At 41.4% G+C, this 144179-nt stretch overlaps 1 long non-coding RNA gene across 1 annotated transcript; it reads right to left on the bottom strand.

Annotated features, from left to right (window-relative positions):
* Positions 1-16541: 16541 nt before the first annotated feature.
* LOC120538741 lies at positions 16542-119688 on the bottom strand. The gene is made up of 2 exons (XR_005635508.1): positions 119496-119688; positions 16542-19417 (listed from the first exon to the last, which is right to left on the bottom strand). It is a non-coding gene; the product is annotated as an uncharacterized LOC120538741 (long non-coding RNA).
* Between the last annotated feature and the right edge of the window lie 24491 nt (positions 119689-144179).

A 144179-nucleotide genomic window follows, 5' to 3' on the forward strand; every position in this document is an offset into this window, starting at 1 on the left:
CTTGACCTTCTTCCAGCTTCACTTCCGGGTGCAGTGAAGTGTTTCCACTAAGGACTCAGCTGCACCTACATCACCCCCCTGGTGGCACCCACCGAGCCCAACAGGGCTGCTGCAGACTTCAACTCCCAACTTGCCCTGTGGGGATCCATGGTGCGGCAACAACCCAGGGGGGCTGCCCTTTAGTGTCCCCAATGTGGTCTCTCCCTCATTTCTTCCAGCTACTTGGAGTCCCGGCTGGGTAATGGCCCTGGCCATTCGTTATAGAGTTCAACTTGTATCTCTTTAGAAGATGTATTTAGCTTCTGTCTATCATTTTCACTATCATCCTGTCCATTCTGTGGTGCCAAAGGTGAAGCCAGTACTGAAAGTAGGAACTGTAAATCCCTCCAGCTCTCCCCTAGTGGATCCCATGGACTACTATAGGGCTTCCCCACAAGACTACAGGTCCCAGCATGCTGCCATCTAGTGTATCAGGTGAGCAAGTGACCCAAACAGATTAACTCCCCCGATTCCACCATTATATTGTCATTCTAGCCAGATAAAGAATCTACACCTGCTCCCTGGTAAGGACGTCAACATAAGATGATGTCTGCCAGGGAATATCCTTCCTCCTAGACAGGAAATGAAATGGAATCTATCCCAGCAGGGACACCAGCGCATGTGTGCTGTCTGTTACTGTATATACTATATAACAGGGGTCTCCAACACGTCACTTGCGAGCTACTCTTTTCCAAGTAGCTCAACAAAGGGTTAATGAATCCTACATAAATTTGAAAACTTGATTAGTCAAATTAGGGGTGGGCGATCTTTCCAAAAAATCATATCACAATCCCTTTAACACAAAATCACAATCCACAATCTGAATTGCAATCGATCTTGTCAATGTGGCACACACTTAAGAGAATATCTGGACTCCAACTCATCAAGACCTAAGTAACACTTTATTTTAAATATCAATATATTCAATATAGTTAAATTCAATTGTTCTCTCATTCGCTAGCTAAGCGGAGTTAAGGAAGATGCCCAGAAGCTGGCGAGTGAGTGAGGAAGACCCCTCCCATCGGCCCGCTGCATGTCTATAGGATTCACACAAATAAATCAGTATGGCAAGTGAACTATGATATGCAGTTAAAGTCTCAACAGCATTCTCAGCATTTCTGGAGCTTAGTAGAGCCAGATAACTATAAGAATCTTCACCAAGCAGTTATGAAAATGTCTGCTTTGTTTGGGTCTCTGACATGAATGTCATGAAATCAAAGTTCAGAACAAGACTGGCAGATGAGCATTTAAATGACTCCAGAAGAATGAACCTCAGTGGTTCCATTCCACCACACACCTCAGTGCCAGTCATCTGACTAACTAAAAAACACGTCACACATGCAACTGGACCTGTGAATAAAGTGACACTGTGACATGTGACAAAATGACAAATGAATAAGTCATATCTGTGTATTTGGAATTGCATTGTTATGTTCTAACAGCATTCATGTTTTAATTCAATCGTGTAAGATACACTAGAAAATGCATACAGACATACAAAATGCACTTGCAGGTGAACTAAATATTGTGTGTGATGTTTTAATGCAAAATGTGAGTTGTGGACACCAACATTTTGTAAATGTTCAGGCAAAACAAGCTTATTCAGTTTGTTTGGGTTGAAATAAGCTATATATATATATTGTGGACTGTGCCCAGCAGTTTATCCCGGCCATGTCCCCCAAGCCGCCAGATGGAGCCCTCCCTGCAGTATGGAGGTGCCCCGAAGACCAGAAGGGAGTCATGGACGTGTAGTTTTTATCCTCAGCCCTGCGGGATACCACAGGGGCCGCAAGAGGGGGCTGCAGGGAGGGCTGAAGACTTCTTTTGCCCTATGCCCCGGAAGTATTTCCAAATCACATGAGTGGAAGGGATGATGTACTTCCGGGGTGAAAAAAAGGACTTTTATCTGACCCAGAAGAGATAGGGAATTATGGACTGAAGGATAAGAAACACTTCCGAGTCAGGAACTATAAAAAGATTGTGGGAGCTCCCAGACGGCGAGCTGAGCTGGGTGGTAGGAAGGCAACGCGTCTGGGAGTGGAGGATTGTGATTATTGATTGTTGGTATTGTGTATTGATTTATGAATAGTGTGGAGTGGAGGGTGCTTAGTGCATTATTATAATAAAAAGAATAATTGTAGCACTTTTACCAGGTATTTGGCATGGTACCTGAGGGTTCAAGGGAGCGCTACTGCCCCCTACTGTGACTATATATATATATATATATATATATAGTCAGAAATGTGCGCAAGGGGTACAGTTTACAGGCTCAAATAGTGCTATTCATCAACCCGAATTGTGGCTTTGTGCTCTCACGTGATCCTCTCTCCTCTTGTTCCTCTGCAGTTCAGCCTAAGGCCTGGCATCTCAGTGACATCACCACCAATGCGCCCACCAACATCACTTCCAGTCAACACTGAGGACATAATTTCTGGTACCCAGAATTCACCTTCTTGCCACATCACTTGCTGTTCTGGTCTCCCTGACTTCTCTTCCTCCTATCCACTATACTTATAGAGCAGACTCACCCTCTTAGTTCAGTTCAGTTGTGAATTTCATTCTGTAAAGACGCGTTTCTTTTATTTTGCTGATTTTTTCAATATATGAGGTGTCCATTCCCAAACCTTTTTCTTGTCTGTTGCCTTATTTTTTACCACAATATGTTATATATATATAGTATATCTATTATTATATATACAGTATATACAGGGTGAGCCAAAAATAAGTACCACATTTTAAACGTTTATTGTACAAAAACACTACTAGATAAAATACATTTCATTATGACACAAGATAGGATATACACAATAGATTTTTTTCACTGTGTTTAAAAAGTGATGTCTTCAAGGATGTGGCCATCATAAGCAATACACTCTTCCAGACGATTTCTGAGTGCTCGCATGACTCGTTCGGCCATTTCAAGGGGAATTGCAGCAATTTTGCAGAAAATAGCATCCTTGAGGGGCTTCAAGGTTTTGAAGTCGGTATGTGTATCAACTTGAGAAGAAATCGCACAGAGCGAAATCAGGCGAACGTGAAGCCCACCCAACATCACCACGCAGGGAGATCAGCTTCCCCGAAAAACATCTCCCTCAAAACTTGAATGGATCTCTGCGCCGTATGAACTGTTGCTCTATCCTGTTGAAACCAGGCATCCACCACATCCATTTCTTCCAAGTTGGGGCCTCAAAAAGTTCTCTAGCATTTCAGAGAAATGTTCTGAAGTGATGGTGACCATTGCTCCTTCTCCTCAAAAAAGTAAGGGCCCATATGGGAGAATAATTTTAGGGTAACAGAGCATCCATCTTAAAGAAATAGCATAAAGGGTTGATAAAATGTCAGAAACCAGATAAAGGTCAAGTGAACAACAAAATGTACTGAAAGATGATTAAGAGATGACTAAAAATCAGCAGATGTCCTGAAAACAACCAGAATGTTGTTATATGTACAGAAATTTCAAGGGTGGTGGCTCAACTCAAGGGTATAAAGAAGAACCAGAATATAATATAAGACTTTTATTTTATATAAATCATTTGAGTGTAAACCAAGGAACCAACCAGAGTAAAATGTATTCATTGATTGACACTGTATATAAATTCAGTAGTTTATAAAATGATCCTCTATGCTTTGTTTCTTTGACCATTCTGTCCAAGGCTGTAACAGACTGCTTTTGAAGAATGCTCCCTCCAAGGCATTTTGCCGAGGAGTAATTAAAAGATACCATAAATAGCTTTTCTCCTGCCTGATAAATGATTTGTCCTGTTAGAGGATGTTTCTTTCTTTAATAAGATGTAGAATTTCTACCACACCTACAATTCCAAATTCTGTAACGGTGCACCAAACTATAAAACACTAACTGTGCAGGGATCTCTGATGAAGTTCACGAGGGTTGGTTTCAGCCCAGTAGTGACAGTTTTGCTTATTTACACAACCATTCAAGTGGAAATGTGCCTCGTCTCTGTACATGATGATGGTATCTTGATGAACGGTTTGCAGAATGTTCGTGCACAACTCTCAATGGTTCTCCCAGTTTCTCTCAGGGAGTTCCTGCACTACCATCATTTTGTATGGATGGAAATTAAGGTATTCATGTAAAATCCTCCTCAAAGAAGTGTTGGAAATGTCAAAGGCAGTAGCTGAATGTCTAGGAGTCTTCAAAATTGATGCGCTTGCAGCTTGGATGTTTTCAGGCGTTCATACACTCTGAGGACGGCCTGGAAACTCTCTGCTCAATTTTGTATCCGTCTATCTTAATTTAACCACCCACTGAAGAATTGTTTGGGACGTCACTGTTAGGAGGAATGCTGAAGTGTGTTCGGAAGGCACGTTGTGTAGTGATGATGGATTCTGTTGTTTTTGAAGAACGTTTCGACAATTAAAGCATGGTGTGCACCGGGTCAAGGCATGACGAATGAAAACTACAAGGGATCGCCTATCAAAGGACCCCCACCGCAACCCACTCGGCTGCCTCTACCTTGCGGAATGACCCTGAGAAATGTGGCACTTTATTTTGGCTCACCCTGCATATCTAATATATAAAGCAGAGTCGATCTATGTACAGTGGGTATGGAAAGTATTCAGACCCCCTTCAATTTTTCACTCTTTGTTATATTGCAGCCATTTGCTAAAATCATTTAAATTAATTTTTTTTCCTCAATAATGTACACACAGCACCCCATATTGACAGACAAAAAAAAGAATTTTTGAAATTTTTGCAGATTTAATAAAAAAGAAAAACTGAAATATCACATGGTTCTAAGTACAGTGGAACCTCGGTTCACGAACAACTCTTCGGTTTCACGACCAAGCTTCGCCAAACTTTTGCCTCGGTTTACAACCACGCACTCGGTATACGAACAAGCCAGTTTCCCTTGCCTGCCTGCCTGAGCTGTGCTGAGCTGAGAGAGAGAGAGAGAGAGAGCAAGAGCGAGCGAGCACGTGCCTGCTGGGGAGGGGGGAGGAGGAGGAGGAGGAGATTGCTGCACTGTTTGCCTGCCTATCTGCAGCCAGTAAGTTCAAGCCAACCATCCCCAATTCCACGTGTCTGCTGGGGAGGGGGAGGAGGAGATTGCTGCACTGTTTGCCTGCCTATCTGCAGGCTGTACGTGCTGAGAGAGAAAGAGAGAGAGAGAAAGCGAGTGAGAAAGCAAGCTAGCAAGCCGCGTGGCTGCAAGAGCTCTATTCATTGTTCTCCTTCCATTGACTTCTAAGCAAGTGAAGAAAGTTTTGAAGAAAATTGAAATCGAAGTAAAGAAAGAAATTACAAGAGGTGGAAAAACTGTTTACCAGTTTACTCATTTACCAATCTGAGAACCCTCGTGCTTTCAAGCAGCACAATGTAAACAAAGCCAGACTGCCAGTAATGTAGGCATAAACACGAAGGATTGGGTCATAAGGAGTTTGTTTTTGGAATGGCTGCATGAGGCTTTCACTCCTACCAGCTAAAAGCACCAGAAACCCAAGAAATCACAAGAGAGAAAACACCTGAAGGAAAACACTTCATGCCAGAACTCGACTCATGCAAGGTTAGTTTTCTTGGTGGTTTTTGTATTACGGATTTTTCAAAAGTTAATTTTTCAGTTCATAGCGATTTGTTGCAATGTTACTTTTATCTTTTTCAAATGTTCCTTTTTTCGCTGTGCTTAAAACTCATTTTAAAACAGTGTTTACAGCGATCAGGCTTTAAGTTTAATAGCGTGATCTCCTGCGATCTTTCTTTTTTGGTTGCTTGCGAGTTGGTGTTTGCATGCACTGCACTTCAGATTTGTTTTAATGTTCGTTTTTTTCTGCTGTGCTTAAAACTCATTTTAAACAAAATGCTACAGAGAGATTAGAGAGCGTGAGCGAGCAAGCGCAGAGAGAGGGGGGGCAGCTGACAGGGAAGGGATGGGGGGAGGATAGGGTGTGTGTGTGTGTGTGTGTGTGTGTGTGCGCTACAGAGAGAGAGCGCCAGCCAGCCTGCTCCTGTAGCTGAAGGAGGGAGGGAGGGAGCGCTTGAGCGAGCCAGCTCCTATAGCTGAGCAGGGAGCCTGGGTGTTTTGTGTCAGTGTTATTCAATGTTTTTACATTAGTTTACTATTACTCTGTGCATTCTATGGTGTAATTAACTATATTTGTGCTTAATCTTTACATATATTTACATATTTACATACAGTTTGTACTGTCTGGAACGGATTAATTGTATTTACATACAATCCTATGGGGGAAACTGCTTCGGTTCACGACCAACTCGGTTTACGACCAAAGTTCTGGAACGAATTATGGTCGTGAACCAAGGTTCCACTGTATTCAGACCCTTTGCTGTGACACTCATATATTTAACTCAGGTGCTTTCCATTTCTTCTGATCATCCTTGAGATCACCTTCATTTGAGTCCAGCTGTGTTTGATTATACTGATTGGACTTGATTAGGAAAGCCACACACCTGTCTATATAAGACCTTACAGCTCACAATGCATGTCAGAGCAAATGAGAATCATGAGGTCAAAGGAACTGCCTGAAGAGCTCAGTCAGAATTGTGGCAAGACACAGATCTGGCCAAGGTTACAAAAAAAATTCTGCTGCACTTAAGGTTCCCAAGAGCACAGTGGCCTCCATAATCCTTAAATGGAAGACGTTTGGGATGACCAGAACCCTTCCTAGAGCTGGCCGTCCGGCCAAGCTGAGCTACCGGGGGATAAGAGCCCTGGTGAGAGAGGTAAAGAAGAAGAACTCCAGAGATGCAGTCAGGAGATGGGAGAAAGTTGTAGAAAGTAAACCATCACTGCAGCCCTCCACCAGTCAGGGCTTTATGGCAGAATGGCCTGTCGGAAGCCTCTCCTCAGTGCAAGACACATGACAGCCCGCGTGGAGTTTGCTAAAAGACACCTGAAGATTCTCTGGTCTGATGAGACCAAGATAGAACTTTTTGGCCTTAATTCTAAGTGGTATGTGTGGAGACAACCAGGCACTGCTCATCACTTATCCAAAACAGTCCCCACAGTGAAGCATAGCGGTGGCAGTATTATGCTGTGGGGTGTTTTTCAGCTGCAGGGACAGGACGACTGGTTGCAATCGAGGGAAAGATGAATGCGGCCAAGTACAGGGATATCCTGGACAAAAACCTTCTCCAGAGTGCTAAGGACCTCATACTGGGCCGAAGGTTTACCTTCCAACAAGACAATGACCCTAAGCACACAGCTAAAATAACGAAGGAGTGGCTTCACAACAACTCTGTGACTGTTCTTGAATGGCCCAGCCAGAGCCCTGACTTAAACCAAATTGAGCATCTCTGGAGAGACCTAAAAATGGCTGTCCATCAACGTTTACCATCCAACCTGACAGAACTGGAGAGGATCTGTAAGGAGGAATGGCAGAGGATCCCCAAATCCAGGTGTGAAAAACTTGTTGCATCTTTCCCAAGAAGACTCATGGCTGTATTAGCTCAAAAGGGGGCTTCTACTAAATACTGAGCAAAGGGTCTGAATACTTAGGACCATGTGATATTTCAGTTTTCTTTTTAATAAATCTGCAACAATTTCAAAAATTCTTTTTTTTGTCTGTCAATATGGGGTGCTGTGTGTACATTAATGAGGAAAAAAATTAATTTAAATGATTTTAGCAAATGGCTGCAATATAACAAAGAGTGAAAAATTGAAAGGGGTCCGATCAGCACCAAATTGGGGATGGGGCTCCTTTTTGACCAGGAGCAGGTCATGGGGTATGTTTGGTTGGCAAAAATGTTTGTGGTGAAGCGCAGGGCACCTTTTCACCAACACAACGTTCAGCACATGTCCCCGTACTTATCATCAACAAGATGGCAACACATTGCAACAGACATTCACGGCGGCTCCATCTAGCGGTACGTTTGATCCCTATGCATCGCACTTTACCCATGTTTCTTTAAATTGCCAAAAGATGGCGCAAGTGTCCAAGTATGAGAAGGCCGACTGCTTTGATCGAGTGAAGCAGAACTGCCATATGGATGTAAAACGTGAACGACCCAGTGTGCGTGATGGGCTGAAACACCTGCGTTTCCGCGGGTCACACTCCCACACGCACTGATAGTGCTGCACAGTATTTCATTTGCCAAACTCCTTTATATCGCACCATGTTTGAACAGACACTCACCTTAAAAAAGACATCATCCTTCCCCCACCATTTTCCTCACACGCACCAGCGGTTGTATGTCACTTCTCTCTGTAGTTACCAACGTTCGTTAGATGGCAGCACGGTTCAACACAGATGCTCCTTACAAACAGAGCACCCCTCCCCGCCACTTTTCCCAGTACAGTTTCAGTGCTACTCTTTCTCACTGGCTTTCCGGATTTGTGGTGCTATTTGCTCGCTTTCCGACTCACAGTACGATTTCAGTGTTGCTCTTTCTGACTGACTATTTGTTCGCTTTCCGATGTATTGTAAATAAGGTAAATTCATCTCACTGTGGTGCTTATTCTGTACGTAATACCATGTAACACATTATAATTGTCCTGCTTTCCACTAATATACCCATGCCACCGAAAAAACATGGAGAATTGAAAGGTCCACTTCAGATGCCAGAAAAAAGTCTATTTCAAGAGTGTCTGAAACGCCACAACAGACAGAATCCAGAGTGGAGGAACTTACAATAAAATGTCAATCAGAAAACTGTTTGTTCTATTTCTATGTTCTGTTTCTTTCATTTGGGAAATTCACCGGTTATACATTCCCAAGCAACGTCGGGTACTCCTGCTAGTATAATATATTGTAGCGACAGATGCCACTGACTTCCCAGGAGGCTCTGCGGAGCTGCAGCTAAATGAAAGTAAATTATGAGTTGTATTTTAAAATAGGTCTTGTTTTTAATGTTGGGTTACAGCTTTTGGTAACAGGAGTGTTTTATTAAAGTTTAAAGGGGAGATTGGAGTTTGCCTACCACTGCTAACCGATGCTGCCTGGGTATGAATCCGGGTATCGGGATCAGAGAGGGGTGATGAATATTGCCGTTGTTCTAACGAAACATTCTACCCATCGAAATGATCTACTCACTAATACTACGCATGCGCAGACCAAAATTACACAACTTTTCTCGAAGCTTACCAACTGTTCGTTGATCTGTCCTACCTAGTGTTGAAGTTTGAGGTAAATGTTACTGTATTTCAGTAATTTGTATGCTTTTCTTAGCCTTACTATATTAATGCATTTATTACAGTTTACTGCATAGATATTTACTGTCAACAGTTTATAAGTTGTATGTTTTGCATGTGTGACTTTTAATCTTGTACAGGCCATTGTATCCATGCACGAGTAATGACCGTCTTGTGAAATCTTTGCATCAGGCTGTGTCTCTTTTGGGCATTAAATGATGCATATTGAATAAATTGAGAAATGTTAACATTTCCATAAATTTGATAGACGACTTTTAAATACAACATGTTAAATAATGACGTGGTATAACGTTATAAGTTTAATATTACAACTTACAATAAACGGATGGGTGTAACATATACGGTGTATATACCATTCATGCCAAGTAATCTGTTGCTTTGGTTGACATAGTGTGTAATAAATAAACTGTTACTTTACTACAGTAGGATACTTCGACAAAGTAGGACAAATCGTCAGAACACCGTTTTTTAGCAATCGCGTTACTTGAATGTACAACTCTACCAGTACTGTATTACAAAAAAAGTATTTTTTTATACATTGAGTGTGTCTGTTTGTCACAATATTGTGGCGACCTCCACGTCAGGTTCAAAAAGAAGAAAAATAAACAGATGGACAAAGTAAGGCTCGCAGAAATTTACTTGAACAGTAAAAAAGAAGAAAAAAACACAGGGTTGTAACAGCAAAAAAAAAAAAAAAATATGAACGTCTTTAACTTTGAACTATTTACACTTTCCTATATTTCTTTCATAGTTGTGGTCTTGAAAAAGAAAAACGTCTACTTCGTATCCCCACAACACATTCCTTCTAGCCACTTCTCTCACGAGCCTCCCCACCCACAGTCCCGGGTAAAGATCCCCAAATCCCCCTTTCCGCGTGAATCATACCACCGCTGTCAGTCCTCCGCGCTGTACTCACTCACTCCCTCCTTCACTCCAAAAGGCCTTCAGCCTGGCTGGGACGTTACAATATGTACTGTATATAGTGACCAGCTGGGGGGTGCGCCAGCTCCCCAAACACCCGACACAACTGGCACAGACCCAAGTGCAGCAACACCCACGTTCATTTACACTGGGAGACGCTTCCCAAATCGTTCTCCTCAGCAGCACAGTACAAAAGCAACAAAGGACAAATCACAGCACTTCTTGTGAGGACTTTCAGCCAACGGATTATTCAGCTGAAGTGTGTCAGGAAATGTGCCTGGGGGTCCTTTATAGCAACAGCAATATGCCGGTATAGCCCCTCACTGGGACTGGGACTGCCACGTCAGAATATTTCTTTCTTTTTAAGCTTCATCCATTTTAGTCTTTCTGTTGTGTGTTCAAACCATAATGTGTGTGCGTGTGAGCGCGCGTGTGTGTGTGTGCGTGTGTATTTATCGACCTTTATATTATTTATTTATTTAAAGAGCCTTTGTAAAAAGCCAGTTTTCTTCCACAGCACAAATAACGTTTTGTCTATCTAAACATGCCTGGATCTTTTTTTTTATTAACAAAACACCAGCCACTAGATGGCGTAACAGCACAAATCTTTAAGTTTATGTGGCTAGTAAATTGACCTTACTTTTTGCTTAGCTCAAACTTGAACAGAATGTACTTTTCACATAGATAATGGAAGGGTTCTGTTTACCCCCATAAGCTAACAATTTTAATGGAATGTTCTTAATTCTCTGCTGTCTCTCTGTATTTTGAAAAGAGAATGAGCTCAGATTGAAGTACGACAGCTAGAAAGAAACACAAACTGTTAGTCAGAAAGGCATTAAGGACGTATAGTTTTCTGATCATACGTATGAAGGTCAGATGTATGTGAAAACAGAAAGTTTAAGACATATAATCAAGATACATAAGCCTTAAACAGAACATTATAGACAAAAACCTTTTTCTCTTTTCAGTGTATGTATTGTGGCAGATGGTCCGGACACAGACAGGTAGACATGTTTATAATGACCCAACAAACGCTTTATTATACAACTAATATATACAGTGCAGAATTATTAGGCAAGTTGTATTTTTGAGGATTAATTTTAATATGGAACAAACACAGTGCTATCAGTCAATCCAAAATGTTAATAAACCTGAAACCTGAATGTTTCACAACGGAAATGTGAGTGTGAACATCATCAGGGGAATACATATGTGCGCACAATTATTAGGCAACTATTAGTGTGCAGATTTATTATGCAACTAAAGGAAAAATGAAAATATTATCCCATCTCACTTGTTTATTTTCATCTGTTATAGTGAGAATAATAAACAAACACCTCAAAATTTACAAATAAACATCTCTGACATTTCAAAAAAAATAAATCAATCAATCAATGACCAATATAGCCACCCTTCTTTCCAATAACAGTCATAAGCCTTTCCATTCATGGAGTCTGTCAGTTTCTTGATCTGTTGACGATCAGCTTTTTGTGGAGCAGTGACTACAGCCTCCCAGACACTCTTCAGAGAGGTGTATTGTTTTTCTCCCCCGTAAATCTAGCGTTTAAGAAGTGCCCACAAGTTCTCGATAGGGTTTAGGTCAGATGAGGAAGGGGGGGCCATGTCATTATTCCTTCATCTTTAAGGCCTTTACTGGCTGGCCACGCAGTGGAGAACTTCGATGCAAGTGATGGAGCATTGGCCTGCATAAAAATCATGGTCTTTTTCCTGTATCACTGTTTGAAGAAAGTGTCTTCGAAAAACTGGCAGTAGGTTTGGGAGTTGATTTTGAGTTCATCTTCAATGCAAAAGGTCCAACTAGCTCATCTTTAAAAATACCAGCTCATACCAGTACCCCACCTCCACGTTGGAGTGGAGCTCTGTGCCCATTACTGATCCACAGGTCCATCCATCTGGTCCATCAAGAGTCACTCTCATCTCATCGGTCCATAAAACCTTTGAAAAAATCTGTCTTCAGATATTTCTTGGCCCAGTTTTGACGTTTCAACTTATGTTTCTTGTTCAGTGGTGGTTGGGTTTCAGCCCTCCTTACCTTGGCCATGTCTTTGAGCACTGAACACCTTGTACTTCTGGGCACTCCAGGTAGGTTGCAGCTCTGGAATATGAAAGTACTGGAGGATAATGGGTTCCTGGTAGCTTCACGTTTGATTCTTCTCAAATCTTTGGCAGCTAATTTGCGTCTTTTGTTCTCAACACGTTTCTTGCGACCCTGTTGACTATTTGCAACAAAATGTTTGATGGTTCTGTGATCACACACCAATATCTTAGCAATTCCAAAAGTGCTGCATCCCTCTGAAAGACTTTTTACAATTTTTGACTTTTCAGAGTCAGTTAAATCTCTTTTTTGGCCCATTTTGCCTGAGGAAAACTAGCTGCCTAATAATTCTGCACACCTTGATATAGGGTGTTGATCTCCTTAGGCCACACCCTCCCTCATTACACAAATACACATCACCTGACGTGCTTAAATCCAATAAGCATTCAAGTTAATACAGCTTGGAGTTGGAATATACGCATTAAAAATGATGATATGGTCAAAATACTCACTTGCCTAATAATTGTGCACACAGTGTAATATATACAGTGCACACACAACCCCCAAACTCCCCAAAAGTCCAGGCCCTCACACAATGCCTCTTCTTACTTCAGGCCGCCTCCACTCCACTCCGGGTGTGGCAGAAGTGCTGAGGGCCAGGGCTCATCAGGCATTCGGACACCCCCTGGTGGTGACCACGAACCCCTACAGGGTTGAGCTTCTAAGCTCTGTTCCCGTGGTCCCCAAAGCCACCAGGGCGGTCACCCCCACAGTGGTCTGGAGGAGATGTAAGCCCTCCTCCAGTCCTCCTGGGCATCCCGGCTGGGTACCACCCCTAGCCACTCACCACAGTATTTATCAACATTCTTCTTTATTTTTGGTGTGAACTGTTTGATTTGAATTTCACTAAAAAAATGTAAAATGAAGACACTTGGACTGTGGAGTTTTTATAATGATAATGTTATACGAACTGCTGCAATGCCTTCCTGGCACATTTGTTATCTGTAAACCTATCTCAAGTGCAGCTGCACATGGGGTTCAACCTGTGGTGCCCCAAACCTTTTTATGTCTCTCTTTGCATTTCTATATACAGTAATGATGATAATAATGATAATAATAATGATCCCAGACATACTACAAAGGCAACACAGGAGTTTTTCAAATCTATAAAATGGAAAATTCTTGAATGGCTAAGCCAGTCACCCAATTTAAATCCTTCCATATGCTGAAAAGAAAACTGAAGCCCCCTAAAACAAGCAGGGGGCTGCATTAGAGGCTTGACAGAGCATCACCTGAGAAGACCCTCATTCTTCAAGCTGTCATTGTATTCAAGGGATGCGCAACAAAGTCCTAAATATGACAGCTTTAATAGACCTGCCATTGCTGTGTCCCAAACATGATGGTGTCCTAAAATGGGGGGACTATGTAGAAAAAGTGTTGTCTTTGCTACATGGTGAGACCGAAATGAATGCAATGCCCATTAAAAGAAAGTCAATTTTAAACTACTGTATGTAGCCTGAGGGATAAATCGAGAAAAAATGGGTCTTTGTCCCACACATTATAGAGGGTGCTGTAAATATTGTGATGAGCAGAAAATTTTGAAAACAATGAATTCTGTAGAGAAAGTCTTGTAGTGGACACATCCGATTATTTCAATACTGCAGTTCTACAAGTCAAAGTGATACCAACATACAGTATCTGCAGTATTTTTCTGTTTTCAGTTTTCACTTCTTTCAGGAGCGTTTCTCCCGTTCATTCAGAGCCCGGAGTCTTCAAGAGAGGATTGGTGGGCTACGTGCTAATTATAGACGCTGACCTATAAACGTCAGAAGCTCTTTTTTCATACCAGCCCAATAAAGAGCGATTGCGGTTTGCACCTGATCAACAATTTCAACACCCAATCATGACAACTCTTGTTTATTTTTATCCAAATCTGCAATGCTTTATTAGATCAGTTATAAAGAGTACATTAAAAATACATTTAATTCAATGGCAGTATATTTGCTCTGCAGCTTGAATACACAATGTCACTCGGTGCCCCTATCTCTATGATCCAAAAAAAAAATCTCATCAACTTGAAAATTCCTTTTTTCCGCAGATGAAAGGACAACAATATTTGGCAACACACATATAAATAATTCAAGGCATTCATATTTCTGGAAAGTATATGAAAGGTTTCTGCAACCAAGGAATCAATTGTCAGCACGGTTTAAAAATATATATGAATGCAATTAGATTCATTTGATTTATTATATATATATATAAAAAAAAAAGCTCACTTAACCTTTGGAATGACAAAGCGTCGTAGTATAATATAACCATTGAAGTCTCACAAGGATGACAGCAAAGAGAATGATACTCAGTCCTCTTCTGTGTTGAGGTCTGCTGCTGCCTCTGTGTGTGTGTGTGTGTGTGTGTGTGTGTGTGTTTCTGCCACACTGTTTACAGTTATAAGCTAAAATGGCCTTATGGAAGCCAAATCAAGTCTGACAGATGAGGGCCCTGCAGTAGCAAGTAACATTTTAATGACAGTCTGCACCAGACCCTTAGTATCCCAGTTAGTGAGCTGCGAAATCGCTCCGTGTAGGCAGGCATCCAGGGTCAAGGTAACTAAAAAAAGAAAAAATACACATACTGTACATGCTTATCTTTTTGGGCTCCATTATCTGAATAACAGAGAGGGGGTTTGGTGTTTGCCCAAAGGGGGCGCCAGTCCATCACAATGAAGCTGCTCTGTGGGGTACAGGAGTGCACAGACACGTGAAAGCAGGCCTCTCCGCTTCATTGCTGTTTTATCATTTGGTCTTTACTGCTCCCCACTCAGAGAAGGCAATGAGGTGGGTACATAATGTTGGACAGAAAGCTTGTCAGGACGAGAATTCTTAACAGTTCACGATCACTGTTGGGGTATAAGAATCATTTGGGGTTATAGCGTATACACAAGTTTAGATATTCAGGGACAAAAAAAAGCAATTTATGCCAAAAAAAAAATCAATGATAACAACAGGGATCTGCCACTGTGTCCCAGTTCACTAACTTCTTAGCATCTTTAGAGGTGTTACGTCAAGTTAAAATGACAAAAATGAAATATATCGTTCCTGAACAATGTATCCCTCGTTCAGGAGGAGCCTTTGGAATAAAAAAAAAATGGAAATGAATCAAAGACTCTTGTTTCGCCATCATCAGCCATTAAACTATATATCCATCCAACCATCATCAAACCCGCTATATCCTAACTACAGGGTCATGGGGGTCTGCTGGAGCTAATCCCAGCCAACACAGGACGCAAGGCAGGAAACAAACCCCGGGCAGGGTGCCAGCCCACCGCAGGTAAACTACATATTTCATTTATTTTTTTTAACAGTATATGGTGTCACATATGCACATCAGTTGTTCATCTGAGCTGTGTACTACCACCCCGGGTCGAGAGGGGGCGCTGGCGCTAACCTTATTCTCTTTTGTTCTCTTCACAGTGCTGAGAATTGCATTGAATGTGCCCTTTCTGGACCTTCTGCTACATATCCTGAGGTTCCCAGAAGGATATGTCAATGGTTACAGGAACGCACCTTCTCACAGCGACTGTAATAGGCTTTGTTAGCCAAGGAAGGTTCCTGAGTCAAGAACCCTGATTTTCGTTTGTTTTGGTGCCATCAAGCATACTTTAGTCTCGGGATGACCGGGTTGACGCTCCAATATTTCAGTTTGTGGACCTGCAATTTCTTCTTTCGACCACAATGTCAAACAAGGGCAGTGTTTTCCATTTAAATGCAAGAAAAGACAAGACGTTTGTCAAGGAATGTTTAATCTCGAGCTTGATACATCTTAGGGGTGAGACGCGTGTACACTCGGGGATCACCTTCATGGCTCAATGGAGAGACCGAGAGGGAGAACTGTCACTAATGATTTCTTTCCTACCATTCACATGTCCGAGACAACGCCCCCTGAGAGCATTTGGCCACACCCACAATGCCCTGAGAAGGCCCCTCCCTTCTAGTCAGGGCCCTATGAAAAGAGAAGTCCTACAGAGAGAGAGAAAAAGAAAACAGAATCTTGGCAAGCAAACAGCGATTGTGGCTTGTTTTCAGCTGTGCCCTCACTTTTAAGTTACAATTAAATGGGGTCACCTGGTTGTCAAGCCAACTGTTTTCCATGGACTAACCTGGGTTGCTTTGTGCTTCTTGAATTACTGCTCATAATAAAGAATTAAAGGCGCCTTATACCCTTTTATGGCATTCTAGCACCAGATCCTGCCCATTAAATGCACAGGACATTTCCAGCTCTGGGTTTTGACAATTTTAAGAATTTTTACTTCTGGCGGTCAGCCGAATAACTGGAGAGATAAGAAAGAGCAGAAAAACAGCTACCTTGTGGCCATGAAAAGTGAAAAGTGTGCATAAAAAATGTACAGGTGGATGCATTAATGGATAAAAGAAAATGAAAAACTTTATCGTAATAGCTTCAAATTTGTTAGATCATTAACTGCCCAACTAAAGAGTAGTAACAAAAATAAAACGTGGAAGAAACACAACTTTTCCAACAGGAAACCAATGCACAAAGACTGTTTTCTTTATTGTTGAATATTATACTGGGAGAATCCAGTTTAGAAACTAAATCAGGTGTCTTCGCCTTTGTTTTTATTCATTTAGAAGACCCTTTCATAAACTTGAGTTACTTAATGCATTTTTGCCTTGTACCAGTTTGACTGATCAACAGTGGTCAGAGTGTATTTTAGAGACCAGTGCCTGTACTTATCTGACATCTTTGACCCCTTGAACTGCACTAAAAGTCTGACTAAGAGAAGAATTTGTCCTACCCCTGAGTAGAGAAGTAGATGTGAAGCCCAGTCCCAGTGAGGAGTAGGTGTTTGAGTCTGAAAATGAGTGATGTCACAATTTTACGGTACCCCAAGCTGCAAATTGGTCATCAAGAAGGCGTTTTGTAGCCTCCTTGGAAATTATAAGGGGGCTTTGTAGTTTGATGATACAAATGCTAAGGCTCTACCACAAATGGAATAATAATAATATTCATAGTAGAAGAAGGAAAAGAAGAAAACATAATAAGGTAGGATATCGTGCTAAGTGGGCATGTAATTGTTGGCACTTCACAACAACATCAAGAATAACGCAGTCTGCAACCATTTCCATCTCTGTGTCGATACTGTTATATCACTTGTGATTAATACGTGAGTGCTTATCCAGACTTGGCTGTCACTCACACCAACGGCCTCAGTATTCAAGTGATTTGCATGAATGTAGTTTACTTTAATATTAACTCACATGGAATCGTGGGGAAATATATAAATCTGCGTAATATCTCACGAGTTGTAAGGGCTCTGAAAACTTGGTGTAAAATTTGAGACATGGTTGGCTGGGCCATACTCAAATCATCACTATTGCAAAGCTCCATTTTCCCCGTGGCCAAAGAACTTAACGTTACCGACATTTTCATTTCAGACTGACAGCATGTGGCCTCTTCTTGTAGATGAAGAGATCACATGACCAGATTTGTTACTAATACTATTCCATTTCTGTCAAATCAATATTTAATTACGAGTTTATCATTGTCAAGCAATTTCAGAAATGTACCACCTTTCCTGCAATGTGAGTCCCGATCTCTGCCTGAACATTATCTTCTGGTTGCCCCTTCTGACAGCTCACATACTCTCCTAAATCCAAGTGAAGGTAGGAGTAGCTTCGTAACTTAGGTAAATTAATAAAATACTATTACTCGTTCTCCCAATAGTAGGACCGTTTTCCTACTTTGAGATGCTTGATAAATATGGGCATTGATTTTACACAGATGAAGTGAGATGAGAAAACAAAATGTTGGTCTTACAGTGCACATGATTTGGCATAATATTGAGCAGAAACAACAAATCTGATGACCCACCAGAGCTACACAGCACACAGTTCCAACCCTTCAGAAGTTAAAAGCTGATAGGCGCTCATGCGGCTTTTGAAAAATTTCTAGCTGTTATGAACAGGCGGACAAAAAGTGATCAATACCAGCTTTTAATGGAAGCACATGGATAATTTGCCTTTCTTTGTAGTGCAGCAAGAGATGAATACTTGTGATTGAAGGCTGGATACCCGACAGCCGCACCTTTGCCGTAGAATACATGCAGCTGTAAAAACTGAAGATGGTGGCGTCATAATAATTTGCTCATCTCATCCTCAGAAGCCATTCTTCAGAGAAGATAATGTGCACCAACCAACACTGGAATGTGTAACACAGGATGAGCACAAAGCCCCACCCCCTCCAACAGATACAGGCTCCACCCTCCCATCTACAAGCCCCACCCAATCACCTGATGAAACCACACAAGCAGTCAGCAGCTCCATATGTATGCCATTTGGTACTCGAGCTCTCCAAACATTTTGGACAAGAATAAAATAACAGAGGAGTGGTGTGAAAAGCTGTTGAGCAATTTTAAACTGTTTATCCCATCTTTCAAAGTCTGGAGGCTCCATTTTTGTGTGTTGATAAGATTTCTAAATTTAGATTCCTGTTTAACATGAAAGTGACTCTTGGATTTTTTTATTTGCAGCAAAAATTCAGGAAAATCCCACGGCTGACAAATCAAGTTGTGTGCTGCGTGGTAACAGACAAGCCCTGTTTATTATGGTGCAAGCAGGTGACAAAAGGCTTCTTCTTCTTCTTCTTCTTCGTAACCATTTCCTGTCATCTTTCATGTTGTGCGTAGAAATGTTTTTTTCACATGATGAGTCCTCATCCCCACAGCATCTGAATATCTGCACCTTGTTCTGCTGCCGCCACCACCCCTTCACATCAGTTCATTGATTTTCTTTGCTGGTCCGTGTTTGTGCTTCGGTGTATTAAAATTTTCACAAATTCAAAAGTTTGCTCCTTTTTTAAAATATGACACAAAATGTGGCCTGCTTTCTCAAATGTGGCCACAGGACGTCACCCATCTGAATATGACAATGATCAAAGGTCACTTGGGGAAATCCTCTCTTTTAATGAAGGATATCAGCAAAGCTGCCACCTTCCTTGTATGAACAGCATGCCATGACAGGCCTTCACTAGGGCAGTGCTGGCTGACGTTTGTCCGTGGAGGTCAAATAGTGGTATAGATGTAAACAAAGATGACCACAAGTAGGTTAAGCACTGTCCCGATGATCCCCAACATGGCCAAAATTCTCTCCTCTCTGTCCTCCTTGGATTCATCCCCATTGTTTCCTCGGCTGTTCTCACCGCGTCCAGAGGGGATCATTTTTATATCAATATTTTCAACCCTCAGGTTCAGCTCGACCTGCTGACAAAGAAGCAGAAAACAAAGTCAGCACAAAGAAATAGTACTCAGAAAAATGGTACCTTCATTACAATTTTGATTCTGCACCTTAATCATATCTGGCAATGCATAAAAAGAAAGAGAATAAAACAGAGAAAAAAAGTGTAGCTCAATTCAAGGGTGAGAAAGGTTTGCTGTGCTATGATTAATGACAATGTCATAACAATGCACCAGCAAATCCTCGGCTATTAGCAGCATCATTGGGTTGTTAGAACAATAGAACAATTCTGAGGAGCACAAGCGATTCAGCCCAACAAAGCTTGCCAGATCGATCCACCCAATTTTTCCAAGTTAGATTTTGAAAGTCCCTGAAGTCCTTCTGTCCACTACACTACTTGGTCACTTATTCCATGTGTCTGTGATTTGCTGTAGGAAGAAAAACTTCTGGATGTTTGTGAGAAATTTCGTGATGAACTCATTTTAAAATAATAGTCTCAATCCACTGGACTAATTCCCTTCATAACTTTAAACACTTCAGTCATGTACTGTATCCTCTTAATCTTCTTTTGCTTAAACTGTAAAGGCTCAGCTCTTTTAATCTTTCCTCACACCTCATCTCCTGTAGCCCTGAATCAGCCTAGTCACTCTTCTCTGGGCCTTTTCTAGCACTGCTATGTCCTTTTTGTAGCCTGGAGACCAAAAATGCACCTGGGACTCAAGATGAGGACTCACCAGTGTGTTATAAAGGTAAAGCATAACCTCCTTGGACTTGAACTACTAACATTCTATTAACATCCTTAATGGCTTCTGTCGGTGCTTTTCTTTCAAAGGGAGTGGCAGTGGGTAGAGAGGTGCATGAAGTTAACTGGGTGTCAAAACCACTGTTAACTGAGTGGGCTAAAAATGTTGGAGCCGTGGACATAGTAGGCACATATGTGAGTGCCCTAGTATTTTCAACAGCCTCCTCCTACGATTTCTTTGCTTTGTTTCATGACAAACATGTGTGACAAACATGTGCATGGGAGGCAGCTAAAGCACCTGAATGAGGGTAATTCCACACCAGACCAGGGGGTGGTGGAGTGTTCTGATACTTTCTCACTTTCCACTGCAGACCGATTACAGGAAATTCTTTATCTTAACACAACTTGCATCAAATATTTAGCAGCCAAAATCCATGTGCACGGCCACGTCAACACTTCGCTTCCATCAGTCAGATATAGTTTCCACTACGACTGCTAAATGGTGTGACCAGTGCTTTCAATACAATCCTTGCTATGTATGGAATACGCATCAACTGGCATTGGAAGGATACATACGCCATCTTGGCTGCATTCAGGCTGGAATAGGTTTGAAGTGGTTTCGCGACAATCGTCTACAAGGGGTTAACACTAGAATTACCAGAGCCTTGGAGAAAACTCGTAAATCCGGTCCACCTTAAAACCATTTGCACCTCTCCGTCAGTGTCTTTTGTCCTGTAAATGTGCTGATTAAGACAAGCAACAAGCAGCCTGCTATTCCATCCCCCACCATCGCAGAATGTTCACTAAGTTCTCCCAGCTCATGCCTTGATTACCTGGGAGTGAACTGCTGGAGTTTTAGAGTGGAAATAATAGATTGTTATTTGGAACACATGCATTTCATGTGTGTTCCGTTTCTACAATAATCTGTGTAAACACATTGTTAAAACAGAAACGTTTTTCATATTTTAGTAATAAATGACAAACTGTTGGCATAAACTATAATGTGTGAAGCCTGAAGTCCAAAGATCAAATAAACACTTTCACAAAAGGTTCAAGGACAATACAACAGCTTCCGAGGCGTAGCGGTAAGATTTGCTGATTTGTAATCAAGAGGCAACCGGTTCGATCCCCACTGCTTCCTATATTTACTGTTTTCAGTAGTGAGCTGCTCTTATTGTTAATGTTATACAGTACACACATACTTTTGGTTTGCGTCTGTAACAGATCGTGTACATTTATACTACTGTACTTGTAAAAGTTACCTTTTTTTTCACTTTTATTCTGTAACTCTCGATCACTCATTACTAAATTATGAAAAAGTTTCTGTTTTAACAATGTGTTTAACAATGTGTTTACACAGATTACTGTAGAAACTGAACACACATGAAATTGCATGTGTTCCAAATAACGATCTATTATTTCCACTCTAAAACTCCAGCAGTTCACTCTTAGTGAACATTCTGCAACGGTGGGGGATGGAATCGCAGGCTGCTTGCTGCTTGTCTTAATCGGCACATTTACAGGACAAAAAAAGCTGATGGAGAGGTGCGAATGGATTTAAGGTGGGCCGGATTTACGAGTTTTTTCGTAGGCTCTGGTGGTTAATGACACTACTTCCGTTTCTGGCCCTAATGACGTGACTTCCTCTCCTCTCCCTTAAAACTGCCATCTTTGCCTCTTCAAGTTCAGTTCGGTTTAGGACTCAAACCTATACAAAGCTATACACAATTCAACCATTTTTGCAGCGAGGAAAAATTATATGGGTGGGTGCCCCATATCTTTTTGTGTCTCTTTGTCTCATCTTTGACAACAGTCACGGGTTCAACCCCCTAAAAGTATTTAATGACATCTCTCTCATTACTGACTCAGGTGGTGTAGCAGTCCTTGTCCTCCTAGACCTTCTTGCAGAATTTTGATACCACTGATCCTGAGATCTTACTGTTGTGGCTTGAGCATCTGGCGGGCCTTAAATGGGCTGCTCTTAACTGGTATTTTACTGATAGACACTTTTCAGTAACTCTTAATTCCTCATTTTCGTCTACTGCTCCTGTTAAATAGGGTGCTCCATTCTGGGTCCAAACAGTGTTATTTTTAGGAAGTTTAATGTTTCTTTTCATTGTTATGCTGATGACACATGGGTTTATATTAATATGTGTATCTTGTCAATGAATCTGCTACACAATTGCCTTGTAGAACTAAGATCCTGGATGGCTGAGAATTTTCTCAATCTTAATTAAAGCAAAACAGAAGTGTTGATAGCAGGTCCCCCTGCCAATCCTCAAATTGGATTCGAACTATTAGCTCTTTTGTGGACTTTTGAAAACCTCAATTCATATTCTCAGGGTTATTTTTAATAATAACCTCTCTTTTGAGAAACAGATTAATTCTGTGGTCAAGCATTGCTTTTTCACGCTTCATAGTTTAGCCAAGGTTAAGCCTTTGTTATCTCCTAGTGATCCTGAAAGAGTTACTGGCACTTCTATCTTTTCTCAGCTTAATTATTGCAACTCATTGTGTTCTGACATCAGTACATCCCTGATATGCAGGTTACAGTTGGTCCAGAATGCTGCTACCTGTTTTTTGGTCAGAGTTTGATTCTGTATCTCCAATTCTGGCCTCTTTACACTAACTGTCTAATAGTGAGAGAATTGAGTTTAAATTTTTGTTGCTAATTTTGAAATCACTATATGGGTCTGCTCCTGCGTATTTATCTGAAATGTGTGCTATACAGCAGTCATCCAGAGAGCACAGATCTCTCAGTCAGTTGTCTCTTGTTGACCATCACACTAAGTGCAAAACTAAGGGGGACAGGGCTTGTGCAGCTGCTGCGCCTCATTTGTGGAATTCTTTACCTCATAACATTAAGGAGCCCCCCTCAATTGAACTGTTTGAAATGAGATTGAAGACTCATTTCTATTCTCTAGCTTTTTGTGACCTTCAGTGATTCTGATGGTTCCTACCTCATAGTCATTTGTTTGTTTTCAATTTAATGCTGGTTTGTATTGTGTTTTTATTGTATTTTATTCTGTTTATTTTATTTAAGTTTATTGTTTATCTTATTATAAACAATGTGCTCTATAAATAAATTGACATTGACTCAAACAACACTGACTGAAACCAATGGCATTTTGCATCTAGCAAATTTTGTGCCATTGACACAAAACAGAAATCTTTAGTCCTGTCTTGAAACATTTACATGCATTAATTCTTTATGCATCTCCCTGTGATTTACTATTGAAATAAAGATCTATAGTGAAAAAAACGATTCCTGTCTCATGTAGAATACTTCATGAAACATACACAATACATAAAAACAGAATAGGTAAACAATAAAATATTAACAAAAAATCATAAAAGTACTCACATTCAAATGAGACAAAACCAACCCAAAAATGGAACTAGAAAAACATGAAAAATAACACCCAGGGATCAGAAACACAACAGCATGCAGATTGCAGTAAGTGATCTGCTCAGGGATACGCATCAGAACAGATCTTGAAAACTTTTGTTTTGAAGCCCAACATAAAAATAATGGTTTTATCCTTCAAAAAGAAGCCAACCTCAGAAACTCAAACAGGCCAGAGGGCTTCAAAAATCACTTAAGGGAGTGGGGAACTGCAAAACCTCTGGCCATAAAAACAAAATAAATATATTTTTTTAATTTTTTATTTATTAGCAACCCAAAAATGTCCAAAGTAACAATATTCAAAATTAACACACTACTTTCAAAAACAAATAATGAAATCCAAAGGATCACTAAATTAACAAAAAAAGGAAATCCTAACTAGAATGAGGCCAAACCTGCCAATCAAAGATCTGTACTGTCAGTAAAACTAAACACTGAGAAAGAGAAAGAACACCAGGAAAAATAAGCGCAGTCAGAGAACAAAAGCTGAAAGTCAATTCCAGCTCAAAACTCCAGGAGCAGAATCTCAGTCCTAAGGAGAAGTGAGAACTCCAGATCAGCAATAAATAAGAGAGACCCAATCAAAGAGTTTTTCACTTGTTATTTCCAATTCGTGCATAGACAATTACGTAATGAGCTGGTATTTAACCTGTTGCAAAGATGGCGTTCGTAATTGTGATGAACATAACCACACTCTTCAGCAGCCAAGAGCAGAGTCCAGGCTGCAGACTCCACAAAATGGTGGTGTCCATGGCACATAAATTACACTAAAGCCAACATCACATTACGCAACATCTTTTTGTTGAGTACAGTATATCAGAGTAGTTGCTGTTCTTGTGGCAGGACCGTGTCAATATACACAACTGAAAATTTCTGGGTACCTCACATTTAGCAACCACGTGCAGATCTAAGGGCGCATTTATACTTCACGCTCAGAACACATCATGGCTGCCATGCGTTCCCAGCCTTCATTTGACGCGTTCTCTGAGCAGGTCCTCAGAAATTAACGTGACGCATGCATGAGTTGCAGTACCAGCAAAAAGTCGGGGGACGCAGTGTGATAAAAGTTGGAATGTGACGTCAGAGTCTCTGTTTACTATCTACATGTGACAGAAAGCCTCTTTGTGGATCCTATGGGATCGATGTGCGCGCTTCGATGTTTGATGAATGGTTCAATGTGGTGAAGCTAAATGCCGACATACAAATGCATTTGTGGTGCTTTTATATTCAAGCGTCGCATATTTCCGATATTAATGACACGATACATTTTAAAAGTCTCACATACCCTCTTTTGTGCCGTCTTTATTCTCTGGGGCTTCCTCCTGACCTGACAGCAGCGAAAAACAGCAATAGATCCCCACACAGAACACATTAAATGTATGATATTCTAACTCTCTGCACATTTAGAATCCTTAGATTTATACTTGGTACCACTTTCATGATGAAATGCATTAAAGGATTTATGTTACATTTTACAGATAAATCATTAATTTTTGGAGTTTGCATGTTCTCCCCATGTCTGCGTGGGTTTCCTCCAGGTACTCTGGTTTCCTCCCACAATCCAAAGATATGCAGGTTAAGTGGATTGGCAATCCTAAATTGTCCCTAGTGTGTGCTTGGTGTGTGGGTGTGTGTGTGTGTGTGCTCTGCGGTGGGCTGGCGCCCTGCCCGGGGTTTGTTTCCTGCCTTGCGCCCTGTGTTGGCTGGGATTGGCTCCAGCAGACCCCCGTGACCCTGTGTTAGGATATAGCGGGTTGGATAATGGATGGATGGATGATTAATGTTGTTTAAATAATGAATACTGCTAATAATTGCACACATGGCGGTGACACAGTGGTGGAGCGATGGCGCTGCTGTCTCGCAGGGAGTCACGTCGCTGGTATTCCCTGCCTGGAGTTTTCCTGTTTTCCTGCTGGGTTTCCACACTGTGCTCCGGTTTCCTTCCAAAGATATGCAGATTTTGTGAAACTAAAATTACGCCAGTGTATGTGTGTGCTTGTATTCACCTTGCGATGAGCTGATGTCCCATCTAAGGATTGTTTCTGCCTCCTGCCCAATGCTTGCTGGAATGGACACATCCCTGGATTGATGGATTTAATCATTAATCATCCTTGTCAGAGATATTGCGGTAAGGTGTCATGATTTTAATGGGTGTTCCAGGCAATTCACAACACAGCAAAGCCAAACCTGTTCTCACCGTGATAATATCTCGCACTGCCACCTGCTGGATTCTTCCAGATTTACGTAAAGTACGAGCACAAGTATAAACAGTAAAACACTGGCATAGCAGGAGTGCCCACAGGAGCATGCATGTCGCGTAAAGTATAAACCTGGCCTTAGAGCACAGTTGTGCTCACTCTTTTTGTTACAGCCAAGAACGTACTGCCTGATGGAGCCGGTGCTGTACAAAGGGTTAAAAGTTACAGTGAGTTCAGCTACAGCCCTTTTTTTCTTTTTTCTATTCCGTCTTGATACATAAAATATGACACATCAAACAGATAATCTTCTCTTCAGTTTGTGAGGTCCAAAACACCCTTATTCCTTGTCACTGTAATGCACACGTATTGTACTTCTGAATGAGCGCTCATTGGTTGTCAGCTCTCATGGTCCCAACCTACCACTAAAGACAAAATGAAACCTTTTAAATTTTAACAGAGCAAGTCATGGACTCCAACTCACTAAAATTATATAAATAAATGCCTTGAATGGAAATTGCTGTAAAAGTCGTCTAACACAGGGGTCCTCAATCACAGTCCTGGAGGGCCGCAGTGGCTGCATGTTTTTATTCCAACTAGTTTCCTAATTAGAAGACAATCCAATGTGGTATTGAACTGTTTGGCTCTTTAATGCTTGCATTCATCCAAGAGCAATTTGAATTGCACTGTAGAGTTTCCTTCTGTGAGAACATTATCCAAGTGTTTTGTGGACCAGAACAGATTTAAACTTAACGGTCCTACCAATTCCCCTCTGATTCATTTCTAAACATTTTTATCACAGATATTTCATGGTAAGCACATTAGCTGGAGAGCTGCTGGTTTATTGGTTATCTGCATCACATTATTAACTAATGTCTGATTAAGAAAACAGGCAACAATTCAAACTTATATGCAGCTGCATTAATCTAAAATAGGCAATTAAGGGTTCTGAATGGTAACAGGCAAGAGAACTAAATTTAAGCCCAAAAAACATATTGCTTTAGTAGTAAATAAAAGGGTTCTAATTAAGAAATTGGTTAAAGTGAACACCGGCAGCCATAGCAGACCTCCAGGACTGTAATTGAGGACCTCTGATCTACAAAGTAACTAAACTCTGTCTTTGATGAATGAAAGCACCAACAAGGCATGGAGTCAAACAACAACTATTATTATCAGCAAGGACTGAATTCTAATTAAGCCACTGGCTGGAATGAAAACCCGCAGCCACTGCAGCCCTCCAGGACCGAGACTGAAGACCCCTGGACTCACATGACATGACTTTAACTCACTAGTGCACTGAATAACATAGGAAACTAGGCTGGAAACACTCCATAAACCTTAAAGCCAACATTTCCTAATTCACACCCTGGGAAAGAATATTTAATATTTTACAATAGCCTTATTTATCTGGAAACCCATTACAACAATAGCAAGATGTGAAAAAAAGCAAAATCCAAAAAAACAAATTGTCAGAACCAACAAACTTACCAACAATGGGCACAGGCCCAACATGAAGGGGAAATGGCTTTAAATTCAAATAATCAGAAAGGAAGAGAGGAAACATCAAATTCGTTTGGTTCACAATAACAACAGACTTCCCTTACATTTACAAATGTATTAAATAATAAAATATGAAAAAAATGCAAATGTTTCCCAAGAAACTACGAGCCAAACGTTTCAAAAAAGTACAACTATTTCATGAAAAATATTAGCTTATTTTGAATTTGTTGGCAGAAACACGTTTCAAAAAAGTCAAAAAGGCTGGAAAAGCAAGTGAAAGAAACAGCTTGGAGGAACATTTTGCACCTAATTATGTAAATTGGCAACAGGTCAGTAACATGATTGGGTTTATAAAGAGCATCTTAGAGAGTCTCTCACGAGTGAAGATGGTTCACCGTTCAGTAAAAACATGCGTCTACTAATTGTGGAACAATTTCAGAATAATATTCCTCAACGTAAAGTTGAAAAGACTTTGAATATCTCATCATCTACGGTACATAATGTCATCAAAAGATCCAGAGAATCTGGAGAAATCTCTATGCACAAAGGACAAGACCCGAAAATCAATACTGAATGCCTGTGATCTCCGGAAATCATTGTCTGTGAACACAGTTCACCACGCCATCCACAAATGCTCTGTAATGTGAATATGATCCAGGGTTGTATTGCAAGACTACATCTCCCAGCATTCCCTGTTGTTTCCCGAATGGGCACCTTCATGGAGGGCTGTCTGCCATCTAGTGTTTGGGAGGAATAGAAAGGCCTCAGCGACCTCTTCCACTTCTGGTTGGCTGTCCATCCCTCTGTTCTGATCATCTCTTCCAGGTCTGGTTCCCTGTTCTGGCAGGAATGCCAGGCCAGCCCATATGGCTTCTACAGTACTACAAATGGGATGGCCATACTAAAAAGTCTCACTTTAAAAAGATCAAACTACTCCATAAACTTGTCAACCCAACAAGGATATTTTTTCCTCCTCTTTACATTCAACTTTGACTGATGAAAAATTTTGTAAAAGAAATGAACAATGAAGGTGAAAGATTTCAACACATGAGACAGATGTTTCCATGAAAGCTCATGCCAAGATTAAAGAAGGCATTTATGCTGGTCCACAAATCAGACATGCCATCAATGGCAAGAAGTTCAAGTCCTGCTAATGGGGCCAGAGGGAGTTCCAATGAAGGCTTTCAGGGATGTTGTTGAGAATTTTCTTGGTGAATACAGAGCACCAAACTGCAGTATGGTTGATAACGTGCTTCACATATACAAAACAATGAAGTGCAGCATGTCACTAAAGATTCATTTTAATAATAATAATAATAAATAATAATACATTTTATTTGAGAGCGCCTTTCAAAACACTCAAGGACACTGTACGCAGTAAAAAATAATAATAAAAGTAAGAAAAATAAAAAGCAGGCAAAAGAGCAGGTAATTTGCAAGATCATAAAAACATAAAACATAAAACAGTTCCAAGATAGGAAAATGGAGAAAGTTATGTGGGATAAGCTATTTTGAATAGGTGAGTTTTTAGTCTAGACTTAAAAAGAGAGAAAGCGGTGATGTTTCTTATTTCAGGAGGTAGGGAATTCCAAAGTCGAGGAGCAGAGCAACTGAAAGCCCTGCTCCCCATAGTGACAAGACGGGGGACAGGAACAGAGAGAGAAAGAGAAGAAGAGGATCTGAGACACCGAGATGGGATGATGATCTGTATCAAATCAGAGAGATATGGAGGAGAGAAATGATGAATAGCCTTAAATGTATACAGAAGTATTTTAAAATTAATGCGATATTTGACCAGAAGCCAATGGAGCTGCTGGAGAACAGGGGTGATGTGGTGAATAGAAGGGGTCCTGGTGATAATACGGGCAGCAGAGTTCTGAACACGTTGAAGCTTATGAATTGATTTTTGAGAAAGACCAAAAAGAAGTGAATTACAATAATCAAGCCGAGAAGTAACAAGGCTGTGAACAAGAATGGCAGTGGCCTGTGGAGTAAGAAAGGAACGGAGACGATTAATGTTACGCAACTGATAATAAGCAGACCGAGTGACATTATTGATGTGTGAATTAAAAGACAGAGTACTGTCAAGGATGACACCCAAACTTTTCACACATGGGGAAACAGAGACCGGCAAGTTATTGATAGCAATAGAAAAACTATTAGTTCTGGATAATGTTGATTTAGAGCCTACCAGGAGAAGCTCTGATTTATTGCTGTTGAGTTTCAGAAAGTTAGAAGAGAACCATGTATTTAGTTCAACTAAACAGAGAGTGAGGGAGGATGGGGGGAGAGCAGAATCAGGTTTAGTGGACAGATAAAGCTGGGTGTCATCAGCATAACAGTGAAACTGAATATTATATTTACGAAAAATATATCCAAGCGGGAGAAGGTAGATAATGAAAAGAAGGGACCCCAGAACAGATCCCTGGGGGACGCCAGTGACCAGAGGAAAGGACTGAGAAGTGAATGATTTCAATCGAATAAACTGAGTACGATCAGACAAGTATGACTTGAACCAGGCTAGAGGAGTATGAGAGAGACCGATTGAGACTAACCTACTAAGTAGAATGGGGTGAGAAATAGTGTCAAAAGCTGCACTCAGATCCAAAAGAATAAGAATGGAAAGTAAACCGGAGTCAGCTGCCATAAGGAGATCATTTTCTGCACTCACACTGCTCGTCTTGATGCAGTCAGTGGCAAACATGTGAACCGTGTCTCCAGGACATTGCAACGACAGAAAGGTTGTATCAGGGCAAGTGGAATTCATAAATCAAGTGTTATTATACATGCAAACAAGAAGCATCAAATGCTGAGTACCAACAAAAATCAGAACCAATACAACGTGTCAGCATCATTAAGTGGTTAAACACACTAAATTCAGTAAAAGTTCTTTCCATGTTTCTCCACATTCCTATGTGATATCATCAATCTGAAATGTCTTTTGTATTATAATCACCAAAAACTTTTCAGGAAGCAAAATGTTTGAAAAAAATAAATATGTTGCCCAGTGTGATCAAATAAAATAAAGACAACAATAACAACAATGTATTTCTTATATAGGCCCAAATCACACAAGAAATGCCTCAATGCGCTTTATCAGGCCATCTTTTTTGACAGCCACCCAGCCTTAACTCTCTAAGACAGGGGTCCTCAATCACGGTCGTGGAGGGTCACAGTGGCTGCAGGTTTTCATTCCAGCAGTTTCCTAATTAGAACTCACTGTTTGCTCACCACAGAGGTTAACACAATGGGCCGATGGTCATTCAGGTAGAAAAGAGCAGATTTCTTCAGCACGGGCACAATTCTGGGTTTCCTAAATCACTGAGGCACCATACATAAAGACAGGGACAAGATGATTCTTAAACACAATTCTGGTTGAAATAAATGTTTTTTTGTTACACCTTCTTTACAAGAGCACCAGCCACAATTCACAAAATATAAATTCTCTCCTTACACCTCTCATAGAGTGTTGCCCCCTGCCTCCTGATTCTGACTCAAATACATGGGCTTTCTTTTAAATCCGGGAACTGTTTCCAGTGCCATGCTCAGGTCATCTGGAGTACTTACGGCTCATGTGGAAACGAGCAGCATCTTCTGGCAGTTTCTAAAGACAGCATCAGAGCTGCAAGTCCCATGGCACCCTATGAGAATCCTAATTGAGTTCAGCCCTGAGGAACACTGCCACCTGTAGTGCAGGGAATGAACTACTCCCAATATGTGCATTCATCTGTTATGGCCTCCGATCTGGGCAAGAATCAATCCTTTGTCTCTTAGCCAGGATGCCTGTCCTTCCTTCATGGCATCTGTAAGAGCCATTTGCTAGTTATTTAGGTTATGTCAAGTAGATAGAAGGGTTTGATAGCTTATGTTAAACGTTTGTCTTTAAAAAAAAGAGAGAGGTTCTTATAAATTGAATTGAATTGGTATACTCTAACTATTTGTTGTCTCTCTGACTATAGATTCGTCTTAGTTAGTGACCTGCCTTGCCATAAGTAAGGCATGGATGGCAGACAGTCTTAAACCTTGCCTTAGCGTGCCCAGTTGTATGTAATGCAATAAGCTCTATTGAATGTGCAGTGCTGTACGTTTAGCACGTACTGAAAGTGAATAAAAATATCCTTTAGTATAGAAAACAACTAAAGTTTAACAAGAAAAGGCTAACTTTAGAGAAGAGACATTTTTCCCCATTTTTTTGCTTTTTATTCTAGGTGTTGTGAAATGCTAGGGGTCGCTTTTGCCCCATTAAACCCAATAGACAGCTACACAGACACAGGGTAAAAGCATGAAGAAGATTCTTTAATTATGAAGATCCCACTCCTCCCAACTCTGGTTCGCTTGCTGGGTGTTCAGCAGTCCTTTAAAAAGTCCTTGACCCGGAAGTGCTTCTGTCTTTCCATCCATATGACTCGTCAGCACTTCTGTGTCAGTCAGATGGAGAACTTGTGTTTTCTTCAGCCCGAAAGCACTTCGTGGCTTCCTTCCCTGTGACTACTTAGTAATTCCGAGCTATAGGAAAAGGATGAGTCCCCAGGTCCTTCCATAGCTCCCTCTGGTGGCACCCACGGTACCCAGCAGGGCTGAGCAACTGAACTCCAAGTCCCAGGATACCCTGCGGGAATCTTGGGCACCACTGCACTCAAGGGGAGCTGCCATCTATCATTTTGGGAGAGGCAGTGTCCACAAATAGCTGCCTTCTCCCATCCTTCTATCTCAGGGGTGTCCTGGCCAGGTTGAACTGCCGGCCGTCTACCACGGTGTGTAACAACCTTTTTCTTTATTCCTGTGTGGACTGTTTGCTTTGAATTTTCACTAAACCTTTTAAAATGAACTATTGGACTGAGAAGTTTCTTTTGGCACGTGTTTGACCCGTGCTTGATCCTGCCTTACCTTCCAGCAGCAACAGCACCTACACAGGCCACACCCATGACAGCTGGGTGACACATGCCTTTAGGACGCATGGTGGGATGCCATCTGGGCCTACACCTTTGTGGCGTTTATCTGACTTAAAACGTTAATTGGTGATGGAGTTTAAATGGGTCCTGTGTCTACGAGTGCATGCATGGGTCCTGTGAAGGACTGGCATGCCAGGCTGGGTTGGGTCTGCCCTGTACCCACAGCTGCTGGAATTGGCACTAACTCTGAACTGGTTAAGTGGGTTAAAAAACATTGATTTAATTTGATATATTCACTATCATTTAAGAGAGCCGAGTCAAATAAGAAACTCATTAGAATTGTAACACCGCCACTGTGGATTTTTATTTTGATTCTTTTGCTTCATATAAAAAAGAAAATGCAAACTCAGAATGCTAGCTACACTGCTGAAATTATACTGCGGCATGGACATGTCACCTGGTGTCACCAGAGAGACACACATTTTGTTGAAGTCAGTTCAAGCGGAAACTGGAGGAGGGGAGGCAGTCGAGGCGGCAGAAGGCAGCCTGAAATCTCCAGATTCTAGAAAGTTCCTGTGTCGGAATCCCTTAGGATCACAGCTGTTCACTCCCCCATGTTAAGGGATTTCCCTCTCCCTCCTGCTGATGCCGGATGACAAGCATTGTGGGCGATCGTTCACCGATCAGCGCACAACTAGGTGAAGCAGACAGGGCCTGAGCTGTAGTCGTGTTCTGCGAATTTGAAAAAAAGGAAAGAAAAAAAGAAAGAAAGAAAGAAAGAAATCAAACAAAATGCAATGAGAGTTATAAGGAAAATCCTGAATGTTATGGCCAGATTAGTAGGACATTATACAAAAAAAAAAAATGATAATTCTCTTTTCTGTGTAAATTAGTTTAGTTTCAAGGCCATTGCTAGTAAACAGACATGTTAATAGAACAAGCAAGTTGTGTTTGCTGGAGCCACCAGAGGGAAAATTGAGGAGAACAAAGCAAAGCAAGTAGTGGCCAACAAGGTGGAAACACGAGGCAACACAGACTCTTGACGAAGGTGGACACTTCCATAGTGATGTGCAGCTTAAGCAATGCTGAGGGTTGGACACCGAAGTGCTGCCCAGGCTTCTCTTGGCTATAATTCTAGCTGGCAGAGACAGAAGATGAGCTCTCTGAGGACTGGTGGCAATGAAGGTGGCTCAGTGTGCTGATGTTTCAGAAGGTGAGGAATACGTGGTGTGATGGACAGCTGGGTCCCATGGCCGGCCGGGACACCCCTGCTGCATATGTTCCGGGGGAGCAACTATGGACAGCTCAATACCTCCCCCGGGATGCTTGGGGCAGCCTACCAGGCCAACTATGATTCCCCAGCTTCCCGCCTGGTTCCATGGGAGATGGAGTCCTCCACAGCCAGGTTGGGAGATGGGATGGCCGCTAGGGGGTGCTGCATAGAGTCAACAGCCCGGCTGGACAAGTCTTCAGCCCCACTCTGGTGGGCTATAAAAGGGGCCAGCCACCACCACTCATGAGCCAGAGTCGGGAGGAGGAGGACTGGTGGTAAAGGAGAAAGAGTGTTTTGGTGGTGTTACTTGTGCTTTGGGACTGTGTATTGCCTGTGGGGTTCATGGGGAAGACGTGCCCCACAGGTGAAGAAAAATAAAAGCCTGTGTTTATTTTATACGTGCCTTTGCGTCAGTCTGTGCTGGGTCAGGCGCTATATAGCGCCTTAATTACAGTGGCCATCTATCACGACCTTCATGCATAATAAACAATTCTAGATCAAGTGACATATAGTTTTACTTTTGGGTGAGCGTAAGCAGTCTCACTAAGAAATTAATTCACTTTCTCTCTGGTTATCTTGGTGAGGCTTGCATTAGTAACATGCCAATCCAGATAAACTGGGCAAACTTGCCCTTATTCATATTTCTTTGTGTCTTCTCTGACATTGCTAGACACTCCTAGACCTCAGAGACATGCAGGTGGGTGAGCCCGTGGTGTCCTGGACTGTCTGTCATGCAGACCAGAGTTTGTGAGACTCAAAGACTCCTTGGGTGCCTCTAGGTGGAGCTGCTGTCATCAGGAGGTACCGCCTGACCCAGAATTGCTTCCCGGATGTAATGTGATGGCACCATAAGTACTCCAGGGTTCGGCATAAAGGAAGCTACTCCATTTAACCCAAGGAGTCAGCAGAGTAGCCGGACAAAGCTCGCCTGGGCGGAGTGAAGAAGGGAAGAGGCATGTAGTGGTAGTTGTAGAGTGTGGCAATACTTCTATTTATTGGCATCTGGAACTGTGTCCGCGCTGTTCTGTCTGGGGTTTGGGGGGCTCTGCAACGCCCCCTTACTGCTCACATGAATGATGGACAGAAAGAATTTTCCTTGCGTGGGTGTCCTGAGTTTAATTCATAACTCACACAGTAAATCAATGAGACAGTCGCTGGAGTGTCCATGTGGGCTATGAGAGATATCTGATCTCATGTGTGACAAGATGGCATCCAATTCACCCTTATCTTGACAAAATGAACCCAAGGGAAATACACTTGATGGTTTTGGTTTAATTTTAGGGGCATACTGAGCTTTACTCAGGGAGAGATCAAAAAGCACAGAGCAGAAACAAAATCCCATCCCACCCAGCCGGCAGTGGGCCCCTGGAGGGCATAAGCAGCCCGGTAACTTAAATATGCATAAGAGATCTTGTGCGTTAGGCTTTTTAAATTCAAGGCAACGGTCTGGGGTGAGTTAATTTTAAGGCAGTTTTTTAAAGAATCTGTTTTTATTTTGTATAGCATATTTCTTCTTGTTCATGACAGGAACATTCATATTGAGTTTTTCTAAATTATGTAAAAGGAAAAAAATAATCTGAATCATGGCCATTAAGCGGCTGTGCCAAAAGTCAGAATAGCCCCAAAGATGCCAAGAAAATCTAAAAATAAGAGTGGTTGTATTAAGAAAAAAAAAGAAAAATACAAACAGATAAGGATGAATAATAATGCAATATATAAATAAAGAAAATAAATAATCCTGACAGCCTCAGTGAGCTAACCCGGGGTCCCCAACTGTGGTCCTGGAGGAGTGGCTGCAAGTTTTCATTGTAAATCTTTTCTTAATTAATAACCTGTTTTTGGTGCTAATTAATTTTAATTGACTTGCTCTTAAAGACTCCGATCCCTTAATTGTTTATTTTTCTTTAATTAGAAGCCAAACAATAATGAGATACAAAATGAGCCAAAACAGGACCACCAAACTGCGACCATCATAGCATATCTAAAAGTAGAAAAAGCTGAAGGTCTTAGGGATCCTGATCTGCTCAGGTCACCAAAACATTTTCACAGTGCTCTTAGAGAAGAGAAAATCAACAATTTAGGAAACAGAGCAGCAATAAGCCATGAAATTATAAACGGGGTTTAATTAACGACTCTGCACCTAATTAAGCAACCGGTTGGAGTGAAATTGGTTGGAGTCTGAGGCCTTGAATCAGTTGGTCTTCTGTCAGCTCACTCACTTCACATTTCATTTCTGTTTAAGGAAAGAAGTAAAGCAATTCAGAGGAATGATGAAGAAATTCTAAAGAAGAAATCTTAAAAAACAAGTCAATTAACAGTAATTCAAAAGAAGTTAATTAGCAGCAAGAACAGGTCATTAATTAAGAAAAGGGTTAGAATGAAAACCTGCGGCCACTGTCGCCCTCCAGGACCTGAGTTGGGGACCCCTGGGCTAACTCATGGAGGAACAGACCCCTAAATGTCACCAATATAAAATATGGCACCAGTTTTTAATAAATGAATGAATGAATGAATATGATTCATATGTGTATTTTGGTTTGCTTTTTTACTCGGTACAATCTGTTCATCAGATTGTTTAATCAGTTGGAATTAGGAAGGCTCCCATTTCATTGTATTGCAAATGCATTGAGTAGTCATGATTGTCATGTCAATTATGTTGTAGAATTCATTCATTTATTTTCTTATTCTCTGGCTGCAGGGGAAGCAGTCTTAGAATTGAGGCCCATGTGTCCTTTTCCCCTGCCACACTTGACAATTCATACTGTGGGATCTCAAGATGCTCCCTAGACATCTGGGAAACATAATTTGCTCTGCAAGCCTTGGGTCTTCCTTGGGGTTTCCTCCCAGCTTGTCATGCCCATAAAACCTCCTCAAGGAGATGTCAGGGATGCATCTGTGTCAGATACCCAAACCACCTCAGCTGGGTCATCCTGATGTGGAGGGACAGTGGCTGTACTCCGAGTATCTCCTGTCTGTGCTCCTCACCTTGTCTCTAAGAGAGAGCCTAGCGACCCTGTGCAGAAAGCTTATTTTGGCTGTTTGTACCCACAATGTCTTACTTTTGCTCATTACCCAAAGCAACAGTAGGGTCTTAGATCAACTGGTAAATCAAGAGGTTTGTCTTCTGACTCAACTCCTACTTCACCTTTCAGATTGGTATACTGACTGCATAACTGCACTCGCCACCCTGATCTCACCATCCCTATTCTCATGACTCGAGCACAAGACCTCAAGGTACTTAAACACCTCCACTTGAGGCAGTAACTCATCTCCCACTCAGAGAGGACAGTCCACCTTTTTCATACTGATGGCCATGGCCTCAGATTTGGAGGTCCTGATCCTCATCCCTGCTGCTTCATACTGGGCTGCAAACTATCACAATGTGTGCTGGAGTTCACAGCCCGATGAAGCCAACAGGACCACGTCATCTGCAAAAAAGCAATGACGCAATACTAAGGCCAATGACCTAGACCAAAGAGCTGCACTTTGATATACTGTCCATAAAAACCACCAACAGAATTAGAGACAAAGCACAGCCATGGCCAAGTCCCACTCCCACTGCACGATTTGTCTCTATGAATTTGGCGCTGGTCACATCATACTTTATCCCGTAGTAGTTAGAATACCTCATCTGCGAATTCGGGCCTAGTTAGTTTCAAATCAAAGTAAGCTTGGTTTTTTTTTGGTGTCTCATTCGCCTTTATACTGGATTATGCTTACATACTTCTGACTATGATTCATCTCCTGGTTGTTTTCCTCACAACAATCCTTTTACATTAAGAGTGTCATAACAACTTGTTCTCGTGTTTTGACTTTCTTATCCTCTACTAATATTTATTTGAGTTTGGCTATTAGTTTTTGCTGTGGCTTTGTCTCATCGCATTATGAGCTTCCTGTCTGTTTTCTGATCGCTCCTTTGCTGTGTCAATTCGTCTCCCAGTTATTTCCAACCCTGACCTTTTTAGGATGGCCATTTTCTGACTCAGACATGATAACAAGACTGAGAAAGATATGCACAAAAAAATCTCATGTTACTATGTGAACACAACAATACACTTCACCTTGAGCATGATTTCTGCTAAATACCAGCCCACAAAGGTAGCGAGTAAAGTGGGATTCTGCAAAAAGATGACTTTGAAGAAGACGAAACATAAACTGAGCTTATGGGCAAATGCATGGTTTTAGAACCAAATGACTTAAGAAACTTAAAAAACGAGAGAAGACCATCAACTACCAGCTAACTGTCCCCAAAAAGTAAGCCAGATAATGTTTAGAATAAAAGTTTTCTTAAGTCTAGATTGTTGCAGATTCCCACAACCCTTTAAATGATGAAGAGTTTCCTGCCTTACGTTTTAAATACTTAAATACTCTTAACTTTGGGGCTCACTGTTTTAAAGGCATAAGCTAATCCTAAATTAGGCCAAATAGTCCAAAATCATAGAGACCACATGTGAAATACAGAACTACCAAAAAGCAAGCGTGAGAATGGAGCTCAGCCTGTACCCCAGGAAGTAGCTGGATGTCCACAGGATGTTAATCCAAGCAATTATGGGAAACAACTAAAAAGGGAGTGTAACTTTGTGGTCACCAGAACTAGAAACACCAGGAAAGGGAGAAAGTCTACTTCCAGAGCTCATTGTAAAAAGAAAGGAAACTTATGACTTAGCAAAAGATAAAAAAGAGAAGTCACAATCACAGTGAGGCACTATACGGACATAGTGCTGCTGGTATAAAGGACTCCCAAGTCATGTTTCTGACACAGTTCTGCTGAATAATTTGTTGGCAGGAAGTTCCTGGTGTTATTGGGTCTGAGAATGGATGTGCAGAGTTGTTCATTATGGCACTCAGTTTTGTTTTCATTCACTTCTTTGCCACTACATCCAGGGTGTGCCCCATAACTGAGCCTGCCCTTTCAATTAGCTTGATGTATCAGTGGGTTTCTCTTCTACACCAACATGTAAAAAATCACAGTGGTTATCACGGAGTTGGAAAGGACATGATAGATATCCTTTAAAGACTGCATTAAAGTAACGCAGTCTTGAAAAAAAAGAGCCCCCTTAATCCTTTCTTGTGTAGTTCCTCTGTCTCTGTGCAAAGACCATTCCAGCCCCTACCCACAAGTATTTGAAGCAGTGCATCCCTTCTACATCCACTCCCTGGGTAGTGACCAAACATAGGGGGTCTTTGATGTGGTGGAAGTCAATAAGCAGTTCCTTGGTTTTGCTGATGTTAACCCTAACCCTAACCCTAAGACACTTCTCAAAGTTCTCCACCTGACTCCTCTCCTCTGTCTCATCCCCCTTATCAATACACCCCTTTAGTGCCAAATCATCTGAGAATTTCTGCATCTGGCATGACCTGCTGTTATATTTCTTGCCCGAGATGTACAGAGTGAAGAGAACAGGACACAGGACTGCTACTTGGGGTGCTCCAGTGTTGCTCATGTCCACATCAGAGACATAGTCCTTCTGCCTCACAAACTAACAGTCCATTATCCCGGACACCTGAATTTTCTCCTTAACAGGAATTACAGGATGGCACTGAAGGCACTGGAGAAATCAAAAAACATAATCATCACAGTGCTTCCGACTTTGTTCAAATGGGAATAAGCCTTATGAAGCAGACCGATAACTGTATCTTTTACTTCAAACTGATAGGCAAACTGCAGTGGGTTCGGGTTGTCAATCATAACAGGACTCATATAGTCCAAGACCAGCACCTTGAAGGTCTTTGTGAAGTGAAACATGAGGGCCACAGGTTTGTCGTCATTAGGTGACGAGGCATCTGCCTTCTTTGGAACAGAAGCAATGCAGGATGTTGTCTACAGCAGCGGCAATTCTTGCAGCCTTAGTGACAGAGGTTCATAGGGTCAGTATTGACACGTACAGAAAAGTGTAAAAAAAATCAAGAATAGAGCACGCAGCTGCTGGATGGATATGTTGTTGTGAACTAGGGAGTCCCAAAAGCACAAAAGATCCAAAGTACCTTCAAAAATAGTCCTATGGAGGAAATCCCTTGATATCAAAGGGCCTTGAAAAATCTTTATAAAAATAAAAAGGGCTATTTTCAAAAGGACTGTGCAAGTGTAGAAGCTCTGAAGAGCGCAAAGGAACTGCCTGAAAGGGAAGGTAATGTATAACAAACCAAGTCCCAGTACAGAATCCAGTAGTGTGGTCAAAAACAGAGCAGAAGTTAAAAAAAATCAATAAGCACAACCCCAAAATGAAGGAATAGTCATAAACAGATCTCAGGCTCGAAAATCCAGAAAACGCAAAAGCAAAGGCACAAACAATCACAATACTCTCCACTTCCAAACTCGCTCTACATGAACCACCAAGAACTATGGATGGTCTTCCCATAAATAGGGTGGAGGGCTGTTCCTGGTGGTGATTGGCAGGTGGCCACACCCCTTGGCCGGACCACCCACAAAACACAATAAGACATTATTACTTACAAATAAACACAAAGAAAAATGTACATAATAAATAAAACAAACGCTAATACAATCAAATGACATACAATGAGATGCAATAGACCCAAGACATGACTTTGAACCCCAGCCAGAGGAAAATGCTGGATGAAACATGACACCTGAAGTTTCTGTTCAATTGAGTGAACTGTGTTATTTGTGAAAAGACACATCTATTTAAACTGTGAAAAGCCAAGGATCTATCTATCTATCTATCTAATAGGGCATTGCCTCTCTATCTATATCTATCTATCTATCTATTGTGAAAGAAGCCTGGATCACAGACAGACACCAAGGACACACAATGTCCAAAAGCACACACGCTTATTCTACTGTCCTTTCTTGCACACAACACAGTGCCCAGAACACAAGCACAATCACAAATCTTTAACTCTACTTTACTTTACTCCTCTCCCGCAAGCTCTGTTTTCTGCCTCCCAAATCCGCCTGTCTGAATGGAGTGAGCTGGCCCCTTTTATAATGCACCTGGATGTTCTCCAGGTGCTCCCTGATGACCTTCATGCAGCACTTCCTGGTGTTGCGGAAGTGCTGCACACCATGGCTTCTGAACCATCCAGGTGCCCCCTGCCAGTGGCCATGGGTCCCCACATGCAATCCCTGAGGGCTGCCCTCTTGCATCTAGGGGTAGGAATTTCCCCTTTCCCGGTCCCCTGGTGGGGTAAGGTCCCTGGCCGACTATCTATCTATCTATCTATCTATCTACACTCACCTAAAGGATTATTAGGAACACCTGTTCAATTTCTCATTAATGCAATTATCTAATCGACCAATCACATGGCAGTTGCTTCAATGCATTTAGGGGTGTGGTCCTGGTCAAGACAATCTCCTGAACTCCAAACTGAATGTCAGAATGGGAAAGAAAGGGGATTTAAGCAATTTTGAGCGTGGCATGGTTGTTGGTGCCAGACGGGCCGGTCTGAGTATTTCACAATCTGCTCAGTTACTGGGATTTTAACGCACAACCATTTCTAGGGTTTACAAAGAATGGAGTGAAAAGGGAAAAACATCAAGTATGCGGCAGTCCTGTGGGCGAACATGCCTTGTTGATGCCAGAGGTCAGAGGAGAATGGGCCGACTGATTCAAGCTGATAGAAGAGCAACTTTGACTGAAATAACCACTCGTTACAACCGAGGTATGCAGCAAAGCATTTGTGAAGCCACAACACGCACAACCTTGAGGCGGATGGGCTACAACAGCAGAAGACCCCACCGGGTACCACTCATCTCCACTACAAATAGGAAAAAGAGGCTACAATTTGCACGAGCTCACCAAAATTGGACAGTTGAAGACTGGAAAAATGTTGCCTGGTCTGATGAGTCTCGATTTCTGTTGAGACATTCAAATGGTAGAGTCAGAATTTGGCGTAAACAGAATGAGAACATGGATCCATCATGCCTTGTTACCACTGTGCAGGCTGGTGGTGGTGGTGTAATGGTGTGGGGATGTTTTCTTGGCACACTTTAGGCCCCTTAGTGCCAATTGGGCATCGTTTAAATGCCACGGGCTACCTGAGCATTGTTTCTGACCATGTCCATCCCTTCCTGACCACCATGTACCCATCCTCTGATGGCTACTTCCAGCAGGATAATGCACCATGTCACAAAGCTCGAATCATTTCAAATTGGTTTCTTGAACATGACAATGAGTTCACTGTACTAAAATGACCCCCACAGTCACCAGATCTCAACCCAATAGAGCATCTTTGGGATGTGGTGGAACGGGAGCTTCGTGCCCTGGATGTGCATCCCACAAATCTCCATCAACTGCAAGATGCTATCCTATCAATATGGGCCAACATTTTTAAAGAATGCTTTCAGCACCTTGTTGAATCAATGCCACGTAGAATTAAGGCAGTTCTGAAGGCGAAAGGGGGTCAAACACCGTATTAGTATGGTGTTCCTAATAATCCTTTAGGTGAATCTATCTATCTATCTATCTATCTACCCTCACATTTCTCTGCCTAATTCTAAATGAAAAATGTTTTTCTTCAGCAGTAACTTTGTAAATGGATTACAAGGTACAGGTGGCCCTCAGCACTTCCGCCACACCCGGAAAAGCTGGGGGGACGAAGACCAGGGACACCCGGAGTGCTTCAGGGTGCACAGCTGGTACTTCCACCACACCAGGAAAGGCCGGTGGAAGCTAATCAGGAGGCACCTGGATCACGCACGGGTGAGCTTAAAAGGGACCACCTCCCTCCATTTGATGGCTGGAGTCTGGAGAGGAGAAAGACAGCTCGAAGAAGAGGAGTGGAGGCAGACCTGAGGAAAGGCATTGAGGAAGAAGGCCTGGACTTTTGGGTGAAAGTGGGTTGTGTGTGCTTCACTTATGTAAATAGTATGTATTATAAACGTGTGTTGGGTGAACTATCGGTGTCCGCCTGTCTATGTCAGGGCTGTTTCCCACAAGAGTTTGATCAAACAAACAAGCTTGTGAAATATGCTGGAAATGTAAAGATAGCCAATACGGAATAAACAACAAAAACAAGCCCTGGACAAGTGGGAGAAACACTAGAAAAAGCAATTCAATAAAGACAAGTGCAGGTAAGAGATGGGCAATGAAATGCTGACCTCTGCAAACTGTGAAGAGGATTTAGGGCTTTGTGTTGACACAGCATTCTCATCATCTGGGCAATGTGCACAAGCAGTTAAAATGACAAATAAAATGTTACAAAGGGTGTATCATAAAAACTGTATAACATAAATCACAGGAATTTTTGCTCAACTTCTTTAATGTGCTGACCAGTATATACTGTTTAGTTGTATGCGCAGCTCTGGACACAATTGTACTTAATAAAAAAGACACAGCAGCACATGAAGCTGGGCAGAGAACAGCAAATAACTCCAACCCCAAAGTTTAGTTTTTGTAACCCAGGGATTGAATTTATGTAAGTTACATAAGAAGTCTGACAAACGAGAGAAGACCATTTAGTCCATTTGTCCCTCATTTGTTTCACTAATAGCTAAGCTGTCCCAATTTCCTATTTGGATTCTTCTTAAAGGTTGTCGAGGTTTCTGCTTCAACTCCATGTCTCGGTACTTTGCTCTACCTCCTATAACTCTTTGTATGAAGAAGTTCTTCCTGGCTTCAGTCTTAAATCCGCTTCTCCTTAATTTCCACTGATGTCTTCGAGTATGTCATCAACCATTAAATTAAAAGAATGCGGGTGTATCTACTTTATCGAAGCCTTTTTTTTTTTTTTAATTTTTATTAATTTTATTACAATCCATACAAAGCAATCAAGATTTTACAAAAAGAAAAATTGAGTTAAGAACAGATCGATCCCCACTCCTGAGAGAGAGAGCAAGCCAAATAACGTTAAATTTAAGGCTTGTAAACATACCTAATTTTAAAAAATAAAATAAAATAAAATTCTCTGTGCTTTATGAACTTATTTTAAAATATTACTGATTAGATCCTGCCATGTTTTGAAAAAGGTCTGTACGGATCCTCTAACTGAGTATTTGATTTTTTCCAATTTTAAATAATATAACACATCAGTTTCCCACTGACTTAAAAGAGGAGAGTTAGGATTCTTCCAGTTTAGCAAAATAAGTCTGCGTGCCAACAGTGTAGTGAATGCAATCACAATTTGTTTGTCTTTCTCCACTTTAAGCCCCTCTGGAAGAACCCCAAACACAGCTGTTAATGGGTTAGGAGGGATTGTGAGTCCAAGGCTGTCTGACAAGTGATTAAAAATTTTTGTCCAGAATAATGTTAATTTGGAGCAGGCCCAGAACATGTGACCTGTTGAGGCTGGGACTTGGTTGCAGCGTTCGCAGGTTAGATCTCGCCCTGGAAACATTTTGGAGAGTTTTAGTCGAGACAGATGTGCTCGATATATAATTTTGAGTTGTATAATTGTATGCTTTGCGCATATGGAGCTTGAGTGAATTCTCTGCATTGCTACTTTCCACTCCTTTTCTGATATATTAATTGAGAGATCTTTTTTCCCAGTGTACTCTTGGATCTTTGAAAGGGAGGGATTGTAAAAGGATTTTATATATTGTAGAGATGGAGTCTAACTCCTTGAAATTGAGCAATAATTTTCCAGCATGGTTGAGGGTGCAAGATGAGGAAAATCTGGAAGGTTCTGTTTAACAAAGTTCCTGATTTGAAGATAGTGAAAGAAATGTGTAGCTGGAATGTTAAATTTGGAATGTAATTTTTCATAGGATGCAAAGACGTTGTCTATATAAAGATCTCTAAGCAAGTTAATTCCAAATTTTTTCCAGATATTAAAAACTGCATATGTTTGTGAAGGTTGAAAGAGGTGGTTCTCTTGCAGGGGTGCCACAGATAGAAGCTTCTCCGTCTTAAAATGCTTTCTACATTGGTTCCAGATTCTAAGTGAGTGGAGCACAATTGGGTTATTAGTGTATTGCTGATAACGTGTATTTATTGGAGCACAGAGCAAGGAATACAAAGAAGTACTACAAGATTTTACTTCTATTGCGGTCCAAGCCTGTGTATGTTCTTCTATTTGTGTCCAGGTTCTTATCGCCTGTATATTTGCTGCCCAGTAATAAAACTGGAAGTTAGGTAGCCTTTGAGGCTTAGAACTCACACTATAACATGACGTAAGCACAAAAGCCGAAATGTGCTTACGCACAGAAAAATCCAGAAAAAGCATTGGCATTGTTCCAGTGTGGCTTCCCTTTCTTTTTTAGATCCACATCCTGGACACAGCTTTATAAATACACTGAAATTAACCGCATACTATTTATTAGTTTAATGCATCTGATTGTAATTAACCTGTAACAATATAATGGTCCACAGAATGGTCAAACTATTCCAAATACCGTAACTGCTTTAGCGTTGTTACTCTCACTGCACCTTCTTCTTCTTTCAGCTCCTCCCATTAGGAGTTGCCACAGCGGATCATCTTTTTCCATATTACTCTCACTGCACCACTCAAAGTATTTATATCACTATATCTGAGTGTGAATCACAGCAGCAGCTGATCAGAAAGAGAATTATTGGTAAAAAGCATCAAGCACACACTGCCTCAGCCATGCTGTCTATTGAACTGCTCTCATATGACAAGACAAACGCTTCAGAGCCTTTACTCGCGGTTCAGAAACAGTTTCATCCCAAGAACTATAAACGCATTCAATCAGTCCATCAAGTGCTCCTTGTAGAACTGTTTGTACTTATAAGTACAATTACTTCACTAAAAACTTGTGATACATTTATAATATTGCACAACCTGAGCCACTTTATGAAGCGCGTATTTACATATGATGACAATACCATTTTTAAGATGAAATGCAGTAAAAATATGTTTATTATATTATACAATTAAAACTTTAACTTCATTTAAAGAATCTATATTCTTAATAATTAAACACGTGAGGACACATGTGAGGACACGTGTGTAGCACTTCGAGCTACATTATTTGTATGAAAATGTGCGACAAATAAATGTTGTTGTTGTTGTTGACACGGTGCCACAGCACTAGCGAGGAGCTGGCACTCCGTTCACGGATTATTCCTGCCTCGCGCTGTATTCTTGCTGAGGCTGGCACGACAAGGGATGGATAGATGGATAGAATAATTAAACACATACTATCAAGATATTTCAATGTTACTTAAAAGTTTTGAAGAATTGGCGTTCTAAGCTTACAGATGGCTTAATGTCTATTACAGAGCTGACTGTGTGGCGATTGGTTACTTGGAGAAAGAAAAGTAAGAACAGGAATTGGAGGTTAGTACGTTTGAAAGAGACAGTATTGCTGCAATAAATGATTTCATCGAAGGTCGTGCACGGCACAGCAAGCATCTTGCGGGAGGCAGGAAAAATCTCTGGACGGGGTGCCAGTTCATCATAATCCCATGTTTAATAACATGCTTTAATGCCTATCATCATGAAAATGATATCAAGTATACATCTCAGTATTTTAATTATTCAGAGAGCAGTAATATCACGAATGTAATGGATTCTGTGTCCTGTTGGAGGAAGAGAAAGTCTGGAAGCACGTAGTGATTCACACACATAGAGCACATAGAAGATCAAATACAAAACAAAGCATTTAACATGCTACTTTAGTTACGATGGGATTTGAGAAGCTGGTAAATTAAATGATTTTAAGATGAAGTTTGTGATGTTCTACTTTAATGACAAAAAAAACCTGTGATTAAAGTGGAAAATTTGAGATTAAAGTTGAAATTTTGTGCTTTTTTCCCACTGTGTGACTATTTTTTTTATCGGTACCCTAATAAGCTTTCATATGACACTCAGATGGTGGGCTACAACTTGCCTTTTCATGACGACTTTGATATCTGACAACTTCTTTTTTATTTTGAGCACTGTACCACTTTGCAAACTTGAGCTTTCAAGTTTCTCCGACACTCTATGTCACTCGATCAACTTCCGTTTGTTGTTTATACCACTGTTTAAACCAACAAATAGTACGTTTTTCCTTGCCTCCACTTGGTATTTGCTGAAATTCTTCTATTTCTGCTCGTGCTTTAGCCATTGCCTTTTCACAGAACGGTGAGCTTAAGAGCTATTTATATTGATTTGCATATTCAAAGAGACATAATTCTGGGAGGAGATGGGGCGGGACAGCAGGCACTTGTACGTGCATTACTTTTCACGCTGACCGGGATTTATTGAGCAGAAGAATGTGGAAGTTGACTTACGCATAGATTTATGCATCTGGATTTTTTTGTGCGCACGAACATTTCCGCTTTTGTCTGTATGCCACGTCATAGTGTGAATTCTTCGCACAGCATTATGCATGAGGCCCCATGTCTTTCTGAAATCTTTTTGCTGCCTCCTCAGTGTCCACCATTGCTCCACTTTTACTGTTTTACAGGTTTACTAACTCCACCGCAGTCAGTGTCTTTAGTGTAAATCAGCAAAAGTAATGGTGTGGACCCCTTGAGGGACACCACTGATGACCCCTGTCCACATTGAGCGTTCTCTACCTATCTATGCTCTTTGTCTCCTGCTAGTTAACCAACTTTCATTTTTGGTCTGAGCTCTTCACTTGTGATGTTCAGTTTTGCACCCTTGTCCTGTCACACTTGTACCCAAAGTGTCCCCCAGCCTCACATTTACTTGATAATGACCTCTATTGTAAGTCGCTTTGGATAAAAGCATCTGTTATACCAATAAATGCAGCAACTTACAATATGTTTCAGACAGAACAACTGAAAATCAAACAGTAACACTGATCTTCCCAATGCCTCTTTGTGTTTGCCCCTTGCCACTGTGGCCTTGCAATGCTCTGCACTCTCGCCTTATGACACGGTTTCTAGCTTACAAACATAAAAAAAAGAATTTTTAGGAAAATACATTGTTTTTTTTGTCAATCTGATGTGTGAATAATAAAATGTACCAGACTTAAATGTTTAAAGTTCAATATCTATTGAAAGTTTATTCACACAAATCCAACAAAACAAAGTCTCACATAAATTTAATTTAAATTTTTTTACCATTTCTAATATAGTATATGCTCATCAGTTTTGCCAGCTGCAACTTTCAGTGAACCAAACTGCTAATTTTTGCTTGTTTGCTTAGAACTGGGCACCCTTAGAGAATAAACTCGCTCGATATTGATATAATCGTTGAACTGTAACTTTTACGAAATGTCAATGAGAGAAATGTCAGAGCATTAGAATGGGTAAAAAAAAGAGAAATCAGATTTGGTGCAAGTGAGGAAAATGTGCCAGATGGTTTGCTTGCATTCTGGTCTCCAATTACCTCTGTTTCTGATCTCTTGAGTCTAAAAAAATTAAAATGACATTCTCATGCCCTTTCAGTCTAGTTGAGTGGGAGGCCAGTCCATAGCAGGACCCCAAGAAGGCCAATGTTTTTTTTCCTTTTCTGTTCACCATTTATTAGTATGAACCAACCCTGCTTTATTCAAACTCTTTGCGTCAGTAGCAGCATACCTGATGTATTATCGCAATATTTCCCTCTACTTACCCTTTACCTAGGGGTAAGTGTACTCGTCAAGTTCGTTACCAGGATGGTCTACTGTTGCACCTTAAGATTAACACACACACATAGATATACGCATACACACAGAAACTCAACATTGCCCTATGAATGACACACATACAGCTGGTTAACCTCTAGCACTTTAAACCACACAAGTGCTTTAGGAATAACACAACCTGTCACTTTCTCAGCACTTAGCAAGAGACTTACTTATTATCAGCATGAACAACATACGATGTTATAATGATATCGCAGACCTAAATATTACTTTTGGTCTACAAGAATACATTTAAACATACAAATGCTCAATACTTTTGACCATATGCCATTTATCAGCCAAGCCTTACATTACGTACTGTTCTCTACTTTTGGGTGGAGCTCTCACACTCAGCCTTAATAAACTTCGCAGCACAGAGGTAATGGCAAATCTCCAGCTGCACCAGGCGATCAAAGAAATCTACCACTCTAAAGACATTAAAACAATGCATAGAAGGTTAAAAGCATCATGGTATTCATTACATAGGTAATAATAACAATAGAATAAAGAATAATGGAAAATAGGACTGATAGTAAAGTCTGGATATATATAGTCTTTAGAAAAACGTTACGAAAAAATAAAGATAAAAAGGATGAATGTCGCAGGCGGCTTGTGATCGAGAACTCGTAGTTATTCATTAAATGCTTTTCTGACAATCAGGTGGAAATAGCCACACGCCGTCTTTCTTTTCTCTTCTGACGTTTTCGTCCCTTCTTCTTCCTCCCTCCTATGTCACTCTTCAGATGAGGCATATTTATTATAAAATTCTACCGGGGGGTTTTGTAAGATGTGATTATTAGATATTCTGATTGGCTGGCTGTCAATATGATGAATGAATTCACTGTCCATTTTCCCAAACAATTAAATTTTTTGATGTTGCCTGAGGTATCTGCATTTCTTCCTTTCCCAGGTTGTAAAATAACTAGATGTCCATCCTTTTTCAGGTTATAAAGTAATTGGTAGCCTGAGCCACCAGCATGTCCTCTTTTGCTTGAACAGCTGTTTCAAAGTAAGGTACAACTAAGGATATGCTTTCATTTGTCCTGGATTTTGTTCATCTGTTGTTTTGTCTCGAACAAAATATAATGGAAATATAAATCAAAATGTACAGATTTTGTACCCCACAACATCTGAGATAGTAAAGTGCTAGCAGCAGATCAAGACCACACTACATAGTACGGTACTAAGACGTGGGGATCCTGAGGTCTCTGTGAACTGCACAACATCAGTCCCAAGTTGAACTAATTCACAGCCTATCTTGTTTTTGGCTCTGTGTTTCTCTTCAGTTTGCTCAGCCAGCCACCTGCTTGTCGGTTAATAGTGGCACATCAGCAAATAAAATCTCACGCTTAGTCAATAAAATTTTGCAATTATTATTATTATTTACTAGCCAACCCGCGGTATAGCATACGCCGCATAATCAGGCCGCTTTTTAAATGATTTTTAAGCACAGAGGAAAAAATAAACATTTGAAAAATTTAATAAACCACCAAGAAAAGTAACATTGCAACAATGCACGCTACTGAACCAACATACAATTGTTTGTGACTGAAAACCGGAGGGCGCCGTCACGATTTCTCCTTCCAAAGCGAAGGACGGGGTTGAACGGCGCTTGTTCAGTATGCACTGCCCGCTTATGTGCCCGCCCCCAACTCCCTACCTGAGTCGCTTTCATCTGTGTACAGTCCACACGCACCTGTGAGTCACGTTGACTGTTAATTTTCCAAACACCGCCTTAGTCGGTTTCCACGTTGATTTTTCATTGTTCTTTGCGGTTCCGGCTGCTTTTTATATATAATCCACCAAGTCACCCGACCATGGGGGCTTTACAAAGGGCAGGGGCGTAATCAGTGCAGCGTATGACCCGCATGTACTGGGAATTTCTCGTTCGTGGGGAACAATTGGAAGCCACGATCTCCATCACGAATGGGGTTCAACTGCCTTCCCGCGCCCGGTAGACACACGTTGATCCATTCAGTGTAGCGCGTGCAGTACCGGACATACAAGTGCATCACAGACCTGTTAATGCTCAATCTCACGTGGCTGAAAGCCACTTGTCCCTCTAAGAATTTGGACACCGACCGCTGTTGGGTCGTGTAACTGTTTAGCAGGCGGAGTCTCATTTGTTTTCGGAAATAACCAGCCAAATCGCTCCACCAACTAAGAACTGCCATGCACCACCACACACAGAATCGAGAAAGAGCTATCAATCTGTCAATCCTGTCCGTGTCCGTGCCGGGTAAGTTTTCCTGTGTTGAGTCAAATGAAGCGAAAGGCTACACACCTGGTGGTGCCCTTCCGTCAATTCCTTTAAGTTTCAGCTTTGTAACCATACTCCCCCCTGAACCCAAAGACTTTGGTTAACTGGTTGGTTCCCCAGCGGTCATGGGAATGACGCCGGATCACCTGTTCGGGGCCTGCATTGGTGAAGCAGGTGAGACGGTAATGAAACAGAGGCACAGGGCTTATTGGTTTTAAAGACTGCTTCCTTCATTGGGTTTTAACCAATGTACGAAATGAACCAACACACAATCGTCCGTGCGGCGCCAGGGTGGAACGGAGGAGAGGAGAAGGACATCCACTCCGCTCCCTCCGTCATGCTAGTCTGCTGATTTCTCATTCAGTATACAATGCCTGCTCATGTGTCGTCTTTGTACAGTCCAGATGCACCTGTGACTCACGTAGACTTTTCATTGCTCTGTGCGGTTTTGGCTGCCTTTCATTATATAATCCACCAAGACACCCGACCACGGTGGGAGGGGTTTGTGTACAAAATGCAGGAGTATCTAAGAAGACACATGTTTGTCGCGGATGCAAATTGCTGTATGTAGCGTGTAAAACAGTTTGCTATAGTGCACGCGGTCGCATCGTAACTGAAAACTCATTTTTAAGACTGCTCACTTCATTGTGTTTTAACCTCAGGTGTAAAGGAATGTTTTAAGGATCCCATGGGATACCCCTGCAAACAGTTTTACACGCCGCCTATGGCGATTCACCTCAGCGAGAAACATGCCTTTATTAACAGTCAACGTGGGTCGGAGCTGCATGTGACCTCTACGACAGACGAATATAAATGACACCGGTTTTTCTGTGTCGTCGCCCGAGTTGGTGGGCGTGGCTCTGTGTGTTGTTGTCGTATCCAATGGTCTTGGAGTTGGTGGGCGTGGCTCCTTCCTGCGCGCCATAGGTGTCTCACTTGTCGGCTTAGTGAATCCATGCCCCTTCCGGCGTGCTTTCCATGGTTGTCTTGCCTTAGTGAATTATATATATAGATTGTAGTATTTATTTTTCTATATATTGAGCCTAAGGGGATGGGGGCACGTATTGTTGCAGCTGAAGGAGCTCCCAAAGCCATTTTAATGGCGAGAGAAACCTAACCTACCTCCTGAAATAAGAAACATCACCTCTTTCTCTCTTTTAAGTCTAGACTAAAAACTCACCTATTCAAAATAGCTTATCCCACATAACTTTCTCCATTTTCCTATTTGGAACTGTTTTATGTTTTTATGATCTTGTAAATTACCTGCTCTTTTGCCTGCTTTTTATTTTCTTACTTTTATTATTATTTTTTACTGTGTACAGTGTCCTTGAGTGTTTTGAAAGGCGCTTTCAAATAAAATGTATTATTATTATTATTATTATTATTACTAAGAAAAACAGAGATATTTTTTTAAACAGAGAATGGAACAAAACTGTGAAGCTGTGCTGGCAGCATGTTAATTTTTATTAGAAGTCCAAAAGAAAAGACGTAGCCAAGTCACAGAAAAGGGTCAAAAACTGGGAGATCAACACCACAGCAACCAAAAATGCACCGTTACAATCCACTACTCAAAACTAGTTCAGATCATCCTTTCCCATTGACTTCAATGCAATTCACGGAGTTCGGCAAAGCTCTGTGATTTCACCAAACTTGAGATGAAGTGAATTCAGCAGGGTTCGCTTATTAGCAATATTTAGGAATCCAGAATCGGCAGCCCGAAACAAAATATTTGTTACTTTAACCAGGGGTGCTTCTGTGCTATGTTTAGAATGAAAATCAGATTGAAAAGGTTCAAAATCTCGATTAATGTTCAATGGATCCTATAGTTGGGAACTAAGTTCTAAATTTGTGGATAGAAAGAGAAGATTGAAAACAGGATGATAATTTCTGAAATCTTTGGGATTACCACCAGCTCTTTTAATAATATGGGTAATGGAAGAAATTTTAAGACAATCAGGAACTACACCAGAGGAGAGGGAAGACTTAGTAACACCAGTCAAAAGAGGAATGAGGCGAGGTGAACAAGCTTTGACTGAGACAATGGGAGTGGGGTCAACCTGACATGTAGATGACTTTGATTTATGGATCATCAGTGAATATCATTTAGTGGAAAAACATCTGAAAAGTATGTTGTAATGGGAGGCAGTATTAATCCAGAATGGAAGTGAAGGCAATTGTGAAGTGCTGAGTTGCTGATCAATTGAATCATTTTTAACCTAAAAATTAAAAAAGGTAACATTAAAGTTCTGAAGAAGCTGTGAAAGGAAAAGAGTATTTATTAAATGTTCAAAGAAAAAATTAACTCCATAGTGGTGTGTGGATGTTAGGCAGTCCTGTGAAGGTCAGGTGTCCTGTCCAGGTTTGGTTGCTGCTACTTCCAGGGTAAGCTCTGACTCCTACCATGACCATGAATAGGGGATGAGAAGATGATTACTTGTTATTTGGGTTACAACAGATTGTAATCCTCTAGTAGGCCCCATTTGATGTAATTCATGATGTGCGACTTTCAGACCTTTACAAACACTCATTTAGCAGCACCACTTAAAATTATGGTCAGTGTCTTTTCCATGTAAGTAGTCCCCTCCTGCCAGAATAATGGCACAAAATATAAAAATTGGTGTGGCTTATTAGAAATAAAGATGGGGAAAAACTGAACAAAAAGGGAGCAGAAGAGTCAAAACAAATAAAAATGTTTTATGGTCCCTGTGTGTCTTAAAATGCTTGAGTCCTGAAAGCATAACTAATAATAATAATAATAATAATAATAATAATAATAATATTATTATTATTATTATTATGATACATTTTACTTATATAGCGCCTTTCCCACGTTCATGCACAGGTACAAATTTCTTTCTAAATTTGCCCACTAATGGGGGAGAAAACACAGTCAAAAAACCTGACTAGCAACCCAAAGGGTGAAGGCAAATCTTTGTAAAATAAAAGGTTTATTTTCCAAAGGCTCTGAAATGCACAAATCTCTGTTGAGCACAAGGATTTGCCTGAATAATCAAGGCAATCCACAGGGAACAAAGTTCCAATACAATAGCCACAAATCATGGCCATAAAATAGAGCAGAGGTTCAAAAATATCAATAAACAAAGTCAGAATATGAAATCCAGAGGTGAAGTCAAAAAGCAGAGCAAGGGTTCAACACTCCAGAAAATCACAAGCAATATCAAAACACAGACACACAAGAAGCTCCGGCACATTCAATGAACTGCAAGGAACTATGGGAGACCCGCCCTTAAATAGCATGGAGGGCTGTCCCTGGTGGTGATTGGCAGGTGGCCCCGCTCCTGAGGAGACACCCACAACACAAGGGACATTACCTTGGCCACGCCCCTTCCCCAGCACACACACAGATAAAGGTATATTATAAACAAAAGAAACATTAATGCAAATAAATAATGCAAAATTAGACAATACAGACATGAAACACAACTGTGAACAGTGGCAACGGGGAAAACGCTGGCTGCAACATGACACCATGGACCTACTGCCCCTTTGTGGTCAGTGGGGTGGGTTGGATTGCCCACTTTCCCACCCATGTCAGACACTTTTCTCTTTGCCTCTGGTCTCTATCTCTGTCTGTTTCCAGGACAGGAGCATCTGCCTCTACCCTCCTCCTGAGTCCACAGTCCCAGGCCGTTGGTACTGTATGCCTTGCCTTATTAGTGTACTCCAGGGCTACATCAAGGCATGGAAATTCCCTTTGAAATTCCCAGTGTTCCTTCTGGTAGCCAAAGGTACTCCTGGACCTCTAAGCCCTAAATCACTATCACAGAGCCAGTTAGGCCTTCATAATTGACGGGAATAGCCCTGCATGTTCACTTGTTACCCTCAAAAATCTTTTTTAAAAAAGAATCTCCAAGTCTATCTCAATGATTCTTTTGTTTCCACATAGTATTCTGTGGACATTGACCAAATGCATTGTCCCCTATTGGTGCCCATTTATATACATTGAATTGAACTTCAAATTCAAATCAGCCTTTTTTCATTATTTCTGCCACTTGACTTTTGCCCGTTATCTTGGACATGGTGAGGCCTCAATATGGGCTTTTCAGGCTTAGCCTGGTGAAAAGTACAATTTACCAATCAGTCGACATTTCCATTCTTACATGTGGTCACAAACTCTGTGTGGTGAACAAAAAGAATAATAATATGAGAACAAGAGGCTCAAATGAGGTTATTGCACAGTGTGCTGGGTTCAGTCCATAAAGGGGCGAGGAGCTCAGAGATACTGTAATACACAAGTTTTATGAGACATCTCCCCACAGGGGAACGGCAACTAACACCGCAAAGATAATTACAAAGTTTATAACTGATCACAACTTATCAGATCCCTGGAGGTTTTAAACCCAAATTCAAGAACATATTCTTTCTACTCACCAGTACATCATTGCTACTCAAGGATTGATTACTTCTTTATAGATAATAACTTCTTGCCTAAGATTAAATCTTGTAAATACGATGCTATTGTTATTTCAGACCATGCTCCGATGATCTTGGAGCTGAAATTACTAAGCCCCATACACTCACCCCAGATGGCGTCTCAATCCGCTTCTATTAGCTGACGAGAATTGTACTGAATTTATATCCAAACAAATTGAATTCTTTCTAGAGACAAATACATCCCCTGAGATCTCTGCAGGAATACTCTGGGAAACTCTTAAGGCCTTCTTAAGAGGACAGATTATCTCATATCTTTCCCACAGAAATAAATCCGAGCGAAGAAAGTAGCAGAGATAAAAGCGAAATTACTAAAATAGATGAAGAACATGCCAGACTACCAAGCGAGACTCTACATAAGAGGAGGCAGGCTCTACATTCAGAATTAAACCTCTTGACAACTAAAGAAACCGAACAACTAATTTACAAATCCAGACATCATTATTATGAACATGGAGAAAGCTAATAAGCTTTTAGCGCAACAAATTCACAAGCAAGAAGTGCAACGCAATCTCGTAATTACTAACACTAATGGAGATAAAATCATCGAACACAAAAATATAATGTACACTTTTAGAGACTACTATAAATCCCTATATACTACTGAGTTTAAAGAAGACAATATACAATCTAATGCATTTCTGGATAAATTACAGATACCACAAATTGACGCTATTAGTGTGGAGGAGCTCGATAAACCTCTGTCATTATCAGAATTACTGGATGCTATAAAGTCACTCCAAGGTGGAAAAGCAGCAGGCCCTGATGGCTACCCTGCAGAGTTTTACAAGAAATTCTCCGCTCAGCTAGCTCCCTCCTATTAGCAACATTTACAGAAGCCAGAGATAACCAATCTCTTCCACAAACCTTTCGCCAAGCACTAATCACTGTCTTTCCAAAACAAAATAAGGACTTATTACAATGTGCATCATACAGACCAATTTCACTTCTGAATAACGACGTTAAAATACTCTCTAAAATCATAGCTAGAAGGATGGAGAAAGTGCTCCCTCAATAATATCACAAGACCAAACTGGATTTATTAGGGGCCGACACTTATCTTCAAATCTTCGACGCCTGTTTAATGTAATATACTCACCAACTAAATCAAACACCCCAGAAATATTATTATCATTGGATGCAGAAAAGCATTCGACATGATTGAATGGAAATACCTTTTACTATTTTGGAGAAGTTTGGGTTTGGCCCGAACATTTGTGCATGGATTAAATTACTGTATACTAACCCAGAAGCTTCAGTTTGCATCAATAACATTTGCTCAGACTACTTTAAACTAGAACGTGGCACAAGACAAGGATGCCCTTTGTCACCACTGCTGTTTGCAATTGCCATTGAACCACTGGCAATACATTGTCGAAATACTGATCAGATAAAGGGGATTAGCAGAGAAGGACTGGAACAGAAAATCTCATTATATGCAGATGACATGGTACTGTATATATCGGACCCAGAAAATTCTGTGCCTGCAGTCTTAGCAGCACTCACAGAATTTCAAAAGCTCTCTGGTCTCAGAATTAATCTGAATAAAAGTGTACTCTTTCCGTGAATTCAAGCATATAATATTAGATTAGACACCCTTCCTTTTATCATTGCAGAACAGTTTAAATACCTCGGGGTAAACATCACAAGTAAACATAAAGCTCTTTATCAACAAAATTTCGTCGTCTGTATGGAAAAAATTAAACAAGACTTGCATAGATGGTCAACCCTTCATCTCACACTAGCTGGAAGAATTAACACTGTTAAGATGAATATTCTTCCTAAGCTCCTTTTTTTATTTCAAAACATACCAATATACATTAATAAATCGTTCTTTAAGCAATTAGATTCAACAATAACCTCATTTATTTGGAATTCTAAACATCCACGCATCAAAAGAGCGACCCTACAAAGACAAAAGGCAGAAGGCGGCATGGCTCTACCTAACTTCCAGTTTTATTACTGGGCGCAAATATACAGTCGATAAGAACCTGGACACAAATAGAAGAACATACACAGGCATGGACCGCAATAGAAGTAAAATCCTGCAGTACTTCTTTGTATTCCTTGCTTTGTGCTCCAATAAACACACGTTATCGGCAATACACTAATAACCCAATTGTGCTCCACTCACTTAGAATCTGGAACCAATGTAGAAAGCATTTTAAGACGGAGAAGCTTCTTTCTGTGGCACCCTGCAAAAGAACCACCTCTTTCAACCCTCACAAACATATGCAGTTTTAATATCTGGAAAAATTTGGAATTAACTTGCTTAGAGATCTTTATATAGACAACGCCTTTGCATCCTATGAACAATTACATTCCAAATTTAACATTCCAGCTACAAATTTCTTTCACTATCTTCAAATCAGGAACTTTGTTAAACAGAACCTTCCAGATTTTCCTCATCTTGCACCCTCATCCACGCTGGAAAAATTATTGCTCAATTTCAAGGAGTTAGACTCCATCTCTACAATATATAAAATCCTTTTACAATCCCTTCCTTTCAAAGATCCAAGAGGACACTGGGAAAATGACCTCTCAATTAATATATCAGAAAAGGAGTGGAAAGTAGCAATGCAGAGAATTCACTCAAGCTCCATATGCGCAAAGCATACAATTATACAACTCAAAATTATATATCGAGCACATCTGTCTCGACTAAAACTCTCCAAAATGTTTCCAGGGCATGATCCAACCTGCGAACGTTGCAACCAAGCCCCAGCCTCACTAGGTCACATGTTCTGGGCCTGCTCCAAATTAACATTATTCTGGACAAAAATTTTAATTACCTCTCAGACAGTCTTGGACTCACAATCCCTCCTAACCCATTAACAGCTGTGTTTGGGGTTCTTCCAGAGGGTCTTAAAGTGGAGAAAGACAAACAAATTGTGATTGCATTCACTACACTGTTGGCACGCAGACTTATTCTGATAAACTGGAAGAACCCAAACTCTCCTCTTTAAGTCAGTGGGAAACTGATGTGTTATATTATTTAAAATTGGAAAAATCAAATACTCAGTTAGAGGATCTGTGCAGACTTTTTCAAAACATGGCAGGATCTAATCAGTAATATTTTGAAATGATTTTATAAAGCACAGAGAATTTGTTGATTTAGGTATTTTTAAAAGCCTTAAATTTTACACCGTTTGGCTTGCTCTCTCTCTCAAGGGTGGGGATCGATCTGTTCTTAGCATAATTCTTTTTTTTGTAAAACTTGATTGCTATGTATTGATTGTAATAAAATTAATAAATAAATAAATAAATAAATAAAAAAAAAAGAAATTCCCAGTGTTCCTTCTGGTAGCCAAAGGTACTCCTGGACCTCTAAGCCCTAAATCACTATCACAGAGCCAGTTAGGCCTTCATAATTGACGGGAATAGCCCTGCATGTTCACTTGTTACCCTCAAAAATCTTTTTTAAAAAAGAATCTCCAAGTCTATCTCAATGATTCTTTTGTTTCCACATAGTATTCTGTGGACATTGACCAAATGCATTGTCCCCTATTGGTGCCCATTTATATACATTGAATTGAACTTCAAATTCAAATCAGCCTTTTTTCATTATTTCTGCCACTTGACTTTTGCCCGTTATCTTGGACATGGTGAGGCCTCAATATGGGCTTTTCAGGCTTAGCCTGGTGAAAAGTACAATTTACCAATCAGTCGACATTTCCATTCTTACATGTGGTCACAAACTCTGTGTGGTGAACAAAAAGAATAATAATATGAGAACAAGAGGCTCAAATGAGGTTATTGCACAGTGTGCTGGGTTCAGTCCATAAAGGGGCGAGGAGCTCAGAGATACTGTAATACACAAGTTTTATGAGACATCTCCTATTTAGAAATGGTCAGTTTAGGAGTCATAATGGCTTCACTTACTGCCGTATGCCTGTTAGTTAATTGGGCAGTTCTGTTCTGTAAGTATTGCAATAAATTAAAGCCACCTTGGATTCTCTGTTATCAGCTGCGATTCAGAACAAGAGTGTTTGCATTTCGGCCAAAAAGCACCTACTGTGGTTGTCATGTTTGTCTATTCAAATGAAACAACTCACACACCAATGGGGTGATTTTGTGGCACACTTATTAGTCAAGTACATTTGTCAGGACAGTCGTATTTCCATTGGGATATCCCAATTATGCAAACTGTACAAAGTTTAAATTTTAAAATCTCCCATTTAAAAACATTGACAAATTCTTATAAGTTGCATATCGTAAAATGGAGAAATATTCTGTGTGACTTCAGTTATGGATAAGTTTACTGTTTTAAATTTTTATGTTAGAGGGAGGTCACTTTCCCTATTTTACTCATTCAATAGCTGCTCATGACAACAAAACAGATCCCTAATACGAGTGAGTCAAACAATAGGAGATGTGCTTGTAGTAGTTGCTGGTATACCAGCTTATGTTTCCTGCTGCTTGAGGTAAATTAACTAAAAAAATGCTGACCAAATACCTAATGTGCAGTTCATAAAAAGGAAACAAGAACAAATTCTAAAGTAAAGAGTATGTGCTACTAAAACTAAATTTCAAGAGCAACATTATAAATACAAAAAAAAAACAGGATAATATGAATCTGAAAAGAAAGTCTCTTTTTCAGAAAAGCACCAGGCCTAACATTTCAATGCCAAAACTCAGCCTGTGCGCTAACATGACCTGTCTGAGGTTACAGGAGAGCAAACCAAAGGTGTGACATACAGAAAATAAAAATAACAAGAAGAAGCAGTTTGAAAGCATCTAGACCAGGTAATGATGGTAGCTAGTGGGTGTTCTTGTTTCTGTGTTTATTTGGCTCCCTTTTTTCCATACTACTTTTATTTTGTAAATTAAATACATAATAATAGGTTTAGCAAGGGAAATGCAATTGGCTCCAGCTGACCCCCGTGACCCTGTGTTTGGATTCAATGGGTTGGATAATGGATGGATGGATGGATGGGAATTGCAAAAGATAGATAGATAGATAGATAGATAGATAGATAGATAGATAGATAGATAGATAGATAGATAGATAGATAGATATGTAAGGCACAGTATAATATAGATATATATAAAAGACACTATATACAAAATTGATATGTAGATATAAATGTAAGGCAGGATAGATAGATAGATAGATAGATAGATAGATAGATAGATAGATAGATAGATAGATAGATAGATAGATAGATAGATAGATAGATAGATAGATAGATAGATACTTTAAAGTTAGGGAAATCCCTTTGAGCCAGGCTTTTTCTCAGCAGAAGAGGAAACAGGAATCTGCACACATACGTTGAAGAACATACAAATTGTCCATATTTGCTATTGCTGACATTGATTAATTGCACCTTTCTTGGCCTCAGCAGATAATGAATGGAGAGACTTTATTTCAGCACCCTGGATAGCACTTAAAACGACTCTCTGGAGATCGGCTTCCTTTTTGCCAACAACAGCTTAATTGTCAGGAAGTGCTCTGCCTACCATTATATTCATTACATCTATAATAAGTCAAAAATTTTAACTCTATAAAAATGTAATTTCTAGGTTAAAATCCCACGTATTGTTCTAAACAAGCGTAAGCAATAATTCTAATATTGTTTCGTAATGACACTCCTTTTTGAAGCCAGTACACATACTGTGCTCAAGTAGGGGTGTGTGTGTGTAAAAGGCATGTGTTACTACTTGTCAGTTTTTACTTCAGTGCTTTTGTGTCAGGAAGATGAGAATCTAATAACATAAAGAAGGTGCAGAAGTAGGTTTTTAAAGCCAATCAGTATACATATTATTATTATTATTATTGTTGTTGTTTTTAATTTTGTGTGATTTTATTTTGAATTATATAAACTTACATGTTGCATAGTGCACACATTCTTTGGCAATAATTACAATCAATGTGTAAATAAGGATTAAAATCCAAGGCTATTAATAGCCTTCTCATGGTTAATGAAAGAATGTGGTTGTGGTTATTCTCAAGGCTCTTCTGGTGGTCTTTGGTGGTTCAACCTGACGTTTGCTCACCCTAATTCTACCTGTAGCTTGCTTGCTCTCCTCCATTGACAGCATCACTGGGTATGCTTAATAATTTATTTGACTATTTATTTAATTGATTTGATATACTTTATTACTCCTGAGTGGAAATTGTCTTTTCACGTGACCTTTCGGGGTCAGAGCACAGGGTCAACCACTGAACAGTGCCCCTGGAGCAATTTTCAGGTTAAGGGCCTTGCTCAATGGTCAGGTGGGGTTGGATCCCTTTTGACAGTTATGGGATTTGAGCCAGCTACCTTCCAGATAGTGTAGCAGTGCAGATCCTTAGCCACAGAGCCACCACTCTGCCCTATTACAGCCATGCTTGCAACCCCAGAGAGGTTGGAGTTCTTTGAAAGTTGAAGAAGCCCAAAAGCACACACAGATCTGTTTTATCCAGACAAAAGGGACATAAAGCTAATTGGCAATTCTAAATACAGAAGGTGAAAAGAAGGGGAACAGACACACACTGGTAAGCTCGTTTCAGTGTGGATATCGAGGCCACCAGAGGGCACTGCAAAGACACAAACACCTGACACAACTACACAAGCAACAGCCCCAGGTTCAAAAGAGTGTTTTAATAACTACCTTCACATAGACTTTGTCAGACAATGCTATTGTTCTTCTTTCTTTCTTTCTTTCTTTCTTTCTTTCTTTCTTACAAGAGAATAGAGTAAATGTGCACTACTGTACTTTATAGATCATGAAAAGGAGCATCACAGTCTTTATAGAGAGTATGCTCTGATTGTCTTCTCTGTATTTAATAATAATAAATGAATTACAACTGTACTGTCTTGAATTTCTTGTTTTTCTTTCCATGTATTCTATAAAAACCACAAGGCTCCAGTGCAGCAATTCTAGATCTTCAGCTCCTGTGTGTGTCCTGTGTGTCCTGACCATATTGTCCTAATGCTAACTCTGCTGGGCTGTCTGTCCTCTCCTCCTTTTATACATTATTTTGGTTCAGGTGACGCCTTGGGGATGCTCATTCAACAAGGGCAAGTACAAGGCAAGGCAAAGTCAAACCAAACTAGCAGTTGCAAGCAACTTTATTTCCCCAAATGATCTCTCTCAATGACTAAGTTGCTCGCTGTAGCAGACACAGTTGTGTCAGTTAAATGAAACAACAGCAGGCAAATTGAACTGACAACATGTTGATTTGAGAAAAGCCGCTTGCTATAAACAAGGTAGACTGAACATGATGGCTTGACCCAATTAACACTAATTCATTGAAACACTAATGCAGCACATTTATTTCATCCTATAGGGTTACATGCTATTCAGATCCCAGAACAATTCTCCAATACTGAAATAAGAGCTGCACAGAAAATGTGTCCTCTGTGCTATATGGTCCACTCAGTATTGTATTGTACATTTCATTTTAAATGGTATCACACACGTGCATTTGGGAGACAGTTTATTGGCTCAAATAGATGCAGATACCCTCTGAGCCAGGGGTTGGCGCTGCCCTCTAACTCTTCTTTCCTCTCTCCCAGCAGAACAACTAAAGAATCCACCCAATAACATCACTTCCAATTCCCATCCTCAAGACCCACCTCTTCATGATGTCACTTCCAGTCCCTATCATCAAGATCCCGCCTCTTCATAGCATCACTTCCTGTAAATCCACCCTCATTTTCTGTTGTATCAGTTCCATTTTGAACTCAGTTTGTAAATATGTCATTTCCTTTGCTTTCTGTGTGACAGTATATGGAGGATCCCCGCAAAACTCTGACTACGTTATTGTGCTTATTTTACAATGGATACATCTGCCATTTTTCCAATCAGTAACCCATAATGACAGAGTGAAAACATGTTTGGAAATATATCAAAAATGAAGTCTCATTTTTATAAGTATTCAGACCCTTTACGATGGAACTCTACATTGTGGTCAGGTACATCTTGCTTGCTTTAATTCTCCTTGAGATGCATCAGGAACTTGATGGGAGTCCACCTGTGGAAGACTGAATTGATTGGACATCATTCAGAGAGGTACACGCCTGTGGATAGAAGGTCCCACAATTCACACTGCATGTCGGGACAGAAACCAAGTCATGAAGTCCAAGAAACCCTCTATGGACCTCCACAATCAAATTGAGGTGAGGCAGAGATCAGGGCAAAGGGATAAAACCATTTGTAAAACTTTGAGTGTTTCCAGGAACACAATGGCCTCAATAATTGTGAAATGGAAGACGTTTGGGCCCAATGAGACTCTTCTAAGACTTGGTTATCAAGTCAAACTGTGTAACAGGACAAGAAGGGCCTTGTTCAGGGAGGTGACCAAGAGCCAAATGGTTATCAGTCAGGGCCTGAGAAGAGATGGGAGAACCTGTCAGAAGGACCACTATCTCAGAAGCTTCTGAGAGGAAGGGTAAACTAGCCTAAATTGAGGGAAGTGTGAATGCAGACAAATACAGATAGATCCTTAAAGAAAACCTGCTCTGAAGTGCATGTGACACCAGACTAAGATGAAGATTAACCTTTCAGCATGACAATGACCAAAACCATACAGACAAGACAACACTGGAGTGGCTTCAGCACAATTCTCTGACTTTCCATGAGTGGCCCATCCATTCAATCTTCAGAAATCAATCAGTATCCAGGCCCTCAAAGATTTCCATATAGGTAATGTTTACACATACTTTGAACAACTACATCTTAAATTTAATTTTACAATGAAGTAATAATTGTTTTCTTTATACAAGAGAGAAGCTATATGAAAGGCAATATGCCCAACTTCCAGCATCTTCCATCAATATTTGGCCGGGAAGAGATACTGGCCAGTGTTCATAAATTTACAGATAGTATTTCTAGATGCTTTCAGTGTATTTTATGGAGTTCACCTGCAGATGACCTCAGGGAAAATTTGAAAAGTTATCTTTCCATTTAAATTTTTGACAAAAAATAATTTCAGACTTCAAAATATACTGTATATATGTGGGCATTTCTGCCAGAAGAGGGGATGGTTCCTTACTCAGATGGGAGGCTCCTGCAAGGAAGACAGGCATCCCGGCGAGGGAAGAGAAAGGGGCCAGACCTGAAGGAGATGGTCAGAGCAGATGGAAGATAAAGAAGTTGCTGGGAACTTTCTATGACAACCCAGGTGCTAGATGAAAGCAACCTTTCATATCGGTGCCCATTCAGGAACCAGCAGGGAATTCGGGGATTTGTAGTTTGGGGTCCATGGGTGCCACAAGGAGGTGATACAGAGAGATGTATAACCTGGAAGTACTTCCTCTGGCAATGACCCTGGCACCGGAAGTACTCCTGGGTCCATAATAAAAGAGACTGCACTCCCTTATCCAAGTGATTGGGAGCTTGGAGGATGTGGAGCAACACTCGACTGGAGGAGGTCAGTGCAGTGGTGGGAGAATTGTGATTTATGTAAAGAATTTACTTGTGCTTATGCCACTTTGTGAAAGAAATTGGTTAAATAAACCATCCTTTATTTGAACCTGGGACTCTGTGTGATTGTGTATTTTTCTTCACACTGAGCATACCTTGCCATAACTCTGCTAAAATTGCATACACTGCACATTTCTTTATCATGGTCTAAAATGAATTTGGGACAGGATCCAAACTGTGTTATTTTGAAAATGCTCGACACTTGCACCATTTTGGTTAAAATATAAGGATAGCCTTAGATCATAAATCGATTCCATTCCCAATTAGTATTTTATAATGGAGGATATTGAAAAAATAATTCATGCATTTACTTTTCCAGTAATGGGGCAGCATGATCGCGCAGTGGGTAGCGCTGCTGCCTCGCAGTTAGAAGACCAATGTTTGCTTCCCGGGTCCTCCCTGCGTGGAGTTTGCATGTTCTCCTCGTGTCTGTGTGGGTTTCCTTCGGGTACTCTGGTTTCCTCCCACAGTCCAAAGACATGCAGGTTAGGTGCATTGGCGATCCTAAATTGTTCTTAGTGTGTACTTGGTGTGTGTGTGTGTACCCTGCAGTAGGCTGGCGCCCTGCCAGGGGTTTGTTTCCTGTCTTGCGCCCTGTGTTGGCTGGGATTGGCTCCAGCAGACCCCCGTGACCCTGTTGTTACGATATAACGGGTAATGTGGTATTCACTGGCTGTTCAAATAATTCTTTATGCTCTTTTTAGCTACTTTAAAATACTGCTACAAGAACTATTATAAGAACTAGAAAGTATGAACACATAACTCCAGTTCTCAAGTTGTTATGTTGGCTTCCTGTTAAGCTTAGGGCTAAATCCTTATATTAACTTATAAAGCCTGAAATGGCCAAGGCCCTTCTTACTTATATGAACTTACTACTAACTGCAAATCAGAGGGCACATTGAGATCGCAAGATCCTGGCCAACTTAAAGATTAATAAAATAACAATGGGAGGTCAAGCTTTTAGTTACATGGCCCCAAAGATGTGGAAAGATCTGCCTGCTAATATAAGAGATGCCCCTTCAGTCTCAGTCTTTAAAATCCCAACTGAAGATTCACAGCTTTAGTGTAGCATACCCTGACTAGAGCTGCGGGATAGCCATGCATACTGCATTTCTGTTTGTTAGTTATTTTTACAGAAATTTACAGTAAGTAATACAACAAATAATAAAACACTACTGCCTTCCTCTATTCTTTTTGTCTTCTCAGTATGTGGATGTGCCACTTGGCACCACTGCTCTACTGCCAGGCTGCTCTCCTCCATGTGGAAAAGTCACCTTAGATAAAGCAGCGCTGGAATCAGTGGATGGAAAGATTCTCTCAATTGATTGGATGAAAAGCACTAAATGACCAAGCCTGTGCTTACTAATCTGAACTGATCATTTCTTACAAACAGGAGCACACATTAAGATCTCAAAATGGTTCTGATTCCAAGAATTAATAAAAGTAGCAGGAGAATTAGCTTTTAGTTACAGACCCCTGAAGCTGTGGACTGATCTGCTGGCTAATATAAGAGGCGCTCCTTCAGTCTGAGCTTTGAAATCCTGGCTGAAGACTCATGACTTTAGTGTAGTACACCCTGACTAGAGCTGCAGATCAGCTGTTTATATGTCATTAGTAAATGCATGTAAGTAACACAATACTTATAAACCATTACTAACCATCCTCCATATTGTTTTTCTTCTCAGTACAGTGGACCCTTGACTTACAAACTCAATTTGCTCGCAACAGCTGGTATTAACTCAAGTTGGTTGTAAGTCAAGACAATTTTTCCCATAAGAAGTAATGGAAATACCCATAATGTGTTCCGAGCCTCCCACAGCAACACTTAACATTTTCATAATAAAAAAAGGGTTGTATAATGTGCATAATTTACCAGAAACACCAATAATTTTTGTAATGTACTAACCAAAAAGTTATAAAAAGTGCCTAGCCTACCAGATACAACAATTTCATACTGTACTTACCATTTAAGCTGACATCTTTGGCTTGCAGGAAGGGAGAAGGAGGAGAATGAATTGGAAGGTGGTTATTGTTTGGAAGGAGCTTCATTATACAAATCTTTTCTTTGTAAAATTGTCAAGATGGTGGATTTCGACATGCTGTACATATTAGTGAGATCAGTCACATGAATGCCATTCTCATATTTCCGCACAGTTTCCTTCTTCGTTTCAATTGTGATCGCTTTCTTTACCTTCATTACCTTCTCTTCCTTCCTTAGCAATTATTGAAATAAATTATATAAATTACTATGAAATTACGTCCACAAACACATGTATCTGGGCTCCTACTGATGCTTACGAACGCTCTCGGATACACGTGACTGCATTCGGGTCGTAACGCAAGATGTTGGTGGTAATTCAAAACAAAAATTTTGGTCGTAAACCAAGTTGTTTGCATGTCAGGCCAGTTGTATATCGAGGGTCAACTGTATCTTGTTTCTCTACTGCGAAGCCATTTTTCTGCCCCTGGAAAAGTAAGCTGAGATACTGGGAGGCTAAGAATCATTGGGTAGAAAGATTTTGTCATTGTATTAATGGCCCAGCACAGACTCTACTGTTGAATGACTAGGAGGGGTGGGCAGACAGTTGTCTGAGGTGTCCGGGGCTGATACAAATTTGTGAATTAATCAGTTAAAGCTGACAAAGGGACACCAGATGTTTTATTGTACCATGGAAGACACTGAGCGGAATGTTTTTGTTTTTCTTTTCTCCTTTGTCAACTGGCCAAAGTTCAAAGATAATATTAATGAGCCAATACTGATAGGTTCCATCTATGCTAACCAGCTTGAAACCACTTTCTTTTTGAGTCTCTTTAAACTAATCTGTGTCTTTATGTTTACTCATTATGTAATTACTAGTTTGTAGAGTTTGTATTTGCATCTACTGTACTTCTGAACTTGTCACAGTGCTCTGCACCTGAAAGCAATGAAGATGGTGAAACGAAAATTAACAGAATTAAACTGAGTTCAGAGGAACTACAGAAGGGATAACATAATGCAATGAGAAATCAATTGTGGAACCTACACTACAGCGCTTCCAGGATGGCTCATTTTTCTTAAGCAGATGACCCCTGGCCCACCACCATAACTCAATGAGAAAGTTATACTTCCTTGAACTGGAAATCATTACAATCTCTGTGCAAGGAAGACTTGTTTACAGTTTGGCAAGAATTCGGTCATGTTTTTTTGAAAATAAGCTTACTAGTGCTGTTCTTCTGCACACTTTATTGTATTGTAGATTTATTTTTCAGTTTATAAATATAATGACAAAGTGAAAGCATGTTTTCAGAAAAGTTTCCAAATATACTAAAAGTCAAAAACTGAAGTCTTTCAATCTTATAATAATCCTTACCCAGCCAGGATGTCCAAAGTGTGAATGCTCCAGGGCAGAAAGTATTTTCAGGACAGAGGATAACTGCCTTTTTTTCCAGTGAGGCCACGGATCATGAGCATGGCAGCTTAACCCTGTTAGAACCCGTGGCCACTGCCAGGGGGGGCATGGACATTTTCAGGGCCTTATTTGGGCACAATTCCACCACACTCGCAACTGTGATCTGAAGAAATTTGTTGGGAACCTGGAGTCCTACAAAGGGGCCAGTCCCACCATTTGAGGGCCAGAGTCGGGAGAAGAAGACAAAGCCTGAGGAGGATCGGCGGCAGATGGACTGACGGCAAGGAAGGGAATGCACTGTGTGTTGTGCCGTTGGTGTTTTGTGCACTTTTATTATAAATAAACTGGGTGTTGTTTGTTAAACCTGTGCCCCACCTGTCTGTGTCAGGGGTTAGGGCAGCTGTACACACCCAGGGTTCACAAAGTATTTAGGCCCTTAATTCAGTACTTTGTAGAAACCCCTTTTTTCAGCTGTTACAGGTCCAATTCTTCCCTAAAATGTATTATTATTATTATTATTATTATTATTATTATTATTATTATTATCCATCCATCCATCCAATATTCAACCCACTATATCCTAACACAGAGTCATGGGGGTCTGCTGGAGCCAATCCCAGTCAACACAGGGCGCAAGACAGGAAACAAACCCCGGGCAGGGCTCCACCCCACTGTAGATTATTATTATTATTATTATTATTATTATTATTATTATTATTATTATCCATCCATCCATCCATTGTCCAACCGGCTATATCCTAACACAGGGTCACGAGGGTTTGCTGGAGCCAATCCTAGCCAACACAGGGCACAAGGCAGGAAATAAACCCTGGGCAGGGCACCAGCCCACCTCAGGGCACACCCACACACACACACCCACACACCAAGCACGCACTAAGGACAATTTAGAATCGCCAGTCCACCTAACCTGCATGTCTTTGGACTGTGGGAGGAAACCGGAGCACCTGTGGTCAATTCAATTGATTGGACCGGGCTGTAGAGGGTCCCACAGCTGGGCAAAAGCCACGCCATGAGGTTGAAGGAATGGTCTGCAGAGCTTAGAGTCAGTCAGTCAGTCATTATCCAACCAGCTACATCCTAATTACAGGGTCATGGGGGTCTGCTGGAGCCAATCCCAGTCAACACAGGGAACAACGCAGGAAACAAACCCCAGGCAGGGCTCCAGCCGATTATTATTATTATTATTATTATTATTATTATTATTATTATTATTATTATTTTCAGTAAGTCTCTCCAAGCTTTGCAGATCTAGATTTGGGCAGTTTATCTCATTCTTCCTGGCAGGCCCTCTCACGCTCCATTATATTGGATTGGAAGCATCTGTAAACTGCCGTCTTTAAGTCTCTCCACAGATGTTCTATGGTGTTTAAGTCTGGGCTTTGACTGGCCCACCCAAGGTCAGAGACTCTAGCATTGTCTTGGCTATATGCTTGGGTCATCGTCCTGCTTAAAGGAGAACAGTCACCCCAATCCCAGGCGGCATGCACACTGCAGTAGGTTTTCTTCAAGGACCTCTCTGTATTTGGTTGCATTCATCCTTTCTTTAATTCTGACCAGTCTCCCTGTCTCTGCCACTGAAAAAAAAATCCACATAGTATGACGCTGCCACCTCCATGCTTCACCATAGGGATGACATTAGGTAGCTGATTAGCAGTGCCTGGTCTCCATCAGACACTGTGATTTAAGTTATGTCTAAGAAGTTCAATTTTTGTTTCATCAGATGAGAGAATTTTTTTCCTGATTCTCTCAGACCTCAGTCAGGCTGTCCTCTGCCTTTTACTCAAGAGTAGCTTCTGTCTAACAACTCTGCCTAAAACACCAGACTGATGGAGTGCTGCAAAGATCCTTGTCCTTCTGACAGGGTCTCCCATCTCAGCAGGGAGTGACCATTTGATTCTTGTTCATGGCCAACTCTCTGACCAAGGCCATCTTGCCTGGATACTCAGGTTGGGAGGACAGCCAACTGTAGGAAGAGTCCTGGATGGTTCCAAATGCCTTCCATTTCACAATTACTGAGGCCACTGTGCTACTGAGAACACTCAGCACTTTAGGGATGGCTTTATCCTGTAGCCCTCATCTATGTCTCACCACAGTCTGATCATGGAGGTTTACAGAGAGTTCCTTGGACTTCATGACTTGGTGTGTGCCCAGACATGCAGTGTGAATTGTTGCACCTTATATACACACGTGTATGCCTTGATAAATGATGTCCAGTCTATTCAGTTGGACTTTCAGATGGACTCCAATCAAATTCTGACCACAATTTGGAGTGCCACCAGCAGAGAGTCTGGACACTTCAATGAATGAGAGCTTTCAATTTTTGATTTTTAGTAAATTTTGAAACCTTTCTAAATACATGTTTTCACTTTGCCATTATAGATTATTGAGTGGTGATTGATGGGCAAAAAAGGTCAAATGTATTAGCTTAAAATAAAATCTACAACACAATAAAGGGGGCAGCAAGTGAAAATGAATGACTACGTCAGGCGGGGCTCTTTTGTCTCTGACTTGGGTGGGAGAAGGGAGTTAGTTGTTTAATTTGGTTTAATTTTTTTATTGAAATACAATGCTTCTAATACTGTATTGATCATGTCTTTAACTGGACTGTGTTTTCCTCAAATGAGTGTCTGCTTAGAATTCCAAGAGCAAAACTTAAAAGAAATGGTGAGGTGGCCTTCTGCTGCTATGCACCTGAAATGTGGAATAGCCTGCCAATAGGAATTCACCAGGCTGATACGGTGGAGCACTTTAAAAAAACTGTTAAAAACACATTACTTTAACATGGCTTTCTGATAACTTCACCTTCATCTAATCCTTATACTCTGTATATTCAATTTATTATAATAACTATTCATGGCGTCTCTAAAATCCGTACTGACCCCAACTCTCTCTTCTGTTTCTTTTCCCGGTTTTCTGTGGTGGCGACCTGCACCATCACCACCTAATCAAAGCACCGTGATGTTCCTACATTGATGGATTAAAAGCCAGAAGTCTGCATGACCGTCATCATCAAGTCCTTCCGAGAGAACCCTAAATACGAAGAGGACTGTTTCATTTGTGTTAGGTAGAATGCCCAGAGGGGACTGGGCAGTTTAATGGTCTGTAACCACTGCAGATTTTATTTTTTCTCTCCAGCCGTCTGGAGTTTTTTTTTTGTTTTGTTTTTTCTGTCCTCCCTGGCCATCGGACCTTACTCTTATTCTATGTTAATTAGTGCTGTCTTATTCTAATTCTCACTTTGTCTTTTATTTCTCTTTTCTTCATCATGTAAAGCACTTTGAGCTACATTATTTGTACGGAAATGTGCTATATAAATAAATGTTGTTGTTTGCTGTTTAATTTTATTCTGTTAATAATCATACAAATAATAATTCCTAATGTAACAGGGTTAATCTGGTTTTCATATATTTCTAGCTTGGGGTTTGTTTTTTTGTATTTCCCCAAAATTGTTATATTACTTGTATGTAATATGTACATAATGTTAGGTAGGAACCAATCATTGGTAGAGCATGTGTTGCAGGGGTTCATTTATGGGTACTCATGTCCTTATATCAGTACATGTGGTACTTGGCTTGGTAGAAGTAGGATGGGCTTTTGGAGCTCTGTTTATTTTTTTGTTTAAATTTTTTTTTAATATATTTTTAGCATTGATGTGATTCTTTGTTTCTATTATTTCCCCTCTTTTTAAGAAAAAGTTGAATGGAAGCACACCAGAACATTTTGCAAGAGCCGCGTTTTATGTTTTTTTCCTTTTTGCTTTCTCAGGTATTGCTGTTTGTTCATACAGTCTGATAGTGTATATTGGTTGTAGTTAGCTCTCTATATAAAACATTTTCTTTTAATATTGTTGTAGTACTTAAACAATTTTAATGTCTATTTGCCAATTAATTTTGTGTTAAGACTATATTGACAGGCACGTATTTGGCTTGTTAGAGAAAAAGTCGAATAGAAGATTTGAATAGAAAATTTTACAAGAGCCTCATTTTATGTTATAATTTCTTTTTTTTCCCCCCTTTTGGTCTCTCAGCGTGTATTTGGCTTGCGGGAGTAAATAAAGCAGCTGAGATTCTTAAAAGCAATGGGTGTATGATCCTTTTACTGTCTGCCGTGGAAAGAAGAAAGGAGGAAGTAGAAAGTTACACTAACATTCATAGATTTTTTTTGTCACAGTCCATTACGGACTATGCAATGATTTTATTACATTACTTTAAATGTCCAAAGCCTAAAACAAACTTAGAAAATCAAACTTACTGGTCTCAGGTTGATTTGGCAACTGTGCTGTGTAATTGAAAAAATAAGAATACAAATCTCGACTGACTGACTGCCTGAAGCCTCCAAGTATGAATGAGTCTTTGGATATGTCCGCCCATTGACTGTCAATCTTTTTTAACATCTTCTGTTCAGGAGGTAGAAACCGTGAGCTCAGTGAGGCCTGCGTCTCTAAGAAGAAATGTCAAGGAGCTTAACTCGGAGCATCCATGACCTTTCAGTGTACTCAACAGACCCTCGGCACAAATTATTTACTTGGTAAGAGCTTCACTTGACAGTGGATCAACTGAGTGCAGTCATTTAGCCCTCCTGGCCTGCTGCTCCTTTAAAGTTTAAGCTACAATCCAGGAGTACATGGAAAAACCTAGAACCAAAAAAAACAAATCGGTAGTGGTCTCCCCTAGACTTTCACGTATATTCTCTCGTATATGGGGATGGATATTTGAGGAGTAAACCGCAAGACAATGATTATATTTTTATATTATGTACATTAAAGAACCACCACCAACAAATCAAATTAAATTAATAATATATTGAACAATTATTATAAAAGTAAAGTTGAATAAATCGGACTCTCCAACTGCATGAATAAAAGGTAAAGTACCACTTCTGGTTGACCGAAATAGCCCAAAAGTTGATAGCCATCTACATTTTGTACCTAATAAATTTATATAAAACTAGGGGGCTCTGCCTCCTGCTCGTTTTGCTCGCCCACCCCCAGGTTTGGTTAACCAGATATATACAATTTAAAGGGATTGTTATTTTCATGGGAATTGTTACATACTCTTTTGATTCTATGTTGCATCGCTTCTCCGTGATCATAACTATACACCTGACCGAACTGTGGTTTCTTCGAAATTAAACTTGTTGTAACTTTAATTGTTGTGGGACCACAGATTCTCATAGCAGATGGTCCATTATTGTGTAAATCTACATTCTGAACATTGAAAAAATGATTGTAGACTCGGATATTTTGCCAGTAGAGTTTGTGGATTTCACTTCCACCAATCAACAAATCTTTTAATTCTCGCGGATTTGCCTCTTCATTGGGAAGAAACACTACTTTTCCCAGATGGCAACACAAATTTGACGATCTACAAGTCTCTGACTTAAACTTTAAAGCCTTACAATATCTACATATTCTGACATATCCCCTATGTCCATATATTTGATCTGTTTTTGCTCTTCCGTTATTTCACCGAGTAATAATTTCCATTTGTTCATAGTAGTGCGATCTTTACTTTATTGTTTTTGATACTTTAGAATTTTACTACTTTCATATTCTTTAACTTGCTTTGCATGTGTATCGCGCCAATGTTTTTGAACGTCTTAATGAAGTCTTTTAATTTCTGACCCCAATTGGACCTTCTCGGAAAGGCACTTTTGCCTTCTTTTCTGTCCAACGCATTTGAGTCTCTTTTCGATGCACTGCTCTTTCTTCTTCACTTAGCCATTAACGTGCCATCTAGAATGTATAAAATTTTTAAGAGCTGAGAGTACATGAAGTGTGTCTGCCAAAAGCATTCCAACAACTGAGAGGTTAGATGTCTGCGATCTTGTTTTAAATTGGTTGTTCTCGCGGGATGTCAAAGTGTCTTTCCGAGAAGGTCACGTCTCGACCCAAGATTTTTATATAATAGAGAGATTTGGTTGACCAAAGCGAAAGCGAACTCAGGTTATTGTGTTTACATGCATAGACACACTGACATAGAGATATTATTCCACAAATGGTGTTTTTGGAATTAGGGAGGTCTAAAAGGTCGAGATTCATCAAAATCATGAAGTGGAATTTTTGGAGAATTCCAATACTTTCCCTGTACTTTGTATACAAGAAAGTCAGGGAGGTCTAAAACTTCAAGATTCATGAAAATCTCAGCATCGAATCTTTGGATGATTACAATACTTTCCCTATACTTCATATACAAGAAAGTAAAAAAGGGAAGAATTTAGAGGTGTCGCAGATCAGCCATGGACTTGTGTCAGTCATTTTTATAGAGCAGAAGTGAACAGGTGGCACAAGGAGCGAGGAGTTCACTCAGGGCAAACTTTAACTTGAAAACTGTAAGTGACTTGGAAAATAGCAAAGGCGGACCGGCCGTGTGATCTCAAGGTATGAAAATGAAGTTTACTATGATTTCCATCCTTGAAAAAGATTCCTTTCAACACTATACAAGGACACACATAGGGGGTAAAGAAAATGCCCTACGCAGTAGGACCCCATAAAAAGCCTCACTCATAATTAAGTAGCCACGACAATCCCTTGGTTATGGTGGACTAAAGAACGGCACTCTGTGTCTTCAAGAGATATGTCCACAGCTGACTTAGGCACATCGTTATGAGACCAAACAACTAATAAACTAATCCTGCAAATCCAGACTCCTAAACATAAAGGTGCCTTCTCCAGAACAGTGCTGTAGGTGAACCATTTTTGTTTTTTAAAAGCACCATCCACAAGAAAGTTCAAGAAAGAATTTGAGTATTTTATTCAGGTTGAATTGGTTCCCCATCTGTCTATGTAAAGCACTTTGAGTAGTGAGAAGATAACCATATAAATGTAAGTAATTATTATCATTAATCCATGAACAGATGATAGCAGATCTCTGAAATGCCAGTGGTACTTGTGGTTTTATGCATATAATCACATGGGCTTAGCTGAGATATTCTTCATCTCTCACTGTCCAGGTAGGCTGCTTACTATACATGAAATAGTCCTGTTTTATTTGCTTAGTATTAACCATTTCAAAGCACTGAGCACTGATTTCATATGCAAAGAACCCATCCCAGAAATTAAATATTACTATTTGTCAAGCAAAGGTTCTATGAAGACTCACACAACCCAATGAAGCGCTATTTTAGAACTGTTATTTTTAAGAGTGCACTTCAATTCAAGACTTTAAAGCATTTCAAAAGTTTCTTTGAGAAATCGCAAAATCAAAACATTATTATTACACCGAATCAGTTCTGTTGATGATAGTGAATTTCATGTATTGTTTAATTGCGGCTCTGCTTACCACGAGGGCTCCATTCCATGTTGCTAATTCAACTGAAATGATGGGGAGTGAGGTGGGAGTGGCTGTGGTGTGATGGGAGACATTCAACTCAAAAACAGCTATGTCTGCTTTCATGAAATTTTATACATTATTTTTCATGCAATTTCAAATATAAGCTTCAGGGACTTTGAAAAATTTCATCAGGGAGGACCAACACCAGAAAAACCATGAATTACTCCTAATCAGCCAAGTGCAGGGCCGTCTCAACAGTATTATAGGCCCCCAGGCAAAGCAGTGCACTGGGCCTCTACTTACACAATCACTCAGCCAGTCACAACATACATAGATTAGCAAGGGGCCCCTATGCTCGTGTCGCCCCTCTGCAACTGTCCAGCTTGCCCATGCATTAAGACGGACCTGGCTAAGTGGATGTTCATGGAATTTTGCCTGTACAGTATATTGCTATCATTCCAACTAAAGATATAGAGTGTACAGAGTTTCATCATGAACAGGAGCTCAGTAGACAGAACAACACAGAAGGAAGCAGAAGGTGATGGTGCGAGGAACCTCATCAGAACTGGCCAATGTTAAGAATGGTGTTCCACAGGGGTCAGTGCTAGGGCTGCTGCTATTTTAAATATATATATATATATATATATATATATAAATGATTTAGATAGGAATATAAGTAACAAGCTTGTTAAGTTTGCAGATGATACCAAGATAGGTGGATTAGCAGATCATTTTTGAATCTGTTATATCATTACAGAAGGTCTTGGACAGCAGACAGGCTTGGGCAGATTTGTGGCAGATGAAATTTAATGTCAGTAAATGTAAATTGTTACACATAGGAAGTAAAAATGTTAGGTTTGAATACACAATGGGCGGTCAGAAAGTTGAGAGTCCACCTTATGAGAAGGATTTAGAAGTCATAGTGGACTCTAAGCTATCGACTTCCCAACAGTGTTCAGAAGCCATTAAGAAAGCTAACAGAATGTCAGGTTATATAGTGCCTTGATGTCTGGAGTACAAGTCACAGGAGGTTCTGCTGAAGCTTTAGAAACACACCGGTGAGTCCTCATCTGGAGTACTGGGTGCAGTTTTGGTCTCCAGGCTACAAAAAGGACAAAGCAGTGCTAGAAAAGGTCCAGAGAAGAGCGACTAGGCTGATTCCAGGGCTACAGGGGTTGAGTTATGAGGAAAGATTAAAAGAGCTGAGCCTTTATAGTTTAAACAAAAGAAGATTAAGAGGTGACATGATTGAAGTGTTTAAAAGTGTTTAAGTGGATCGGGACTGTTATTTTAAAATGAGTTCATCAAGAACATGGGGACACAGTTGGAAACTTGTTAAGGGTAAAATTCGCACAAACATTAGGAAGTTTTTCTTTACACAAAGAACAATAGATACTTGGAATAAGAGACCAAGTAGTGTGGTAGACAGTAAGACAATTAAGGACTTTCAAAACTCAAGTTGATGTTTTTTTGGAAGAAATAAGTGGATAGGACTGGCGAGCTTTGTTGGGCTGAATGGCCTGTTCTTGTCTAGAGTGTTCTAAAGTTCTAATGTTTTAACACAAAAATAGTAGTTTTGCTCAGCTAAAATGGTCCAATTATTCAACAAGCCGTTCATTAAGGAGGTATTAAGCATCCATTTGTGTTAGCTTAATAAACCAGGAAATACAAAGAGGTAGCCTTCATGGCTCCTAACCAACAACTATAGAATCCAATCAGACAAAAATAACAAATCCTCCACTCATGAGAGCAGAGACGTTGATAGAAAGGAAGTGGAGATGACAGATGGAACAGTCAACAATGACAAAAGAGTCAACATTTGAAAAACTCAGCAACACCTGCAAGATAACAAGGGATCCTACTCTGCTGGGTCCTTAACCTAAAAATTGTTCCAAGGGCCCTGTGCAATGGCAGACTTCCAAAGGTCATGCGGAAACCCAATTTCCCCTCTAGGATTAACACAGTGTGTGGAAACCAGGGGCGCGTACAGCCGCTCCAACCCCGACACAGACAGGCAGGGACACGAGTTTTGCCACAAAACACACGGTTTTATTCACGTGGGGAGCACTATTTCCCTGCTCCCCACAACACAGCACACAATACAAGCACCAAATACACAGTCCAGCACAAAACCCTTTCCTTCTTCTTTCCCTCTCTCCACCTCCACTCCTATCCCAGCAAGCTTCGTCCACCTCCTCCCGACTCTCACTCCTTGAATGGAGTGAGGTGGCCCTTTTTATGTTGCTCCTGGGAGTGCTCCAGGTCACTCATTAGTGTTACCTGGAAGCAACTCACAGGAGTGATGGCTCTGCAGCTCCCCCTGGTTGCCTCCATGGAACCCAACAGGACTGCACCAAACTCAACCTTAAACGTGCCCTGTGGGAATCTGTGATGCCACATCTGCCCAGGAGGGCTGCCCTCTAACGCCCCAGGGGAGGCAGTGCCTTGCAGATGCTCTCTACCCCAGTCCTTCCATCCAGCTGGCGTCTAGGCCAGGTAATGACCGTAGCTGCCCATGACAAGTGAAACAAATACAAATGCAAATACGATTAAGAGGCCCATTTTAGACTGGATGCCATATCGGGGCATTCAGCTTCAAGAAGCTTGAAATTCTTGCTGAGCTAATTTGTGTACAATTCCATCAAGTCAAGATCTGAAAGACTTAGGGCCTTACTGCCTGCCACAATACTTGGTAACTTATTCCACATGTCTTGTTCTGCTGTCACCATCCTGCTCCACTGACAGACTGAGGAGATCATTCCTCCCCCACACTATGCGACTCTTCAGTTCCACCCAGGGGGGTAAACGTTAACATTATATAAGATTATAGACTGTTATACCTGCCTCACACTCTCCACCTTGCATTTTTTAACTTGCACTGAGTTTATCACTCTTTAATTAATATTGTTTTTTATCAGTATGCTGCTGCTGGAGTATGTGAATTTCCCCTTGGGATTAACAAAGTATCTATCTATCTATCTATCTATCTATCTATCTATCTATCTATCTATCTATCTATCTATCTATCTATCTATCTATCTATCTATCTATCTATTGTGGAGCTCGGCGGACACGTTTAAGTCACCCACAACACATTTATTATACATATTTACAATTAGTGCGCAAACCCCAAAGTCCCCAAAACTCCAGGCCAACAGTCCAATGCCTCACTTTCTCTTCAGGCCACCTCCTTGCCTCCTCCAAGACCTCGTCTCTCGACCTCCCGACTCCAGCCCTCGAACGGAGGGAGGCGGCCCCTTTTATAATCACCCGGACGTGCCCCAGGTGCCTCCCGACAATCTTCCACCGGCACTCCCCAGTGTGGCGGAAGTGTTGGCTGCACACCTGGAAGCACTCCGGGTGTCCCCGATCCTCTTCCACCTAGCACTTCCGGGTGTGGCGGAAGTGCTGAGGTCCAGGGCTCCCAAGGCATTGGGATGCCCCCTGGCGGTGACGTGGTTTGGGGGAGGCGTAAGCCCTCCTTCGGTCCTCCGGGGCGTCCCGGCCGGGTTCCCCAGCCACCTATGACACTATCTATCTAATATTCTCACTTGCAAATCTCTGGTAAATATTGTAATAAAAAATTGCATGAAAAACTGAATGCCAGCAATAAACAGGTTGGAATAATCCCATGTCACTGGAGCCATGAAGCATCAGTGCTGACTAGTGAGAGACCATATTCCTCTCTATCCATCCATTTTCCATAAGTGTTTATGAAACTTCTTTGGCATGTTGGGTAGAGTTTACCCTCAAATTCAGTCGACCCTGAACAAGGCACCAGTCGATCACAGAGCACAATTTACACTCACTCAAAACTGGCTATTTTATAATTTCACATGTTTGACAAGTGGTAGGAAACCAAAGTAGCCAGAGACACACCTGCACTGACACAAGAAAAAGGTGGAAATTCAACACACGACTGTGTCGACTGTCACAGTGAATGACAACACATAACAATGACTGGCAGCCATATGTATTCAGACCGAACATTTTTATTTCCTTTGTGTAATACATTCATTTTAATTACAATAAATATCATCTGTCACAAAACGTGTCCAAGACCCAATGAATTCAACAAATTCAAGATTAGCAAGTGCATTCTGAGAATATTTTAGGAAGGATTATCATGGAAGTGATTGATACAAAAACTTAATAATACATCTCCCGGAGAACAAACAAAATGGCTGTGCTATAAAATACATATAAATTAAATATTTTGTTAAAGTGTATTAAACACCAAAATAAAAACCAGAGTCAGAATCTTTGAGTCTTCAATCCATATTAAGAACACATAGCTTGCCAGATACCATGCCATGTTTCTAAGTCACAAATCATTTTTTTTTTCTTTTTAGAAGAGGCTCTATAAACAAGAATGTTGAAATTTAACGGGTCCAAGTCTCATACTGTCAATTGTCACAGATAGCTGGGGTCCTTGACCTGCCGGGACGCCTCTTCACTGAGCGGACCAGGGGAGTAAGCGTGGGCAGAACAGTAACTCCCCCAGGAAGCTCGATGGCATGGGTTGCAGTGCTGCCTCGGATTCCTGCAGGGCATCTTGGGAGATTGAGTTATCTATATGCCCTGTTGGGATCCAGGGGTGCTGCCAGCGGGCGCTGCAGCTGTTCCTGAGCCCATGTGGGCGGTTCTTCTGCAGCAGGAAGTGGGGCAATGAGCACCTGGAGCACTTCCAGGTTGCTTATATAAGGGGCCAGCAGAGACTACTCGGGGAGCCAGAGTTGGGAGGAGGGAGATAAAGCTTGCCGAGGAAGAGTGGAGAAGAAAGACAAAAGAGTAAAGAAAAAAGAGAAGTGTGTTAAGCTGTGTTGTTTGTGCATTGGGACTGTGTTGTGGGCTCGTGGGAATGGGGGAAGAAAAATAAAAGCACTCATATTTTTATAAGTGTGCCACCTGTGTATGTCTGTGTAGTGTTAAACGCTGGTATTGCGCCATCTACTGTCACACACCTTAAAATTTGAAAAAGGCTTGAAGGATGATTACTTTATAAAGTTACCAAATACCCAATGTTGGACCAAGGGATCTCCCAGTAGGAGCCAAAATGAATTGTTTGACAAAAGAAAGTCTGGGCTTTCCTGCTCAGCCTTTAGCTGTAGTTATCTTCACAAGGAGAATTTAAATGAATAAAGGGAATTACGTCACCCAACTGCATTTGATCGATTCGCTGACAAGTGTGAAGTGACTGGGAGGACCTGATCCTCCAAATCTAAGGTCATTGTTCTTTCTTGGAAAATAGTGGATTGCTCTCTTCAAGTGAGGGTTAGTCAGCTGGTATGAGAAGTTCAAGCATCACAGGATCTCGTTCATGAGTGATGGAAGAAGAGAATGTGAGATTGACAAGCAGACTGACATGGCAGCAGCTGTTTTGCACATACTCTGCTGGTCCATGGTGGAGAAGCGGGTGCTGAGTTTTAAAACAAACTCAGTCAGTTTGCTGGTTGACATACAATCCCTGTCATCACTTATGCTCGTGAGCTGTGGGTAAGGACCAAAAGAATGAGACTACGAGTACAAAAGGCAGAAATGAGGTTTCTTTACAGGGTGGATGGGCTGACACTCCGTAACAGGGTGGGTCGATGCTCCTCTGGTAAGGTGGTGCCAGTTGAAATGTCATAAGGATGGTTTGGAAATGTCATAAGGATGCCCCCCAGGCAGCGCCCTGTAGAGACTTTCTGGGTATGTCCCACTGGCAGGAGACCCTGCGGCAACCCCAGGACACAATAAAGGAATAATACATCATGGCTGGCCTGGGAACACCTGTGGCCTCATATAAATGGTGCATACGAACAAAAATATTGTGTACTCCCATTTCCACGCTCAAATCGTGATGTATAAGACCTAAACTTGGTGTAAAGCCACAGACATTTTCACGGTAGTTCAAACCCTGGCATATACAAGTTCTCTGCTCGGTTTTGCAAAACCAGCGTCAAAGCAGTGCTTTTGTTCCAGTGTGGTTTCCCTTTCTTTTTTAGATCCACATCCCTAATGTGGCTTTATTAAATACACTGAAGTTAACGGCATTTTATTTTAGTTTAAGGCATCTGATTGTAATTAACCTGTAACAATAATAATGGTCCACAGAATGGCCAAACTATTCCAAATACTAACACTGCTTTGCGTTGTTACTCTCAAGTATTTATCCTACTGTATCCGAGTGTGGAGTCACAGCTGTACAGCAGCTGATCGGAAAGAGAATTATCGCTATACAGCATCAGACACACGCTGCCTCAGCCATGTGCTATTTGAACTGCTCTCATGTGACAAACGCTTCAGAGCCTTTCCTCGTGGTTCATAAACAGTTTCATCCCAAGAACTATAAACGCACTCAATCAGTCCATCAAGTGCTCCTTTTATAACTGTTTGTACTTATAAGTACAATCACCTCACTGTAAACTTGCACTACAGTTATAATATCACACAACCTGCCACTTTAATAAGCGCGTATTTACATATGATGACGATATCATTTTTAAGATGAAATGCAGCAAAATATGTTTATTACATTATACAGATAAAATGTTAACATCATTTAAATAATCTATGTTGGTAATAATTAAACATGTGAGGACACGGTGTCACAGCGCTAGCCATGCTCTGGCGCTCCGTTCATGGGTTGTTCCTGCTTCGCGCTGTATTCTTGCTGGGACTGATGCGACACTGGAAGGATAGATGGATAGAATAATTAAACATGTACTACAAAGATATTTCAGTGTTCCTTAAATGTTTTGAAGAATCAAAGTTCTCAGCTTACGGATGGCTTTACATCTATTACAGAGCTGATCGTGGGGTGATTTATTACTTGGAGAAAGACAAGGAAGTTACAGGAATTGGTGGTTAGTACGTTCCCAGCAATAAGAGACAGTACTGTTGCAATAAATTATTTCATCGAATGTCGCGCACAGCGCAGCAAGCATCTGGAGGGAGGCAGGAACAATCTCTGGACAGGGCGCCAGCTCGTCACTCTCACTGCGCCACCATGTTCCCATGTTTAATAACATGCTTTAACTCATATCATCATGAAAATGATATCAAGTATACATCTCAGTTATTTAATTATTCAAAGAGCTGTAATATCGCGAATGTAATGGATTCTGTGTCCTGTCGGAGGAAGAGAAAGCCCGTTTAAGAAGCACGTAGTGATTCACACACATAGACCACATAGAAGATCAAATACAAAATAAAGCATTTAACGTGTTACTTTAGTGACGATAGGATTTGAGAAACTAGTAAATTAAACAATTTTCAGAAGAAGTTTATGATGTTCTACTTTGACAAAATAAACTACATTTTGAGATTAAAGTTGACATTTCAAGCTTTTTTCTCACTGTGTGTCTATTTTTTTTTTTTTCTTTTCTCTGTACCCTAATAAGCTTTCATATGACACTCAGACGGTGGGCTATGACTTGCCTTTTCATGGCTACTTTGATATCTGAAAACTTCTTTTTTATTTTAGGCACTGTGCGACTTTGTCGAACTTGAGCTTTCGAGTTTCTCCGACACTCTGTGTTACTCGATCAACTTCCTTTCGTTGTTTATACCACTGTTTAAACCACCCATTTTGCTGAAATTCTTCTATTTCCCCCCATGGTTTTGACATTGCCTTTTCACAGAACGCTGAGCTCAAGGGCTATTTATATTGATTTGCATATTCAAAGAGGCATAATTCTGGGAGGAGTTTGGGTGGGGAAGCAGGCGCGTGCACGTGCGTTACTTTTCATGCTGACTGGAATTTATGGAGCAGAAGAACGTGGAAGTTGGCGAATGCACAGATTTATGCATCGTGATTTTTTTGTGCATACGCACATTTCCGCTTTTGTCCGTACACCATGTTTTAGTGTAAATTCTATGCACAGCATTATGCATGAGGCCCCTGGTGATTCTAAAGGAGGAGCTGGAATCTGAGGCTGGGGACAAGGAAGTCTTGTTTGAATCACTTGTTGGTCAGCTGCCACCGTGACACTCATTTCAGTAAAAGAGATGCAAGGAGATGAGATGAATGGAATGACATAAGTGGGTGCTACAAATATTACTGTTTTCTGTGATCAGTTGAAAAACAATTGGAGGACATTAACAAGTCATTGTGTTATTTGCATTATGTTCTCACATACATTGTCTTATGACTGCAACCCAGCATGTACAGTATTTGCACAATTCATTTTTTTTTTTTCTTTTGCATGCTAAATATAAATGATAGGGTTATGGATGCTTTGTTGCTTTGTTTTTGCTTTGCCACTGTACATTTCCTTAATTTTCCATTCCTTCTGCCTGCAGCCAGGCATCCTCTCATGCATTTACTACTAAATCAATCACCACCTGGATAACAGTCCATTACAGATGGCGGTGCCTGCCTGAGGTCACAGCCACAGTCCCTTATCCACTCAGAGCCCCCTTCTGAGAGTCACTGTCACTAATTATACAAGCATGTCCTAAATCTTATGGGGCCAGTACGCTGTCGTGCCCTGACATCTCTGTGAAGGCAGCTTTATACACAGTGCTTCAATGAAAATTAGAGTTGCACGACTGCTTTCTTCCCCTGTATTGAAAATACATTTTTGTTTCGCTTTCTACTCATGAAATAATTGATTTCATAAAGACAGAATAAAATGCAAGTGCAAACTGGGCACAAGCCCCACTGTGGAGTTCTCAAGTGTTCTTGTCCTCTCTTGTGCTCTCCTGCTGGATAAGCAGCTTCTCATCAGGATCTTGGACAACAACATACATTTCTGTCTGGGAAGCCATTTAAATTTCCGTTCACCACTATGGACAACATTGTGAAGTTTACACAAAGAGACAATTACCAGGGCTTCTGCATTCACCCAAACAAAATTAATATTCCTTTCCACCTCTCCTTAGCCCCACCTAATCCAAAACTTCTAAATTGTAACACATAAAGTGAACATCAGAAGCCACGTTAATATTTGAATCTCATAAAAACCTTATGTCTCTGCATTACTGCTGATTCAACAAGGATTTTATGTTCTTTTGCCTTTAGGGTTCAGCACCATGGAAACAAGCAGGTAGATAAAAAAAATAGCTCAATTTTGTGGGTCCTAGACTTCGGTCTCCAAGGAAGGAGATTATGGGGGCTGGTTATAGGAGATATTCCTGAAGAACAGTCATGCTTCAGTGCTGAGCCTGGGGCTGCTTGGCTCTGTGCCGGCACTCATTGCTTTTCTGACTTGCTGCAGGTTTAGAAATATGTTGCCTGGCCTCATTACTTATGACGTCTCTGAGAAGGGGCTTAAAAAAGATTGGATTAGGAATGGCAGAAAGGGGACATTGAGCGGCCTTTCGTAAAGAAAAATCGGAGCAAGAAACACGCCTGCCAGTAAAAAGCGGCATACTTAACAGGGGATGAAATGGTTCCTGATAATGACAGCCAAATATATGTACCATCCATGATGTGGTAGTTACTCCTCTAGGATCACAAATTCTAGCTCACTGATGCAGTTAGTGATAAGAAGTGCAACTGCTGTGTTAACCTTCACTTTTAGGGCTGGCAAAAGTGTTATTTACCCCTAGTAGTGATGGCTGAGAACATTTTTATTCTCATGTAGAATGCTGAATTCATTTACTTATTTGGCTGACACCTTCATCCAGCATTTGAGATACAATTGGTTTAATTTCGTTTGTTTTTTTCCAATTGGAGCACAGGCTGGTGAAGTGAGCTACTCTTGGTCACACAGTGTCAGTAGAACATTAGAACATTAGAACACTCTAGACGAGAACGGGCCATTCAGCCCAACAAAGCTCGCCAGTCCTATCCACTTATTTCTTCCAAGAAAATATCAAATCGAGTTTTAAAAGTCCCCTGTTTTACTGTCTACCACACTACTTGGTCACTTATTCCAAGTGTCTATCGTTCTTTGTGTAAAGAAAAACTTCCTAATGTTTGTGCGAAATTTACCCTTAACAAGTTTCCAACTGTGTCCCCATGTTCTTGATGAGCTCATTTTAAAATACAAGTCTCGATCCACTGTACTAATTCCCTTCATAATTTTAAACACTTCAATTATGTCACCTCTAAATCTTCTTTTGCTTGAACTGTAAAGGCTCACCTCTTTTAATCTTTCCTCATAATTCAACGCCTGTAGCCCTGGAATCAGTCTAGTCGCTCTTCTCTGGACCTTTTCTAGTGCTGCTATGTCCTTTTTGTAGACTGGAGACCAAAACTGCACACAGGACACCAGATGAGGCCTTGTCAGTGCATTATAAAGGTTGCGCATAACTTCCTTGGACTTGTACTCCACACACCGTGCTATATAACCTAAGTAGTGGGATTTGAACCCACAACCTCAGAGTTTGCAGACCAAATCCTTAGCCACCACGTCACACTGCCATGCAACAAGAATGGTGATAGTATATTTCCAATATAATGGATTCAATGGTGACCAAAACTCAACAGAATTGAAAAATATCAAAAAGTCAGTGAAAAAATGTTACTAGTGGTGCATTATTCACATGTCAAGCCATCCAAATGTCCCAAACACATATATTTTTGGTAAAATATTGTCAAATAAACCATCATTGGAAAACGTTCTCATAAAGGAAGACGCCTTGGAATTGAATATCTACCTCTCTCCTCATTCATTGGTCAGGAGTCCAGCCCAGTAACAGCTTATTCATTGGATAACACTGAGCTTGACATCAACACTAATCATTCACTGAGAGACATGTATAACAAAAGATTAAAATTTAAAGAAAAGCAAGTGAAAACATTATCAGCAATAGAATTCTTATGGCAATTTTACATCTTTGTTGGTTTTCTTATATTTATCATTTCACAAAGTATCCATCCATCCATCCATCCATCCTCTTCCGCTTATCCGAGGTCGATTCGCGGGGGCAGCAGCTTAAGCAGAGAGGCCCAGCCTTCCCTCTCCCCGGCCACTTCTTCCAGCTCTTCCGGGAGAATCCCATGCTTCCCAGGCCAGCCGGGAGACATAGTCCCTCCAGCGTGTCCTGGGTCTTCCCCGGGCCCTCCTCCCGGTTGGACGTGCCCGGAACACCTCACCAGGGAGGCGTCCAGGAGGCATCCTGATCAGATGCCCGAGCCACCTCATCTGACTCCTCTCGATGCGGAGGAGCAGCGGCTCTACTCTGATCCCCTCCCGGATGACTGAGCTTCTCACCCTATCTTTAAGGGAAAGCCCAGACACCCTGCGGAGGAAACTCATTTCAGCCGCTTGTATTCGCGATCTCGTTCTTTCGGTCACTACCCATAGCTCATGACCATAGGTGAGGGTAGGAGCGTAGATCGACTGGTAAATTGAGAGCTTTGCCTTACGGCTCAGCTCCTTTTTCACCACGACAGACCGATGCAGAGCCCGCATCACTGTGGATGCCGCACCGATCCGCTTGTCGATCTCCCCATGGGCTCACCACCTATGGGAGGGGCCAAGGAGGTTGGGTGCAGTGTGAGTTGGGTGGTGGCCAAAGGCGGGGACCTTGGCGGTCTGATCCTCTGCTACAAAAACTGGCTCACAAAGTATGTTATTTGAAAATGGCATGCACATGCACCTGAGGTTTGCTTTCGGGGATCATCAGAGATAAGCACTAACACTCCGGTACATGAGGGGGCACCTTTGCTGCTAGTGTCATCTCCATTTTTTTCCACAGCCATGACAAACCACCCACTGAGGGCAACTTCTGGTCCCTCCACTACAAAGCCGGGACCCTAACTGCAAGGAAGAACATACTGCAGAATGGAGCTTCTGAGTGAATACAGACTACAGAGCCTTGAACCTGCCCGATTGCTTTTAATTAATAATTTTAGATTCTGTTATTATTCTACATGCAGGTTTTAGTTGTTAGGACTTTGGAAAAATGAAAAAGGGTGACCCAATTCTCTGTGACCAGTGTGTTCCTTTGGACAACAACAAAATATATGTGTTCACGGCACAGGCACACAATCCTGAGGAGTGAAAGTGTTTGGATACAACATAAAGTGCTCAATGGAAGTGGAAAGCGCAGGAGTGCCTCTCACGCACGTACAGACAAATGAACAACAAATGGACAGAGTTTTACAGTAGCAGAGAAGAATAGCTGATAATTTATCTGGAGAGGAAACTAATTAAATCTATCAGTTACATAAAAACTACAGTTGGAATGAAAGCTGACATCAGAGTCAAGAATCAAGAAACCATCAGTATGAAGTTAATTGCCCAGCCAGCGGTTAAACGCTTGAACATGAGTGTCTACAAGTGACCCAGCAGACATTACTACAGACACAAAGGAAAAGATTAAATTAGCCCTAAATGTAAATTAAATTAATTCTCTGTCTGTTTAGGGAGCATTTATATGTTGTGTGTCCTGCAGTACGAACAGCTTAGGTTTTCCATCTGACAGTACAGACAACTGCACCTGCCAAAATATACAGTTAATTTTGAGTTGGTCAGGAAAATACAAGCATTGATGGACCACGTTTGGAATGGGATAGATATTAAGAAAGTTGAAAACTGGATTGATTCTGGTTTTGATTAAATAATTTACCCTCAGTCAGTACAAGTCCCACTGTAGTCAGCACTTGGATAAAATCAGCAGCATCAATTCTGCTACAGGGTGAGTGGGTAACAGTGAAATGGACTGATCCCCATAATATGGGACTGGAACTGATTTAAGCTTTTTCTCTCTGCCTCTCTTTTTCTTTCTTTCCATTCTCAATCTTGAGATGGTCTCTTCCTCAACAGCCACGTTCAGACAGGCGTCTTGGTCCTATAGAGATGATGACCTGCAGAGAGCTGACCACAAATAAGCTCACCAGAAAGAATCGAGTGTAATTAAAACTTCTGGTGCAACCTGAAATCTAATTGTACCGGTTTGTAATACTACAATCTATTTGCTTTATATGACACTAGCTGTAATAAAACATATTTACTATCTATATATATAATTCACTAAGTCCATGGCAAGTAAGATGCACGCAAAACATGGCAAGCAAGACGCACGCAAGACAGAGCCACACCCGCCAACTCACAGAGACTCGCCCACCAACGCAAAGACCATGGGATACGACGACAACTCACAGAGCCATGCCCAGCAACTCTAAGAATTCACTAAGTTCATGGCAAGCAAGACGCACGCAAGAGAGAGCTCCGCCCACCAACAATTCATTAAGCAGCCGACCATGGCACACGCATGACAGAGCCACGCCCGGCAACAATTCGAGCGAGAGCGAAAGATTTGCCAAGAATGTTTTCATTAATCAAGGACCGTCGTAGTTCCGACCATAAACGATGCCGACTGGCGATCCGGCGGCATCATTCCCAACCGGGTAACCAAGGTCTTTGGGTTCAGGGGGGAGTATGGTTGCAAAGCTGAAACTTAAAGGAATTGACGGAAGGGCACCACCAGGTGTGTAGCCTTTCGCTTAATTTGACTCAACGCAGGAAACCTCACCTGGCCCGGACACGGAGAGGATTGACAGATTGATAGCTCTTTCTCGTTTCTGTGGGTGGTGGTGCATGGCAGTTCTTAGTTGGTGGAGCGATTTGGCTGGTTAATTCCGAAAATGAACGAGACTCCCGCCTGCTAAATAGTTACGCGACCCAACAGCGGTCGGCGTCCAAATTCTTAGAGGGACAAGTGGCTTTCAGCCACGTGAGATTGAGCATTAACATGTCTGTGATGCCCTTGTATGTCCGGTACTGCACGCGCGCTACACTGAATGGATCAACGTGTGTCTACCCGGCGCCGAGAGGCGTGGGTAAGCTGTTGAACCCCCATTCGTGATGGAGACCGGGGCTTGCAATTGTTCCCAACGAATGAGGAATTCCCAGCACTGATTATGTCCCTGCCCTTTGTACACACCCCATCCACCCCCACCCCTCGCTACTACCATGGTCGGGTAACTTGGTGGATTATATATAGAAAAGCAGCAGGAACCACAAAGAACAATGAAAAGTCAACATGGCTCAGAGGTGCATGTGGATTGTACCACAGACAAAAGCGACTGAGGCGGTGTTTGGAAAATGAACAGTCAGCGTGACTCACAGGTGCATGTGGACTGTACACAGACGAAAGCGACTCAGGTAAGGAGTTGGGGGCGGGCACATGAGCAGGCAGTGCGTACTGAACGAGCGCCACCCAGCCCTGTCCCTCACTCCGGGAGGAGAAGGTGCGACAGCGCTCCTCCAGTTTTCAGTCACGGACAATTGTATGTTGGTTCGTAGCGTGCATTGTTGCAATGTTACTTTTCTTGGTGGTTTATCAAATTACAGATTTTTCAAATGTTCATTTTTACCCCTCTGCTTAAAAATCATTAAAAAAGCAGTGTGATTATGCGGCGTATGCTACGCCGCGGGTTGGATAGTAATATATGATTAAAAAAGTGACTTCCTCACTTCATGGTTCTTTTACTTCATCAAGTTGGCTTAAGTTATAGAATGTAAATGCAAATGGGAAAGTGCTGAACTACAGTAGCTGACAGCATAGTAAGAGTATGGGATTTGAGGCATTTTGTTAATGTCTACTAAATAAGTATTAAAGGGAAAACAGGGTTACCCTAGGACCATTCCACAACCAAACAGTCTTGAAGCAAAATGTATATCACTTGATAACCAAAGAAAAAGTACCACGAATTAAAATCAAATCCTCCACTTGGGGTACCTGCATTAATAACTTAATTTAAATAACAGTAGTTCAAACGGTTCAAAAAGTTTAAAATACTAAACCTTTTCTCACTTGGAAATGAAGCTGCTTTAGTAAATGTTACTATATCAATTTTAAAATTTGATTTGTATTTTCTTTCTGAAACCTGGCCTAGTAAATCTAATATTTTTCCTTTAGCCGAGGCAGCACCAAATGGGTACACGTTCCTTAATAAATCAAGAGAATATGATTGAGGAGGTTGACTTACGATAATTCTGTGTGAACTGTAAACTGCTTCTAAACATGTAGGTGAATTTATATCACAGATATGACATGTTATTGCATCTAATTGTAGTTGGGCGCTGTTTTTTTTACTTAAAAAGTTAAAAGGGCCATAGTGGACCACCTTCCTCAGCATGTCTGGATACATCAATTTGAATGTAACTGTATTTAACGCTCTGAGTGATTTTAAAATGCACATTGATGTGGAAAATGACACTTTTAGCAACCTGGGTTTGTCAGATTATCAATGGCCTGACTCAAAGTCATAACCACACAATAAATCTAATTATTAGTACAGAGTTGAGACACTCAATAAGAGCGTTGGTAGCTTTTCCATTGTTCAAGTGAGCACAGCTAACTGTGTGGTTTCTACTCGCTATTTGGGCATCACTGAAATTTTCACAGCCAACATAAGACTCTGCAATGTTCTGCACTTTTGTTTATTTCCTTTCACTAATAAAACCTAGAAAGGCTTTTTATGACGACATCGTTCACATTTCCCTCCAGCAAGAAATAACCTAACGTAGTGATGGCCACTTTGCGAGTGATTTGTTTTTCTTTATGAATTACTTTTTCCTGTCAATCATACAAACTGATTTGGTGGAGCATACTTGGAGTGCAAATGCTATGTTCACATGCTCTAAGTTGTGATGTTTCATCTTCCCACTTCAGTGCATTCACATGGGTTTCCAGTCAGACTATTCGGAAAAATATAGATTTTTTACTTGGTCTGCAAAAAACCTGAAGCGCAAGAAAGGTGCAAAAAGTATGATTGGTGCGAACCTATTGGGTCACCAATTCGTTTAAGCGAAGTCAAAATCAACTAGATGATCTTGAGTTAACAGAAGATCACTTCCAGCTAGATGGAGCAACGTGTCACACATCAGCAAGGAGCATGGCAGAAATGGAGTCCTCCTTTGGCAACAGAGTAATTTCAAAGGGGATTTGGCCACCACGGTCACCAGATCTGACACCACCAGACTTCTTCCTTTGGGGTCTGCTCAAAGGAAAAGTCTATCGGAACAAGCCTCACACCATCGAAGATTTGAAGGACGTGAAATTGCTGCTATTCCCCTTGAGACGCTTGCTGATACATTTAGGAACATGGGGTGCTGCGTCGAAATGTGCCTGGCCGAAAACGGAAACCACTTCCAGCATCGCACGTAATGCAATTGATTACACATATGTCAAGGTATAGAGCATATTTATTTGGTTCAGATTGCTTCATCCTAGCAGGAGTTACAGCAGAATATCTGGGGTCTCTTTCGAGTGAATCTCCCTGTATTATTTCTGCTTGGAAGCTGCAAATGAAAAACCGCATAAAGCAAACATTGTGCACAATATCAAGCTAACATCGGTTCATCTGTTACTATTTGTTCTTGTAAAGTTAATGATTACCATGTCAACATTCAGCATTATGAATTATTTAAAGGTTGTGCTATTTCTCTACGGCAAACTTAAATAAACTTTACTTCAGTAAATTCAATACATGCTGTACATGTGGTACATTCAAAACATTTAGTACGCTACGTTACGGCATACGGTTTGAAAACTGTTTGCCTTCCATGCCTTACCAACTGCAATTTAACATAACCCAAATAACTAACAAATGGCTCTTAACAGTTACTGTACTTACTGTCTGCAGTGTATGTCACCACTTTGGATTGACATCATAATCTAAGGTTGAGCAAATTCAACTTGAGAGACCAGGCCCGAGCTTGCGAGTAGGAATTTCAAATGTGGGCCGGTTTTCTTTGCGTTTTTTGAGTAAGTGTTCAGAAATTAGAAGTTTCGAGGTTTAGTCGAATGCAGCATTTTTTTTGTCTGAATAATCCGAGTTGTAATTCTGGCATTTTTTCGAGCACTCACGTGGTATTTCCAACTTGAAAACGTGGATTTACCGTCTGTTCAAGAGCAAGTGAATGCAGCATAAATGACTTTGGTAAGTTACTAGTTGATATCCCCCCGTTAACATCACGTGTTTTGAGTAGCTGTGACTGGCAACATTTTAAGTCAGTCTTATTTTCTAAATCTTGTTATGCAGATGTACGCTGCATAATCACCATCCGTATATGCATTGTAAAAGGCGCTATATAGCGCCCGACCCGGCACAGACCACGCAGAGGCAACGTGTACAAAACACACAGGCTTTTATTTTTCTTCAGCTGTGTGACACGTCTTCCCCGTGCCACACAGCCCAAACACAGTCCAAAGCACCAAACAAAACACAAACCACAATTCTCCTTCACCTTCTCTTCCACCACTCCTCTGCAAGCTTAGTCCTCCTCCTCCCAACCCTGGCCTCGATTGCTGGGAGGCAGGCCCTTTTATGCCCCACCCGGAAGTGTTCCAGGTGCCTGACCAGCTGGTCTTAATTGCACCTCCGGGTAGGGCTGATAAACCGTCCAGTGTGGTGGCTGGTTGTCCGCAGCACCCCCTAGCGGCCACCCCATCTCCCAACCGGGCTGCTGTGGTGGACTCCATGTCCCATGGAGCCACGGGGGAGATTGAGGAGGGATCCACGGCCAGGGAGGCTGCCCCCAAGCACCCCGGGGAAGGTACTGCAATGTCCATGATGGCTCCCCCAGGATGTATGCAGCAGAGGCGTCCCGGCCGGGCATGGGACCCGGCTGTCCGTCACAGCATTTTGCAATTACTTTAATAAGATTTAAATGAACTTTTCTACTAGTAAAATTTACGTTGGTGATTTTGCTGTGTAAGTTTACAATCAACTGATAATTTAATCAAGGGAGATGTGTATTCATATATATGTATGAAGTATAAGCCAATTATCATTTGAAGGAAAATAAATTTAAAAACCTAAGCTACACAGTGGGCCAATGAGGAGAGTGGGCGGGCTTAGGCCCAATTCTGGCCCCACCCCTGGCCCCATGTAACAGCACACAGTTAAGCACGTTCTGAGCTCTAACAGTACTGATTGCGCAAAAATGTTAAATAGTGATTTTAGGCTTCTGTTTTTTTTTATTTTTAACTGTTTGTAGATTGTTAGTGCTTTTGATACTGTATGTAGTCTTGAAACATAGCAGTTCAAACCATACATGATAGTTTTCTCAAATATTATAGCAAACTCCCCCAGTTGAGTGTTATTTCCGTTACACACAACTTTTTCATAAAGTAACTGACGGATTTTGATATGCATAGGGAATTGATAATCAAAACCATTTTGTTTTATAAATTCAAGTCAAGTCAAGTCAAGTTGGGGAGCATGCAGTGGTACAGCGCGTTGCCGCACCCACCACACGATGAAATCCGTTTGGCAACCCCCCAGGCAGACACGTGGTCCAGTCCCACTCTCCGGAAATGACCCTCTGTCTGCCGCAGCCAGGTGTTACATGGGCGTCCCCTTGGCCTGGTCCAGCCGGTCGGGTCCTCAATAATAAGAATCCTCCGGGCTAGATCACCTTCTGGGAATCACGTCACATGGCCATAGTGCCGTAACTGACGCTCCCTCACAATGCAGGTAATGTGCCTCATTCGGGACTCCATGAGCAACCGCTCATTCGACACAAAGTCAAACCAATGGTACCCAAGGATTCCCCAGAGAGACACAGCACCAAAGGAGTCCAGTCTTCATCTCAGGTCACTGGATAGCGTCCATGTCTCGCAACCATATAGCAAGATGGGTAGCACCAGGACTCTAAAGACTTGGACCTTTGTCCTTTTGCAGAGATATCAGGAGTGCCACACACCCATTCCAGCGACCTCATGACCCCCCCCATGCTCTCCCAATCCATCTACTGGCTTCATAGGAAGAGTCACCAGAGTCATGAATGTCACTGTTTTTTCTGTTTTATAGAAAAAATATTAATATGCTTGCAGGAAATGGAATAAATTGAGATTAATGTATCTTTTTAAAAAGTATCATTTTGACAGGAACACTCCTTTAAAGCTAAAGGCATTGCCACAAACAGAGTGCTGCCTTTTGGCTGTCAGTATCAGTGCCGGATTCTCAACCTCATCCCCAGATCATCATCTCTCACAAGATGCCATGTCTACCAGCTAACATAGCTTAACATCAAAACTGCTCAGCTGGTGGAAAGCTGGGAGTTGTCTTTAAAACCCAAAGGTGAATGTGCTTTCATTGCTCCTTAGCATTCTTGGCTCGACCATCTCCTGATCGCTCTAAGCCTCCAGTCAGCGGCGTTCATTCATCAGCTTGCACCTGCGTCAGCGGCCCAGCGGATGCTCCTTGAAACGGGACCACATTCATCTTCCTGACGTGCAGCAGCCATGACAGGACATGTGTGTGTGTGCGTCTCTGCATGCCCACTGAGCCCTGCTCTCGTGCCTCTCCAGTCGGAGTGTTGCAGCTTTAAGCTCGCTGCCTAACAGTCTGGGTGACTCTAATCTCTAGAAACATTTTTGCTTGAGGGCTTAGCATATTTAGTGAGGTTACACATTGCTGGATGAGCCAAACGCAGTTCTGACCCAAGTCAGTGACATGTAAATTTTACATTTATCTATACAGTCTATGTCCTTTTAGAAAACAGGAGATGACATTTACATCACATTTACGAGTAATTTAATTAGCGACTGCTGCTATCTATAGCGACTTAAAGACCACACGTACAAAGAAGAATTGCACAGAGAATGTTTCTTTTCTTTTTAAGTTCTGTTCTGTGAATTAAATCAATTGAGCAGCAAGTCTCTTCTAAGGAGTGCAAAGCAGTCCAAACATGACTGGGGTGAACCTGGAGTGAAATGGACCCCATGGCAGGTCAAGTGCCTTGCTTATGGTCGGGGCACGGGACTAACATGAGGAACTTTACAGGTCAGTGCTTTATCAGCCAGACCAAGCTGCTTACCGGTTAGTCACATCACAGGCTTGTTTGCCATTTTCAGTTCTTGCCATTGTATTTGGCATATTTTATTGTGGTAAGGCCTTTTACTTTTAAATTAGGTGACAATGATTTCAACACGTGTGCAACTGGAGCACTGACAGGCTCAGAGTGGTGAGCATTTATTTTGTCGTGTAGGGTCCCAGGGTGACTCTGTTTTCTCCTTTAAATTCTTTTTTGTGTAGACGTAACCCAAATGCATCAAATCCCAAACACTTACTGGTCAGATACACAACCTCAGTTCAGAGCTTCCTCCCCGTTTCCCTTATTTATCGATAACTTCAGGCAATGGGACAGAATGAAAAACAGGCAGGAGAAAGAGGTATACTTTTAACTATTGCGACCACTAGGGGGCTTTGCAGCACCCCGGACACAACTGCATAGTATAATAAAAAGACTTATTTGCACTACATTTACTTCACTCGGTATATGACATTTATGAAACAATTGGTTACATTTCTTTTGGGGTTCCAATTAAAACACAGGTAGGTCAAGTGACTTGCCCAGTGTCGCCAGTGGGAGTTGAACCCACAATCTCAGGGTCTACGGTACAAAGCCTTAATCACTACACCGTACTGTAATACCTTACCCTAACACCTTACTCTAAGGCTCCAAGAGTGGCATAAACACAAATATTATTTTCTTTCTCTCTCTCTCTCTGTCTCTCTTTGTTTCTTCTCTTCCACAGCTCCCAGGTGAGCTTTGTTCATCCACCACTCCTGACTTCAACTCACATGGATGTGATTGGGTGAATCGGAAGTCCCATAAAACAGGGAGCGTAACTCCCTGAATCACCCCCTGGTGGCACCCATGGACCCCAGCAGGGCTTCCCCACTGGACTACAGCTCCCAGCATTCACTGCATGTATCTGAATGGATACTGAAACCCAGGGATGCTGCCATCTAGCGGGTCGGGGAAGCATACAGCCTTGAAATGGAGCCTCCCTCAATCTCTCCATTATATTGGCCTCCCAGTTGGTTAAGTGAATGAGGCCAATCCCAGCAGAGGATGCCAGCCCATGCATCCTTCACGCTATGTATTATAGGTGACATGTATTATTAGAACTAGTGCCATACAAGCAAACAGAATATGGCTACGCAAACCAAGACCATACAGCCTGATAATGCTAGATGTATAATTGCAGGTGGCGCAGTAACTTATAGTTCCGCTCAGTTCTTCCTGTTCATCTCATCATCTGCACAGGCCCAGGTAGCCTGCTTTCTTCAGATCATCATCTGTTCTGCTTTCATCAGGATGCAACATGGAAGAGAGAGCATGAATTTGCAAGTCTCTCCCTTTATTGTCCATAAGAGCGAAAGAAATTTGAAAAACGAGAGGAGACCATTCAGTCTGTCAAGCGCATTTGTTTAGTTAATAGCTAAGCTGTCCCAATATCTCATCATCCTGATACATCTTAAAGGCTGTCAAGGTTTCTGCTTCAATTTGCTTCAACCCTTCAGCCATGTGAAGCTCCTGACAAACACACACCTTCCTGGACCATTCACCACTGGAATACCTCAGGCACAAAAGTAATTTAGTTTCTTGTCAAACAAACAACCAAGAAAGGAAATGCAAGTCATTAAGGAATAAAACTAACCCTCTCTGTTACAGGTGGCATGCAATTCACTCAATAAAACCAGCATTCCCAAAGTTTTAGGGAATAAATGCAACATACCACTCAATCACAACATTGAAGTGGCAACTGTTAACTGTCCTGTCCACGGCCACTAGTGGGCCACATGACCTGCCCACGTGCAGTTGATCTAAGAGATTTGCTGCTGTATGATGAGATACTGCTCTTATATCTCTCCATTATAAAAGGAAATTCTGGGATGAGACTTTCTCGGAGATAATTTCAACTCCCGCAAGAGATAAATTCAGGTCCCGAGAGACGAGACTTTTTGCCAAGAGATTCTGACAATTCCCACCCTCCTCTCAAACATTTACAACCACGCCCATGGTCCACTCACTTCTCAGTCATGTGAATGCTATTGTCAGACACAGTTCCTTCGCTCTCAGCTCCAAGCGGGATCGGAAATAAAAGACAAAGAGTAGAAGGCAAAATAGAACATCGTAAAGAATTCAAAAACGTTAGCGTGATACACATGCAGAGCAGGTTAGAGATTACGAATGTATTAAAATCTGCGGTGGGTTGGCACCCTGCCCAGGATTGGTTCCTGCCTTGTGCCCTGTGTTGGCTGGGATTGGCTCCAGCAGACCCCCGTGACCCTGTATTCGGATTCAGCGGGTTAGAAAATGGATGGATGGATGGATGTATTAAAATTCAACAGTCTCAAGAAACTGATAGCAAAGATCGCATTAGTGCTAACAAATGGAAATTATTACTCTGTGAAATAGCGGAACAGCATAAAGAGATTGAATATATGGACATAGGTGATATGACAGAAGTATGCAGATATTGTTTGGCTTCAAACTTTAAGTCGGAGACTTGTAGATCATCTAATTCATGTTCCCATCAGGGAAAAGTAGTGTTTCTTCCCAATGAAGAGGCCTATCAGCGAAAAGTGTTGTGAAAAGTGAAATCCACATATGCGAGAGGCAGAGACGTGAAGTGGCTGGCAAATAGTGTGAACAGAGGGGCTGAACGAAACCCCTTGAAGACACGGACGCTTCCTCAAAACCTCCTCTTAAACACTGATACAATGGGAATAAATACAGTTGACCCCCTCTTTGCTCTGTTACTTGCTGGACTGCTCCTGCTGCTCTGTTGCATGATATGCTTCTCGCATGGTGCTTCGCATACTTAAAAGCCTGAACAGCACCTGTCCTTTCTGCTCATTGCTTTATCTCTCTCTCTTTTCCTCCAGACATTCTCTGCTCCTGTTGGAGGTTCCGCTCCTGACGCTCACCAATAATAAGAGGAAGATATTTTTGCTTTCTTTCAATTGAGAGACAGAACTGTCACCTCTGTCTTCACAAGGAGCTCATTTTACTTTTGAAAGAGACATATGTTCGTTTGAAGCGTTTGAATAAAGTTCCTGTCTCTACAATCTCCTGTGTATGTGTGCAAATCTATGACCCAAGTGTGACAATAGCTCCCGCCGGGGGGTTGGTGAGCGAAGTGAGCAGCGGACAGAGCCCCCTAGTAAATTATATTTTATACAGTAAACATTACTCCACATATTATATAATTATAGTACAATACTATTGCTTCTGTATTTATACAGCACAACACTGGCAGGCTAAGTGACATCATCAGAGTCACAGTGGGCATTGCAATTGTACCTGCTGATATCCAGTCCTGTCCATACGTAGTCACAGTGCCTGGTTTAAGGCAGAAAACCACATAGTAATCAAACATTTACTGTATATACAGTGTCTAGTGATAGAGTGCCAAGGCATGTCCTATAACTGACTGTTTCCAGATTTCTAATATGTTTATTCATTGGCAGCTTTATTGACTTGCTGTGGATCACACAAACAGAGGGGTGGTGAGGAACGGCCTGATAAACCTTAACTTTGTATTCTAAACCAATAAGCCATACATCAATAATTGAAACTGCCTTCTCCAAAATGTAAGAAATCACTGAGCAACATTTATGGTCGACAATCAACATACATATGGGGAAAGCTGTAGACAGAGAGAGACAGTGAGGCAAACAAAGAAAATGATGCACTTGTAGAAGCACACTGACAATATAGATGGGTGCTGATGAAACCAGGGAGACACAGCAGTGCAGAGACAGACGGATATAGTCACACAATAAAAGACACAGAGTAAGAAACACCTTCATCACAGCTCACAGCTTCATTGTCTGCTGAATAATTGGATACATTTTGGTAATCAGAGAAATATTGTACTGTAATGCTAAATCCATCCATCCATCTACTAAACCCACTACATCTTGAGCAGAAAAGCTGGGGCCCATCCCAGCGAGCATAGGGCACAAGGCAGGAACAGTCCCTGGACAGGGTGCCAGTCCATGACAGGGTGAGCACATTCATGTACACACACACATTCACACAAACACACACTCACACTCACACACTTGAGCCAATTGAGTATCACCAATTCACCTAACCCACATGTCTTTGGACTGTGGAAGAAAACTGAAGCATCCGCATAAACACAGGGAGAACATGCAAGCTGCCCACAGAGAGGAACCAGGATGTGAACCCTCGTCTCCTTACGGGTAGGCAGCAGCACTACCGCTGTGCCCCTGGGCCTCTTTGTAATACTTCATTTAAAATAACATCATTCTGTATTGTGAGGTTTTACTCTGTACTAGTATACAAGAATTAAAAATTCTGCTGTACCCAGTTCAGGGTCACAGGGGGCAGGCTGGAGCTCATTCTAGCAACATCAGGCATGAGGCAATACAGACCTTAGATAGCAGCTGATCCGTCCACATCTCAGCGAGCGTTCACCTCCCCCACCTTCACAACGCAAGCAGGAGAGACGTGAAGTGGCAGGGGCATAGCACACCTCCGGGGGTGTGTTGAGTGAAGCGATCGAGGCCTGATCATCTCGGAGAGACATTTTGACATCACGCGAGACTAGACAATACAACCTTAGGAAGCAAAACCCCTGAGATGGTGACTTTTGCACATTACGCCCCACTTGCAAACAATTTAAGACAAGTTCACGGACATTTAACCTAGCGGTTGTTGAAATGCTTTTGGCAGACACACTTCATGTGCTCCCAACTCTTAAAACAATGACAAGCGACAAGCAACAAGCAGAACACGCAGCTCACCAGAAGCAGCAGCCTCAAGACAGCAGATGATCTGATCACATCTCCTTAGTGTGTGTTCAGCCCTCCTTCACAATGCGAGCGGCAGAGACACAAAGTGGCAAAAGGACAGCTGCTGTACAGGCTTTTAAATGATTGACACACTGCGTGACAAGCAGAACACATAGCTCGCCAGCAGCAGCAGCAAGACAGCAGCTGTTCTGATCACTTCTCCTTAGCATGCATTCAGCCCCCTTCACAGCGTTATACGTCCTGCGAGAAAGAGATTTAACCACACCCAAGGCAGAAAATAAATAACAAATATTGTTCTTACAACAGTTTTAAAATCAAATGTGAAAAGAATGCATATGCAACAATTCCCATGAAAATAAAAATCTCTTTAAATTGTATATCCAGGCGAGCTTAGCTAGCAGGGGTGGAGCCCTCTAGTATATGGCGCCTTTGGGGTCCAACCCCCAGTTGCAGCTAGAATATTAGTAAAATCTGTAAATGTACAAAAGAAAAATTATTAACATATATATGTAGATTTTAAAATAAGCCCGATTTAAAGCGTGACAAAAAATGTGACATAAAAATGTAACATAAAATCATTGCACTGAGTAGATAGATACAGTATATATATATATATATGTGTGTGTGTGTGTGTGTGTGTATAGTAATAGATGGCACAAATGGGCTGACATCTCAGGAACTTTTACCCAGCCGGGAGGCCAGAGCAGTAGAAGGATTGGGGTTGATGTTTTCTACCCCAATACACTAGATGGCAGTTTCCCTAAGCTTCAGGACCACTTTGGATGCCCATAGGGCATGCTGGGAACTGTAGTCCCAGGGTACAGCCTTTTTGGGTTCCGCAGGTGCCGCCAGGGGATGCTGCAGGGGTTTACAATCTCTGCTTTGTGGGACTTCCAAAGGACCATGTCCTAACACTGGAAGTACTCCTGGGTCTGAGATAAAGGAGCCGCTCCACTTTGCCACAGGGAGTCAGACTCGGATGGCAGGGGGGCAACACTCACCTGGAGGAACAGAAGGAGGAAAGGAGCATCAGGGCATTGATTGTGTATATTTGGTTGTGTTCACACTGGAAGTGTTGGGTTTCAATAAAGATCCCTTATTTGAACCCGGGACTGATTAGTGGCTGAGATTTTATGGGCTAAGTGGTGCCCCCTTATGGTTACAATATATATATATATATATATATGAACACAGTTTGCTAGTCGTGTTTTGGCTCATTTTGTATCTCACTATTGTTTGGCTGCTAATTAAGGAAAAAGCAACAATTAAAGGGTCAGAGTCTTCAAGAGCAATTTCATTAAAATGAATCCAAAAGAAGTTAATTAGCAGCAAAAATACAGTCATATGAAACATTGTGGGAACCCCTCTCAGCCTGCATAATAATTTACTCAACTTTCAACAAAAAAGATAACAGTGCTATGTCTTTCATTTCCTAGGAACATCTGAGTATTGGGATGTTTTCCGAACAAAGATTTTTAGCGAAGTGGTATTTAGTTGTATGAAATTAAATCAAATGTGAAAAACTGACTGTGAAAAAATGTGGGTCCCCTAGTCATTTTGCTGATTTGAATACATGTCACTACTCAATCCTGATTACTTGCAACACCAAATTGGTTGGATTAGCTTGTTCAGCCTTGAACGTCATAGACAGGGGTATCCAATCATGAGAAAAGGTATTTAAGGTGGTCAATTGCAAGTTGTGCTTCCCTTTGACTCTCCTCTGAAGAGTGACAGACAACATGGGACCCTCAAAGCAACTCTCAAAAGATCTGAAAGCAAAGATTGTTCAGTCTCATGGTTTAGGGGAAGGCTACAAGAAGCTATCTCAGAGGTTTAAACTGTCAGTTTTAACTGTAAGGAATAGGGTGTTGTACCGTGTTAGCCATTATGAATGTAGAGAAAAGCCAAGCAAAATGTTACCTTTTATTGGCTAACTAAAAAGACTACAATATGCAAGCTTTCGAGTACATCTTGCCTGAAGAAGGGGCCTGTGTTGCCTCGAAAGCTTGCATATTGTAATCTTTTTAGTTAGCCAATAAAAGGTAACATTTTGCTTGGCTTTTCTCTACAACTGTAAGGAATGCAATCAGGAAATGGAAGGCCACAGGCACAGTTGCTGTTAAACCCAGCAGGTCTGGCAGGCCAAGAAAAATACAGGAACGACATATGCGCAGGGTTGTGAAAATGGTTACAGACAAGCCACAGATCACCTCCAAAGACCTGCAAGAACATCTCGCTTCAGATGGTGTATCTGTACATCGTTCTACAATTCAGCGCAATTTGTACTAAGAACATCTGTATGGCAGGGTGATGAGAAAGAAGCCCTTTCTGCACTCACGCCACAAACAGAGTTGCTTGTTGTATGCAAATGCTCATTTAGACAAGCCAGATTCATTTTGGAACAAAGTGCTTTGAACTGATGAGGCAAAAATTGAGTTATTTGGTCATAACAAAAAGCGCTTTGCATAGCGGAAGAAGAACACCGCACTCCAAGAAAAACACCTGCTACCTACTGTCAAATTTGGTGGAGGTTCCATCATGCTGTGGGTGCTGTGTGGCTAGTTCAGGGACTGGGGCCCTTGTTAAAGTCTAGGGTCGGATGAATTCAACCCAATATCAACAAATTCTTCAGGATAATGTTCAAGCATCAGTCACAAAGTTGAAGCCACGCAGAGGTTGGATATTCCAATGAGACAATGACCCAAAACACAGTTCGAAATCTACCAAGGCATTCATGCAGAGGGAGAAGTACAATGTTTTGGAATGGCCATCACAGTCCCCTGACTTGAATATCATTGAAAATCTATGGGATGATTTGAAGCAGGCTGTCCATGCTCGGCAGCCATCAAATTTAACTGATGGAGAGATTTTGTATGTAAGAATGGTCAAAAATACCTCCATCCAGAATCCAGACACTCATCAAAGGCTATAGGCGGCGTCTGGAGGCTGTTATATTTGCAAAAGGAGGCTCAACTAAGTATTGATGTCATATCTCTGTTGGGGTGCCCACATTTATGCCCCTGTCCAATTTTGTTATGATGCATATTGCATATTTTCTATTAATCCAATAAACTTAATGTCACTGCTGAAATACTACTGTTTCCATAAGGCATGTCATATATTAAAAGGAAATTGCTACTTGATAATGATAAACAAAAGTCCAAAGAATTAAGTGGGGCTCCCAAACTTTTTCATATGACTGTAAGTCACTAATTAAGAAAAGGGTTAGAATGAAAACCTGCAGCCACTGCGGCCCTTCAGTGTATTACAGTAAACAAACGTATCAGCCTCAGCACGGGGCCCACTTTTCACATATAATAATTCTTATGAAGTTCCCCACACCTTCACCATTTGCTTTCTGTGTTTGTGCCCATCTACAGACTGCACCCTGAATTCCCACATCTTTTAGTCTGAGCACTAATCTTTCCTGTGGGTCCTTATCAAATGCCTTCTGAAAATCAAGATAAATGATATCAAGAACACCTCTTGCAATTGCATTTGTTGAAGCTTTCCAAGTAATTCAAAATTTTTCAGATGCAGCTACCAGAAAGGCAATCCAGCAAAAAAATAAATGTCATTGTTTAAAAGATTTTAGTGAAATTCAAAGCAAGCAATTCCCACAAAATAAGGAAAAAAATTCATAAGACACACAAAATGGTATTCCTATTGAGGATTTAGGTTCTAGATTACATTTCTTAAGGTTTCAAAATCTTAGAGAAATTAATTCATGCATTTATTTCTAGTAGGACTGACTATACAGTAGCAATGCAGTTTTCAATGGTTGCTCAAATTGTTCTTTATACAGCTTTCAGTTAATTCAGAATGCTGCCGTAAGAATTATTACACAAAAAAGAAAAGACAAACGCCTAACTCCAGTGCTCAAGTCCTTACACTTTGTACCAATGTACCCCAGGAAATCGCTCACCGGGAGGACCAACCACTGGCAGCGACTGCTGCTACACCCACCCTGGAAAAACTCAGGACACTGGAAAAACTCTCGCCACACATCTATTAGATCAGGGGTCCCCATCTCCGGTCCTGGTGGGGTGCAGTGGCTGCAGGTTTTCATTCTAACCCTTTTCTTAATTAGTGAGCTGTTTTTGCTGCTAATTAACGTCTTTTGAATTCATTTTAATTGTCTTGCTCTCGAAAAATCAGACCCCTTAGTTGTTTCTTTTTCCTTAATTAGCAGCCAAACAATAATGAGATACAAAATAAGCCAAAACACGACTAGCAAACTGTGACCATCACACAATATCTGAAAATAAAGAAAGGTGACGGTCTCAGGAATGTCAATCTGCTCAGGTTCCCTAAAACATTTTAACAGCGCTATTAGAAAAGAGAGAATCAACAATGTCAGAAATGTACTGTATGCTACTGCACAATGAGAGCAGCAACAAGCCATGAAATTAAAGAACGGATTTAATTAACAACAAGAATCAGAGCCTGGGAGTTAAACTGGTTGGAGTTTGAGGCCCTGACTTAGTTAGTTTACTTTTGGCTCACTCACTTCACATTTCATTTCTGTTTGGGTGGAAGGAAAGAAATGAAGCAATTCAGAGGAGCAATGAAGAAATTCGGGGGAACAAATCTTATAAAAAATGGTCAATTAAAATTAATGCAAAAAACAGGTCATTAATTAAGAAAAGGGTTAGAATGAAAACCTGCAGCCACTGTGGCCCTCCAGGACCGGAGTTGGGGACCCCTGTATTAGATTGTTACCACCACCACAGCTATTGTAACATACTAGCTGTGTAAGTCCATGCTGTACAAAGCCAGGGGTCCTAGAAACTTGAAATCATCAGAAAAAAAAATTGAAATGTAGAAATGTCAGGTAATTGAAAGGAACTACTCTGGGCATCTCTCTCCTAAGAAGTTTTGTTTTGCCGATGTGCTCACCTCGCTTGTGTTTTAGCGGCTAAGCGATTGTCTTTCTTTGCAGGTCTCGTTTTGCTGACGTGCTCGCATTGCTAGTGTATTAGCGGCTAAGCGACTGTCTTTCTTTGCAGGTTTCGTTTTGCCGATGTGCTCACCTTTGTTGTGTATTAGCGGCGAGAGCAAAAGTAAAAGGGATACCGTTTTGCCGATGTGCTCGCCACGCTTCTGTATTAGCCGCTAAGCGAGAGACTTTTTCTTCTGAGGTTTCATTTTGCCGACGTGCTGTCCTCACTTGCGTATCCTCAGAGGTGGAGTTCTTACCCCGACTCCACTTCTCACTTTTGGGCCGGACAGACAGACACATACACTTCCACGTATAGACGTTTATATATAAGGCAATATCATGTATGTGTTTAGATTTTAGGATTCAGTGGCTTATGTATTAATTTTAGGGTTTGAACAGGTTTAGATAATTGTTTTAGATAAGCATGAGTAAGTCTAGCATGACTCAGATCTGAGTTTAGCTCTGAGGTTGCAAAGATAAGCTCACGGTACGAGTCTGCTTTGTGTGACTACTATCGGAGATTATCTCTAAGGTTCATAGAATAGGCTTGTATAGGGAAAAAGTGATTTTATATTAATGGTTTTAAAATACTAATGGGGGGGGTGGCTAGAATTGGCTGATTCTCAGTCATTAGAAAAGGAGGGGAGGCATGTGTAAGGCATCACACACACTGTTGAAACCTTCTTGGTGTTGTGGATCTTAAATCCAGCGAAACACCATATGATTTTCCTGTGCATCTGACGTTCAGACAAGTCGCGATGACGGCACAAATTACAGCAGGTTGGAAAGCACAGCACATACGATTTTGTTAAGATAAGGTGAAGAGGATCTCCTCTGAGTCACCTGTTTGGTGCAATGCACTATGTGTTTAAATATAACGCAGCATGTAATATTGTTTCATAACCCAGCCAATTAGCTACAAAAAGAACTTTGATGATTTTCACCGATCCACACTTGTGATTATGCTCTCTTGATTAAAACAATAAAACAATTGTGATGGGATCAGGCCATTCAGCCCAACAAGTTTGTCCATCCCATTCTCCAAAATAATATCATCTACTTGGTAATTCATTCCACTTATCTATGAATCTTTAATGGACATCCTAAAGTACCCAGTCTGGGTAATACTCGGTTGTCGTAGAACCAGAAAATGGTGGAGTGTGGCTTATTGACCACAAATGCCAGCAGAATTTCATTATTCTCTGTAAATGTGACAATACTGACTCAAACATCAAATATCAAAATTGAATTAAGTTTACTAAAAGGAAGTCTTAATCTATAAAAGCTTATTCCCACCACCCAAAAAAAAATGTTACTGCGTATTTGCATAAGAATCATGCTATTTTGTAAAAGTATTGCATTATTTCACATTAAGTATTGTATTATTTTGTGAATGGAAGGATAGAACACTGCTGAACATATTCTCCTCCATTACAGATGGCAGTACAGTACAAATTCCCACACAGATACCCATAGGGCATGTTGGGATTTGTAGTCCCATTGGTTTCTGCCAAGTGGAAGCTGTTGGGGGTCCATGGGCCCTACTTTCAGGTCGACAGCACAGAGGTGCCTCCAATGGATTATGTCCTGGTACCAGAAGTGCTCCAAAGCCATAAATAAAGAAGTGGTTTAGTCTCAGCCAGTTGAGTCTGAGTCACGTTAAAGAGACAGGAGAAGAAAATGTTTGATTTGCTCTGCTGTGTTGGGCTGTACTAAAAGGAAGAAACCTGTTAAAGGTATTTTTGGTAAATAAAAAATGCTTATTTGCACCTGGAACTGTTTTTGTGTAGTTATGTCTGGAGTTTGGGGCTCGGCGGTGGCCCCTTGTGGTCACAGTAGATAGATACATTTAAAAAAGCACAATAGATAGATAGATAGATAGATAGATAGATAGATAGATAGATAGATAGATAGATAGATAGATATGAAAGGCACTATATACAATGTTGAAATGTAGATATAAATGTAATGCAGAAGAAGATAGTAATGCAGAAGAAGATAGATAGATAGATAGATAGATAGATAGATAGATAGATAGATAGATAGATAGATAGATAGATAGATAGATAGATCATTTTATGAGGGATTGATAATATTTGAATTGTAATCCTAATTCTGCTAATGTACACCTGAGTCTGTGCAGCTTCAAAGAGTGTTAAAGGCAGTATTTTTATTGCTGTAAGATGGCAGTATAGTAAGTGTCACATTTTTATGTTAGTGTGAGGGATGGTAGGGGGCCTTACCCGGCTGGCACACCTTCAGCTGGAATGGACCAGGGGAGATAGCATGCACAGGGCATTTTCATCTCTAGACTGCTAGGTGGCATACCCCCTGGGTTGTGACAGTGCCACAGATTTCCATAGGGCATAATGGGAACTGCAGTTTTTCAACTCAGCCCCAATGGTTTCTGTGGGTGTCGCCAGGGGGTGTTGCAGGGACTGTTGGGCCCTTCTTTGTTGCGATCCCACCTCATCCAGATGTGCTTCTGAACCACAGCTTCAGGACACTGGTAGTACTTCTGGGTGTAACATATAAAAGAAGCAGCCTGCAATAATACTGGGAGTCAGAGTCAGAAGGAGGAGGACAAAGCTTGCTGGAGGAGCAGAGGAGAGAAGGCTTAGAGATCACAAAGGCAAAGAATTGCTGCGTGCTATCTGTCTTTGTGGTTGTGGCAATGGAAACACTTGTTGTGTAAGAGTTTCCCACAATAAAAACCTTTTGTATTGTAGACTTGTGTCCTGAGCCTGTTTGTGTCGGGTGTTTGGGGAGCTGCAGTGCCCCCTCTTGACCACAAGAGAATAGATAGATAGATAGATAGATAGATAGATAGATAGATAGATAGATAGATAGATAGATAGATAGATAGATAGATAGATAGATAGATAGATGTAAAAGGTACTATATTCCCTGAATCAGTCAATAGCACAGGAGTAGGGTACACTTACTGAATATACCACTAGGTATCATATGCGTTAAGGTCTGGTTAGTCAGTCCACCAAGCTGAGCTGACTGAGGCCTCATTTCTGCAGTTTATTTGACAATCACGCTGGTGACTTTCGTGACTTTTTTCTCCAAGCCACCATGGCAGATTTTCAATAAACAATGATGATCATTTTTGTTCAGAAATCTTGGACTTGTTAATAAAGAGTTTGTTCCCTGTGAACAGACTGTTAATCAGTGATATTGCACTGAAGTGCTGAAGCATCTGTGGGAAAGTGTCAGGAGAAATGAAAAGTTCAAAGCACACATCATGACAGCACACTTGCACACAGCGCACTATCAGGCAGAGAGTTTATGATCAGACACAATGTGTTTGTAGCCTTATGCCTCTGGTAGTCACCTGGGGCCTCATGTATAACGGCGTGCGTAGAACTCGCACTAAAACATGGCGTAAGCACAAAAGCCGAAATGTGCTTACGCACAGAAAAATCCAGATGCAGGAATCTGTGCGTACTCCAACTTCCACGTTCTTCCGCTACATAAATCCCGATCAGCGTGAAAACTAACGCTCGTGAACGCGCATAATGTAACGCCCCAAATCCTCCCAGAATTACGCCTATTTGAATATGCAAATCAATATAAATCGCCCTTAAGCGCAGCCTTCTGTGAAAAGACAATGGGAAAAGCACGGGGAAAATATAAGAATTTCAGCGAATACCAAGTGGAGGCAAAGGAAAAACATACTATTTGTTCAAATAAACCGTGGTATAATCAACAAAATGAAGTTGATCGAGTGACATAGCGTGTTGGAGAAACTTGAAAGCTCACATCCACAAAATCGCACAGTGCCGGAAATAAAAAGAAGTCACATATCAAAGTCGCCGTGAAAAGAAGAGTTGTAAGCCCACTGTCTGAGTGTTATATGAAAGTTTATTAGGGTACAGAGAAAAAAGGCACACAGTGAGGAAAAAGCACGAAATGTCAACTTCAATCTCAACATTTCCACTTTAATCACGTAGTTTATTTTGTCATTTAGTAGAACATTATAAACTTCATCTTAAAATCGTTTAATTAACCAGTTTCTCAAAATTACATCGTAATTAAAGTAGCACGTTAAATGCTTTGTTTTGTATTTGATCTTCTACTCGTATGTGATCTATGTGTGTGAATCACTACTTGCTTCTTAAACTGGCTCTCTTCCTCCAACTGGACACAGAGTCCATTACATTTGTGATATTACAGCTCTCTGAATAACTAAAATACTGAGATGTATACGTGATGTCATTTTCATGATGATAGGAGCTAAAGCACATTATTAAACATGTGTTTCATGAGCCTCGTGCTCATGACAAGCATTATCTTTTGTCGAAATTTGTCGCTGCGTTTTTAGCTGTGTTGTTATTTTCTCTTTCTGTTTTATATTCAATATATATTTGGCGCCCAAGAGTCCTTGCTTTTCTTTCCCCAAGTAACCGATCGCCACACAATCAGCTCTGTAATAGGCGTTAAGCCATCTGTAAGCTTAGCGCCGATTCTTCAAAACGTTTAAAGAACATTGAAATATCTTCGTAGTACATGTTTAATTATTCTATCCTTCACGACACTCCCAGTGAAGAATATAGATTATTTAAATGAAGTTAAAGTTTTATGTGTATAATTTAACAAACATATTTTGCTGCATTTCACCTTAAAAATGATATCGTCATCATATGTAAATACGCGCTTTATAAAGTGGCCCAGGTTGTGAGATATTATAACTGTAGTGCAAGTTTACAGTGGGGTGATTGTACTTATAAGTACAAACAGTTCTACAAGGAGCAATTGATTGAGTGCATTTAAAGTTCTTGGGATTAAACTGTTTCTGAACCGCGAGGTCTGTACAGGAAAGGCTTTAAAACATTTTGCAGTGGCTGAGACAGCGTGTCCTTAAAGCTGTATACCGATAATTCTCTTTCCGATCAGCTGCTGCTGTGATTCACACTCAGATACAGTGATATAAATACTCTGAGTGGTGCAGTGAGAGTAATATGGAAAAAGATGATCCGCTGTGGCAACTCCTAACGGGAGGAGCTGAAAGAAGAAGAAGAAATAGAAGTGAGAGTAACAACGCTAAAGCAGTTATGGTATTTGGAATACTATGGCTGTTCCCTGGACCATTATATTGTTACAAGTTAATTACAATCAGATGCATTACACTAATAAACAATATGCGGTTAGTTTCAGTGTATTTATAAAGCCGCGTCATGAAAATAATGAGCAATCACACAAGAACAGTACCATTGCTTTGACGCTGGGTGCCGCCAGTTTGCAAAACCAAGCGGAGAATTTGCGTACGACAAGGCATGAGGTACCATGGAAAAGTGCGTGGCTTTACGCCAAGTGTAGGTTTTATACATCGCGATTTGAACGTGGAAAAGTTCTTATGCAACATTTCTGTGCGTACGCACCGTTTATACATGAGGCCCCTGATCTTGTGTTTTCTGACTTTCTATGTGTTCTTGAAATTAAAATTGAGAATGAAGGGAAGATGATTTGCCTTCAAGTTGGACATCCAGGAATAAAATCTCGCAGTAACAAAACATGAGAACAGGAATGGAAGAAGCCCTATGACAAGTGTATTGCATCTCCAGGAGAGTTATTTTGAAGGTGACAAAAAAGGAATTTCTTAAAGTTTGACAATAGAATTTTTATTTTTTCCAATTTCTCGTACAGGATCTCGAAGGAAAGAGTAGGACATTTGAATGGAGAGATGGGGTTTTTGGTCGTCAAAACCCGTTAATGCAAAAACCAAAATTCAAAGTGTTATTTCAAGTAGGGCTCAAATACAATAAATGTCAAAGAGAAAATCCCACAAAATCACCAATACACACTCGGATACTTTGGGGCATATGAGGATTTACCTTTTTACAACCATACTGAATGACATCCTGTAATGCAAACCTGTAATGCAAAACCAAAATACAAAGTCTTATTTCAAGCCGGGATCAAATATGGTGTGTGATGGGAGCATTACTGAGGTAATGGTAATAGCTGCGCCTGTTACCACAACAAGATGCCGTTGAAACTAATATCATTAAATTTCCAACTATTAAATAAAGGCACCAAACAAAAAACAATCATCAAATATGGATTTTCTGGATTGAAAAATAGATGTAGAAATATTTTTTTTAGATTAAGGAAACCACTGGAAAATGTTTTAAATGTTATATCACAACACACATAACCAGGGGTGAACCTGTGCCTTTAAGAGGAAGTTGGGGACCAGAGACTCAAGGACAGTAGGGGGAGCTCCCTGAAAAAATTTTGATCCCGAAGGGCTTAAAAGCCCCACAAGACAGGGGAGCTTAGAGTCGAAAGGGTTAATATTAGCCAACAGCAGTAACGGCAGAAAAAGAACAAAGGGCAGGAAGTACAGTGGGCATAAGGCAAGTGGGTCATACACAGTAGACTACTGATTGTGAATGATCTTTGTGATATTATTCCCATGTGCTGGGTGGTCCTCCCTGCTACACATGCTTTTGGTAGACCATACTGTATATGGGTTGGGTTGTGGTTTGGTTAGGCTTGTTGTGCTCCTAAATCTTTTGCTCCCTAGCTACAATATGACCATTTCTTTTATATATTTGGTTTCTGAGCTTCATTCAGGTTTGGTAGCTGCTAATGAGCATCCTTTCCAGGCTATAGTAGATAGTGTTTATAATTACTAAAAATTCAATTAAAATTACAAATCATTTAAGAAAATGTACCAATAAACAAACCTGAATCTTGGAATTGGCACAAGTCATGCTTACCACCACAACCAAACTCACTCACGCTGGGCCAACTTAGGATGTCTTTTGAAGGATATGTCATATTTTAGAACTTTTCCAGCAATTTTTAGTAGTTTTTTAGTCATTTACATAATCATAGAGAATCAGGGGCAGTCGGTCGCCTAATGTGACATCCCCAACAAGTCACTCCAACTAGTCTGTGGCTCGCTCTGACAAATTCAAACAGGTTTGGTTTTGTCATTAGTCGTACAGGTCTGAGTGGGAACACAGGGACTTTGGACCTCAGAAATGAAAGAGAAGCCTGTCTCCCTGATGTCTTGTGTATTACATATAATGACAGAATGGAAAATATAAAAAGAGAATGCGCATATGACTGAATTCGCCATACAGTGCCAGCTTCATCCGATATCACGCTATCGGCTTTCTGGAAAAGGACCGAGAACAACTGTGCTGTAAAGTCATCAAGCAGTCAGCAAATGTAACAAGCCCAGTGATTGTCATTTGACTGAGTTGACAGGGTCTGGCACTGAGATCAGCAAACCTGGTCAGTAAGTCTGACATACCGCATGACTAGAAGTTCTGTAATGTGACATTGGCTTTAGGCAACTGCTAAAGAGCATCCCTTCAAGTTCATACAGGATACTCATTTACTCATTAAAAATCAAATTAAAATATTTAATTAAAAATCAAAAACAAATATTGATAAATGGACCAGAACCCTGGATTTGCCACCAGTTCATTTGAAGTTATGCTTACATCCACACCTGAACTCACTCATGATACTAAGGCCATGTCACATTACACAAATGTTCCAGCAATTTTCATTTGTAGCCTTCATTTACATGATAGTAAAGTGTGAGTCGGGGGAAGTCGGCGGTGTGCACCCATTAAGGCCAGTCCCCTAATGTGACATCCCCAGCAAGTCACTCCAACTAGTCTGCAACTCGCTCCGACAAATTCAAGCAGGTTTGGTTTTGTCTTTAGTCATACAGCTCTGTGTGCATCGGAGCCAGAGGTGGGCAGAGTAGCCAAAAATTCTATTCAAGTTAGAGCAGCGTTACTTCAAAATAATATTACTCAAGTAGAATTAAATGTACCTAAATGCAGTTTTAACTAGAGCAACAAACATTATATAATACTAATACTTTTTCTGTGTTTTTAGGTGACTATAGCTCTTTTTACTTTGCTTGTAATCTAGGTAATGCATATGTAATCATGAAAAAAGTTTCAACCTCCCTAAGTGAGAAAATATCATTTTAATATAAATTTTGATTATAAATAGAGATACATGATTGTGTATCAATATCATCAATTAGTTATGATGAGAAACAAAAGGATATGATATTTGAGAAATATTGTGCAACTGGAAGTGGTTCTGATGACCTTCTCCTCAGTCTCATCATAGGAGAAAGTCGAGGGGAGAGCACTCCGATTTTGATCTGTAGTTTAAGGACGTGGCTTTGCTTATAGATTAAGATTACTGAATCTAAGAGTTAGTATTAGTTGCTATTAATTTATTTTTGAATTTTTGTTAAGGCGGCATGGTGGCGCAGTGGTAGCACTGCTACCTTGCAGTTAGGAGACCCGGGTTTGCTTCCCGGGTCCTCCCTGCATGAAGTTTGCATGTTCTCCCCATGTCTGCGTGGGTTTCCTCCGGGCACTCCAGTTTCCTCCCATAGTCCAAAGACATGCAGGGTAGGTGGATTGGTGATTCTAAATTGGCCCTAGTGTGTGCTTGGTGTGTGGGTGTGTTTGTCCTGCGGTGGGTTGGCACCCTGCCTGGGATAGGTTCCTGCCTGGTGCCCTTTGTTGGCTGGGATTGGCTCCGGCAGACCTCCGTGACCCTGTGTTTGGATTCAGCGGGTTAGAAAATGGATGGATGGATAGAAGTAAAAAGTAGTCCACCAAAAACTTACTCAAGTAAGAGTAAAAAAGTACTTGGTGAAAAGACTACTCAAGTACTGTTTGAACATAATAAATGATATATTTTTTTAGAAATGCTGTAATAAGACAGACAAAAATACAAAATAATGTGCAAATTCTGCTATTTCCAAATAAAAAATGAGTAAAAATAAATAAAATCTTTACAAAATGAAGATGCACAAATAACACAAAGTTCCAAATCTCAGTTTTTCACAACCGAGCTTTTGAAGCCGATGCCTACAGTAGGTAACATGTATGTCTGAACAGTGCAAACTGCTTACAGTGACAAGATATCCTGTACACTGACAGTGTCATACTGTATATTCACTTTGTGGTGTAGCCGTCGGCGGCTTCAAAAAAAAAACCATTTTCAAATCCATAAAGCTGTGTCACTCTCCATGGGCACAATAGCACGACCGCGGGGAGTTAATGAGGTAGTTGGAGTGAGATCGTTCTCAATTGCTTCATTGGCTTCCTGCGGCGTGTGATTAAGGCCCCCGGAGACGGGAGTGTATATATACAGGTCAGCAAAGAAGGGGGAATCAAAAAAAAGGAGAAAGGAACGGAGGTTAAAAGACATGAAAGGCAGGCTTGGGAACGACGATCTGGCCACCTGGAGGGAGGAAGCAGTGCAACCTAGGGCCCTGTGAAGGAGCGTCAGCTGTGGCGCTCTAGGGGCTGGTTCACCCCACTGAACATTCGGGTGGAGTGTGGCGAGCAAGGCAGGTGCCCTTCCTAGGCTTTCGAGGTGCGACAACGTGAAGGGAGGAGAGCCGACCTCGGACCGTGATGCCTGGAGGCAGCCAAGATGGAGGTCGGCCGAATGGAGCTCGTGGCTGCTGAGTCTCCGGCGGCTACGCGAACAATGGGTGAGCCAGGAGAATGAGAAGGAGGTGGGCTGAGATCAGGAGGAGTTAGTCTGCATTTTAACCTTGGATTTTTAACCGATTTATTTATTGATTTTTTTATCCCAACTTTTCACAATGATTTTTATGGATATGTATATGTACTGTTTTTTAGAACACTGCACCATTGACACTTTTGTTGATTTTACTTTTGACTGGTTTTTAATAAAACCACTTGAGCACTTTTTCCACCATCCTCTGCCCTCATTAGTGAATTATCCTCAAACGTCAGCTATTCTCGGTCATAACTATCGACGGTGTGGGTTCAGCAGACTCCCATGTTGGAAGAGGGAGTCTGTAGGGGACAGGCATTGCCACACACTTGCCCTCCAAATAGCACAGCTGATAGAAAATAACATTAGAACAAGGCAGCTTGTGCACGGAGAAGAAGTCTCACTTTACCTTGACTGTCTGTGCATGTTTGGTTAAATCGTGCTTGTTCTTCACTCAGTGATATGATGGTTAAGCTTCAGCAGGAGTTGGCTCTCAAGGTTCTTGCAGTGAAGCTGCGACCGTTTAGTAGTGAACTGGAGCCCCGCATGACAGGCTGCAGACGCAGGAAGTTTGTGTATGGTCATGTGACTGCATGGCTACGTCTGATTGGTGAAATGGAGTAATGTGATTATAGTTGCTACGTCTGATTGGTGAAACAGTCATGCAGTAGATCCACTGGCGACTTCTCGCTGGCAAAAAATAGTGTAATGAGTAAATGGAAAAAAGTAACGAGTCAAGTGAGGCCCAATATAGTGGGGTAAGAGTAGCGTTTCTTCTTCACAAATGTACTCAAGTAAAAGTAAAAAGTATGGTGTAATAAAACTACTCTTAGAAGTACAATTTTTTTTAAAAGTTACTCAAGCTAAGGATCTGCACTGGTATCCCGAAGGTTGTCGGTTCGAATCCCCGTCACTGCCAAAAGAGATGCTACTCTGCTGGGCCCTTGAGCAAGGCCCTTAACCTTCAATTGCTCCAGGGGCGCTGTACAATGGCTGACCCTGCGCTCTGACCCCAAGGGGCATGTGAAAACCCAAGTAATTTCCTTCGGGATTAATAAAGTATAATAAAATTTAAAAAAAAGTAAATGTAGTGGAGTAAATGTAACTTGTTACTACCCACCTCTGATCAGAACTGACAAACAATGAATTCCCTTCCAGAAGCACAATGTGTCTAATGCAACGATGAGGAATAAGGAACAGTTGGCAAATGTGATATGCCCAGTGATCGTCAGTTGTGTGAGTTGACAGGGTCTGGCACTGAGATCAGCAAAGGTAGTCAGCAAGTCTGACATACCCCATAAATAGAAGTTGTGTAATTCTAATCTAGACGTACAATGTGTCTGATCCAGCGATGAGGAATAAGAAATGCAGGTGTTTGGGACCTCAGAAAAAGAAGAGGAGCTCCTCTCTCTGATGCCCTGTGTTTTATGTACCTCAACAGAATCCATCCATCCATTTTCTAACCCGCTGAATCCGAATACAGGGTCACGGGGGTCTGCTGGAGCCAAACCCAGCCAACACAGGGCACAAGGCAGGAACCAATCCAGGGCAGGGTGCCAATCCACTGCAGTACACACAAACACACCCACACACCAAGCACACACTAGGGCCAATTTAGAATCGCCAATCCACCTAACCTGCATGTCTGTGGATTGTGGGAGGAAACCGGAGCGCCCGGAGGAAACCCACGCAGACACGGGAGAACATGCAAACTCCACGCAGGGAGGACCCGGGAAGCGAACCCGGGTCTCCTAACTGTGAGGCAGCAGTGCTACCACTGCGCCACCGTGCCACCCCCTCAACAGAATGAAAATAGGAAATGAGGATGAGATGGTGGCTGAACTCATTGTATCTGCTCCATCAGTGTTCAGCTGCAGTCAGGACAGTTTTAGGCCCTGGACAGATGCAAGCACTTGAGACACTATGAGGTCCATAAATCAACGCCCCCTTTTAGAGCCCCTCCCCTGTTTCACTGATGAACTGACTCCTATGTTACATGCGCCTCATGACAATTTCAGTTCCCTTTAGTTCCTGCACTCAAATGTTCAGCATTTATTAAACTTCTAAACTGTCGAGGTCCATCAGTTCTGCATCTGAAGCAGTTCTTTTGATGTCATATGTTAGAAACAAATTGAACAAAAAATCTTAACATTTTGTATTTTATAGCATACACTTTATATCTGCATTTGCCACGTCTCATTCATGAGACTGCACTTTTTGATACGTTAGTTGTATGCTGCACCCAACGGAGTAGTGGTTCGGAGGCTAAGGATCTACACTGGTAATCAGAAGGCTGACCCCATATAAAAATGGGAAATGCAAAGGAAGAAGATGAAGAAGAATAAATGATATGCTGCACTCTGCTGCGATTAACACCACATTTTCTTATAGACTCTGAATCGAATAAATCATACTGTATAATTTCTGCAAACAGTCAAAATAGGCAATTCTATGTGCCGGACATTTAGGAGCTCCTTCGAGTGCTGTCTTTGTGGTCCTCTCTGTGTCATATTATTAGTTCTGAGTTATTACTAGCGCACAAAATCTTAATATTTATGGTGACGATGCATTAATTGTGGCGGAGTTTATGTTCCAGAGGAAAGACGCACTCGCCTTCAGAAGCACAAAGAGGTGTAAAGTAATCGTTTGAGTCACCCAGTTAAGCCCTTCTCTGTCAGCTTGAGCAGCTTTTCGTGCCCATTTTGGGAATGATGGCTCGCAACCTCGCAACAAGTACAAAGAGACGTTTATTACAATAGCACAACAGTTTATCCTGGTGAAGCTTTTTTTAATTTATAATAAATATTTTTTTGCACACACACTCAGTTTGCCATCATTGCTATAATAATACATTTAACACAAAAGTGGACCGCAAACATGGTGTGGGGGCGTGGAAAGTGGGTGGAGTCAAAAGTGATGCAGCTGACAGGGGTGTCGTCTTACGGGCCTCAGAATGTCTCAGGTTGCTGAATCTGTCCAAGGACTAAGACTGTCCTGACTGCAGCTGGACTCTATTGGAAGAAGTGACTGAGCGTGACTGTGCTGCAGAGTCGCCAAGTAGTTTGCAAATGTGCCATGCCCAGCGATTATCTATGGAGGAATATTTTGGACAAAATGAAATAAATAAATAAATAAATGCGTAAATAAATAAAAGTACTGTGAAATGTGAGCATAAATAAATAAATGTGTCATGAAATGAGAGCCTTAATAAATAAATATGTCATGAAATGAGAGCATAAATAAATAAATGTGTCACGAAATTGGTTTTTCGTTGCTTATTTATTTATTTCATTTTGTCCGTAACATTCCTGCAAACCGTCATGAAATACGGCTTGAAATAAAACTGTCACTTTCACTCGTCAAAGTTGAGAGGGTGGGCCTTAACACGCCCTCTAGTTACTGATTGGTGAATCGGCAGCACAAGAATTCATTAGAAAAATGCTTACTACTGCCGATGAAATGGATTCTGCCGAAGATACTACGTATTTCAGAGAGAGAATTGAAGATTTATCGGAAGAAATTACAATGTTGGCAGCCCTTTTAGAACTGAGTATTTGACCCTTGTTTTACGAGTATAAAGTCAGTTGCATATTCGCAGCTACTTTTTCAAACAACTGTACAGCTCTGATCAGTGGCAAAGTTGTTCATCCATCCATCCATCCATTTTCTAACCCACTTGTTCAGTTCAAAATATTAGTTGGAGCTGCTTTGAGCATTCCATTTTAAAGTACCTAAACTAATACAGCCGTTGCAGCTTACCGTATATCAAACTGGCTCATTCGCCTTGTGATCGTCTTCTCCAATACACCATATAGATCTACAATCTGTCGTACTTTTAAACCGCATAACAGAAGGTGTTCTATTGACTCAGCTGGAATGTCAAAGGTTGGACGTCCAGAGCAGGGAACTGTGTCACCTGAACTGGAGTGTAGTCGAGTCCGTTCCACCTGTTCTTCGATAATTTCAAAACAGTTTCATCTATATTGGAGTCTAAAGGGCCGCCAACATTGTAATTTCTTCCGATAAATCTTCAATTCTCTCTCTGAAATACGTAATATCTTCGGCAGAATCCATTTCATCGGCAGTAGTAAGCATTTTTCTAATTAATTCTTGTGCTATCGATTCACCAATCAGTAACTAGAGGGCGTGTTAGAGCCCACCCTCACAACTTTGACGAGTGAAAGTGACAGTTTTATTTCAAGCCGTATTTCATGACGGTTTGCAGGAATGTTACGGACAAAATGAAATAAATAAATAAGCAACGAAAAACCAATTTCGTGACACATTTATTTATTTATGCTCTCATTTCATGACATATTTATTTATTTATGCTCACATTTCACAGTACTTTTATTTATTTACGCATTTATTTATTTATTTCATTTTGTCCAAAATATTCCTCCATAATCATCAGTCGAACGAATTGACGAAGTCTGGCAATGAGATTAGCAATTACAGTTAGTTAGTCTGACATACCCCACGACTAGAACTCAACTGCTAAAAAGCATCCCTTTCTGTTCATAGTGGGTAGATGAACTAACTTACTCATCCTTCCATCCATTATCCAAAATGCTATATAATAACTACAGGGTCACGGGGGTCTGCTGGAGCCAATCTCAGGGTGCAAGGCAGGGTGCCAGCCCACCGCAGGACACACCCACCCACACACCAAACACACAATAGGTGCAATTAGGATCACCAATGCACCTAACCTGCATGTCTTTGGACTGTGGGAGAACACCAGAGCACCTGGAAGAAACCCACGCAGACACGAGGAGAACATGCAAACTCCACGCAGGGAGGACCCGGAGAGCAAACCTACTGCGAGTAGGTGCTCTGGTTATGCCAGACTGCACCGCCGTGCCTTACTCATTAAAAATGTAATTAAAACATGTAATTAAAAATAAAAATCTACCACTATAAATGAAGAATGTACTAGTAAACAGACCTGGACCCTGAACTGGACACCCGTCCATTATAAGTCTTATTTACACTCACACCGAAACTCACTGATGCTGAGCCTACTTTGAATGTCCTTTTAAGCTCCCATACATATCTGTGGGATCTGAGGGCAAAAGCCATTCTGAAGCCCTTCAAAGTAGAGGAGGAGGAGAAGGAGGAGAAAACAGAAGAAAGGAAATAACTAAGAGTGTATGAAGGTCTTTAACAGAAGGTGTCACTCATGCGTGATTAGGGGACACCTTCAAGGCACTTCCACCCAGGGACAAGAGAAGGCACTGCCACTAACTGCCTCTAGCTTTGAGGGGTAAAGTCCAGATGACATCTGACCTTACTTTAGGTGTAGCTACAGAAGATGGCCATTTGTTTCGTTTATTTGCTTTGATTTTTTTCGGTTGCAGAATTAAACAGGGTTAACCTGAAGTTACCCCAACCCTTGAACTGTTGTCCAAGCAGTTTATCATAAAGGATAGCCGACACCTTCAAGAGATCAAGAGAGATTATGACCCAATAAGAAAGGCCACATTAAAGTGAAGCCCATGAAGAAGTCGAGTTAGGGGGTTGCAATGTCTGGTGGTCTCCTTCTCCTGCCACTCTGTCAGTAGCTGGCACATCTGTATTCTCTGAATGAGTATCTAGGCAAACTAACCCCCCCTGGTTTCTAACAGCACATATTGGTTAAGGCCCCAGGGGTGGCCATTGAGTTTTATAGGCAGGTACACTTTACAAATGAGGATTTATAGTTTTAAGGAGGATATAAAGGAGGTGGGATATGATTGAGGATGGTCTAATCTATTACGCACATTTGTTAACTCGATGCTCCCATCAAAGGTGCGCGGCGCCAAACTGGAAAGATCCCTGAAATCCAAAGCGTGCTTAAACATCGTCATGAAGCCATCATGCACTTACCAGGCACTGCATCAGGACCCGTTCGCCAATTCCATGGATCTGCCCCCCAGTTTATCCGTTTCAGGCGTCTTTCTTGTTCCGTTATGTCGCTCTGTCTCCGTTTTCTTCTGTTTCACTTAACGCAGGTAGGACTGTCGACTTTTTCTTCCTTTTGGACCACGATAACAAATTTAGCTACATCACTTATAATCCCCATCCCTCGATATCCCACCCCCCCCAGCCCCCACCTCCAAAAAAAGACAAAAAGTCCTGTTTGGACTGGACGGATTTAGGAAAAAAACTTGCGAGATACTGGACGGCCAAGAATTAAACTGGCCCGGTGCCTTTTCCAGGGTGGCAAGGACATGCAGACTGGTTGAGGGGGATCGGTGGGTGGGTGGTTGAGTGTGGGTGTGTGTGTGTGTGTGTGTGTGTGTGTGGGGGGGTAATCAAAATAATTAAAAATATATATATATATAAAAGAGCAGCCTGATGGTGCAAACGTTCGTTACCGATAACGCATTTACTTCCACGAGAAAAGCAGATGCCCTTTGGAGGAGTGCATTCTGTCTTTCTGCTGTGTATAAAATCAGTTCTTGTATGTTCTTGTTGCCGACATAGTCCTTATCTCGTGCGTTCGGTTTGTATATCCAGGTTCTCGAGTGCCTAACGTATTCTGTTCACTGCGTTTATTACAGATTTCCAATTAGCGTTTCTTTTCAGTACTTAAATTTGCGAGTCATTTTTGTTGCCGATGATTTTTCTCAAACACGCAGCCGCACAAACCGAGCGGCACCTTGCAGTCCGTGGCGTTTCAGCGCAGCTCTATCACAGCCGAAATCCCACGGGTCCAAGACGGACTCCACTCCCCATTCTTCTCGAATCCGTGGGTTACTTTGGGTTATAAAAAGTAGTAAAGAAGAGCTTCCCACCCCTGTCACTACGCGATGCCTTCGGTTCAATCAGCTTCGACCCCCAGACAGACCTATTCGGTCTAAGGTGGGCACAGTCCTTGGTGGAGAAACCCCGTGTCCACTCTTTGTGATGCCGTGCAGACAGGAAGGTAGAGCAGATAAACAAAATCATGAAGAAGGATCTTGCGATTTCCAGTCGTGTCCGAGAAGGTGGGCTTTTTAAATGTTTTGTGTTCCACGTACCAATCCCTGTTGTCTTTTCAGCACAATTCTATTTCTACATGCCGGTGCGGGGTAGCCCACCACTCAGCAGCGCATTCCTCATCTCGTTCTGCCTCCTCTAATCGTCTTTCTCTGGAAACTCCTAGAAGACCTGCCGCTTTCGGCAGCTCGCATCCTCATTCGTAACCCAAGCTAATAAATCATAGCGAAAGCGACGGCTCAAGGGACAAAGCGACAGCATCGCAGCCACCCATCGTCACAGCAACAGACTGGGGCTGCTGCCTCTCCCTGAACTGTCGGACAACCAGACGAAAGCGAATGTCATCTGCATGACGAAGTGGTGGTGGTGGTGGAAGGGGTGGGTGGGCTGGGGTGTAATGTTGTAATGGGTGCCGGACAATATATTATCTATTAACTGGGGGCCTAACGTCATTTTTAAGGACCAGAGTGCACTTGATGGTATGAAGTTCCATTAGCCTCTAACTTCAAATGGCAACATTTTGTATACGTAACGGATTTTGTGTCACAGTTCAGCAGCTACGATTAACCATCCGTAGGCGGTGAAAGTTATCGCTCGGGGGTCACTCGCCCTAAGCATCGATACAAGAAATTCCCTCAGTTGAACCATAATGTGCTCGGACGCAAACAGACACTCGGGGGCGCGTATCCCTTGCTGAGACGTGAGTGATTAGGCAATGTTTGGAGGATTCGGGGTAAGGGGGCAAGGGGAATGATTGTTGTTTATGTAGCTCCTACTACCTGCAACACCATAGGGGTGTCCGGGGAGCTTCATCCGATTCGGTCTTGCCTGAAAGCTCACCTTTTCTCCTTGGCATTTAGATGGGCTGTGCCCAGCATACTGATAACTGTACCCACTGTGTTGCTTGCACATTCAGCTCTTCGTTGCCGTCGTGCTTTTAAGCTGTGCCCAATGTGTATGTGTCTATCATTCATTATCTCTTTGTATGATCAAATATTGCACGATTTTAATTGCCAGCTTAGTGAAAGCTGCTATATTGAATAATTAGGCGCTGTGGGCAACTGTGCAAATGCAGAACCCAATGATTACCCTGTACAATAAAAAGTGACACTTAGTGCACTGGCATCTCACAGCACAAAAATACTGCCTTTAATACACTCTGGAGCTGCACAGTCTCATGGACATTAGAAGTGGGATTAAAATACAAATATTATCAATCCCTCATAAAAATGATCTATCTATCTATCTATCTATCTATCTATCTATCTATCTATCTATCTATCTATCTATCTATCATATAGTGCCTTGCCTTCTATCTATCTATCTATCTATCTATCTATCTATCTATCTATCTATCATATAGTGCCTTTCATATCTATCTATCTATCTATCTATCTATCTATCTATCTATCTATCTATCTATCTATCTATCTATCTATCTATCTATCTATCTATCTATCTATCTATCTATCTATCTATCTTCTTCTGCATTACATTTATATCTACATATCAATATTGTATATAGTGCCTTTCATATCTATCTATCTATCTATCTATCTATCTATCTATCTATCTATCTATCTATCTATCTATCTATCTATCTATCAGGGGGCACTAGCCCCCTTAGATTTTAGTCCTTTAAAAGAACAGTTTTCAATTAACAAGTAATAAAACTTCCCTTCCCCACTCCCTGACAAAAAAGGACTATAGTTTATAAACTGCACATAGCCACAATTAATTTTAATATTGATTGCTTACAATGAGTTGAAAGAAGACAACCATGAGTGAATTGTGCTTAATACTAGGAGGGGACAATTAGATGCCTCACTGACTGTCACATTTCTAAACCAACACACAGCCTCATGAAAGTGGTGCTCAAATTAGGGGTGGAAATTTAAACAAAGCAAATCAAAGATGCTCTCATTAATCTGATCACTGAGTGTTGATTCAGTGGACGTCTCTTAAAGTGATGTTGCTGGCCCAGCAAACCACAGCACAGAAAATCGTGCTGGCCTTTAAAGAGTTATAGAAGATGTGAAGGATTTAATTTCTCACATTAAAGGGTTGTAGTCTCCTAATACAAGTAGAGTCTGCTCTGTCTTTTCTTCTGTACTTCCTTTGCATTCCAAGACCGGTTCAATCTGTCACTGATATAGACCCCAAGTACAGGAGTGCACCACCACTACATCCACTTCCTGAATAGTGACCGGACACAGAGGGTCTTTGGTGAAAGTCAATCATCATTTTTTTGGATTTGCTGATGTTAAGTTGCAGATAATTCTCTTTTCACCAATTAACCCAGTTCTCCCCCTGACTCCTCTCCTCTGCCTCATCCCCCTCATCAGTACACCCCATAAGTTTACAACAATCTGAGAATTTCTGCAAGTGACATGACCTTTTGTTATATCTATAGTTGGAGGTGTACAGAGTGAGAACAGGAGACAGGATTGTTCCTTGTGGTACTCCAGTGATGTCCACTCAGTCCTTGAGTCTCACAGATTGCAGTCTGCCTGACAGATAGTCCATCATCCAGGACATCGTAGGCTCATCCACCTACATATCTCTGAATTTACCACTTAACAGGGATGGCTGGACGGTATTGAAGGTGTTTAAGAAATTAAAGCACACAATCCTCACAGTGCTGCCAGCTTTGTCCTGCTCAGAATAAGCCTAGTGTAGCAGATATTTAATTTTAATAATTGCACCCTCCACTCCTTTAAGATCACTCCTTTCTCCACTCATCCAAATCAGAAAGCACATCCACCAAGTAAAAGGTGGTAGCCAGGACACTGGGAGATGGTGGCAGTATGACAATCCAAATGACAAGTTGGTACAGTAACTGCTAGTGTGGCCAGGTGTCCTGCACAGTGCTGCACATGGACTCAGATCTGCATGTCAGGTTACGTGACAGGTTTTTTGGTCATTTGTGGTATAAGGTGATGAAAGCAATCCACAAACCAGGCTGCCCACCCACCAGTCTGCTGATAGTCTCATGTTAGTCAGCCACTGATTAGGCAAAGCTGTCAGATCTTTCAACTAGGAAGAAGGACTTAAGGGATCACCATGCCTTTAGATAGATGTGGTATGTCCTAGAAGAGATTCAGCCATCCAATTATTTAAATGGCACTGAGACAAGAAAAAGAAAATCTTATAGAAGGTGTGATCAGATGGGATGCCACATGTCACCTAATCCCAGCATGGGTACACCCTGGGCATCTTGTAGTTTATGACCAAGACCAGTTACGAAGAGTAACATGATACAGACCAGGACAAAAAGTGAAGAATCAGCAACAGTGATGAAACCAACAAAAAGATGTTATCACAAATCAGTGTGGTGTCATCTTCAAAAATTGTTACCCAGAGTCCTGATGATATGTTGAATTAAATATCAAAAAGGCACAAATATTTATAAAAAATATTCTTCCTTACTAAAAAAAAGTCAAGAAAAATCAATGAAAGGATCTTTTAAAAACTGCTTACAAAACAAAAGAAGACAAGCAAGTAGCTCAGCAAGCCCACCCTACTGGTGTCTTCTAGGGCTTTGGCTTTTCTACGCAGCTCCTTTAACTCCTTTCTCTGCTCCAGAGGCTTTGTCTTTCAGCTGGACAACCTCTAATATGTGTGAGAGGTGTCCCAAAATCCCAGCCAGGATGGACCCTGCTCCCTTGCTTGGACAGAAGGTCACCCGAGAGGATGGTCAGCGAGTAAGCTGTAATATTCCACCAGGTCGTGGAAGACCCAAAAGGATGTTTATGTAGCTAAAGTCACAGCAGCCACAGAGGAATTAGAGTGGTTGGGCTTTGGGGGCTGGAAGGACGGGACATTGGGTGACTTCCTGCCATGGGCTGCATGCCTCACTATACACTAGAAGACAGCATCCTGTCTGTTGAGCCCCAGTATTGATACCTGAAGGGAAACATGGGAGTTGTGGTCCCATAGGGCTGCCCTGCTGGGTTGTGTTGGGGCCACCAGTGGGAGCTGGACTGCACCCTGACTGTGGTGGTCCCACCTGACCAGGAATTGCTTCCAGAAGACAACAGATTGACCTCCAGAAGTACTCTTGGGTCTTGAATTAAAAGAGAGGCTTCCACTTGGCCCAGGGAGTCGGGAGAGGAGATGAACAACACTGACCTGAACTGACCTGAGGGTGTTGGAACCCGTTAGAGCAGTGTGAGTAAGAAATCTATACAATGTATACTTTGGTTGTTAAATTAATGAATTGGGTTGGAAGCAGGCACCATGTCTGTGGTAGTTGTGTCTGGGGTTTGGAATGCTGGTGCACTCTCTAGTGGCCACATATTCATCTTGCCTTTTTATAATCTTGCTTGTGCTGATCCCCAAATCAGGAAGCACAATGCGATGCTACTTATGCCATGTCCCCCCTTCGGCACTGAAATCTAACTGGTTTCTCTGTCCCTCTGTGAAGTATTTCTTTCTTTTTCAGATCGCGTCTTCCTCTTCGTAGCTTCAGGCACATGCTGAGATGGCAGTGTCCTTCAAGGTGTGTGCCTCCCAGCATTCACACATGCCTTGCATACCTCCATACCCAAAGTGTGATGCCATGTACAAGCACTGCCGTCTCTCACCAGAGGCTCGCACTACCTCATCTGCAACAGGTAAGCACCTTTAACTATTTATACATTGCAAAATGAGGCTACAAATATTTATTACTATTCCCAAAACTAATCTCATGACACAGGCTATCACATAACTAAAGGTATTAATGTATAGCGTTCTAAATTCTTTAATAGTACCATGGGCACTCCTAGATCAGCAGGCTTTGAATGTTGATGGCACATTTAATGTGAGGTTTATTTGCCTTAATTAAGTGAGTAGACCACCTGGGGGGGGGGTTACACTCTGGTAATAGCAGGGGAGTGCAGGCTGGGTCCCCAGAGTGTCCAGAGCTGTGTGAAAGAGCTTACTGCCCAGGTCAATGACCTCAATCCTTAAATGAGAGACTGGACATCTGCCACATACAAACAGATAACCAACCATCAATCAGTGAATTAATGAAGAAGATGAACAATGGACAAAACGACTGAGTTGAGGAGCCTTGCCCGAAGAGGCATGGGTGTTCATCTGTTAGCATCAAATAAGCAGAAATGCTGCTCTTCCTCATTGTCACTGGCTTTGTGTACAAGCTTTAGCATAAGTTAGCACCCCCAAACCAGAGCAACCCAATTGTCTGGCGGTGTGGGGTTGTAGAAGAGTCTGTTCTGGCAGCAGCAAGTGGAAGGCAGGAATGAACCCTAGAAGGGACACCAGACAAAAAAAAAACAAGTCAGAATCTCCAATGAACCAATAGTAAAAAAAATGTACAGGTAGGTGTAATCATGATCTCTGTTCTAAACTCTAAAACGCTCATTAACCAGAGTACTAGGGCTACATTTTTCCATCCAAAGAATATTGCAAAAGTCTGTCCTCATATAACAATGCAAGATGCCGAGTAGTTAATTCACACTTTTGAGTTTTCGTCAACTAAATTACTGTAATGCACTCCTTACAGGACTAACTATGAAAGACATCAATTGGTTGCAGTGAGTTTAGTGTGCAGCAGCAAGAACCATAACCAGAAATAGAAAATCTGCCCACATCACACCAGTCTTAGCATCATTGCACTGGTTACCCGCTTCCTTTAGAATTGACTTTAAAATACTGCTGATGGAATATAAAGCTTTAAAAAATCTGGATTCTTTGTATATTTCAGAATATAACACTACAAGTCATAACCTTAGATCTTCTAATTGCGGTCTGCCTATTGCTTCAATAACTTAGCATAAAAGAAGTGGTGAGCCAGCCTTTTACTGTTATGCACCAAAAATGTGGAATACACTATCAATAGAGATATGCCAGACTAACACCATTGGTAAAAAAAAAAATCCAAAAAATCCACTTTTTATTTTTTTTATTTATTATTATTTTTTTTTGTAGCTACACTTTAGTTCTATTCCTAATGGACTACACATGCACGAAACGAGCATATTTGTCATTGACTTGCAATCATTGTCACACGCTACTGTTCTCTAATCTGCTATCTTGTTTTTTTCCGCAGTGGTGTTTGCACCACCACTACCACCCGATCGGGGCACCTATAATGCTCAAATGAAGACCAACGAGACCTATTGCATCAGATCCTCCAGACCAAAACCTAAAAAAATAATACAGAATTACTCAAGTACATTTACGTTAGTTACAATGCCCAGTGAAGCTGGGTGATCTTTTACCCTTGAACGTCTGCAGATTTTCTTTTGTTTTCTCTGGCTTACCTAGAGTTTTTTTCTGTCCTCCCTAGCTCTATTATCATAGTATTTCCCTTTACTTGCCCTGTTTTCTTCAAGGGTAATTGTACTTGTCAAGTTCGTTACAAGGTTGGTCTACTGTTGCACTTTAAGATTAACACACACACCCACACAAATATACGCATACACACAGAAACTCAACGGCGCCCCATGAATGACACACACACAGCTGGTTAATCTCTAGCAATTTAAACCACACAAGTGCCTTAGGAATAACAAAATCTGTCACTCTCTCGGCACTTCAAGAGACTTACTTATTATTGGCACAAACAACATACAATGTTTTAATGATATCTCAGACCTAAATATTACTTTTGGTCTACAAGAATACATTTAAACATACAAAGGCTCAACATCCTTGACTATAGGCCATTTATCAGCCAGGAATGCCTTACTTTATGTACTGCTCCCAACTTTTGGGCGGAGCTCTCAACCTCAGCCCTTAATAAACTTTGCAGCACAGAGGTATTGGCAAACCTCTGGCTGCACCAGGTGCTCAAAGAAATCTATCTTATTATTTCAATCATACTAGACATTAAGACAAAGCATATAAAGTTTAAAGCAGCATGGTATTTATTACAGTTATAATAATAATTATACCACTGGAACAAAGAATAATACAAAATATGGCAGATAGAAACGTCTGTATATATACTCAGCAAAAAAAGAAACGTCCTCTGACTTTCAACTGTTTTTACTTTCAGTAAACTTAATGTGTAAATATTTGTATGAACACTAAAAGAGTCAACACCATAAGACATAAACTAAAAATGTTTCACAATGTGTCCCTGAATGAAGGGAGGCTCAAAATCAAAAGTACCAGTCAGTATCTGGTGTGGCCACCAGCTGCTTGAAGTACTGCAGTACATCTCCTTCTCATGGACTGGACCAGATTTGTCAGTTCTTGCTGTGAGATGTTCCCCCACTCTTCCACCAAGGCACCTGCAAGTTCCTGGACATTTCTGGCGGGAATGGCCCTAGCCCTCACCCTGCGATCCAACAGGTCCCAGACGTGCTCAATTCCTTCGACAATAAACACGAATCCGTCCATCACCCCTGGAGAGACAAAACTGTGACTCATCAGTGAAGAGCACTTTTTGCCACTCCTGTCTGGTCCAGCGAAGGTGGGTTTGTGCCTATAGGCAGCGTTGTTGCTGGTGATGTCTGATAAGGACCTGCCTTACAACAGGCCTACAAGCCCTCAGTCCAGCCTCTCTCAGCCTATTGCGGACAGTCTGAGCACTGATGGAGGGATTGTGTGTTCCTGGTGTGACTCGGGCAGTTGTTGTGCCCATCCTGTATCTGTCACGCAGGTGTGATATTCGGATGTACCGATCCTGTGCAGGTGTTGTTACACGTGGTCTTCCACTGCGAGGATGATCAGCTGTCCTTCCTGTCTCCATGTAGCGCTGTCTTAGGCGTCTCACAGTGCGGACATGGCAATTTATTGCCCTAGCCACATCAGCAGTCCTCATGCCTCCCTGCAGCATGCCTAATGCACGTTCACGCAGATGAGTAGGGACCCTGGGCATCTTTCTTTGGGTGTTTTTCACAGTCGGTAGACAAGTCTCTTTAGTGTTCTGCGTTTTTAGAACTGTGACCTTAAATGCCTACTTTCTGTAAGCTGTTAAGGTCTTAACGACCATTCCACAGGTGCATGTTAATTAATTGATTATGGTTAATTGAAAATGCATGGGAAAACATTGTTTAAACCCTTTACAATGAAGATCTGTAAACTTATTTGGATTTTTAAAACATTATTGTTGAAATACACAGTCCTGAAAAAGGGACTTTTTTTTGCTGAGAGTATATATATATATATAAATATATATATATATATATATATATATATATATATATATATATATATATATATATATATATATATATATATTCTTTAGAAAAAGCTTATGAAAAAGTAGAGATGACAAGGATGAATGTCGCAGGTGGCTTGTGATCGAGCACTCGTAGATGTTCATGATGCTTTTCTCATGATCAGATGGAAACGGCCACACATTGACATCGATCTGCTCTCCTCTGACATCTTTGTCCCTTCTTCTTCCTCCCTCCTTCCTTACTTCCTTACTATATCACTCCTCAGTCAAGGCATATTTATTCTAAAATTCTACTGGGGGGCTTTGTAAGATGTGATTGTTAGATATTCTGATTAACTGGTTGTCAATATGATGAATGAATTCACTGTCCGTTTTTCCAAACAACAAAACTTTTTTATGTTCTCTGAGGTATTGGCAGGTCTTCCTTTCCCAGGCTATAAAATAATTAGATGTCCATCCTTTCTCAGGTTATAAAGTAATTGAGCCACCAGTATGTCTTCCTTTCATTGTTGGAACAGCTGTTTTAAAAGTGAGATATAACTGGGAAGAAAACATGCTTTGATTTGTCCTGAATGTAGTTCATCTGTTGTCTTGTCTTGAACAAAATATAATGGAAATATAACCTAAAATGAATAGATTTTGTACCCCACAACACTAGCTTTATGACCTTTTCATCAGACTCATCTTTAGAGACTTGAAAACACTATACGATAAATAAGGACTCTTCATTTCAGCTAATTATATATCTAAGCACATATTGATTTATTTTTTATAAGTTATTTATTTGTTATTATTCTTTCCTAATTTTAATTTGTTTTTATTTTCTTGTAACTATTTGACATACTGTAAAGCACATTAAGCTTCATCCTGGGTATGAAAATATCTCTTTATTATAAATGAAAATCTTGAGACAAAACTATTGGCAAGAGATTTTTTCAAGGCCCACCCTCCTCTCAACCATTTTCCTTCACGCCCACAATCCTCTCACCTCTCACTCGTGTGAATGCTTTAAACAGACACTGTTCCTGCACTCTAAGCTCTTAGAAATTTTTATGTTTTCCTCTCTTTAAGTTCCCAATAAAAGAAGACTTATTATGTCCAAATTTTAATGAAGAATTTCATCCCAAAGGGTTATCAACAGAAGAAGTGAGTACACGGGCAATCCTAGCACCCAGAAATGATGAAATCATATGAATTCACATGAAAATTGTCGATCGGTTACACGGCAAATTGGTTAAATGCATATCAATAGACTATGCTGAAACAGTTGGTGGTGATGTTGCGGAAGATGAAAATGTTAACTTACAATATCCCATGGGATATCTAAAACTGTTAACACCATCAAGTCTTCCACCGGCCGAATTACTGTTGAAAAAAGGATGTATTGTAGTGTTATTGTGTAATTTATGTCTGAGTGATGGGCTATGCAATAGGACAAGATTAGTTGTATTCAAAATTGGTCGAACAATTCTGACATGTAAAATTTTAACAGGCAACAAGAAAGGTAATGTAGTACATCTTCCGCGGAAAACATTAGACACCAAAGGAGATCTTCATATGCCATTCATATTAAAATGTTTACTGTTTCCCGTTAGATCTGCTTTTGCTATGACTATTAAGAAATCATGGGGACAAACATTCGGAATAGTTGGTTTATTTATTAGAGAGAAAAAAAGATATAACGCAGTTATACCTTGCGTTTTCACTATGTAAGTCCAAACACGGAATCAAAATTCAATGCAATGTTGACAAAAGGTTAATTCAAAAAATTGTTTTTGCTAAGTGTTGCAGTAAAAGTGTAAGTTTAAAATGTATTTGTGTGTTAATTTCAAAGCCAAATAGAACAAAAACATATAACACAAGGAATACCTCTAACGCACCATGAAACATAATTTTCTTTCAATTTTTTACATTTTACTATTTTTTACTAGTGTTAATTACTAGCTCTAATGTAAAATAGTTCTATTATGCATATGTAATAATTCCCATGAAAATAGCAATCTGTTTAAATTGTACATTCGCTTCCTCATACGCGAGCAGCAGATCCATGAAGTGGCTAGCTTGTAGCGTCCGCCCGGGTGTTGGCGAGAGAAGCGAGCAGGGGGAAGAGCCCCCTAGTACTATAAAAATTAAATGTTGCTGTTAGTGTGCAGGTCTTTGGGAGATATTATGCTATAACCAGGGCTATATCTCTGGATCAAGTATGTTTAATTTTTCATTAATCATTTTTTTACCATTTTTGTAAATGTTGTCTTTTTTTTATTTGTCTTATATTGTTGTTTTTTGCTAATCATACTGCATATTTCTTCCTTCTTTTGTTTCTTGTATTTTCTGCATTGAGCCTGGGGGCGGGGCCTCACAGTGCTGCATCAGTGGGACCGCCTCCAGAGCTGGATAAGTTTAATAAAGCCACAGAGCCTTAGAACCAAGACTGCACTGTTAGTGTGAACTTCTCTTGTTTGATTTATTTTCTGCTTTTTTTTAAAAAAAATATGTATATGGATACTGCGGTGGGCTGGCGCCCTGCCCGGGGTTTGTTTCCTGCCTTGCACCCTGTGTTGGCTGGGATTGGCTCCAGCAGACCGCCGTGACCCTGCAGATAGGATATATCAGGTTGGATAATGGATGGATGGATGTATATGGATATGTAAATTTACAACTTTGTTAATTCTTTCATGTAGGGGAACTATTGTGAGAGGAGATAATAACCAGAAGATAGTTACATTAGCTTAGTGTACGAAGAAACAATTGTTAGGCATCAGAAAGTTTGGGCTACCAGTAGGTAATCCCTGTTTAATATTAGGTGGTCAAAAGGTGAAAAATAAAATGCACTCGTCAGCTGAGTCAAAAGAAAAGTGATGCTTGGGTGAGTTTCCTCTGTCCTCCTCCAAGTCAGTTCCTATGTTAAAAGATGACTTCCTGAGGCTTGCAGGTTTTAAATGCACAGGGCTTCACAGCAGAAGCAGGAACAGGGTCACTCACCGTCCAGGCATTGAACTTCTGAACCACGGACAGAAAAATAAATGGAGTTAGTGACAGCGTCTCCCCTCTGCTCAGGGTGGTATTACCTCAGTTACTGGAAGAAGGTACACATGTTTGACTTTAGAAGCTTCTTAAGAGAGGAAATAATCAGTAAAGAAGAGGAAAAGCGGTCAGACAAACAAAACCTGAGGGAATAACAAAAATCAGAGAAAGAAAGGAGTTTGATAAACTGAAAACAGAACATCAGGGCCTGCTTGTTTGAAAGCTATCACTAGAATTATTTTAGAAAACGTAATCCAATTTGAGGGTGGCATGGTGGTGCAGTGGTACTGCTGCTGTCTTGCAGTAAGGAGACCTGGGTTCGCTTCCCGGGTCCTCCTTGTGTAGAGTTTGCATGTTCTCCCCATGTCTGCATGGGTTTCCTCCCACAGTCCAAAGACATGCAGGTTAAGTGCATTGGCGATTCTAAATTGTGCTTGGTGTGTGTGTGCCCTATGGTGGACTCGTGCCCTGCCTGGGGATTTGTTCCTGCCTTGTGCCCTGTTGGGATTGGCTCAAGCAGACCCCTGTGTTAGGATAGCAGGTTGGATAATGACTGACTGACTAATCCAGTTTTGGATTGGTGACTGATCATATTTAGTTTGTCACATATTTTGAACGTCAAATGACAAACCTATCATGATGCATAAGCAAATAATGAAAAATGAAAATGCAGCTTTTCCAAAACCAATCAAAATGACAAGAAAAACTTCAAAACAGAACCTCAAATATTTAAAAAAATATATATATAAAATAACTGAAAATCTACACACAAGCTGCAGTAATTATTACACTTTATCCTTTTTTTACTTTTCGTTTACATAGTATAGGGAAAGTATAGGAATCGTGAACAAATTTGACCTGATTTTGATGAATCTTGACGTTTTAGAGCCTGACAATACCATTTTTTAAATTATGTTTGTCTGTGTCTGTCTGTGTCTGCGTGTAAAGACGATAACTTGAAAACGCTTTGACCTCAGTCAGTGACATTGTGTACACCTGCTTTATACCAAAAATAAGGAATCCTATTAACTTTTGGGCCACTTCTGGCAACCGGAAGTGGTGCTTTAACTGAATACTTTTGTGAATTTTCAAATAAACTGTAATTATAATTACAGATTTTGTATAGATATCTGTAATGATAAAAGCAAACGAAAGTAGTATTTTATTTAAACAACCATCTGAATTTTTTGTATAATAAAAATATAAATGTGTAAACGATATTAAAAACTGTATTCAATATAATGCATATTCTTTCAATAACTGTTTTTAATTTTATTTTAATTTATATCATCATCTTAACAATAACGTGTAAACAATATAAAGATGCAATGGAAACAATAAGCTGCTACATTCCCATCGTGTTCCTGGTAATACATTTAATTGTATGATATATATTTTTTTATTTCGACCATCATTTTCATAATTAAATGTACCTAAATGCAGTTTTAACTACAGCAACAAACATTATATAATACTAATACTTTTTCTATGTTTTTAGGTGACTATAGCTCTTTTTACTTTGCTTGTAATCTAGGTAATGCATATGTAATCATGAAAAAAGTTTCGGCGTCCCTAAGTGCGAAAATATCATTTTAATATATTATATATATTTAATATAAGACCAAGGAGCTGGTGGTGGATTTTAGGAGGCCCAGGCCCCTCATGGACCCTGTGATCATCAGAGGTGACTGTGTGCAGAGGGTGCAGACCTATAAATATCTGGGAGTGCAGCTGGATGACAAATTGGACTGGACTGCCAATACTGATGCTCTATGTAAGAAAGCTCAGAGCAGACTATACTTTCTGAGAAGGTTGGCATCCTTCAACATCTGCAGTAAGATGCTGCAGATGTTCTACCAGACGGTTGTTGCGAGTGCCCTCTTCTACGCGGTGGTGTGCTGGGGAGGCAGCATAAAGATGAAAGACGCCTCACGCCTGGACAAACTTGTTAAGAAGGCAGGCTCCATTGTAGGATTAAAGTTGGACAGTTTAACATCTATAGCAGAGCGATGGGCACTAAGCAAACTCCTGTCAATCATGAAGAATCCACTGCATCCACTTAACAGTGTCATCTCCAGACAGAGGAGTAGCTTCAGTGACAGACTTTTGTCACTGTCCTGCTCCACTGACAGACTGAGGAGATCGTTCCTCCCCCACACTATGCGACTCTTCAATTCCACCCGGGAGTAAATGCGAACATTAATTTTATTTTAATTCTTTTCATTTTTATTACTATTTAATTTAATATTGTTTCTTTGTATCAGTATACTGCTGCTGGATTATGTGAATTTCCCCTTGGGATTAATAAAGTGTCTATCTATCTATCTATCTATCTATCTATCTATCTATCTATCTATCTATCTATCTATCTATCTATCTATCTAATATAAATTTTGATTATAAATAGAGATACATGATTGTGTATCGATATCATCAATTAAATATGATGAGAAACAAAAGGATATGATATTTGAGAAATATTGTGCAACTGGAAGTGGTTCTGATGACCTTCTCCTCAGTCTCAGCATAGGAGAAAGTCGAGGGGAGAGCACTCCGATTTTGATCTGTAGTTTAAGGACGTGGCTTTGCTTATAGATTAAGATTACTGAATCTAAGAGTTAGTATTAGTTGCTATTAATTTATTTTTGAATTTTTGTTAAGGCGGCATGGTGGTGCAGTGGGCAGCGCTGCTGCCTCAAAGTTAGGAGACGCAGGTTCGCTTCCCGGGTCCTCCCTGCGTAGAGTTTGCATGTTCTCTCTGTGTCTGCGTGGGTTTCCTCCCACAGTCCAAAGACATGTAGGTTAAATTGTTCCTTGTGTGTGCGTGCACTGCGGTGGGCTGGTGCCCTGCCTGGGGTTTGTTTCCTGCCTTGCACCTTGTGTTGGCTGGGATTGGCTCCAGCAGACCCCCGTGACCCTGTAGTTCAGATATAGCGGGTTGAATAATGGATGCTTTTGTTATTGTGGGCCAGGGTTTTAAGCTTTTCCTCTCCCTCTTTTTCATCCCTTTAGATTTTTGAAGCCTTGAACCCTGTTTTGGCCTGTGAAGGTTGAAATGCCTACTTCTGAAGTTTGGGATTAGGCTTGCTTTGTCATGAAGGGTAGTTTTTGAATTAAAGCCCGGTTTTGAGTTTTGTGGGACAAGTTACACAAAACCTCCACACAGACCCAGGGGGGAACATGTGAACTCCACAAAGAAAGCACTAATTGCCGAATTGAATTGGGACACAGACTGCTGCAGATAGCAGTGATATGTATTGCACACTTTTCACACTTTCATTTTACAACCATTCCCTTATTAGTAAAAGATGAGTTGCTTTTGTCTAACAAATGACAAACCTCTGAAAATGCATGGGTTTATTTTTGTAAAAATGTTAGACATACAGATAGGCATGGGGGTCTTCCATATCTTTGACTATTACAAAATGGTTGTTGCCCGAAAATATTTTGAGAAGCACTGCTGTAGAGGAAACTGTAGTCTGGTGGCCTTGTGTCCTTAGTCGTGCAAGCAATTTTAGGCTTACACTGCACTCTATAATCTTTGGGACAAAGACACATTTTTGCTCGACTTAACCTTCTTCTCCATAGTATAAAATTACAAATCAAATAATTCAGACATGATTAAAGCACACATTGCAGACTTTCATTTACATACATGAAAACAGTCCCTACATACATTTCCAGGCTACAAAAAGGACACAGCAGCACTAGAAAAGGTCCAGAGAAGAGCGACTAGGATGATTCCAGGGCTACAGGAGATGAGGTGTGAGGAAAGATTAAAAGAGCTGAGCCTTTACAGTTTAAACAAAAGAAGATTAAGAGGTGACATGATTGAAGTGTTTAAAATTATGAAGGGAATTAGTACAGTGGATCGAGACTGTGACTTTAAAATGAGCTCATCAAGAACACGGGGACACAGTTGGAAACTTGTTAAGGGTAAATTTTGCACAAACATTAGGAAGTTTTTCTTTACACAAAGAACGATGGACACTTGGAATAAGCGACCAAGTAGTGTGGTAGACAGTAACACTTTAGGGACTTTCAAAACTCGACTTGATGTTTTCTTGGAGGAAATGAGTGGATAAGACTGGTGAGCTTTGTTGGGCTGAATGGCCTTTTCTCGTCTAGAGTGTTCTAATGTTCTAATACATTTCCATCACACCATGGAGAAATTTCAACGCCTTTTATACACAGTCCCTCAATTTCTGGGCACCATAATGTTTGGGACAATTGGTGTTACAGGTGTTTTTGATTCCTCAGGCGTGTTTTATTCCTTCATAAGATACCTCAGCTTGCTTCTAACTTTTGGAGTCTGTTGTTACTAACATGAGGACAAGAGATGTGCCAATGAAAGAAGCGATTATGAAGCCATAAAAAAGAATAAAGCCATTCAACACATCAGCAAAACCTTAGGATTGCCTAAATCAACTGTCTGGAATATCATTAAGAAGCAAGAACACACTGGTGAGCTCAGTAATCACAAAGGAACTAGTAGGCCATGGAAGACCTCCCCGATGATGACAGATGAATCCTCACTATGGTAAAGTAAAAGCCTTTGTTACAGATCAGACACAATCTTCAGGAGGCAGATGTAGATGTGTTAGAGATGACTATCTGCAGAAGACTTCAGAAACAGAAATCTAGAGGACACACTGGAGGATGCAAACCACTAGTGAGCAACAAAAACAGGATGGCCAGGTTACAGTTTGTGAAAAAGAGTCTACAGAATTCTAGAAAAAGACAAAGAACCATCAGTGTGATGGCAAGAACAAAGTGTGGAGATATAAAGGAACTTCCTGAGATGCAAAGCAGACCATCTCATTTGTTAAACAAGGCATGGGGTGTTATGGTGTGGGCATGTGCGGCTGTCACAGGTACTGGCATACTTATTTTCTTTGATTCTAGCAGCAGTGGCACAATGAATTCTGAGGTGTGTAGAAACATCTGATCTGCTCAGGTTCCAGTCAATGCCTCCAAACTCAGTGGAAGACGCTTCATCCTACAACAAGATGATGATCCAAACATACTGCTAAGGGCAAGCAGGTGTTTTTCAAATCTAAAAAATGGAAAATTCTTGAATGGTTGAGTCAACTGATTTCAGTCAAAATAAGCAGGACTTCCATATGCTGATGAGAAAACCGAAGGGGACAAGCCAACCAAAACAAGCAGGAGCTGAGGGTGGCTACATTAGAGGCTTGGCAGAGAAGATCCTCAGCACCTGGTGACATCTATGAATCCCAGACTTTACACAGTCATTGCACACAAGGGATATGCGACAAAGTACTAAATATGAAGGCTTTACTAGACCTGCCATTGCTGTGTCACAACATTATGGCTCCTTGAAAATGGGAGAACATGTAGAAAAAGTGTTGTCATTTCTACTGAAATGTTTGCAAATAACCTTAAATAAAAGTCAGCAATGCGCACTTTAATCACAATATATCAAGTATTGGAACAGAAAGGTAAGTCAAAAGATGTTTGTCCCAAACATTATGGAGGGCACCGTAGCTGGGAATTGAGTGTGGAGTAGGGCTATAAGTTAGGGGCCGATACTTATCAAGTAGGAGGGATGGAGGCCAGATGTAACGTATAGGAGATGAGACAGCGAGAGAGACCTAAGGGATCTGTGGTTTGTGATTACTGTGGTGGGAATCTAGCATTTCCACCAACCTGATCGACTGCCTGCTTCCGATACCCCAGAGAGGTAGCAGCAGCATTTTTGTTTCCTTGCAGTTGTGTTCTTTATTGCTTATTGTGTTCCTCTATTTCTATGTGCTTCATGTGTGCCCTTCTTTGATTATTTGAGCCTCACCTTCTTTGTTCCCGTTTTTACAAAGCTACAACAGGACCCTCTGTCATCCCTGAAAACATCTTATTTAGGACTGCTGTTTGATTAAATCTCCAAGTGTAGTTGCTTGTCATGCTGACAGACAACCTTCCGACATCCCACTCAGCCGACAATCTACAGCTTGCTTCTCTTTCTCTAACCCTGTCCCTTCACATTTATTTAAAGCTTCTCCTTCATATTATACCATATATCAAGAGTACATTTTCTTGGCTTTCTCAAGATGAACACCTTAGTCTGTCACCTCCTGCTTCAAGCGTCACGCACACCATTCAGCCATTCAAAAAAAGCAACTGGTTGCTAAGCAACCGTCTCCAGGGAGACCCTGCCTGCATCACAACCAAAGCCTTTTGACGAAAGCATGCAGGGAGAGGCGGTGCAGCGGATTCCCCCTAAGTCAAGGCGGCTGAGAGGTCTTTATTGTTTGATTTATTCTTTTTTCTTTTTTTTGTACATTTTTTGTCGCAGTGTCTTCAATACGAGTTCACGCAGCTGCTGCTTGCCCTTGTCTATCGAAATCGAGGATTCACCTTGGTTAGCCTCAGCCATGTGCTCAGGTGGTCTGCTGCCCTCAGCTTCATATTTCATTAAGCACAACTGGATTTCGGATTCCCTTTCCACTGCTGTGGTCTTCTTATATTAGCACCTCAGAGTTCTAACTGATCCTGATGTTCTGCATTAAGGCAGTGCACTCTGTAAACAGAAGGTCTTGTAATCTTAAGGAGCTCCTTATACAGTAAATGAAGCTAATTAAGGACCTTTACTCAGTCAGTCATCATCCAACCCGCTATATCCTAACACAGGGTCATGGGGGTTTGCTAGAGCCAATCCCAGCCAACACAGGGCACAAGGCAGGAACAAATCCCCGGGCAGGGCGCCAGCCCACCGCAGAGGACCTTTACTGGTCGCTGAAAAGATACAATGTCTAAGGAAACGGACGAGATGCCATGAGGTCACCAGCTGACTCCCAGAAGGCCAATTTGCTGTTTGTAAATGTTCATTATTGCTCATAGCAGATCTTTTCATATAGAGTGTAAAGCACTTGGTGATGGTGTTGACAATGCAGGATGACAGATACATTTGTGCAAAGTGACCAACAGGTGGTGCATTTTGATGCAAAGCTGTTGTTTTCTCCTGGATGGTTTTTCAGATTTGTTTGCTCCTGGAGTCAGGGCCATTTTAACACATAGGCACGCTGAGCAGTTGCCCCAGGGTCCCATGAGCATAGGGGCCCCATGCTAATCATTATACTTGCTGTCAATAAATAAGTAGTATACTGTACTATATATATACTCACCTAAAGGATTATTAGGAACACCTGTTCAATTTCTCGTTAATGCAATTATCTAATCAACCAATCACATGACAGTTGCTTCAATGCATTTAGGGGTGTGGTCCTGGTCAAGACAATCTCCTGAACTCCAAACTGAATGTCAGAATGGGAAAAAAAGGTGATTTAAGCAATTTTGAGCGTGGCAAAGTTGTTGGTGCCAGACGGGCCGGTCTGAGTATTTCACAATCTGCTCAGTTACTGGGATTTTCACGCACAACCATTTCTAGGGTTTACAACGAATGGAGTGAAAAGGGAAAAACATCCAGTATGCGGCAGTCCTGTGGGCGAAAATGCCTTGTTGATGCTAGAGGTCAGAGGAGAATGAATGGGCCGACTGATTCAAGCTGATAGAAGAGCAACTTTGACTGAAATAACCACTCGTTACAACCGAGGTATGCAGCAAAGCATTTGTGAAGCCACAACACGCACAACCTTGAGGCGGATGGGCTACAACAGCAGAAGATCCCACCGGGTACCACTCATCTCCACTACAAATAGGAAAAAGAGGCTACAATTTGCACGAGCTCACCAAAATTGGACAGCTGAAGACTGGAAAAATGTTGCCTGGTCTGATGAGTCTCGATTTCTGTTGAGACATTCAAATGGTAGAGTCAGAATTTGGCGTAAACAGAATGAGAACATGGATCCATGCCTTGTTACCACTGTGCAGGCTGGTGGTGGTGGTGTAATGGTGTGGGGGATGTTTTCTTGGCACACTTTAGGCCCCTTAGTGCCAATTGGGCATCATTTAAATGCCACGGGCTACCTGAGCATTGTTTCTGACCATGTCCAATCCCTTCATGACCACCATGTACCCATCCTCTGGTAGCTACTTCCAGCAGGATAATGCACCATGTCACAAAGCTAGAATCATTTTAAATTAGTTTCTTGAACATGACAATGAGTTCACTGTACTAAAATGGCCTCCACAGTCACCAGATCTCAACCCAATAGAGCATCTTTGGGATGTGGTGGAGCAGGGAGCTTCGTGCCCTGGATGTGCATCCCACAAATCTCCATCAACTGCAAGATGCTATCCTATCAATATGGGCCAACATTTCTAAAGAATGCTTTCAGCACCTTGTTGAATCAATGCCACGTAGAATTAAGGCAGTTCTGAAGGCGAAAGGGGGTCAAACACCGTATTAGTATGGTGTTCCTAATGATCCTTTAGGTGAGTGTATATATATATATAAACTGCTCAAAAAAATTAAAGGAACACTTTGAAAACACATCAGATCTCAATGGGAGAAAGAAATCCTCATGGATATGTATACTGATATAGACTGGGTAATGTGTTAGGAACGAAAGGATGCCACATCGTTTGATGGAAATGAAAATGATCAACCTACAGAGCCCTGAATTCAAAGAGCGCCCCAAAAATCAGAGTGAAAAAATTATGTGGCAGGCTAGTCCATTTTGCCAAAATTTAATTGCAGCAACTCAAAATTATGCAGCACTTTGTATGGCCCCTGTGTTCTTGTATACATGCCTGACAACATCGGTGCATGCTTCTAATGAGATGACAGATGGTGTTGTGGGGGATCTCCTCCCAGATCTGGACCAGGGCATCACTGAGCTCCTGGACAGTCTGAGGTGCAACCTGGTGGCATTGGATGGACCAAAACATAATGTCCCAGAGGTGTTCTATTGGATTTAGGTCAGGAAAGTGTGGTGGCCAGTCAATGGTATCAATTCCTTCATCCTCCAGGAACTGCCTGCATACTCTCACCACATGAGGCCAGGAATTGTCGTGCACCAGGAGCCACTGTACCAGCATAGGGTCTGACAATGGGTCCAAGGATTTCATCCTGATACCTAATGGCAGCCAAGGTGCCTTTGTCAAGCCTGTAGCGGTCTGTGTGACCCTCCATGGATATGCCTCCCCAGACAATCATTAACCCACCACCAAACTGCTCATGCTGAATGATGTTACAGGCAGCATAATGTTCTCCATGGCTTCTCCAGACCCTTTCACTTCTGTCACGTGCTCAGGGTGAACCTGCTCTCATCTGTAAAAGCACAGGGCACCAGTGGTGCATCTGCCAATTCTGGTATTCTATGGCGAATGCCAATCGAGCTGCATGCTGCTGGGCAGTGAGCTCAGGGCCCATTAGAGGACATGGGGCCCTTGGGTCACCCTCATGAAGTCTTTCTGGTTGTTTGGTCAGAGACATTCACACCAGTGGCCTGCTGGAGGTCATTTTGTAGGGCTCTGGCAGTGCTCATCCTGTTCCTCCTTGCCCAAAGGAGCAGATACTGGTCCTGCTGATGGGTTATGGACCTTCTATGGCCCTCTCCAGCTCTCCTAGAGTAACTGCTTGTCTCCTAGAATCTCCTCCATGCCCTTGAGACTGTGCAGGGAGACACAGCAAACCTTCTGGCAATGACACGTATTGATGTGCCATCCTGGAGAAGTTGGACTACCTGTGCAACCTCTGTAGGGTCCAGGTATCGCCTCATGCTACCAGTAGTGACACTGACTGTAGCCAAATGCAAAACTAGTGAAGAAACAGTCAGAAAAGATGAGGAGGGAAAAATGTCAGTGGCCTCCACCTGTTAAACCATTCCTGTTTTGGGGTCATCTCATTGTTGCCCCTCTAGTGCATCTGTTGTTAATTTCATTAACACCACAGCAGCTGAAACTGATTAACAACCCCTCTGCTACTTAACTGACCAGATTAATATCCCATAAGTTTCATTGACTTTATGCTATACTCTGATTAAAAGTGTTCCTTTAATTCTTTTGAGCAGTATATATATATATATATATATATATATATATATATATATATATTGTGGAGGACTGCCGGCTTACCATGCCGGTCCGCAACCCCAGGCCGCCTGGAGGAGCTCTCCCGACAGCAGGATAGTGCCCCAAAGTCCAGCAGGGCCTTATGGACTTTGTAGTGTTTATACACAGCCCTGCTGGATACCTTGGGGACCACCAGGAGTCGCTGTGGGGGGGCTTATGGGCCCTGTGATGCCGTATGACCCGGGAGTACGTCACAGTCACGTGACGGGAAGAAATGTAGTGATCCCGGGTTGAAGTAAAGGACTAATTGCCCTGACCCGGAAGGAATAAGGAACTGTGGACTGTTGGGACAAAAACAACTCCGGGTCAGGGGCTATAAAAGGGCGGTGCCTCGCTCCAGACAACGAGCTGAGCTGGGAGGTAGAGGATCAAGTGTCTGGGCGAGAAGAGAGAATATTGTTTATTTGTTGTATTTCATAGTGTATCAGTAGTGTATGAAGGTGCTTTGTGCATGGTGAAAAACAATAAAAGGTCTTGGACTTTTACCTGGGGTTTGGAGTCATCCCTGAGGGTTCAAGGGAGCACTAGCGTCCCCTACTGCCACAATATATATATATATATAATATATATATATATATATATATATATATATATATATATATATATATATATATATATATATATATATATATATTGTGAGACTTGCCCGGACACCACCAGTCGGAGACCACATCTTTATAAAAGCCACACATTTATTTAACATAAATAAAGACAGTTCCTAACACGACACAAAGCACACAGCAATAATCATCCAAAATGAACTTTCTTTCTCTCAGTTCTTAGCCACCAATCTCCTCCTGGGAGCTTCATCCTGCTCCCTCTCCCAACTCTAGCTCCCAGATTGCTGGAAGGCGGCCCCTTTTATTCCTGCCCGGATGTGCTCCAGGTGGCTGATGACGTCTATCTGGCAGCCTTTCTGGTGTGGCGGAAATGCTGCCCTTTGCACCGGAAGCACCCAGGCGTCCCTGGCAGGTTCCTCCGCCATCTTGTTGAGTGTGGCGGAAGTAACTATTTCCAGGTCCCACGAGGTCTAAGGCACCCTCTGGCGGTGGCCATGGGTCCCAATGGGTTATAATCTTTTCTCGTGGTTCTTTCCTATTCCAGGGCGGTTGGCCCCTCGTGGCCCAGAAGCTATTCTTGCCCCCTTCCAGTCCTTTTAGGCATCCCGGCTGGGTAAGAACCCCAGCCGTCTGTGACAATATATATATTGTGGAGGATGGCCGGCTGTTTATCCCGGCCAATACCCCCAAGCCGCCAGGTGGAGCTCTCCTTGCAGCATGGAGGTCCCCAGAAGACCAGCAGGGCATCATGGACAATGTGGCTTTTATGCACAGCCCTGCTCGATGCCATGGGGCCACAAGAGGGAGCTGCAGGGTGGACCGAGGAGAAGTCCTATGACCCGGAAGTTCGTCATAGGAACCCGGCAAGTTCGGGTTAGGAAGAGCTTTACCTGGCCGGTGATTGAGAATCCACGGAAGAGATTAGGAACACTGACCTCAGGGAATATAAAAGGGCTGTGGGAGCTCCCAGATGGTGAGCTGAGCTGGGTGGAAGGGTGGCAACGCGTCTGGGAGCTGGAGGATTGCTTATTGTGATTTATTATTGTGAGTTTATGAGTATAGTGGTGGAGAGTGTGCTTTGTGTACTGTGGCATTTAAATAAAGTCAGAATTTGGACTTTTACCTGGTGTCTGGAGTCGTGGACAGGGGTTCAAGGGAGCGAGGCACTGGACCCGGACACAGACAGGCGGACATCGTTTAGTACCCAACACACACGTTTATTTACACGAAATATTTACAGTTTGTTCAGTGCACAACCCAGTGTCTCCAGCACCAATCCCCCAAAGTCCAGGCCTCACAGTCACCAAATGCCTTACTGGCCACCTCCAGTCCTCTCTCCATCTCCATCCTTCTTCCACCCGACTTCCGCTTTGACTGTTGGGAGGCAGCCCCTTTTATCACACCCCAGATGGCCTCCAGCTGCTTCCCGGCATTCCTCCGCGGACACGCCGCAGTGTGGCGGAAGTGCTGGCTGTGCACCCGGAAGCCCTCCGGGTGTCCCCTGTCTTCTTCCCCCCAGCACTTCCTGTTGTGGCGGAAGTGCTGGGCTCCAGGGTTCTTCAGGCACCGGGGCACCGCCTGGTGGTGGCCACGGGCCCCTACAGGGTTGGGTTTCTAAGCTCCCTACCCGATGCCACCAACAAAACCAGGACAGTCACCCCCTCATGGTCGGGAGGAGGCACCAGCCCTCCTCTGGTCCCCTTGGGTGTCCCGGCTGGGCTCCACCCCCAGCCGCCTGTGACAATATATATATATATATATATATATATATATATATATATATATATATATATATATATTTGTTATTGTGTTACAAGTGGACATTGGCATTCTCCTCTGATTTAGTATCATGGTCACGTCTGCCACCTCACGTGT

This window comes from Polypterus senegalus, chromosome 11 (genome assembly GCF_016835505.1).
Source record: "Polypterus senegalus isolate Bchr_013 chromosome 11, ASM1683550v1, whole genome shotgun sequence".
NCBI lineage: Eukaryota > Metazoa > Chordata > Cladistia > Polypteriformes > Polypteridae > Polypterus > Polypterus senegalus.